Genomic DNA, 144,179 nt, shown 5'->3' with positions numbered 1-144,179 from the left:
TGTTTCATCGTCAATGCGAAGGTCCAATGGATACAGTAAACCTGCAGAGGTGTATCGGAATATAAAACTGGTGACACACGAAACGCTCAAAACATAGACCCTAAGAAGACTCAGTTTTCTTGTAGTTATGTCGGCATTGTGTCTCTTATATTTAATTCCGATGCAATTTCTGTGTTTCATTGTCAATGGGATGGTCCAAGGAATACAGTAAACCTGCAGAGTTGCTTCGGAATGTAAGACTGATTACACAGTTAACGCTGAAAACATAGACAGTTTAAAGGCTCAGTCTTCCTGTACTTAAATCGGCGTTGTGTCTCTTATAATTAATTCCGATGCAATATCTGTGTTTCATCGTCACTGTGAAGGTCCAATGGATACAGTAAACCTGCAGAGGTGCATCGGAATGTAAAACTGGTGTTACAGGAAACGCTCAAAACATAGACAGTAGGAAGACTCAGTCTTCCTGTACTTAAGTCGGCATTGTGTCTGTTATATTTAAATCCGATGCAATTTCTGTGTTTCATCGTCAATGGGAAGGTCCAATGGATACAGTAAACCTGCAGAGGTGCATCGGAATGTAACACTGGTGACACAGGAAACGCTCAAAGCGTAGACAGTAGGAAGACTCAGTCTTCCTGTACTTAAGTCGACATTGTGTCCCTTAGATTTAATTCCGATGCAATTTTTATTTCATCGTCAATGCGAAGGTCCAAGGGATACAGTAAACTTGCTGAGGTCCATCGGAATGTAAAACTGGTGACACAGGAAACGCTCAAAGCATAGACCCTAAGAAGACTCAGATTTCTTGGTCTTAAGTTGACATTGTGTCTCTTAGATCTAATTCCGATGCAATTTCTGTGTTTCATCGTCGATGGGGAGGTCCAAGGGATACAGAAATCCTGCACAGGTCCATCGGAATGTAAAACTGGTTTCACAGGAAACGCTCAAACATAGACCATAATAAGACTCAGTTTTCTTGTACTTAAGTCGGCATTGTCTATCTTATATTTAGTTCCGATGCAATTTCTGTGTTTCATCGTCACTGGGAAGGTCCAATGGATACAGTAAACCTGCAGAGGTGCATCGGAATGTAAAACTGGTGACACAGGAAACGCTCAAAACATAGACCCTAAGGAGACTCAGTTTTGTAGTACTTAAGTCAGCATTGTATCTCTTATATTTAATTCCGAAGCAATTTCTGTGTTTCGTCGTCAATGGGAAGGTCCAAGGAATACAGTAAACCTGCAGAGTTGCATCGGAATGTAAAATTGATTACACAGGAAACGCTGAAAACATAGACAGTATGAAGACTCAGTTTTCTTGTACTTAAAACGGCATTGTGTCTCTTATAATTAATTCCGATGCAATATCTGTGTTTCATCGTCACTGTGAAGGTCCAATGGATACAGTAAACCTGCAGAGGACCATCGGAATCTAAAACTGGTGACACAGAAAACGCTCAAAACATAGAGCCTAAGAAGACTCAGTTTTCCTGTACTTAAGGCGGCATTGTGTCTCTTATATTTAATTCCGATGCAATATCTGTTTTTCATCGTCACTGCGAGTGTCGAAGGGATACAGTAAACCTGCAGAGGTGCATCGGAATGTAAAACTGGTGACACAGGAATCGCTCAAAACGTAGACAGTAGGAAGACTCAGTCTTCCTGTACTTAAGTCGACATTGTGTCTCTTAGATCTAATTCCGATGCAATTTCTGTGTTTCATCGTCGATGGGGAGGTCCAAGGGATACAGAAAACCTGCAGAGGTCCATCGGAATGTAAAACTGGTGACACAGGAAACGCTCAAAACATAGACCCTAAGAAGACTCAGTTTTCTTGTAGTTATGTCGGCATTGTGTCTCTTATATTTAATTCCGATGCAATTTCTGTGTTTCATCGTCGATGGGGAGGTCCAAGGGATACAGTAAACCTGCAGAGGCGCATCGGAGTGAAAAACTGGTGACACAGGAACCGCTCAAAACATAGACATTAGGAAGACTCAGTCTTCCTGTACTTAAGTCGGCATTGTGTCTCTTATATTTAATTCCGATGCAATTTCTGTGTCTCATCGGCACTGGGAAGGTCCAATGGATACAGTAAACCGGCAGAGGTGCATCGGAATGTAAAACTGGTGACACAGGAAACGCTCAAAGCATAGACCCTAAGGAGACTCAGTTTTGTAGTACTTAAGTCGGCATTGTGCCTCTTATATTTAATTCCGATGAAATTTCTGTGTTTCATCGTCAATGGGATGGTCCAAGGAACACAGTAAACCTGCAGAGTTGCATCGGAATGTAAGACTGATTACACAGGAAACGCTGAAAACATAGACAGTATAAAGACTCAGTCTTCCTGTGCTTATATCGGCATTGTGTCTCTTATATTTAATTCCGATGCAATATCTGTGTTTCATCGTCACTGTGAAGGTCCAAGGAATACAGTAAACCTGCAGAGGTGCATCGGAATGTAAAACGGGTGACACAGGTAACGCTCAAAACATAGACCCTAAGAAGACTCAGTTTTCTTGTACTTAAGTCGGCATTGTGTCTCTTATATTTAATTCCGATGCAATTTCTGTGTTTCTTCGTCACTGGGAAAGTCCAATGGATACAGTAAACCTGCAGAGGTGCATCGGAATGTAAAACTGGTGTTACAGGAAACGCTCAAAACATAGACAGTAGGAAGACTCAGTCTTCCTGTACTTAACTCGGCATTGTGCCTCTTATATTTAAATCCGATGCAATTTCTGTGTTTCATCGTCAATGGGAAGGTCCAATGGATGCAGTAAACCTGCAGAGGTGCATCGGAATGTAAAACTGGTGTCACAGGAAACGCCCAAAATGTAGACAGTAGGAAGACTCAGTCTTCCTGTACTTAAGTCGACATTGTGTCCCTTAGATTAAATTCCGATGCAATTTCTGTGTTTCATCGTCAATGCGAAGGTCCAAGGGATACAGTAAACCTGCTGAGGTCCATCGGAATGTAAAACTGGTGACACAGGAAACGCTCAAAGCATAGACCCTAAGAAGACTCAGTTTTCTTGTACTTAAGTTGACATTGTGTCTCTTAGATCTAATTCCGATGCAATTTCTGTGTTTCATCGTCGATGGGGAGGTCCAAGGGATACAGAAATCCTGCACAGGTCCATCGGAATGTAAAACTGGTTTCACAGGAAACGCTCAAAACATAGACCCTAATAAGACTCAGTTTTCTTGTACTTAAGTCGGCATTGTCTATCTTATATTTAGTTCCGATGCAATTTCTATGTTTCATCGTCACTGGGAAGGTCCAATGGATACAGTAAACCTGCTGAGGTGCATCGGAATGTAAAACTGGTGACACAGGAAACGCTCAAAACATAGACCCTAAGGAGACTCAGTTTTGTAGTACTTAAGTCAGCATTGTATCTCTTATATTTAATTCCGATGCAATTTCTGTGTTTCTTCGCCACTGTGAAGGTCCAAGGGATACAGTAAACCTCCAGAGGTGCATCGGAATGTAAAACTGGTGACACAGGAAACACTCAAAACATAGACAGTAGGAAGACTCAGGCTTCCTGTACTTAAGTCGGCATTGTGTCTCTTATATTTAAATCCGATGCATTTTCTGTGTTTCATCGTCAATGGGATGGTCCAATGGATACAGTAAACCTGCAGAGGTGCATCGGAATGTAAATCTGGTGACACAGGAAACGCTCAAAACGTAGACAGTAGGAAGACTCAGTCTTCCTGTACTTAAGTCGGCATTGTGTCTCTTATATGTAATTCCGATACAATTTCTGTGTTTCATCGTCGATGGGGAGGTCCAATGCATACAGTAAACCTGCAGAGGTGTATCGGAATATAAAACTGGTGACACAGGAAACGCTCAAAACATAGACCCTAAGAAGACTCAGTTTTCTTGTACTTATGTCGGCATTGTGTCTCTTATATTTAATTCCGATGCAATTTCTGTGTTTCGTCGTCGATGGGGAGGTCCAAGGGATACAGTAAACCTGCAGAAGTGCATCGGAGTGAAAAACTGGTGACACAGGAACCGCTCAAAACATAGACAATAGGAAGACTCAGTCTTCCTGTACTTAAGTCGGCATTGTGTCTCTTATATTTAATTCCGATGCAATTTCTGTGTTTCATCGTCACTGGGAAGGTTTAATGGATACAGTAAACCGGCAGAGGTGCATCGGAATGTAAAAGTGGTGACACAGGAAACGCTCAAAGCATAGACCCTAAGGAGACTCAGTTTTGTAGTACTTAAGTCGGCATTGTGTCTCTTATATTTAATTCCGATGCAATTTCTGTGTTTCATCGTCACTGGGAAGGTCCAATGGATACAGTAAACCGGCAGAGGTGCATCGGAATGTAAAACTGGTGTTACAGGAAACGCTCAAAACATAGACAGTAGGAAGACTCAGTCTACCTGTACCTAAGTCGGCATTGTGCCTCTTATATTTAAATCCGATGCAATTTCTGTGTTTCATCGTCAATGGGAAGGTCCAATGGATACAGTAAACCTGCAGAGGTGCATCGGAATGTAAAACTGGTGTCACAGGAAACGCCCAAAATGTAGACAGTAGGAAGACTCAGTCTTCCTGTACTTAAGTCGACATTGTGTCCCTTAGATTTAATTCCGATGCAATTTCTGTGTTTCATCGTCAATGCGAAGGTCCAAGGGATACAGTAAACCTGCTGAGGTCCATCGGAATGTAAAACTGGTGACACAGGAAACGCTCAAAGCATAGACCCTAAGAAGACTCAGTTTTCTTGTACTTAAGTTGACATTGTGTCTCTTAGATCTAATTCCGATGCAATTTCTGTGTTTCATCGTCGATGGGGAGGTCCAAGGGATACAAAAATCCTGCACAGGTCCATCGGAATGTAAAACTGGTTTCACAGGAAACGCTCAAAACATAGACCCTAATAAGACTCAGTTTTCTTGTACTTAAGTCGGCATTGTCTATCTTATATTTAGTTCCGATGCAATTTCTATGTTTCATCGTCACTGGGAAGGTCCAATGGATACAGTAAACCTGCTGAGGTGCATCGGAATGTAAAACTGGTGACACAGGAAACGCTCAAAACATAGACCCTAAGGAGACTCAGTTTTGTAGTACTTAAGTCAGCATTGTATGTCTTATATTTAATTCCGATGCAATTTCTGTGTTTCGTCGTCAATGGGAAGGTCCAAGGAATACAGTAAACCTGCAGAGTTGCATCGGAATGTAAAACTGATTACACAGGAAACACTGAAATCATAGACAGTATAAAGACTCAGTCTTCCTGTACTTAAATCGGCATTGTGTCTCTTATATTAAATTCCGAAGCAATATCTGTGTTTCATCGTCACTGTGAAGGTCCAAGGGATACAGTAAACCTGCAGAGGTGCATCGGAATGTAAAACTGGTGACACAGGAAACACTCAAAACATAGACAGTAGGAAGACTCAGGCTTCCTGTACTTAAGTCGGCATTGTGTCTCTTATATTTAAATCCGATGCATTTTCTGTGTTTCATCGTCAATGGGATGGTCCAATGGATACAGTAAACCTGCAGAGGTGCATCGGAATGTAAATCTGGTGACACAGGAAACGCTCAAAACGTAGACAGTAAGAAGACTCAGTCTTCCTGTACTTAAGTCGGCATTGTGTCTCTTATATTTAATTCCGATACAATTTCTGTGTTTCATCGTCAATGGGAAGGTCCAATCGATACAGTAAAACTGCAGAGGTGCATCGGAATGTAAAACTGGTGACACAGGAAACGCTCAAAACATATACAGTAGGAAGACTCAGTCTACCTGTACTTAAGTCGGCATTGTGTCTCTTATATTTAAATCCGGTGCAATTTCTGTGTTTCATCGTCAATGGGAAGATCCAATGGATACATTAAACCTGCAGAGGTGCATCGGAATGTAAAACTGGTGACACAGGAAACGCTCAAAACGTAGACAGTAGGAAGACTCAGTCTTCCTGTACTTAAGTCGACATTGTGTCTCTTAGATTTAATTCCGATGCAATTTCTGTGTTTCATCGTCAATGGGAAGGTCCAAGGGATACAGTAAACCTGCAGAGGACCATCGGAATCTAAAACTGGTGACACAGGAAACGCTCAAAACATAGAGCCTAAGAAGGCTCAGTTTTCTTGTACTTAAGGCGGCATTGGGTCTCTTATTTTTAATTCCGATGCAATATCTGTTTTTCATCGTGACTGCGAAGGTCGAAGGGATACAGTAAACTTGTAGAGGTGCATCGGAATGTAAAACTGGTGACACAGGAATCGCTCAAAACGTAGACAGTAGGAAGACTCAGTCTTCCTGTACTTAAGTCGACATTGTGTCTCTTAGATCTAATTCCGATGCAATTTCTGTGTTTCATCGTCGATGGGGAGGTCCAAGGGATACAGAAAACCTGCAGAGGTCCATTGGAATGTAAAACTTGTGACACAGGAAACGCTCAAAACATAGACCCTAAGAAGACTCAGTTCTCTTGTACTTAAGTCGGCATTGTCTCTCTTATATTTAATTCCGATGCAATTTCTGTGTTTCATCGTCACTGGAAAGGTCCAATGGATACAGTACACCTGCAGTGGTGCATCGGAATGTAAAACTGGTGACACAGGAAACGCTCAAAACATAGACCCTAAGGAGACTCAGTTTTGTAGTACTTAAGTCGGCATTGTGTCTCTTATATTCAATTCCGATGCAATTTCTGTGTTTCATCGTCACTGTGAAGGTCCAATGCATACAGTAAACCTGCAGAGGTGTATCGGAATATAAAACTGGTGACACAGGAAACGCTCAAAACATAGACCCTAAGAAGACTCAGTTTTCTTGTACTTATGTCGGCATTGTGTCTCTTATATTTAACTCCGATGCAATTTCTGTGTTTCATCGTCGATGGGGAGGTCCAAGGGATACAGTAAACCTGCAGAAGTGCATGGGAGTGAAAAACTGGTGACACAGGAACCGCTCAAAACATAGACAATAGGAAGACTCAGTCTTCCTGTACTTAAGTCGGCATTGTGTCTCTTATATTTAATTCCGATGCAATTTCTGTGTTTCATCGTCACTGGGAAGGTTTAATGGATACAGTAAACCGGCAGAGGTGCATCGGAATGTAAAAGTGGTGACACAGGAAACGCTCAAAGCATAGACCCTAAGGAGACTCAGTTTTGTAGTACTTAAGTCGGCATTGTGTCTCTTATATTTAATTCCGATGCAATTTCTGTGTTTCATCGTCACTGGAAAGGTCCAATGTATACAGTAAACCTGCATAGGTGCAACGGAATGTAAAACTGGTGACACAGGAAACGCTCAAAACATAGACCCTAAGGAGACTCAATTTTGTAGTACTTAAGTCGGCATTGTGTCTCTTATATTTAATTCCAATGCAATTTCTGTGTTTCATCGTCACTGTGAAGGTATAATGGATACAGGAAACCTGCAGAGGTGTATCGGAATACAAAACTGGTGACACTTGAAACGCTCAAACCATAGACCCTTAGAAGACTCAGTTTTCTTGTAGTTATGTCGGCATTGTGTCTCTTATATTTAATTCCGATGCAATTTCTGTGTTTCATCGTCGATGGGGAGGTCCAAGGGATACAGTAAACCTGCAGAGGTGCATCGGAGTGAAAAACTGGTGACACAGGAACCGCTCAAAACATAGACCCTAAGGAGACTCAGTTTTGTAGTACTTAAGTCGGCATTGTGCCTCTTATATTTAATTCCGATGAAATTTCTGTGTTTCATCGTCAATGGGATGGTCCAAGGAACACAGTAAACCTGCAGAGTTGCATCGGAATGTAAGACTGATTACACAGGAAACGCTGAAAGCATAGACAGTATAAAGACTCAGTCTTCCTGTGCTTAAATCGGCATTGTGTCTCTTATATTTAATTCCGATGCAATATCTGTGTTTCATCGTCAATGCGAAGGTCCAAGGGATACAGTAAACCTGCTGAGGTCCATCGGAATGTAAAACTGGTGACACAGGAAACGCTCAAAGCATAGACCCTAAAAAGACTCAGTTTTCTTGTACTTAAGTTGACATTGTGTCTCTTAGATCTAATTCCGATGCAATTTCTGTGTTTCATCGTCGATGGGGAGGTCCAAGGGATACAGAAATCCTGCACAGGTCCATCGGAATGTAAAACTGGTTTCACAGGAAACGCTCAAAACATAGACCCTAATAAGACTCAGTTTTCTTGTACTTAAGCCGGCATTGTCTATCTTATATTTAGTTCCGATGCAATTTCTATGTTTCATCGTCACTGGGAAGGTCCAATGGATACAGTAAACCTGCTGAGGTGCATCGGAATGTAAAACTGGTGACACAGGAAACGCTCAAAACATAGACCCTAAGGAGACTCAGTTTTGTAGTACTTAAGTCAGCATTGTATCTCTTATATTTAATTCCGATGCAATTTCTGTGTTTCGTCGTCAATGGGAAGGTCCAAGGAATACAGTAAACCTGCAGAGTTGCATCGGAATGTAAAACTGATTACACAGGAAACACTGAAATCATAGACAGTATAAAGACTCAGTCTTCCTGTACTTAAATCGGCATTGTGTCTCTTATATTAAATTCCGAAGCAATATCTGTGTTTCATCGTCACTGTGAAGGTCCAAGGGATACAGTAAACCTGCAGAGGTGCATCGGAATGTAAAACTGGTGACACAGGAAACACTCAAAACATAGACAGTAGGAAGACTCAGGCTTCCTGTACTTAAGTCGGCATTGTGTCTCTTATATTTAAATCCGATGCATTTTCTGTGTTTCATCGTCAATGGGATGGTCCAATGGATACAGTAAACCTGCAGAGGTGCATCGGAATGTAAATCTGGTGACACAGGAAACGCTCAAAACGTAGACAGTAAGAAGACTCAGTCTTCCTGTACTTAAGTCGGCATTGTGTCTCTTATATTTAATTCCGATACAATTTCTGTGTTTCATCGTCAATGGGAAGGTCCAATCGATACAGTAAAACTGCAGAGGTGCATCGGAATGTAAAACTGGTGACACAGGAAACGCTCAAAACATATACAGTAGGAAGACTCAGTCTACCTGTACTTAAGTCGGCATTGTGTCTCTTATATTTAAATCCGGTGCAATTTCTGTGTTTCATCGTCAATGGGAAGATCCAATGGATACATTAAACCTGCAGAGGTGCATCGGAATGTAAAACTGGTGACACAGGAAACGCTCAAAACGTAGACAGTAGGAAGACTCAGTCTTCCTGTACTTAAGTCGACATTCTGTCTCTTAGATTTAATTCCGATGCAATTTCTGTGTTTCATCGTCAATGGGAAGGCCCAAGGGATACAGTAAACCTGCAGAGGACCATCGGAATCTAAAACTGGTGACACAGGAAACGCTCAAAACATAGAGCCTAAGAAGGCTCAGTTTTCTTGTACTTAAGGCGGCATTGGGTCTCTTATTTTTAATTCCGATGCAATATCTGTTTTTCATCGTGACTGCGAAGGTCGAAGGGATACAGTAAACTTGTAGAGGTGCATCGGAATGTAAAACTGGTGACACAGGAATCGCTCAAAACGTAGACAGTAGGAAGACTCAGTCTTCCTGTACTTAAGTCGACATTGTGTCTCTTAGATCTAATTCCGATGCAATTTCTGAGTTTCATCGTCGATGGGGAGGTCCAAGGGATACAGAAAACCTGCAGAGGTCCATTGGAATGTAAAACTTGTGACACAGGAAACGCTCAAAACATAAACCCTAAGAAGACTCAGTTCTCTTGTACTTAAGTCGGCATTGTCTCTCTTATATTTAATTCCGATGCAATTTCTGTGTTTCATCGTCACTGGAAAGGTCCAATGGATACAGTACACCTGCAGTGGTGCATCGGAATGTAAAACTGGTGACACAGGAAACGCTCAAAACATAGACCCTAAGGAGACTCAGTTTTGTAGTACTTAAGTCGGCATTGTGTCTCTTATATTCAATTCCGATGCAATTTCTGTGTTTCATCGTCACTGTGAAGGTCCAATGCATACAGTAAACCTGCAGAGGTGTATCGGAATATAAAACTGGTGACACAGGAAACGCTCAAAACATAGACCCTAAGAAGACTCAGTTTTCTTGTACTTATGTCGGCATTGTGTCTCTTATATTTAACTCCGATGCAATTTCTGTGTTTCATCGTCGATGGGGAGGTCCAAGGGATACAGTAAACCTGCAGAAGTGCATCGGAGTGAAAAACTGGTGACACAGGAACCGCTCAAAACATAGACAATAGGAAGACTCAGTCTTCCTGTACTTAAGTCGGCATTGTGTCTCTTATATTTAATTCCGATGCAATTTCTGTGTTTCATCGTCACTGGGAAGGTTTAATGGATACAGTAAACCGGCAGAGGTGCATCGGAATGTAAAAGTGGTGACACAAAAAACGCTCAAAGCATACACCCTAAGGAGACTCAGTTTTGTAGTACTTAAGTCGGCATTGTGTCTCTTATATTTAATTCCGATGCAATTTCTGTGTTTCATCGTCACTGGAAAGGTCCAATGTATACAGTAAACCTGCATAGGTGCAACGGAATGTAAAACTGGTGACACAGGAAACGCTCAAAACATAGACCCTAAGGAGACTCAATTTTGTAGTACTTAAGTCGGCATTGTGTCTCTTATATTTAATTCCAATGCAATTTCTGTGTTTCATCGTCACTGTGAAGGTATAATGGATACAGTAAACCTGCAGAGGTGTATCGGAATACAAAACTGGTGACACATGAAACGCTCAAACCATAGACCCTTAGAAGACTCAGTTTTCTTGTAGTTATGTCGGCATTGTGTCTCTTATATTTAATTCCGATGCAATTTCTGTGTTTCATCGTCGATGGGGAGGTCCAAGGGATCCAGTAAACCTGCAGAGGTGCATCGGAGTGAAAAACTGGTGACACAGGAACCGCTCAAAACATAGACCCTAAGGAGACTCAGTTTTGTAGTACTTAAGTCGGCATTGTGCCTCTTATATTTATTTCCGATGAAATTTCTGTGTTTCATCGTCAATGGGATGGTCCAAGGAACACAGTAAACCTGCAGAGTTGCATCGGAATGTAAGACTGATTACACAGGAAACGCTGAAAACATAGACAGTATAAAGACTCAGTCTTCCTGTGCTTAAATCGGCATTGTGTCTCTTATATTTAATTCCGATGCAATATCTGTGTTTCATCGTCACTGTGAAGGTCCAAGGAATACAGTAAACCTGCAGAGGTGCATCGGAATGTAAAACTGGTGACACAGGTAACGCTCAAAACATAGACCCTAAGAAGACTCAGTTTTCTTGTACTTAAGTCGGCATTGTGTCTCTTATATTTAATTCCGATGCAATTTCTGTGTTTCTTCGTCACTGGGAAAGTCCAATGGATACAGTAAACCTGCAGAGGTGCATCGGAATGTAAAACTGGTGTTACAGGAAACGCTCAAAACATAGGCAGTAGGAAGACTCAGTCTTCCTGTACTTAAGTCGGCATTGTGCCTCTTATATTTAAATCCGATGCAATTTCTGTGTTTCATCGTCAATGGGAAGGTCCAATGGATACAGTAAACCTGCAGAGGTGCATCGGAATGTAAAACTGGTGTCACAGGAAACGCCCAAAATGTAGACAGTAGGAAGACTCAGTCTTCCTGTACTTAAGTCGACATTGTGTCCCTTAGATTTAATTCCGATGCAATTTCTGTGTTTCATCGTCAATGCGAAGGTCCAAGGGATACAGTAAACCTGCTGAGGTCCATCGAAATGTAAAACTGGTGACACAGGAAACGCTCAAAACATAGACCCTAAGAAGACTCAGTTTTCTTGTACTTAAGTTGACATTGTGTCTCTTAGATCTAATTCCGATGCAATTTCTGTGTTTCATCGTCGATGGGGAGGTCCAAGGGATACAGAAATCCTGCACAGGTCCATCGGAATGTAAAACTGGTTTCACAAGAAACGCTCAAAACATAGACCCTAATAAGACTCAGTTTTCTTGTACTTAAGTCGGCATTGTCTATCTTATATTTAGTTCCGATGCAATTTCTATGTTTCATCGTCACTGGGAAGGTCCAATGGATACAGTAAACCTGCTGAGGTGCATCGGAATGTAAAACTGGTGACACAGGAAACGCTCAAAACATAGACCCTAAGGAGACTCAGTTTTGTAGTACTTAAGTCAGCATTGTATCTCTTATATTTAATTCCGATGCAATTTCTGTGTTTCGTCGTCAATGGGAAGGTCCAAGGAATACAGTAAACCTGCAGAGTTGCATCGGAATGTAAAACTGATTACACAGGAAACACTGAAATCATAGACAGTATAAAGACTCAGTCTTCCTATACTTAAATCGGCATTGTGTCTCTTATATTAAATTCCGAAGCAATATCTGTGTTTCATCGTCACTGTGAAGGTCCAAGGGATACAGTAAACCTGCAGAGGTGCATCGGAATGTAAAACTGGTGACACAGGAAACACTCAAAACATAGACAGTAGGAAGACTCAGGCTTCCTGTACTTAAGTCGGCATTGTGTCTCTTATATTTAAATCCGATGCATTTTCTGTGTTTCATCGTCAATGGGATGGTCCAATGGATACAGTAAACCTGCTGAGGTGCCTCGGAATGTAAATCTGGTGACACAGGAAACGCTCAAAACATGGACCCTAAGGAGACTCAGTTTTGTAGTACTTAAGTCGGCATTGTGTCTCTTATATTTAATTCCGATGCAATTTCTGTGTTTCATCGTCACTGTGAAGGTATAATGGATACAGTAAACCTGCAGAGGTGTATCGGAATACAAAACTGGTGACACATGAAACGCTCAAAACATAGACCCTTAGAAGACTCAGTTTTCTTGTAGTTATGTCGGCATTGTGTCTCTTATATTTAATTCCGATGCAATTTCTGTGTTTCATCGTCGATGGGGAGGTCCAAGGGATACAGTAAACCTGCAGAGGTGCATCGGAGTGAAAAACTGGTGACACAGGAACCGCTCAAAACATAGACATTAGGAAGACTCAGTCTTTCTGTACTTAAGTCGGCATTGTGTCTCTTATATTTAATTCCGATGCAATTTCTGTGTTTCATCGTCACTGGGAAGGTCCAATGGATACAGTAAACCGGCAGAGGTGCATCGGAATGTAAAACTGGTGACACAGGAAACGCTCAAAGCATAGACCCTAAGGAGACTCAGTTTTGTAGTACTTAAGTCGGCATTGTGCCTCTTATATTTAATTCCGATGCAATTTCTGTGTTTCATCGTCAATGGGATGGTCCAAGGAACACAGTAAACCTGCAGAGTTGCATCGGAATGTAAGACTGATTACACAGGAAACGCTGAAAGCATAGACAGTATAAAGACTCAGTCTTCCTGTGCTTAAATCGGCATTGTGTCTCTTATATTTAATTCCGATGCAATATTTGTGTTTCATCGTCACTGTGAAGGTCCAAAGAATACAGTAAACCTGCAGAGGTGCATCGGAATGTAAAACTGGTGACACAGGAAACGCTCAAACATAGACCCTAAAGAGACTCAGTTTTGTAGTACTTAAGTCAGCATTGTATCTCTTATATTTAATTCCGATGCAATTTCTGTGTTTCGTCGTCAATGGGAAGGTCCAAGGAATACAGTAAACCTGCAGAGTTGCATCGGAATGTAAAACTGATTACACAGGAAACACTGAAAACATAGACAGTATAAAGACTCAGTCTTCCTGTACTTAAATCGGCATTGTGTCTCTTATATTAAATTCCGAAGCAATATCTGTGTTTCATAGTCACTGTGAAGGTCCAAGGGATACAGTAAACCTGCAGAGGTGCAACGGAATGTAAAACTGGTGACACAGGAAACACTCAAAACATAGACGGTAGGAAGACTCAGGCTTCCTGTACTTAAGTCGGCATTGTGTCTCTTATATTTAAATCCGATGCATTTTCTGTATTTCATCGTCAATGGGATGGTCCAATGGATACAGTACACCTGCAGAGGTGCATCGGAATGTAAATCTGGTGACACAGGAAACGCTCAAAACGTAGACAGTAGGAAGACTCAGTCTTCCTGTACTTAAGTCGGCATTGTGTCTCTTATATTTAATTCCGATACAATTTCTGTGTTTCATCGTCAATGGGAAGGTCCAATCGATACAGTAAAACTGCAGAGGTGCATAGGAATGTAAAACTGGTGTTACAGGAAACGCTCAAAACATAGACAGTAGGAAGACTCAGTCTACCTGTACCTAAGTCAGCATTGTGCCTCTTATATTTAAATCCGATGCAATTTCTGTGTTTCATCGTCAATGGGAAGGTCCAATGGATACAGTAAACCTGCAGAGGTGCATCGGAATGTAAAACTGGTGTCACAGGAAACGCCCAAAATGTAGACAGTAGGAAGACTCGGTCTTCCTGTACTTAAGTCGACATTGTGTCCCTTAGATTTAATTCCGATGCAATTTCTGTGTTTCATCGTCAATGCGAAGGTCCAAGGGATACAGTAAACCTGCTGAGGTCCATCGGAATGTAAAACTGGTGACACAGGAAACGCTCAAAGCATAGACCCTAAGAAGACTCAGTTTTCTTGTACTTAAGTTGACATTGTGTCTCTTAGATCTAATTCCGATGCAATTTCTGTGTTTCATCGTCGATGGGGAGGTCCAAGGGATACAGAAATCCTGCACAGGTCCATCGGAATGTAAAACTGGTTTCACAGGAAACGCTCAAAACATAGACCCTAATAAGACTCAGTTTTCTTGTACTTAAGTCGGCATTGTCTATCTTATATTTAGTTCTGATGCAATTTCTATGTTTCATCGTCACTGGGAAGGTCCAATGGATACAGTACACCTGCAGAGGTGCGTCGGAATGTAAAACTGGTGACACAGGAAACGCTCAAAAGCATAGAGCCTAAGAAGGCTCAGTTTTCTTGTACTTAAGGCGGCATTGGGTCTCTTATTTTTAATTCCGATGCAATATCTGTTTTTCATCGTGACTGCGAAGGTCGAAGGGATACAGTAAACTTGTAGAGGTGCATCGGAATGTAAAACTGGTGACACAGGAATCGCTCAAAATGTAGACAGTAGGAAGACTCAGTCTTCCTGTACTTAAGTCGACATTGTGTCTCTTAGATCTAATTCCGATGCAATTTCTGTGTTTCATCGTCGATGGGGAGGTCCAAGGGATACAGAAAACCTGCAGAGGTCCATTGGAATGTAAAACTTGTGACACAGGAAACGCTCAAAACATAGACCCTAAGAAGACTCACTTCTCTTGTACTTAAGTCGGCATTGTCTCTCTTATATTTAATTCCGATGCAATTTCTGTGTTTCATCGTCACTGGAAAGGTCCAATGGATACAGTACACCTGCAGAGGTGCATCGGAATGTAAAACTGGTGACACAGGAAACGCTCAAAACATAGACCCTAAGGAGACTCAGTTTTGTAGTACTTAAGTCGGCATTGTGTCTCTTATATTCAATTCCGATGCAATTTCTGTGTTTCATCGTCACTGTGAAGGTCCAATGCATACAGTAAACCTGCAGAGGTGTATCGGAATATAAAACTGGTGACACAGGAAACGCTCAAAACATAGACCCTAAGAAGACTCAGTTTTCTTGTACTTATGTCGGCATTGTGTCTCTTATATATAATTCCGATGCAATATCTGTGTTTCATCGTCGATGGGGAGGTCCAAGGGATACAGTAAACCTGCAGAAGTGCATCGGAGTGAAAAACTGGTGACACAGGAACCGCTCAAAACATAGACAATAGGAAGACTCAGTCTTCCTGTACTTAAGTCGGCATTGTGTCTCTTATATTTAATTCCGATGCAATTTCTGTGTTTCATCGTCACTGGGAAGGTTTAATGGATACAGTAAACCGGCAGAGGTGCATCGGAATGTAAAAGTGGTGACATAGGAAACGCTCAAAGCATAGACCCTAAGGAGACTCAGTTTTGTAGTACTTAAGTCGGCATTGTGTCTCTTATATTTAATTCCGATGCAATTTCTGTGTTTCATCGTCACTGGAAAGGTCCAATGTATACAGTAAACCTGCATAGGTGCAACGGAATGTAAAACTGGTGACACAGGAAACGCTCAAAACATAGACCCTAAGGAGACTCAGTTTTCTAGTACTTAAGTCGGCATTGTGTCTCTTATATTTAATTCCGATGCAATTTCTGTGTTTCATCGTCACTGTGAAGGTATAATGGATACAGTAAACCTGCAGAGGTGTATCGGAATACAAAACTGGTGACACATGAAACGCTCAAACCATAGACCCTTAGAAGACTCAGTTTTCTTGTAGTTATGTCGGCATTGTGTCTCTTATATTTAATTCCGATGCAATTTCTGTGTTTCATCGTCGATGGGGAGGTCCAAGGGATACAGTAAACCTGCAGAGGTGCATCGGAGTGAAAAACTGGTGACACAGGAACCGCTCAAAACATAGACATTAGGAAGACTCAGTCTTCCTGTACTTAAGTCGGCATTGTGTCTCTTATATTTAATTCCGATGCAATTTCTGTGTTTCATCGTCACTGGGAAGGTCCAATGGATACAGTAAACCGGCAGAGGTGCATCGGAATGTAAAACTGGTGACACAGGAAACGCTCAAAGCATAGACCCTAAGGAGACTCAGTTTTGTAGTACTTAAGTCGGCATTGTGCCTCTTATATTTAATTCCGATGCAATTTCTGTGTTTCATCGTCAATGGGATGGTCCAAGGAACACAGTAAACCTGCAGAGTTGCATCGGAATGTAAGACTGATTACACAGGAAACGCTGAAAACATAGACAGTATAAAGACTCAGTCTTCCTGTGCTTAAATCGGCATTGTGTCTCTTATATTTAATTCCGATGCAATATTTGTGTTTCATCGTCACTGTGAAGGTCCAAGGAATACAGTAAACCTGCAGAGGTGCATCGGAATGTAAAACTGGTGACACAGGAAACGCTCAAAACATAGACCCTAAGGAGACTCAGTTTTGTAGTACTTAAGTCAGCATTGTATCTCTTATATTTAATTCCGATGCAATTTCTGTGTTTCGTCGTCAATGGGAAGGTCCAAGGAATACAGTAAACCTGCAGAGTTGCATTGGAATGTAAAACTGATTACACAGGAAACACTGAAAACATAGACAGTATAAAGACTCAGTCTTCCTGTACTTAAATCGGCATTGTGTCTCTTATATTAAATTCCGAAGCAATATCTGTGTTTCATCGTCACTGTGAAGGTCCAAGGAATACAGTATACCTGCAGAGGTGCATCGGAATGTAAAACTGGTGACACAGGAAACGCTCAAAACATAGACCCTAAGGAGACTCAGTTTTGTAGTACTTAAGTCAGCATTGTATCTCTTATATTTAATTCCGATGCAATTTCTGTGTTTCGTCGTCAATGGGAAGGTCCAAGGGATACAGTAAACCTGCAGAGGTGCATCGGAATGTAAAACTGGTGACACAGGAAACACTCAAAGCATAGACAGTAGGAAGACTCAGGCTTCCTGTACTTAAGTCGGCATTGTGTCTCTTATATTTAAATCCGATGCATTTTCTGTGTTTCATCGTCAATGGGATGGTCCAATGGATACAGTAAACCTGCAGAGGTGCATCGGAATGTAAATCTGGTGACACAGGAAACGCTCAAAACGTAGACAGTAGGAAGACTCAGTCTTCCTGTACTTAAGTCGGCATTGTGTCACTTATATTTAATTCCGATACAATTTCTGTGTTTCATCGTCAATGGGAAGGTCCAATCGATACAGTAAAACTGCAGAGGTGCATCGGAATGTAAAACTGGTGACACAGGAAACGCTCAAAACATAGACAGTAGGAAGACTCAGTCTACCTGTACCTAAGTCGGCATTGTGTCTCTTATATTTAAATCCGATGCAATTTCTGTCTTTCATCGTCAATGGGAAGATCCAATGGATACATTAAACCTGCACAGGTGCATCGGAATGTAAAACTGGTGACACAGGAAACGCTCAAAACGTAGACAGTAGGAAGACTCAGTCTTCCTGTACTTAAGTCGACATTGTGTCTCTTAGATTTAATTCCGATGCAATTTCTGTGTTTCATCGTCAATGGGAAGGTCCAAGGGATACAGTAAACCTGCAGAGGACCATCGGAATCTAAAACTGGTGACACAGGAAACGCTCAAAACATAGAGCCTAAGAAGGCTCAGTTTTCTTGTACTTAAGGCGGCATTGGGTCTCTTATTTTTAATTCCGATGCAATATCTGTTTTTCATCGTCACTGCGAAGGTCGAAGGGATACAGTAAACTTGCAGAGGTGCATCGGAATGTAAAACTGGTGACACAGGAATCGCTCAAAACGTAGACAGTAGGAAGACTCAGTCTTCCTGTACTTAAGTCGACATTGTGTCTCTTAGATCTAATTCCGATGCAATTTCTGTGTTTCATCGTCGATGGGGAGGTCCAAGGGATACAGAAAACGTGCAGAGGTGCATCGGAGTGAAAAACTGGTGACACAGGAACCGCTCAAAACATAGACATTAGGAAGACTCAGTCTTCCTGTACTTAAGTCGGCATTGTGTCTCTTATATTTAATTCCGATGCAATTTCTGTGTTTCATCGTCACTGGGAAGGTCCAATGGATACAGTAAACCGGCAGAGGTGCATCGGAATGTAAAACTGGTGACACAGGAAACGCTCAAAGCATAGGCCCTAAGGAGACTCAGTTTTCTAGTACTTAAGTCGGCATTGTGTCTCTTATATTTAATTCCGATGCAATTTCTGTGTTTCATCGTCAATGGGATGGTCCAAGGGACACAGTAAACCTGCAGAGTTGCATCGGAATGTAAGACTGATTACACAGGAAACGCTGAAAACATAGACAGTATAAAGACTCAGTCTTCCTGTACTTAAATCGGCATTGTGTCTCTTATATTAAATTCCGAAGTAATATCTGTGTTTCATCGTCACTGTGAAGGTCCAAGGGATACAGTAAACCTGCAGAGGTGCATCGGAATGTAACACTGGTGACACAGGAAACGCTCAAAACGTAGACAGTAGGAAGACTCAGTCTTCCTGTACTTAAGTCGGCATTGTGTCTCTTATATTTAATTCCGATGCAATTTCTGTGTTTCATCGTCAAGGGGAAGGTCCATTGGATACAGTAAAACTGCAGAGGTGCATCGGAATGTAAAACTGGTGACACAGGAAACGCTCAAAACATAGACAGTAGGAAGACTCAGTCTACCTGTACTTCAGTAGGCATTGTGTCTCTTATATTTAAATCCGATGCAATTTCTGTGTTTCATCGTCAATGGGAAGGTCCAATGGATACATTAAACCTCCAGAGGTGCATCGGAATGTAAAACTGGTGACACAGGAAACGCTCAAAACGTAGACATTAGGAAGACTCAGTCTTCCTGTACTTAAGTCGACATTGTGTCTCTTAGATGTAATTCCGATGCAATTTCTGTGTTTCATCATCGATGGGGAGGTCCAAGGGATACAGAAAACCTGCAGAGGTCCATCGGAATGTAAAACTGGTGACACAGGAAACGCTCAAAACATAGACCCTAAGAAGACTCAGTTCTCTTGTACTTAAGTCGGCATTGTCTCTCTTATATTTAATTCCGATGCAATTTCTGTGTTTCATCGTCACTGGGAAGGTCCAATTGATACAGTAAACCTGCAGAGGTGCATCGGAATGTAAAACTGGTGACACAGGAAACGCTCAAAGCATAGACTCTAAGGAGACTGAGTTTTGTAGTACTTAAGTCGGCATTGTGTACCTTATATTTAATTCCGATGCAATTTCTGTGTTTCATCGTCACTGTGAAGGTCCAATGGATACAGTAAACCTGCAGAGGTGTGTCGGAATGTAAAAGTGGTGACACAGGAAACGCTCAAAACATAGACCCCAAGAAGACTCAGTTTTCTTGTACTTAAGTCGGCATTGTGTCTCTTATATTTAATTCCGATGCAATTTCTGTGTTTCATCGTCACTGGGAAGGTCCAATGGATACAGTAAACCTGCAGAGGTGCATCGTAAAGTAAAAGTGGTGACACAGGAAACGCTCAAAATGTAGACAGTAGGAAGACTCAGTCTTCCTGTACTTAAGTCGACATTGTGTCCCTTAGATTTAATTCCGATGCAATTTCTGTGTTTCATCGTCACTGGGAAGGTCCAATGGATACAGTAAACCTGCAGAGGTGCATCGGAATGTAAAACTGGTGACACAGGAAACGCTCAAAACGTAGACAGTAGGAAGACTCAGTCTTCCTGTACTTAAGTCGACATTGTGTCCCTTAGATTTAATTCCGATGCAATTTCTGTGTTTCATCGTCAATGCGAAGGTCCAAGGGATACAGTAAACCTGCTGAGGTCCATCGGAATGTAAAACTGGTGACACAGGAAACGCTCAAAGCATAGACCCTAAGAAGACGCAGTTTTCTTGGTCTTAAGTTGACATTGTGTCTCTTAGATCTAATTCCGATGCAGTTTCTGTGTTTCATCGTCGATGGGGAGGTCCAAGGGATACAGAAATCCTGCACAGGTCCATCGGAATGTAAAACTGGTTTCACAGGAAACGCGCAAAACATAGACCCTAATAAGACTCAGTTTTCTTGTACTTAAGTCGGCATTGTCTATCTAATATTTAGTTCCGATGCAATTTCTGTGTTTCATCGTCACTGGGAAGGTCGAATGGATACAGTAAACCTGCAGAGGTGCATCGGAATGTAAAACTGGTGACACAGGAAACGCTCAAAACATAGACCCTAAGGAGACTCAGTTTTGTAGTACTTAAGTCAGCATTGTATCTCTTATATTTAATTCCGATGCAATTTCTGTGTTTCGTCGTCAATGGGAAGGTCCAAGGAATACAGTAAACCTGCAGAGGTCCATCGGAATGTAAAACTGATTACACAGGAAACACTCAAAACATAGACAGTAGGAAGTTTCAGGCTTCCTGTACTTAAGCCGGCATTGTGTCTCTTATATTTAAATCCGATGCATTTTCTGTGTTTCATCGCCAATGGGATGGTCCAATGGATACAGTAAACCTGCAGAGGTGCATCGGAATGTAAATCTGGTGACACAGGAAACGCTCAAAACGTAGACAGTAGGAAGACTCAGTCTTCCTGTACTTAAGTCGGCATTGTGTCTCTTACATTTAATTCCGATGCAATTTCTGTGTTTCATCGTCAATGGGAAGCTCCAATCGATACAGTAAAACTGCAGAGGTGCATCGGAATGTAAAACTGGTGACACAGGAAACGCTTAAAACATAGACAGTAGGAAGACTCAGTCTACCTGTACTTAAGTCGGCATTGTGTCTCTTATACTTAAATCCGATGCAATTTCTGTGTTTCATCGTCAATGGGAAGATCCAATGGATACATTAAACCTGCAGAGGTGCATCGGAATGTAAAACTGGTGACACAGGAAACGCTCAAAACGTAGACAGTAGGAAGACTCAGTCTTCCTGTACTTAAGTCGACATTGTGTCTCTTAGATTTAATTCCGATGCAATATCTGTTTTTCATCGTCACTGCGAAGGTCGAAGGGATACAGTAAACCTGCAGAGGTGCATCGGAATGTAAAACTGGTGACACAGGAATCGCTCAAAACGTAGACAGTAGGAAGACTCAGTCTTCCTGTACTTAAGTCGACATTGTGCCTCTTAGATCTAATTCCGATGCAATTTCTGTGTTTCATCGTCGATGGGGAGGTCCAAGGGATACAGAAAACCTGCAGAGGTCCATCGGAATGTAAAACTGGTGACACAGGAAACGCTCAAAACATAGACCCTAAGGAGACTCAGTTTTGTAGTACTTAAGTCGGCATTGTGTCTCTTATATTTAATTCCGATGCAATTTCTGTGTTTCATCGTCACTGTGAAGGTCCAATGGGTACAGTAAACCTGCAGAGGTGTATCGGAATATAAAACTGGTGACACACGAAACGCTCAAAACATAGATCCTAAGAAGACTCAGTTTTCTTGTACTTATGTTGGCATTCTGTCTCTTATATTTAATTCCGATGCAATTTCTGTGTTTCATCGTCACTGGGAAGGTCCAACGGATACAGTAAACCGGCAGAGGTGCATCGGAATGTAAAACTGGTGTTACAGGAAACGCTCAAAACATAGACAGTAGGAAGACTCAGTCTTCCTGTACTTAAGTCGGCATTGTGTCTCTTATATTTAAATCCGATGCAATTTCTGTGTTTCATCGTCAATGGGAAGGTCCAATGGATACAGTAAACCTGCAGAGGTGCATCGGAATTTAAACTGGTGTCACAGGAAACGCTCAAAACGTAGACAGTAGGAAGACTCAGTCTTCCTGTACTTAAGTCGACATTGTGTCCCTTAGATTTAATTCCGATGCAATTTCTGTGTTTCATCGTCAATGCGAAGGTCCAAGGGATACAGTAAACCTGCTGAGGTCCATCGGAATGTAAAACTGGTTACACAGGAAACGCACAAAGCATAGACCCTAAGGAGACTCAGTTTTGCAGTACTTAAGTCGGCATTGTGTCTCTTATATTTAATTCCGATGCAAATTCTGTGCTTCATCGTCAATGGGATGGTCCAAGGAACACAGTAAACCTGCAGAGTTGCATCGGAATGTAAGACTGATTACACAGGAATCATTGAAAACATAGACAGTATAAAGACTCAGTCTTCCTGTACTTAAATCGGCATTGTGTCTCTTATATTAAATTCCGAAGCAATATCTGTGTTTCATCGTCACTGTGAAGGTCCAAGGGATACAGTAAACCTGCAGAGGTGCATCGGAATGTAACACTGGTGACACAGGAAACGCTCAAAACGTAGACAGTAGGAAGACTCAGTCTTCCTGTACTTAAGTCGGCATTGTGTCTCTTATATTTAATTCCGATGCAATTTCTGTGTTTCATCGTCAATGGGAAGGTCCAATCGATACAGTAAAACTGCAGAGGTGCATCGGAATGTAAAACTGGTGACACAGGAAACGCTCAAAACATAGACAGTAGGAAGACTCAGTCTACCTGTACTTCAGTAGGCATTGTGTCTCTTATATTTAAATCCGATGCAATTTCTGTGTTTCATCGTCAATGGGAAGGTCCAATGGATACATTAAACCTGCAGAGGTGCATCGGAATGTAAAACTGGTGACACAGGAAACGCTCAAAACGTAGACAGTAGGAAGACTCAGTCTTCCTGTACTTAAGTCGACATTGTGTCTCTTAGATGTAATTCCGATGCAAATTCTGTGTTTCATCATCGATGGGGAGGTCCAAGGGATACAGAAAACCTGCAGAGGTCCATCGGAATGTAAAACTGGTAACACAGGAAACGCTCAAAACATAGACCCTAAGAAGACTCAGTTCTCTTGTACTTAAGTCGGCATTGTCTCTCTTATATTTAATTCCGATGCAATTTCTGTGTTTCATCGTCACTGGGAAGGTCCAATTGATACAGTAAACCTGCAGAGGTGCATCGGAATGTAAAACTGGTGACACAGGAAACGCTCAAAACATATACTCTAAGGAGACTGAGTTTTGTAGTACTTAAGTCGGCATTGTGTACCTTATATTTCATTCCGATGCAATTTCTGTGTTTCATCGTCGATGGGGAGGTCCAAGGGATACAGTAAACTTGCAGAGGTGCATCGGAGTGAAAAACTGGTGACACAGGAAACGCTCAAAACATAGACAGTAGGAAGACTCAGTCTTCCTGTACTTAAGTCGGCATTGTGTCTCTTATATTTAATTCCGATGCAATTTCTGTGTTTCATCGTCACTGGGAAGGTCCAATGGATACAGTAAACCTGCAGAGGTGCATCGGAATGTAAAACTGGTGACACAGGAAACGCTCAAAACGTAGACAGTAGGAAGACTCAGTCTTCCTGTACTTAAGTCGACATTGTGTCCCTTAGATTTAATTCCGATGCAATTTCTGTGTTTCATCGTCAATGCGAAGGTCCAAGGGATACAGTAAACCTGCTGAGGTCCATCGGAATGTAAACCTGGTGACACAGGAAACGCTCAAAGCATAGACCCTAAGAAGACTCAGTTTTCTTGGTCTTAAGTTGACATTGTGTCTCTTAGATCTAATTCCGATGCAATTTCTGTATTTCATCGTCGATGGGGAGGTCCAAGGGATACAGAAATCCTGCACAGGTCCATCTGAATGTAAAACTGGTTTCACAATAAACGCTCAAATCATAGACCCTAATAAGACTCAGTTTTCTTGTACTTAAGTCGGCATTGTCTATCTTATATTTAGTTCCGATGCAAATTCTGTGTTTCATCGTCACTGGGAAGGTCGAATGGATACAGTAAACCTGCAGAGGTGCATCGGAATGTAAAACTGGTGACACAGGAAACGCTCAAAACATAGACCCTAAGGAGACTCAGTTTTATAGTACTTAAGTCAGCATTCTATCTCTTATATTTAATTCCGATGCAATTTCTGTGTTTCGTCGTCAATGGGAAGGTCCAAGGAATACAGTAAACCTGCAGAGGTCCATCGGAATGTAAAACTGATTACACAGGAAACGCTGAAAACATAGACAGTATAAAGAATCAGTCTTCCTGTACTTAAATCGGCATTGTGTCTCTTATATTAAATTCCGAAGCAATATCTGTGTTTCATCGTCACTGTGAAGGTCCAAGGGATACAGTAAACCTGCAGAGGTGCATCGGAATGTAAAACTGGTGACACAGGAAACATTCAAAACATAGACAGTAGGAAGTTTCAGGCTTCCTGTACTTAAGTCGGCATTGTGTCTCTTATATTTAAATCCGATGCATTTTCTGTGTTTCATCGTCAATGGGATGGTCCAATGGATACAGTAAACCTGCAGAGGTGCATCGGAATGTAAATCTGGTGACACAGGAAACGCTCAAAACGTAGACAGTAGGAAGACTCAGTCTTCCTGTACTTAAGTCGGCATTGTGTGTCTTACATTTAATTCCGATGCAATTTCTGTGTTTCATCGTCAATGGGAAGCTCCAATCGATACAGTAAAACTGCAGAGGTGCATCGGAATGTAAAACTGGTGACACAGGAAACGCTTAAAACATAGACAGTAGGAAGACTCAGTCTACCTGTACTTAAGTCGGCATTGTGTCTCTTATATTTAAATCCGATGCAATTTCTGTGTTTCATCGTCAATGGGAAGATCCAATGGATACATTAAACCTGCAGAGGTGCATCGGAATGTAAAACTGGTGACACAGGAAACGCTCAAAACGTAGACAGTAGGAAGACTCAGTCTTCCTGTACTTAAGTCGACATTGTGTCTCTTAGATTTAATTCCGATGCAATATCTGTTTTTCATCGTCACTGCGAAGGTCGAAGGGATACAGTAAACCTGCAGAGGTGCATCGGAATGTAAAACTGGTGACACAGGAATCGCTCAAAACGTAGACAGTAGGAAGACTCAGTCTTCCTGTACTTAAGTCGACATTGTGCCTCTTAGATCTAATTCCGATGCAATTTCTGTGTTTCATCGTCGATGGGGAGGTCCAAGGGATACAGAAAACCTGCAGAGGTCCATCGGAATGTAAAACTGGTGACACAGGAAACGCTCAAAGCATAGACCCTAAGAAGACTCAGTTCTCTTGTACTTAAGTCGGCATTGTCTCTCTTATATTTAATTCCGATGCAATTTCTGTGTTTCATCGTCACTGGAAAGGTCCAATGTATATAGTAAACCTGCAGAGGTGCATCGGAATGTAAAACTGGTGACACTGGAAACGCTCAAAACATAGACAGTAGGAAGACTCAGTCTTCCTGTACTTAAGTCGGCATTGTGTCTCTTATATTTAAATCCGATGCAATTTCTGTGTTTGATCGTCAATGGGAAGGTCCAATGGATACAGTAAACCTGCAGAGGTGCATCGGAATGTAAAACTGGTGTCACAGGAAACGCTCAAAACGTAGACAGTAGGAAGACTCAGTCTTCCTGTACTTAAGTCGACATTGTGTCCCTTAGATTTAATTCCGATGCAATTTCTGTGTTTCATCGTCAATGCGAAGGTCCAAGGGATACAGTAAACCTGCTGAGGTCCATCGGAATGTAAAACTGGTTACACAGTAAAATCACAAAGCATAGACCCTAAGGAGACTCAGTTTTGCAGTACTTAAGTCGGCATTGTGTCTCTTATATTTAATTCCGATGCAAATTCTGTGCTTCATCGTCAATGGGATGGTCCAAGGAACACAGTAAACCTGCAGAGTTGCATCGGAATGTAAGACTGATTACACAGGAATCGCTAAAAACATAGACAGTATAAAGACTCAGTCTTCCTGTACTTAAGTCGACATTGTGTCTCTTAGATTTAATTCCGATGCAATTTCTGTGTTTCATCGTCAATGGGAAGGTCCAAGGGATACAGTAAAGCTGCAGAGGACCATCGGAATCTAAAACTGGTGACACAGGAAACGCTCAAAACATAGAGCCTAAGAAGGCTCAGTTTTCTTGTACTTAAGGCGGCATTGGGTCTCTTATTTTTAATTCCGATGCAATATCTGTCTTTCATCGTCACTGCGAAGGTCGAAGGGATACAGTTAACCTGCAGAGGTGCTTCGGAATGTAAAACTGGTGACACAGGAATCGCTCAAAACGTAGACAGTAGGAAGACTCAGTCTTCCTGTACTTAAGTCGACATTGTGTCTCTTAGATCTAATTCCGATGCAATTTCTGTGTTTCATCGTCGATGGGGAGGTCCAAGGGATACAGAAAACCTGCAGAGGTCCATCGGAATGTAAAACTGGTGACACAGGAAACGCTCAAAACGCAGACAGTAGGAAGACTCAGTGTTCCTGTACTTAAGTCGACATTGTGTCTCTTAGATCTAATTCCGATGCAATTTCTGTGTTTCATCGTCGATGGGAAGGTCCAATGGATTCAGTAAACCTGCAGAGGTGCATCGGAATGTAAAACTGGTGACACAGGAAACGCTCAAAACATAGACCCTAAGGAGACTCAGTTTTGTAGTACTTAAGTCGGCATTGTGTCTCTTATATTTAATTCCGATGCAATTTCTGTGTTTCATCGTCGATGGGGAGGTCCAAAGGATACAGTAAACCTGCAGAAGTGCATCGGAGTGAAAAACTGGTGACACAGGAACCGCTCAAAACATAGACATTAGGAAGACACAGTCTTCCTGTACTTAAGTCGGCATTGTGTCTCTTATATTTAATTCCGATGCAATTTCTGTGTTTCATCGTCACTGGGAAGGTCCAATGGATACAGTAAACCGGCAGAGGTGCATCGGAATGTAAAAGTGGTGACACAGGAAACGCTCAAAGCATAGACCCTAAGGAGACTCAGTTTTGCAGTACTTAAGTCGGCATTGTGTCTCTTATATTAAATTCCGATGCAAATTCTGTGTTTCATCGTCAATGGGATGGTCCAAGGAACACAGTAAACCTGCAGAGTTGCATCGGAATGTAAGACTGATTACACAGGAAACGCTGAAAACATAGACAGTATAAAGACTCAGTCTTCCTGTACTTAAATCGGCACTGTGTCTCTTATATTAAATTCCGAAGCAATATCTGTGTTTCATCGTCACTGTGAAGGTCCAAGGGATACAGTAAACCTGCAGAGGTGCATCGGAATGTAAAACTGGTGACACAGGAAACACTCAAAACATAGACAGTAGGAAGACTCAGACTTCCTGTACTTAAGTCGGCATTGTGTCTCTTATATTTAAATCCGATGCAATTTCTATGTTTCATCGTCAATGGGATGGTCCAATGGATACAGTAAACCTGCAGAGGTGCATCGGAATGTAACACTGGTGACACAGGAAACGCTCAAAACGTAGACAGTAGGAAGACTCAGTCTTCCTGTACTTAAGTCGGCATTGTGTCTCTTATATTTGATTCCGATGCAATTTCTGTGTTTCATCGTCAATGGGAAGGTCCAATCGATACAGTAAAACTGCAGAGGTGCATCGGAATGTAAAACTGGTGACACAGGAAACGCTCAAAACATAGACAGTAGGAAGACTCAGTCTACCTGTACTTCAGTAGGCATTGTGTCTCTTATATTTAAATCCGATGCAATTTCAGTGTTTCATCGTCAATGGGAAGGTCCAGTGGATACATTAAACCTGCAGAGGTGCATCGGAATGTAAAACTGGTGTCACAGGAAACGCTCAAAACATAGACAGTAGGAAGACTCAGTCTACCTGTACTTCAGTAGGCATTGTGTCTCTTATATTTAAATCCGATGCAATTTCTGTGTTTCATCGTCAATGGGAAGGTCCAATCGATACAGTAAACCTGCAGAGGTGCATCGGAATGTAAAACTGGTGACACAGGAATCGCTCAAAACTTAGACAGTAGGAAGACTCAGTCTTCCTGTACTTAAGTTGACATTGTGTCTCTTAGATCTAATTCCGATGCAATTTCTGTGTTTCATCGTCGATGGGGAGGTCCAAGGGATACAGAAAACCTGCAGAGGTCCATCGGAATGTAAAACTGGTGACACAGGAAACGCTCAAAACATAGACCCTAAGAAGACTCAGTTCTCTTGTACTTAAGTAGGCATTGTCTCTCTTATATTTAATTCCGATGCAATTTCTGTGTTTCATCGTCATTGGGAAGGTCCAATGGATACAGTAAACCTGCAGAGGTGCATCGGAATGTAAAACTGGTGACACAGGAAACGCTCAAAACATAGACCCTAAGGAGTCTCAGTTTTGTAGTACTTAAGTCGGCATTGTGTCTCTTATATTTAATTCCGATGCAATTTCTGTGTTTCATCGTCAATGGGAAGGTCCAATGGATACAGTAAACCTGCAGAGGTGCATCGGAGTGTAAAACTGGTGTCACAGGAAACGCTCAAAACGTAGACAGTAGGAAGACTCAGTCTTCCTGTACTTAAGTCGACATTGTGTCCCTTAGATTTAATTCCGATGCAATTTCTGTGTTTCATCGTCAATGCGAAGGTCCAAGGGATACAGTAAACCTGCTGAGGTCCATCGGAATGTAAAACTCGTTACACAGGAAACGCACAAAGCATAGACCCTAAGGAGACTCAGTTTTGCAGTACTTAAGTCGGCATTGTGTTTCTTATATTTAATTCCGATGCAAATTCTGTGCTTCATCGTCAATGGGATGGTCCAAGGAACACAGTAAACCTGCAGAGTTGCATCGGAATGTAAGACTGATTACACAGGAATCGCTAAAAACATAGACAGTATAAAGACTCAGTCTTCCTGTACTTAAGTCGACATTGTGTCTCTTAGATTTAATTCCGATGCAATTTCTGTGTTTCATCGTCAATGGGAAGGTCCAAGGGATACAGTAAACCAGCAGAGGACCATCGGAATCTAAAACTGGTGACACAGGAAACGCTCAAAACATAGAGCCTAAGAAGGCTCAGTTTTCTTGTACTTAAGGCGGCATTGGGTCTCTTATTTTTAATTCCGATGCAATATCTGTCTTTCATCGTCACTGCGAAGGTCGAAGGGATACAGTAAACCTGCAGAGGTGCTTCGGAATGTAAAACTGGTGACACAGGAATCGCTCAAAACGTAGACAGTAGGAAGACTCAGTCTCCCTGTACTTAAGTCGACATTGTGTCTCTTAGATCTAATTCCGATGCAATTTCTGTGTTTCATCGTCGATGGGGAGGTCCAAGGGATACAGAAAACCTGCAGAGGTCCATCGGAATGTAAAACTGGTGACACAGGAAACGCTCAAAACGCAGACAGAAGGAAGACTCAGTCTTCCTGTACTTAAGTCGACATTGTGTCTCTTAGATCTAATTCCGATGCAATTTCTGTGTTTCATCGTCGATGGGAAGGTCCAATGGATACAGTAAACCTGCAGAGGTGCATCGGAATGTAAAACTGGTGACACAGGAAACGCTCAAAACATAGACCCTAAGGAGACTCAGTTTTGTAGTACTTAAGTCGGCATTGTGTCTCTTATATTTAATTCCGATGCAATTTCTGTGTTTCATCGTCGATGGGGAGGTCCAAAGGATACAGTAAACCTGCAGAAGTGCATCGGAGTGAAAAAATGGTGACACAGGAACCGCTCAAAACATAGACATTAGGAAGACTCAGTCTTCCTGTACTTAAGTCGGCATTGTGTCTCTTATATTTAATTCCGATGCAATTTCTGTGTTTCATCGTCACTGGGAAGGTCCAATGGATACAGTAAACCGGCAGAGGTGCATCGGAATGTAAAAGTGGTGACACAGGAAACGCTCAAAGCATAGACCCTAAGGAGACTCAGTTTTGCAGTACTTAATTCGGCATTGTGTCTCTTATATTTAATTCCGATGCAAATTCTGTGTTTCATCGTCAATGGGATGGTCCAAGGAACACAGTAAACCTGCAGAGTTGCATCGGAATGTAAGACTGATTACACAGGAAACGCTGAAAACATAGACAGTATAAAGACTCAGTCTTCCTGTACTTAAATCGGCACTGTGTCTCTTATATTAAATTCCGAAGCAATATCTGTGTTTCATCGTCACTGTGAAGGTCCAAGGGATACAGTAAACCTGCAGAGGTGCATCGGAATGTAAAACTGGTGACACAGGAAACACTCAAAACATAGACAGTAGGAAGACTCAGACTTCCTGTACTTAAGTCGGCATTGTGTCTCTTATATTTAAATCCGATGCAATTTCTATGTTTCATAGTCAATGGGATGGTCCAATGGATACAGTAAACCTGCAGAGGTGCATCGGAATGTAACACTGGTGACACAGGAAACGCTCAAAACGTAGACAGTAGGAAGACTCAGTCTTCCTGTACTTATGTCGGCATTGTGTCTCTTATATTTAATTCCGATGCAATTTCTGTGTTTCATCGTCAATGGGAAGGTCCAATCGATACAGTAAAACTGCAGAGGTGCATCGGAATGTAAAACTGGTGACACAGGAAACGCTCAAACCATAGACAGTAGGAAGACTCAGTCTACCTGTACTTCAGTAGGCATTGTGCCTCTTATATTTAAATCCGATGCAATTTCAGTGTTTCATCGTCAATGGGAAGGTCCAGTGGATACATTAAACCTGCAGAGGTGCATCGGAATGTAAAACTGGTGTCACAGGAAACGCTCAAAACATAGACAGTAGGAAGACTCAGTCTACCTGTACTTCAGTAGGCATTGTGTCTCTTATATTTAAATCCGATGCAATTTCTGTGTTTCATCGTCAATGGGAAGGTCCAATCGATACAGTAAACCTGCAGAGGTGCATCGGAATGTAAAACTGGTGACACAGGAATCGCTCAAAACTTAGACAGTAGGAAGACTCAGTCTTCCTGTACTTAAGTCGACATTGTGTCTCTTAGATCTAATTCCGATGCAATTTCTGTGTTTCATCGTCGATGGGGAGGTCCAAGGGATACAGAAAACCTGCAGAGGTCCATCGGAATGTAAAACTGGTGACACAGGAAACGCTCAAAACATAGACCCTAAGAAGACTCAGTTCTCTTGTACTTAAGTAGGCATTGTCTCTCTTATATTTAATTCCGATGCAATTTCTGTGTTTCATCGTCATTGGGAAGGTCCAATGGATACAGTAAACCTGCAGAGGTGCATCGGAATGTAAAACTGGTGACACAGGAAACGCTCAAAACATAGACCCTAAGGAGTCTCAGTTTTGTAGTACTTAAGTCGGCATTGTGTCTCTTATATTTAATTCCGATGCAATTTCTGTGTTTCATCGTCACTGTGAAGGTCCAATGGATACTGTAAACCTGCAGAGGTGTATCGGAATATAAAACTGGTGACACAGGAAACGCTCAAAACATAGACCCTAAGAAGACTCAGTTTTCTTGTACTTATGTCGGCATTGTGTCTCTTATATTTAATTCCGATGCAATTTCTGTGTTTCATCGTCACTGGGAAGGTCCAATGGATACAGTAAACCTGCTGAGGTCCATCGGAATGTAAAACTGGTGACACAGGAAATGCTCAAAACATAGACCCTAAGGAGACTCAGTTTTGTAGTACTTAAGTCGGCATTGTGTCTCTTATATTTAATTCCAATGCAATTTCTGTGTTTCATCGTCAATGGGATGGTCGAAGGAATACAGTAAACCTGCAGAGTTGCATCGGAATGTAAGACTGATTACACAGGAAACGCTGAAAGCATAGACAGTATAAAGACTCAGTCTTCCTGTACTTAAATCGGCATTGTGTCTCTTATATTTAATTCCGATGCAATATCTGTGTTTCATCGTCACCACGAAGGTCCAAGGAATACAGTAAACCTGCAGAGGTGCATCGGAATGTAAAACTGGTGACACAGGTAACGCTCAAAACGTAGACCCTAAGAAGACTCAGTTTTCTTGTACTTAAGTCGGCATTGTGTCTCTTATATTTAATTCCGATGCCATTTCTGTGTTTCATTGTCACTGGGAATGTCCAATGGATACAGTAAACCTGCAGAGGTGCATCGGAATGTAAAACTGGTGTTACAGGAAACGCTCAAAACATAGACAGTAGGAAGACTCAGTCTTCCTGTACTTAAGTCAGCATTGTGTCTCTTATATTTAAATCCGATGCAATTTCTGTGTTTCATCGTCAATGGGAAGGTCCAATCGATACAGTAAACTTGCAGAGGTGCATCGGAATGTAAAACTGGTGACACAGGAAACGCTCAAAACATAGACAGTAGGAAGACTCAGTCTACCTGTACTTAAGGCGGCATTGTGTCTCTTATATTTAAATCCGATGAAATTTCTATGTTTCATCGTCAATGGGAAGGTCCAATGAATACAGTAAACCTGCAGAGGTGAATCGGAATGTAAAGATGGTGACACAGGAAACGCTCAAAACGTAGACAGTAGGAAGACTCAGTCTTCCTGTACTTAAGTCGACATTGTGTCCCTTAGATTTAATTCCGATGCAATTTCTGTGTTTCATCGTCAATGGGAAGGTCCAAGGGATACAGTAAACCTGCTGAGGTCCATCGGAATGTAAAACTGGTGACACAGGAAACGCTCAAGGCATAGACCCTAAGAAGACTCAGTTTTCTTGTACTTAAGTTGACATTGTGTCTCTTAGATCTAATTCCGATGCAATTTCTGTGTTTCATCGTCGATGGGGAGGTGCAAGGGATACAGAATACCTGCACAGGTGCATCAGAATGTAAAACTGGTGACACAGGAAACGCTCAAAACATAGACCCTAAGAAGTCTCAGTTTTCTTGTACTTAAGTCGGCATTGTGTCTCTTATATTTAATTCCGATGCAATTTCTGTGTTTCATCGTCACTGGGAAGGTCCAATGGATACAGTAAACCTGCAGAGGTGCATCGGAATGTAAAACTGGTGACACAGGAAAAGCTCAAAACATAGACCCTAAGGAGACTCAATTTTGTAGTACTTAAGTCAGCATTGTGTCTCCTATATTTAATTCCGATGCAATTTCTGTGTTCCTTCGTCAATGGGAAGGTCCAAGGAATACAGAAAACATGCAGAGTTGCATCGGAATGTAAAACTGATTACACAGAAAACGCTGAAATCATATACAGTATAAAGACTCAGTCTTCCTGTACTTAAATCGGCATTGTGTCTCTTATATTAAATTCCGAAGCAATATCTGTGTTTCATCGTCACTGTGAAAGTCCAAGGGATACAGTAAACCTGCAGAGGTGCATCGGAATGTAAAACTGGTGACACAGGTAACGCTCAAAACATAGACCCTAAAAAGACTCAGTTTTCTTGTACTTAAGTCGGCATTGTGTCTCTTATATTTAACTCCTTTGCAATTTCTGTGTTTCATCGTCACTAGGAAGGTCCAATGGATACAGTAAACCTGCAGAGGTGCATCGGAATGTAAAACTGGTGTTACAGGAAACGCTCAAAACATTGACAGTAGGAAGACTCAGTCTTCCTGTACTTAAGTCGGCATTGTGTCTCTTATATTTAAATCCGATGCAATTTCTGTGTTTCATCGTCAATGGGAAGGTCCAATGGATACAGTAAACCTGCAGAGGTGCATCGGAATGTAAAACTGGTGTCACAGGAAACGCTCAAAACGTAGACAGTAGGAAGACTCAGTCTTCCTGTACATAAGTCGACATTGTGTCCCTTAGATTTAATTCCGATGCAATTTCTGTGTTTCATCGTCAATGCGAAGGTCCAAGGGATACAGTAAACCTGCTGAGGTCCATCGGAATGTAAAACTGGTAACACAGGAAACGCACAAAGCATAGACCCTAAGGAGACTCAGTTTTGCAGTACTTAAGTCGGCATTGTGTCTCTTATATTTAATTCCGATGCAAATTCTGTGCTTCATCGTCAATGGGATGGTCCAAGGAACACAGTAAACCTGCAGAGTTGCATCGGAATGTAAGACTGATTACACAGGAATCGCTGAAAACATAGACAGTATAAAGACTCAGTCTTCCTGTACTTAAGTCGACATTGTGTCTCTTAGATTTAATTCCGATGCAATTTCTGTGTTTCATCGTCAATGGGAAGGTCCAAGGGATGCAGTAAACCTGCAGAGGACCATCGGAATCTAAAACTGGTGACACAGGAAACGCTCAAAACATAGAGCCTAAGAAGGCTCAGTTTTCTTGTACTTAAGGCGGCATTGGGTCTCTTATTTTTAATTCCGATGCAATATCTGTCTTTCATCGTCACTGCGAATGTCGAAGGGATACAGTAAACCTGCAGAGGTGCATCGGAATGTAAAACTGGTGACACAGGAATCGCTCAAAACGTAGACAGTAGGAAGACTCAGTCTTCCTGTACTTAAATCGACATTGTGTCTCTTAGATCTAATTACGATGCAATTTCTGTGTTTCATCGTCGATGGGGAGGTCCAAGGGATACAGAAAACCTGCAGAGGTCCATCGGAATGTAAAACTGGTGACACAGGAAACGCTCAAAACATAGACCCTAAGAAGTCTCAGTTCTCTTGTACTTAAGTCGGCATTGTCTCTCTTATATTTAATTCCGATACAATTTCTGTGTTTCATCGTCACTGGAAAGGTCCAATGGATACAGTAAACCTGCAGAGGTGCATCGGAATGTAAAACTGGTGACACAGGAAACGCTCAAAACATAGACCCTAAGGAGACTCAGTTTTGTAGTACTTAAGTCGGCATTGTGTCTCTTATATTCAATTCCGATGCAATTTCTGTGTTTCATCGTCACTGTGAAGGTCCAATGGATACAGTAAACCTGCAGAGGTGTATCGGAAAATAAAACTGGTGACACAGGAAACGCTCAAAACGTAGACCCTAAGAAGACTCAGTTTTCTTGTACTTATGTCGGCATTGTGTCTCTTATATTTAATTCCGATGCAATTTCTGTGTTTCATCGTCGATGGGGAGGTCCAAAGGATACAGTAAACCTGCAGAAGTGCATCGGAGTGAAAAACTGGTGACACAGGAACCGCTCAAAACATAGACATTAGGAAGACTCAGTCTTCCTGTACTTAAGTCGGCATTGTGTCTCTTATATTTAATTCCGATGCAATTTCTGTGTTTCATCGTCACTGGGAAGGTCCAATGGATACAGTAAACCGGCAGAGGTGCATCGGAATGTAAAAGTGGTGACACAGGAAACGCTCAAAGCATAGACCCTAAGGAGACTCAGTTTTGCAGTACTTAAGTCGGCATTGTGTCTCTTATATTTAATTCCGATGCAAATTCTGTGTTTCATCGTCAATGGGATGGTCCAAGGAACACAGTAAACCTGCAGAGTTGCATCGGAATGTAAGACTGATTACACAGGAAACGCTGAAAACATAGACAGTATAAAGACTCAGTCTTCCTGTACTTAAATCGGCACTGTGTCTCTTATATTAAATTCCGAAGCAATATCTGTGTTTCATCGTCACTGTGAAGGTCCAAGGGATACAGTAAACCTGCAGAGGTGCATCGGAATGTAAAACTGGTGACACAGGAAACACTCAAAACATAGACAGTAGGAAGACTCAGACTTCCTGTACTTAAGTCGGCATTGTGTCTCTTATATTTAAATCCGATGCAATTTCTATGTTTCATCGTCAATGGGATGGTCCAATGGATACAGTAAACCTGCAGAGGTGCATCGGAATGTAACACTGGTGACACAGGAAACGTTAAAAACGTAGACAGTAGGAAGACTCACTCTTCCTGTACTTAAGTCGGCATTGTGTCTCTTATATTTAATTCCGATGCAATATCTGTGTTTCATCGTCAATGGGAAGGTCCAATCGATACAGTAAACCTGCAGAGGTGCATCGGAATGTAAAACTGGTGACACAGGAATCGCTCAAAACTTAGACAGTAGGAAGACTCAGTCTTCCTGTACTTAAGTCGACATTGTGTCTCTTAGATCTAATTCCGATGCAATTTCTGTGTTTCATCGTCGATGGGGAGGTCCAAGGGATACAGAAAACCTGCAGAGGTCCATCGGAATGTAAAACTGGTGACACAGGAAACGCTCAAAACATAGACCCTAAGAAGACTCAGTTCTCTTGTACTTAAGTAGGCATTGTCTCTCTTATATTTAATTCCGATGCAGTTTCTGTGTTTCATCGTCATTGGGAAGGTCCAATGGATACAGTAAACCTGCAGAGGTGCATCGGAATGTAAAACTGGTGACACAGGAAACGCTCAAAACATAGACCCTAAGGAGACTCAGTTTTGTAGTACTTAAGTCGGCATTGTGTCTCTTATATTTAATTCCGATGCAATTTCTGTGTTTCATCGTCACTGTGAAGGTCCAATGGATACTGTAAACCTGCAGAGGTGTATCGGAATATAAAACTGGTGACACAGGAAACGCTCAAAACATAGACCCTAAGAAGACTCAGTTTTCTTGTACTTATGTCGGCATTGTGTCTCTTATATTTAATTCCGATGCAATTTCTGTGTTTCATCGTCACTGGGAAGGTCCAATGGATACAGTAAACCTGCTGAGGTCCATCGGAATGTAAAACTGGTGACACAGGAAACGCTCAAAGCATAGACCCTAAGAAGACTCAGTTTTCTTGTACTTAAGTTGACATTGTGTCTCTTAGATCTAATTCCGATGCAATTTCTGTGTTTCATCGTCGATGGGGAGGTGCAAGGGATACAGAATACCTGCACAGGTGCATCGGAATGTAAAACTGGTGACACAGGGAACGCTCAAAACATAGACCCTAAGAAGACTCAGTTTTCTTGTACTTAAGTCGGCATTGTGTCTCTTATATTTAATTCCGATGCAATTTCTGTGTTTCATCGTCACTGGGAAGGTCCAATGGATACAGTAAACCTGCAGAGGTGCATCGGAATGTAAAACTGGTGACACAGGAAAAGCTCAAAACATAGACCCTAAGGAGACTCAATTTTGTAGTACTTAAGTCAGCATTGTGTCTCCTATATTTAATTCCGATGCAATTTCTGTGTTCCTTCGTCAATGGGAAGGTCCAAGGAATACAGAAAACATGCAGAGTTGCATCGGAATGTAAAACTGATTACACCGAAAACGCTGAAATCATATACAGTATAAAGACTCAGTCTTCCTGTACTTCGATCGGCATTGTGTCTCTTATATTAAATTCCGAAGCAATATCTGTGTTTCATCGTCACTGTGAAAGTCCAAGGGATACAGTAAACCTGCAGAGGTGCATCGGAATGTAAAACTGGTGACACAGGTAACGCTCAAAACATAGACCCTAAGAAGACTCAGTTTTCTTGTACTTAAGTCGGCATTGTGTCTCTTATGTTTAACTCCGATGCAATTTCTGTGTTTCATCGTCACTGGGAAGGTCCAATGGATACAGTAAACCTGCAGAGGTGCATCGGAATGTAAAACTGGTGTTACAGGAAACGCTCAAAACGTAGACAGTAGGAAGACTCAGTCTTCCTGTACTTAAGTCGGCATTGTGTCTCTTATATTTAAATCCGATGCAATTTCTGTGTTTCATCGTCAATGGGAAGGTCCAATGGATACAGTAAACCTGCAGAGGTGCATCGGAATGTAAAACTGGTGTCACAGGAAACGCTCAAAACGTAGACAGTAGGTAGACTCAGTCTTCCTGTACTTAAGTCGACATTGTGTCCCTTAGATTTAATTCCGATGCAATTTCTGTGTTTCATCGTCAATGCGAAGGTCCAAGGGATACAGTAAACCTGCTGAGGTCCATCGGAATGTAAAACTGGTTACACAGGAAACGCACAAAGCATAGACCCTAAGGAGACTCAGTTTTGCAGTACTTAAGTAGCATTGTGTCTCTTATATTTAATTCCGATGCAAATTCTGTGCTTCATCGTCAATAGGATGGTCCAAGGAACACAGTAAACCTGCAGAGTTGCATCGGAATGTAAGACTGATTACACAGGAAACGCTGAAAACATAGACAGTATAAAGACTCAGTCTTCCTGTACTTAAGTCGACATTGTGTCTCTTAGATTTAATTCCGATGCAATTTCTGTGTTTCATCGTCCATGGGAAGGTCCAAGGGATACAGTAAACCTGCAGAGGACCATCTGAATCTAAAACTGGTGACACAGGAAACGCTCAAAACATAGAGCCTAAGAAGGCTCAGTTTTCTTGTACTTAAGGCGGCATTGGGTCTCTTATTTTTAATTCCGATGCAATATCTGTCTTTCATCGTCACTGCGAAGGTCGAAGGGATACAGTAAACCTGCAGAGGTGCATCGGAATGTAAAACTGGTGACACAGGAATCGCTCAAAACGTAGACAGTAGGAAGACTCAGTCTTCCTGTACTTAAGTCGACATTGTGTCTCTTAGATCTAATTCCGATGCAATTTCTGTGTTTCATCGTCGATGGGGAGGTCCAAGGGATACAGAAAACCTGCAGAGGTCCATCGGAATGTAAAACTGGTGACACAGGAAACGCTCAAAACATAGACCCTAAGAAGTCTCAGTTCTCTTGTACTTAAGTCGGCATTGTGTCTCTTATATTTAATTCCGATGCAATTTCTGTGTTTCATCGTCGATGGGGAGGTCCAAAGGATACAGTAAACCTGCAGAAGTGCATCGGAGTGAAAAAATGGTGACACAGGAACCGCTCAAAACATAGACATTAGGAAGACTCAGTCTTCCTGTACTTAAGTCGGCATTGTGTCTCTTATATTTAATTCCGATGCAATTTCTGTGTTTCATCGTCACTGGGAAGGTCCAATGGATACAGTAAACCGGCAGAGGTGCATCGGAATGTAAAAGTGGTGACACAGGAAACGCTTAAAGCATAGACCCTAAGGAGACTCAGTTTTGCAGTACTTAAGTCGGCATTGTGTCTCTTATATTTAATTCCGATGCAAATTCTGTGTTTCATCGTCAATGGGATGGTCCAAGGAACACAGTAAACCTGCAGAGTTGCATCGGAATGTAAGACTGATTACACAGGAAACGCTGGAAACATAGACAGTATAAAGACTCAGTCTTCCTGTACTTAAATCGGCACTGTGTCTCTTATATTAAATTCCGAAGCAATATCTGTGTTTCATCGTCACTGTGAAGGTCCAAGGGATACAGTAAACCTGCAGAGGTGCATCGGAATGTAAAACTGGTGACACAGGAAACACTCAAAACATAGACAGTAGGAAGACTCAGACTTCCTGTACTTAAGTCGGCATTGTGTCTCTTATATTTAAATCCGATGCAATTTCTATGTTTCATCGTCAATGGGATGGTCCAATGGATACAGTAAACCTGCAGAGGTGCATCGGAATGTAACACTGGTGACACAGGAAACGCTCAAAACGTAGACAGTAGGAAGACTCAGTCTTCCTGTACTTAAGTCGGCATTGTGTCTCTTATATTTAATTCCGATGCAATTTCTGTGTTTCATCGTCAATGGGAAGGTCCAATCGATACAGTAAAACTGCAGAGGTGCATCGGAATGTAAAACTGGTGACACAGGAAACGCTCAAAACATAGACAGTAGGAAGACTCAGTCTACCTGTACTTCAGTAGGCATTGTGTCTCTTATATTTAAATCCGATGCAATTTCAGTGTTTCATCGTCAATGGGAAGGTCCAGTGGATACATTAAACCTGCAGAGGTGCATCGAAATGTAAAACTGGTGACACCGGACACGCTCAAAACATAGACAGTAGGAAGACTCAGTCTACCTGTACTTCAGTAGGCATTGTGTCTCTTATATTTAAATTCGATGCAATTTCTGTGTTTCATCGTCAATGGGAAGGTCCAATCGATACAGTAAACCTGCAGAGGTGCATCGGAATGTAAAACTGGTGACACAGGAATCGCTCAAAACTTAGACAGTAGGAAGACTCAGTCTTCCTGTACTTAAGTCGACATTGTGTCTCTTAGATCTAATTCCGATGCAATTTCTGTGTTTCATCGTCGATGGGGAGGTCCAAGGGATACAGAAAACCTGCAGAGGTCCATCGGAATGTAAAACTGGTGACACAGGAAACGCTCAAAACATAGACCCTAAGAAGACTCAGTTCTCTTGTACTTAAGTCGGCATTGTCTCTCTTATATTTAATTCCGATGCAATTTCTGTGTTTCATCGTCATTGGGAAGGTCCAATGGATACAGTAAACCTGCAGAGGTGCATCGGAATGTAAAACTGGTGACACAGGAAACGCTCAAAACATAGACCCTAAGGAGACTCAGTTTTGTAGTACTTAAGTCGGCATTGTGTCTCTTATATTTAATTCCGATGCAATTTCTGTGTTTCATCGTCACTGTGAAGGTCCAATGGATACTGTAAACCTGCAGAGGTGTATCGGAATATAAAACTGGTGACACAGGAAACGCTCAAAACATAGACCCTAAGAAGACTCAGTTTTCTTGTACTTATGTCGGCATTGTGTCTCTTATATTTAATTCCGATGCAATTTCTGTGTTTCATCGTCACTGGGAAGGTCCAATGGATACAGTAAACCTGCTGAGGTCCATCGGAATGTAAAACTGGTGACACAGGAAATGCTCAAAACATAGACCCTAAGGAGACTCAGTTTTGTAGTACTTAAGTCGGCATTGTGTCTCTTATATTTAATTCCAATGCAATTTCTGTGTTTCATCGTCAATGGGATGGTCGAAGGAATACAGTAAACCTGCAGAGTTGCATCGGAATGTAAGACTGATTACACAGGAAACGCTGAAAGCATAGACAGTATAAAGACTCAGTCTTCCTCTACTTAAATCGGCATTATGTCTCTTATATTTAATTCCGATGCAATATCTGTGTTTCATCGTCACTGTGAAGGTCCAAGGAATACAGTAAACCTGCAGAGGTGCATCGGAATGTAAAACTGGTGACACAGGTAACGCTCAAAACGTAGACCCTAAGAAGACTCAGTTTTCTTGTACTTAAGTCGGCATTGTGTCTTTTATATTTAATTCCGATGCCATATCTGTGTTTCATCGTCACTGGGAAGGTCCAATGGATACAGTAAACCTGCAGAGGTGCATCGGAATGTAAAACTGGTGTTACAGGAAACGCTCAAAACATAGACAGTAGGAAGACTCAGTCTTCCTGTACTTAAGTCGGCATTGTGTCTCTTATATTTAAATCCGATGCAATTTCTGTGTTTCATCGTCACTGGGAAGGTCCAATGGATACAGTAAACCTGCAGAGGTGAATCGGAATGTAAAACTGGTGACACAGGAAACGCTCAAAACGTAGACAGTAGGACGACTCAGTCCTCCTATACTTAAGTCGACATTGTGTCCCTTAGATTTAATTCCGATGCAATTTCTGTGTTTCATCGTCAATGGGAAGGTCCAAGGGATACAGTAAACCTGCTGAGGTCTATCGGAATGTAAAACTGGTGACACAGGAAACGCTCAAAGCATAGACCCTAAGAAGACTCAGTTTTCTTGTACTTAAGTCGGCATTGTGTCTCTTATATTTAATTCCGATGCAATTTCTGTGTTTCATCGTCACTGGGAAGGTCCAATGGATACAGTAAACCGGCAGAGTTGCATCGGAATGTAAAACTGGTGACACAGGAAATGCTCAAAACATAGACCCTAAGGAGACTCAGTTTTGTAGTACTTAAGTCGGCATTGTGTCTCTTATATTTAATTCCAATGCAATTTCTGTGTTTCATCGTCAATGGGATGGTCGAAGGAATACAGTAAACCTGCAGAGTTGCATCGGAATGTAAGACTGATTACACAGGAAACGCTGAAAGCATAGACAGTATAAAGAGTCAGTCTTCCTGTACGTAAATCGGCATTGTGTCTCTTATATTTAATTCCGATGCAATATCTGTGTTTCATCGTCACTGTGAAGGTCCAAGGAATACAGTAAACCTGCAGAGGTGCATCGGAATGTAAAACTGGTGACACAGGTAACGCTCAAAACGTAGACCCTAAGAAGACTCAGTTTTCGTGTACTTAAGTCGGCATTGTGTCTCTTATATTTAATTCCGATGCCATTTCTGTGTTTCATCGTCACTGGGAAGGTCCAATGGATACAGTAAACCTGCAGAGGTGCATCGGAATGTAAAACTGGTGTTACAGGAAACGCTCAAAACATAGACAGTAGGAAGACTCAGTCTTCCTGTACTTAAGTCGGCATTGTGTCTCTTATACTTAAATCCGATGCAATTTCTGTGTTTCATCGTCAATGGGAAGGTCCAATCGATACAGTAAACTTGCAGAGGTGCATCGGAATGTAAAGCTGGTGACACAGGAAACGCTCAAAACATAGACAGTAGGAAGACTCAGTCTTCCTGTACTTAAGTCGACATTGTGATTGTGTCCCTTAGATTTAATTCCGATGCAATTTCTGTGTTTCATCGTCAATGGGAAGGTCCAAGGGATACAGTAAACCTGCTGAGGTCCATCGGAATGTAAAACTGGTGACACAGGAAACGCTCAAAGCATAGACCCTAAGAAGACTCAGTTTTCTTGTACTTAAGATGACATTGTGTCTCTTAGATCTAATTCCGATGCAATTTCTGTGTTTCATCGTCGATGGGGAGGTGCAAGGGATACAGAATACCTGCACAGGTCCATCGGAATGTAAAACTGGTGACACAGGAAACGCTCAAAACATAGACCCTAAGAAGACTCAGTTTTCTTGTACTTAAGTCGGCATTGTGTCTCTTATATTTAATTCCGATGCAATTTCTGTGTTTCATCGTCACTGGGAAGGTCCAATGGATACAGTAAACCTGCAGAGGTGCATCGGAATGTAAAACTGGTGACACAGGAAAAGCTCAAAACATAGACCCTAAGGAGACTCAATTTTGTAGTACTTAAGTCAGCATTGTGTCTCCTATATTTAATTCCGATGCAATTTCTGTGTTCCTTCGTCAATGGGAAGGTCCAAGGAATACAGAAAACATGCAGAGTTGCATCGGAATGTAAAACTGATTACACAGAAAACGCTGAAATCATATACAGTATAAAGACTCAGTCTTCCTGTACTTAAATCGGCATTGTGTGTCTTATATTAAATTCCGAAGCAATATCTGTGTTTCATCGTCACTGTGAATGTCCAAGGGATACAGTAAACCTGCAGAGGTGCATCGGAATGTAAAACTGGTGACACAGGAAACGCTCAAAACATAGACAGTAGGAAGACTCAGTCTTCCTGTACTTAAGTCGGCATTGTGTCTCTTATATTTAAATCCGATGCAATTTCTGTGTTTCATCGTCAATGGGATGGTCCAAGGAACACAGTAAACCTGCAGAGTTGCATCGGAATGTAAGACTGATTACACAGGAAACGCTGAAAACATAGACAGTATAAAGACTCAGTCTTCCTGTTCTAAAATCGGCATTGTGTCTCCTATATTTAATTCCGATGCAATATCTGTGTTTCATCGTCACTGTGAAGGTCCAAGGAATACAGTAAACCTGCAGAGGTGCATCGGAATGTAAAACTGGTGACACAGGTAACGCTCAAAACATAGACCCTAAGAAGACTCAGTTTTCTTGTACTTAAGTCTGCATTGTGTCTCTTATATTTAATTCCGATGCAATTTCTGTGTTTCATCGTCACTGGGAAGGTCCAATGGATACAGTAAACCTGCAGAGGTGCATCGGAATGTAAAACTGGTGTTACAGGAAACGCTCAAAACATAGACAGTAGGAAGACTCAGTCTTCCTGTACTTAAGTCGGCATTGTGTCTCTTATATTTAAATCCGATGCAATTTCAGTGTTTCATCGTCAATGGGAAGGTCCAATAGATACAGTAAACCTGCAGAGGTGCATCGGAATGTAAAACTGGTGTCACAGGAAACGCTCAAAACGTAGACAGTAGGAAGACTCAGTCTTCCTGTACTTAAGTCGACATTGTGTCCCTTAGATTTAATTCCGATGCAATTTCTGTGTTTCATCGTCAATGTGAAGGTCCAAGGGATACAGTAAACCTGCTGAGGTCCATCGGAATGTAAAACTGGTTACACAGGAAACGCACAAAGCATAGACCCTAAGGAGACTCAGTTTTGCAGTACTTAAGTCGGCATTGTGTCTCTTATATTAAATTCCGATGCAAATTCTGTGCTTCATCGTCAATGGGATGGTCCAAGGAACACAGTAAACCTGCAGAGTTGCATCGGAATGTAAGACTGATTACACAGGAATCGCTGAAAACATAGACAGTATAAAGACTCAGTCTTCCTGTACTTAAGTCGACATTGTGTCTCTTAGATTCAATTCCGATGCAATTTCTGTGTTTCATCGTCAATGGGAAGGTCCAAGGGATACAGTAAACCTGCAGAGGACCATCGGAATCTAAAACTGGTGACACAGGAAACGCTCAAAACATAGAGCCTAAGAAGGCTCAGTTTTCTTGTACTTAAGGCGGCATTGGGTCTCTTATTTTTAATTCCGATGCAATATCTGTCTTTCATCGTCACTGCGAAGGTCGAAGGGATACAGTAAACCTGCAGAGTGGCATCGGAATGTAAAACTGGTGACACAGGAAACGCTCAAAACATAGACGCTAAGGAGACTCAGTTTTGTAGTACTTAAGTCGGCATTGTGTCTCTTATATTCAATTCCGATGCTATTTCTGTGTTTCATCGTCACTGTGAAGGTCCAATGGATACAGTAAACCTGCAGAGGTGTATCGGAAAATAAAACTGGTGACACAGGAAACGCTCAAAACGTAGACCCTAAGAAGACTCAGTTTTCTTGTACTTATGTCGGCATTGTGTCTCTTATATTTAATTCCGATGCAATTTCTGTGTTTCATCGTCACTGGGAAGGTCCAATGGATACAGTAAACCTGCAGAGGTGCATCGCAGTGAAAAACTGGTGACACAGGAACCGCTCAAAACATAGACATTAGGAAGACTCAGTCTTCCTGTACTTAAGTCGGCATTGTGTCTCTTATATTTAATTTCGATGCAATTTCTGTGTTTCATCGTCACTGGGAAGGTCCAATGGATACAGTAAACCGGCAGAAGTGCATCGGAATGTAAAAGTGGTGACACAGGAAACGCTCAAAGCATAGACCCTAAGGAGACTCAGTTTTGCAGTACTTAGGTCGGCATTGTGTCTCTTATATTTAATTCCGATGCAAATTCTGTGTTTCATCGTCAATGGGATGGTCCAAGGAACACAGTAAACCTGCAGAGTTGCATCGGAATGTAAGACTGATTACACAGGAAACGCTGAAAACATAGACAGTATAAAGACTCAGTCTTCCTGTACTTAAATCGGCACTGTGTCTCTTATATTAAATTCCGAAGCAATATCTGTGTTTCATCGTCACTGTGAAGGTCCAAGGGATACAGTAAACCTGCAGAGGTGCATCGGAATGTAAAACTGGTGACACAGGAAACACTCAAAACATAGACAGTAGGAAGACTCAGACTTCCTGTACTTAAGTCGGCATTGTGTCTCTTATATTTAAATCCGATGCAATTTCTATGTTTCATCGTCAATGGGATGGTCCAATGGATACAGTAAACCTGCAGAGGTGCATCGGAATGTAACACTGGTGACACAGGAAACGCTCAAAACGTAGACAGTAGGAAGACTCAGTCTTCCTGTACTTAAGTCGGCATTGTGTCTCTTATATTTAATTCCGATGCAATTTCTGTGTTTCATCGTCAATGGGAAGGTCCAATCGATACAGTAAAACTGCAGAGGTGCATCGGAATGTAAAACTGGTGACACAGGAAACGCTCAAAACATAGACAGTAGGAAGACTCAGTCTACCTGTACTTCAGTAGGCATTGTGTCTCTTATATTTAAATCCGATGCAATTTCAGTGTTTCATCGTCAATGGGAAGGTCCAGTGGATACATTAAACCTGCAGAGGTGCATCGGAATGTAAAACTGGTGACACCGGACACGCTCAAAACATAGACAGTAGGAAGACTCAGTCTACCTGTACTTCAGTAGGCATTGTGTCTCTTATATTTAAATTCGATGCAATTTCTGTGTTTCATCGTCAATGGGAAGGTCCAATCGATACAGTAAACCTGCAGAGGTGCATCGGAATGTAAAACTGGTGACACAGGAATCGCTCAAAACTTAGACAGTAGGAAGACTCAGTCTTCCTGTACTTAAGTCGACATTGTGTCTCTTAGATCTAATTCCGATGCAATTTCTGTGTTTCATCGTCGATGGGGAGGTCCAAGGGATACAGAAAACCTGCAGAGGTCCATCGGAATGTAAAACTGGTGACACAGGAAACGCTCAAAACATAGACCCTAAGAAGACTCAGTTCTCTTGTACTTAAGTCGGCATTGTCTCTCTTATATTTAATTCCGATGCAATTTCTGTGTTTCATCGTCATTGGGAAGGTCCAATGGATACAGTAAACCTGCAGAGGTGCATCGGAATGTAAAACTGGTGACACAGGAAACGCTCAAAACATAGACCCTAAGGAGACTCAGTTTTGTAGTACTTAAGTCGGCATTGTGTCTCTTATATTTAATTCCGATGCAATTTCTGTGTTTCATCGTCACTGTGAAGGTCCAATGGATACTGTAAACCTGCAGAGGTGTATCGGAATATAAAACTGGTGACACAGGAAACGCTCAAAACATAGACCCTAAGAAGACTCAGTTTTCTTGTACTTATGTCGGCATTGTGTCTCTTATATTTAATTCCGATGCAATTTCTGTGTTTCATCGTCACTGGGAAGGTCCAATGGATACAGTAAACCTGCTGAGGTCCATCGGAATGTAAAACTGGTGACACAGGAAATGCTCAAAACATAGACCCTAAGGAGACTCAGTTTTGTAGTACTTAAGTCGGCATTGTGTCTCTTATATTTAATTCCAATGCAATTTCTGTGTTTCATCGTCAATGGGATGGTCGAAGGAATACAGTAAACCTGCAGAGTTGCATCGGAATGTAAGACTGATTACACAGGAAACGCTGAAAGCATAGACAGTATAAAGACTCAGTCTTCCTCTACTTAAATCGGCATTATGTCTCTTATATTTAATTCCGATGCAATATCTGTGTTTCATCGTCACTGTGAAGGTCCAAGGAATACAGTAAACCTGCAGAGGTGCATCGGAATGTAAAACTGGTGACACAGGTAACGCTCAAAACGTAGACCCTAAGAAGACTCAGTTTTCTTGTACTTAAGTCGGCATTGTGTCTCTTATATTTAATTCCGATGCCATATCTGTGTTTCATCGTCACTGGGAAGGTCCAATGGATACAGTAAACCTGCAGAGGTGCATCGGAATGTAAAACTGGTGTTACAGGAAACGCTCAAAACATAGACAGTAGGAAGACTCAGTCTTCCTGTACTAAAGTCGGCATTGTGTCTCTTATATTTAAATCCGATGCAATTTCTGTGTTTCATCGTCACTGGGAAGGTCCAATGGATACAGTAAACCTGCAGAGGTGAATCGGAATGTAAAACTGGTGACACAGGAAACGCTCAAAACGTAGACAGTAGGACGACTCAGTCCTCCTATACTTAAGTCGACATTGTGTCCCTTAGATTTAATTCCGATGCAATTTCTGTGTTTCATCGTCAATGGGAAGGTCCAAGGGATACAGTAAACCTGCTGAGGTCTATCGGAATGTAAAACTGGTGACACAGGAAACGCTCAAAGCATAGACCCTAAGAAGACTCAGTTTTCTTGTACTTAAGTCGGCATTGTGTCTCTTATATTTAATTCCGATGCAATTTCTGTGTTTCATCGTCACTGGGAAGGTCCAATGGATACAGTAAACCGGCAGAGTTGCATCGGAATGTAAAACTGGTGACACAGGAAATGCTCAAAACATAGACCCTAAGGAGACTCAGTTTTGTAGTACTTAAGTCGGCATTGTGTCTCTTATATTTAATTCCAATGCAATTTCTGTGTTTCATCGTCAATGGGATGGTCGAAGGAATACAGTAAACCTGCAGAGTTGCATCGGAATGTAAGACTGATTACACAGGAAACGCTGAAAGCATAGACAGTATAAAGAGTCAGTCTTCCTGTACGTAAATCGGCATTGTGTCTCTTATATTTAATTCCGATGCAATATCTGTGTTTCATCGTCACTGTGAAGGTCCAAGGAATACAGTAAACCTGCAGAGGTGCATCGGAATGTAAAACTGGTGACACAGGTAACGCTCAAAACGTAGACCCTAAGAAGACTCAGTTTTCGTGTACTTAAGTCGGCATTGTGTCTCTTATATTTAATTCCGATGCCATTTCTGTGTTTCATCGTCACTGGGAAGGTCCAATGGATACAGTAAACCTGCAGAGGTGCATCGGAATGTAAAACTGGTGTTACAGGAAACGCTCAAAACATAGACAGTAGGAAGACTCAGTCTTCCTGTACTTAAGTCGGCATTGTGTCTCTTATACTTAAATCCGATGCAATTTCTGTGTTTCATCGTCAATGGGAAGGTCCAATCGATACAGTAAACTTGCAGAGGTGCATCGGAATGTAAAGCTGGTGACACAGGAAACGCTCAAAACATAGACAGTAGGAAGACTCAGTCTTCCTGTACTTAAGTCGACATTGTGATTGTGTCCCTTAGATTTAATTCCGATGCAATTTCTGTGTTTCATCGTCAATGGGAAGGTCCAAGGGATACAGTAAACCTGCTGAGGTCCATCGGAATGTAAAACTGGTGACACAGGAAACGCTCAAAGCATAGACCCTAAGAAGACTCAGTTTTCTTGTACTTAAGATGACATTGTGTCTCTTAGATCTAATTCCGATGCAATTTCTGTGTTTCATCGTCGATGGGGAGGTGCAAGGGATACAGAATACCTGCACAGGTCCATCGGAATGTAAAACTGGTGACACAGGAAACGCTCAAAACATAGACCCTAAGAAGACTCAGTTTTCTTGTACTTAAGTCGGCATTGTGTCTCTTATATTTAATTCCGATGCAATTTCTGTGTTTCATCGTCACTGGGAAGGTCCAATGGATACAGTAAACCTGCAGAGGTGCATCGGAATGTAAAACTGGTGACACAGGAAAAGCTCAAAACATAGACCCTAAGGAGACTCAATTTTGTAGTACTTAAGTCAGCATTGTGTCTCCTATATTTAATTCCGATGCAATTTCTGTGTTCCTTCGTCAATGGGAAGGTCCAAGGAATACAGAAAACATGCAGAGTTGCATCGGAATGTAAAACTGATTACACAGAAAACGCTGAAATCATATACAGTATAAAGACTCAGTCTTCCTGTACTTAAATCGGCATTGTGTGTCTTATATTAAATTCCGAAGCAATATCTGTGTTTCATCGTCACTGTGAATGTCCAAGGGATACAGTAAACCTGCAGAGGTGCATCGGAATGTAAAACTGGTGACACAGGAAACGCTCAAAACATAGACAGTAGGAAGACTCAGTCTTCCTGTACTTAAGTCGGCATTGTGTCTCTTATATTTAAATCCGATGCAATTTCTGTGTTTCATCGTCAATGGGATGGTCCAAGGAACACAGTAAACCTGCAGAGTTGCATCGGAATGTAAGACTGATTACACAGGAAACGCTGAAAACATAGACAGTATAAAGACTCAGTCTTCCTGTGCTAAAATCGGCATTGTGTCTCCTATATTTAATTCCGATGCAATATCTGTGTTTCATCGTCACTGTGAAGGTCCAAGGAATACAGTAAACCTGCAGAGGTGCATCGGAATGTAAAACTGGTGACACAGGTAACGCTCAAAACATAGACCCTAAGAAGACTCAGTTTTCTTGTACTTAAGTCTGCATTGTGTCTCTTATATTTAATTCCGATGCAATTTCTGTGTTTCATCGTCACTGGGAAGGTCCAATGGATACAGTAAACCTGCAGAGGTGCATCGGAATGTAAAACTGGTGTTACAGGAAACGCTCAAAACATAGACAGTAGGAAGACTCAGTCTTCCTGTACTTAAGTCGGCATTGTGTCTCTTATATTTAAATCCGATGCAATTTCAGTGTTTCATCGTCAATGGGAAGGTCCAATAGATACAGTAAACCTGCAGAGGTGCATCGGAATGTAAAACTGGTGTCACAGGAAACGCTCAAAGCGTAGACAGTAGGAAGACTCAGTCTTCCTGTACTTAAGTCGACATTGTGTCCCTTAGATTTAATTCCGATGCAATTTCTGTGTTTCATCGTCAATGTGAAGGTCCAAGGGATACAGTAAACCTGCTGAGGTCCATCGGAATGTAAAACTGGTTACACAGGAAACGCACAAAGCATAGACCCTAAGGAGACTCAGTTTTGCAGTACTTAAGTCGGCATTGTGTCTCTTATATTAAATTCCGATGCAAATTCTGTGCTTCATCGTCAATGGGATGGTCCAAGGAACACAGTAAACCTGCAGAGTTGCATCGGAATGTAAGACTGATTACACAGGAATCGCTGAAAACATAGACAGTATAAAGACTCAGTCTTCCTGTACTTAAGTCGACATTGTGTCTCTTAGATTCAATTCCGATGCAATTTCTGTGTTTCATCGTCAATGGGAAGGTCCAAGGGATACAGTAAACCTGCAGAGGACCATCGGAATCTAAAACTGGTGACACAGGAAACGCTCAAAACATAGAGCCTAAGAAGGCTCAGTTTTCTTGTACTTAAGGCGGCATTGGGTCTCTTATTTTTAATTCCGATGCAATATCTGTCTTTCATCGTCACTGCGAAGGTCGAAGGGATACAGTAAACCTGCAGAGTGGCATCGGAATGTAAAACTGGTGACACAGGAAACGCTCAAAACATAGACGCTAAGGAGACTCAGTTTTGTAGTACTTAAGTCGGCATTGTGTCTCTTATATTCAATTCCGATGCTATTTCTGTGTTTCATCGTCACTGTGAAGGTCCAATGGATACAGTAAACCTGCAGAGGTGTATCGGAAAATAAAACTGGTGACACAGGAAACGCTCAAAACGTAGACCCTAAGAAGACTCAGTTTTCTTGTACTTATGTCGGCATTGTGTCTCTGATATTTAATTCCGATGCAATTTCTGTGTTTCATCGTCACTGGGAAGGTCCAATGGATACAGTAAACCTGCAGAGGTGCATCGCAGTGAAAAACTGGTGACACAGGAACCGCTCAAAACATAGACATTAGGAAGACTCAGTCTTCCTGTACTTAAGTCGGCATTGTGTCTCTTATATTTAATTTCGATGCAATTTCTGTGTTTCATCGTCACTGGGAAGGTCCAATGGATACAGTAAACCGGCAGAAGTGCATCGGAATGTAAAAGTGGTGACACAGGAAACGCTCAAAGCATAGACCCTAAGGAGACTCAGTTTTGCAGTACTTAAGTCGGCATTGTGTCTCTTATATTTAATTCCGATGCAAATTCTGTGTTTCATCGTCAATGGGATGGTCCAAGGAACACAGTAAACCTGCAGAGTTGCATCGGAATGTAAGACTGATTACACAGGAAACGCTGAAAACATAGACAGTATAAAGACTCAGTCTTCCTGTACTTAAATCGGCACTGTGTCTCTTATATTAAATTCCGAAGCAATATCTGTGTTTCATCGTCACTGTGAAGGTCCAAGGGATACAGTAAACCTGCAGAGGTGCATCGGAATGTAAAACTGGTGACACAGGAAACACTCAAAACATAGACAGTAGGAAGACTCAGACTTCCTGTACTTAAGTCGGCATTGTGTCTCTTATATTTAAATCCGATGCAATTTCTATGTTTCATCGTCAATGGGATGGTCCAATGGATACAGTAAACCTGCAGAGGTGCATCGGAATGTAACACTGGTGACACAGGAAACGCTCAAAACGTAGACAGTAGGAAGACTCAGTCTTCCTGTACTTAAGTCGGCATTGTGTCTCTTATATTTAATTCCGATGCAATTTCTGTGTTTCATCGTAAATGGGAAGGTCCAATCGATACAGTAAAACTGCAGAGGTGCATCGGAATGTAAAACTGGTGACACAGGAAACGCTCAAAACATAGACAGTAGGGAGACTAAGTCTACCTGTACTTCAGTAGGCATTGTGTCTCTTATATTTAAATCCGATGCAATTTCAGTGTTTCATCGTCAATGGGAAGGTCCAGTGGATACATTAAACCTGCAGAGGTGCATCGGAATGTAAAACTGGTGACACAGGAATCGCTCAAAACATAGACAGTAGGAAGACTCAGTCTACCTGTACTTCAGTAGGCATTGTGTCTCTTATATTTAAATCCGATGCAATTTCTGTGTTTCATCGTCAATGGGAAGGTCCAATCGATACAGTAAACCTGCAGAGGTGCATCGGAATGTAAAACTGGTGACACAGGAATCGCTCAAAACTTAGACAGTAGGAAGACTCAGTCTTCCTGTACTTAAGTCGACATTGTGTCTCTTAGATCTAATTCCGATGCAATTTCTGTGTTTCATCGTCGATGGGGAGGTCCAAGGGATACAGAAAACCTGCAGAGGTCCATCGGAATGTAAAACTGGTGACACAGGAAACGCTCAAAACATAGACCCTAAGAAGACTCAGTTCTCTTGTACTTAAGTCGGCATTGTCTCTCTTATATTTAATTCCGATGCAATTTCTGTGTTTCATCGTCACTGGGAAGGTCCAATGGATACAGTAAACCTGCAGAGGTGCATCGGAATGTAAAACTGGTAACACAGGAAACGCTCAAAACATAGACCCTAAGGAGACTCAGTTTTGTAGTACTTAAGTCGGCATTGTGTCTCTTATATTTAATTCCGATGCAATTTCTGTGTTTCATCGTCGATGGGGAGGTCCAAGGGATACAGTAAACCTGCAGAGGTGCATCGGAGTGAAAAACTGGTGACACAGGATACGCTCAAAACATTGACATTAGGAACACTCAGTCTTCCTGTACTTAAGTCGGCATTGTGTCTCTTATATTTAATTCCGATGCAATTTCTGTGTTTCATCGTCACTGGGAAGGTCCAATGGATACAGTAAACCGGCAGAGTTGCATCGGAATGTAAAACTGGTGACACAGGAAATGCTCAAAACATAGACCCTAAGGAGACTCAGTTTTGTAGTACTTAAGTCGGCATTGTGTCTCTTATATTTAATTCCAATGCAATTTCTGTTTTTCATCGTCAATGGGATGGTCTAAGGAATACAGTAAACCTGCAGAGTTGCATCGGAATGTAAGACTGATTACACAGGAAACGCTGAAAGCATAGACAGTATAAAGACTCAGTCTTCCTGTACTTAAATCGGCATTGTGTCTCTTATATTTAATTCCGATGCAATATCTGTGTTTCATCGTCATTGTGAAGGTCCAAGGAATACAGTAAACCTGCAGAGGTGCATCGGAATTTAAAACTGGTGACACAGGTAACGCTCAAAACGTAGACCCTTAGAAGACGCAGTTTTCTTGTACTTAAGTCGGCATTGTGTCTCTTATATTTAATTCCGATGCCATTTCTGTGTTTCATCGTCACTGGGAAGGTCCAATGGATACAGTAAACCTGCAGAGGTGCATCGGAATGTAAAACTGGTGTTACAGGAAACGCTCAAAACATAGACAGTAGGAAGACTCAGTCTTCCTGTACTTAAGTCGGCATTGTGTCTCTTATATTTAAATCCGATGCAATTTCTGTGTTTCATCGTCAATGGGAAGGTCCAATCAAAACAGTAAATTTGCAGAGGTGCATCGGAATGTGAAACTGGTGACACAGGAAACGCTCAAAACATAGACAGTAGGAAGACTCAGTCTACCTGTACTTAAGGCGGCATTGTGTCTCTTATATTTAAATCCGATGAAATTTCTATGTTTCATCGTCAATGGGAAGGTCCAATGGATTCAGAAAACCTGCAGAGGTGAATCGGAATGTAAAACTGGTGACACAGGAAACGCTCAAAACGTAGACAGTAGGAAGACTCAGTCTTCCTGTACTTAAGTCGACATTGTGTCCCTTAGATTTAATTCCGATGCAATTTCTGTGTTTCATCGTCAATGGGAAGGTCCAAGGGATACAGTAAACCTGCTGAGGTCCATCGGAATGTAAAACTGGTGACACAGGAAACGCTCAAAGCATAGACCCTAAGAAGACTCAGTTTTCTTGTACTTAAGTTGACATTGTGTCTCTTAGATCTAATTCCGATGCAATTTCTGTGTTTCATCGTCGATGGGGAGGTGCAAGGGATACAGAATACCTGCACAGGTCCATCGGAATGTAAAACTGGTGACACAGGAAACGCTCAAAACATAGACCCTAAGAAGACTCAGTTTTCTTGTACTTAAGTCGGCATTGTGTCTCTTATATTTAATTCCGATGCAATTTCTGTGTTTCATCGTCACTGGGAAGGTCCAATGGATACAGTAAACCTGCAGAGGTGCATCGGAATGTAAAACTGGTCACACAGGAAAAGCTCAAAACATAGACCCTAAGGAGACTCAATTTTGTAGTACTTAAGTCAGCATTGTGTCTCCTATATTTAATTCCGATGCAATTTCTGTGTTCCTTCGTCAATGGGAAGGTCCAAGGAATACAGAAAACATGCAGAGTTGCATCGGAATGTAAAACTGATTACACAGAAAACGCTGAAATCATATACAGTATAAAGACTCAGTCTTCCTGTACTTAAATCGGCATTGTGTCTCTTATATTAAATTCCGAAGCAATATCTGTGTTTCATCGTCACTGTGAATGTCCAAGGGATACAGTAAACCTGCAGAGGTGCATCGGAATGTAAAACTGGTGACACAGGAAACGCTCAAAACATAGACAGTAGGAAGACTCAGTCTTCCTGTACTGAAGTTGGCATTGTGTCTCTTATATTTAAATCCGATGCAATTTCTGTGTTTCATCGTCAATGGGAAGGTGCAATGGATACAGTAAACCGGCAGAGGTGCATCGGAATGTAAACCTGGTGACACAGGAAACGCTCAAAACGTAGACAGTAGGGAGACTCAGTCTTCCTGTACTTAAGTCGACATTGTGTCTCTTAGATATAATTCCGATGCAATTTCTGTGTTTCATCGTCAATGGGAAGGTCCAAGGGATACAGTAAACCTGCAGAGGTCCATCGGAATGTAAAACTGGTGACACAGGAAACGCTCAAAACCTAGAGCCTAAGAGGACTCAGTTTTCTTGTACTTCAGTCGGCATTCTGTCTCTTAGATTTAATTCCGATGCAATATCTGTTATTCATCGTCACTTAGAAGGTCGAAGGGATACAGTAAACCTGCAGAGGTGCATCGAAATGTAAAACTGGTGACACAGGAATCGCTCAAAACGTAGACAGTAGGAAGACTCAGTCTTCCTATACTTAAGTCGACATTGTGTCTCTTAGATATAATTCCGATGCAATTTCTGTGTTTCATCGTCTATGGGGAGGGCCAAGGGATACAGATAACCTGCAGAGGTCCATCGGAATGTAAAACTGGTGACACAGGAAACGCTCAAAACATAGACCCTAAGAAGACTCAGTTCTCTTGTACTTAAGTCGGCATTGTCTCTCTTATATTTAATTCCGATGCAATTTCTGTGTTTCATCGTCACTGGGAAGGTCCAATGGATACAGTAAACCTGCCGAGGTGCATCGGAATGTAAAACTGGTGACACAGGAAACGCTCAAAACATAGAACCTAAGGAGACTCAGTTTTGTAGTACTTAAGTCGGCATTGTGTCTCTTATATTTAATTCCGATGCAATGTCTGTGTTTCATCGTCACTGTGAAGGTCCAATGGATACTGTAAACCTGCAGAGGTATATCGGAATATAAAACTGGTGACACAGGAAACGCTCAAAACATAGACCCTAAGAAGACTCAGTTTTCTTGTACTTATGTCGGCATTGTGTCTCTTATATTTAATTCCGATGCAATTTCTGTGTTTCTTCGTCGATGGGGAGGTCCAAGGGATACAGTAAACCTGCAGAGGTGCATCGGAGTGAAAAACTAGTGACACAGGAAACGCTCAAAACATAGACATTAGGAAGACTCAGTCTTCCTGTACTTAAGTCGGCATTGTGTCTCTTATATTTAATTCCGATGCAATTTCTGTGTTTCATCGTCACTGGGAAGGTCCAATGGATACAGTAAACCGGCAGAGTTGCATCGGAATGTAAAACTGGTGACACAGGAAACGCTCAAAACATAGACCCTAAGGAGACTCAGTTTTGTAGTACTTAAGTCGGCATTGTGTCTCTTATATTTAATTCCAATGCAATTTCTGTGTTTCATCGTCAATGGGATGGTCGAAGGAATACAGTAAACCTGCAGAGTTGCATCGGAATGTAAGACTGATTACACAGGAAACGCTGAAAGCATAGACAGTATAAAGACTCAGTCTTCCTGTACTTAAATCGGCATTGTGTCTCTTATATTTAATTCCGATGCAATATCTGTGTTTCATCGTCACTGTGAAGGTTCAAGGAATACAGTAAACCTGCAGAGGTGCATCGGAATGTAAAACTGGTGACACAGGTAACGCTCAAAACGTAGACCCTAAGAAGACTCAGTTTTCTTGTACTTAAGTCGGCATTGTGTCTCTTATATTTTATTCCGATGCAATTTCTTTGTTTCATCGTCACTGGGAAGGTCCAATTGATACAGTAAACCTGCAGAGGTGCATCGGAATGTAAAACTGGTGTTACAGGAAACGCTCAAAACATAGACAGTAGGAAGACTCAGTCTTCCTGTACTTAAGTCGGCATTGTGTCTCTTATATTTAAATCCGATGCAATTTCTGTGTTTCATCGTCAATGGGAAGGTCCAATCGATACAGTAAACTTGCAGAGGTGCATCGGAATGTAAAACTGGTGACACAGGAAACGCTCAAAACATAGACAGTAGGAAGACTCAGTCTACCTTTACTTAAGGCGGCATTGTGTCTCTTATATTTAAATCCGATGAAATTTCTATGTTTCATCGTCAATGGGAAGGTCCAATGGATACAGTAAACCTGCAGAGGTGAATCGGAATGTAAAACTGGTGACACAGGAAACGCTCAAAACGTAGACAGTAGGAAGACTCAGTCTTCCTGTACTTAAGTCGACATTGTGTCCCTTAGATTTAATTCCGATGCAATTTCTGTGTTTCATCGTCAATGGGAAGGTCCAAGGGATACAGTAAACCTGCTGAGGTCCATCGGAATGTAAACCTGGTGACACAGGAAACGCTCAAAGCATAGACCCTAAGAAGACTCAGTTTTCTTGTACTTAAGTTGACTTTGTGTCTCTTAGATCTAATTCCGATGCAATTTCTGTGTTTCATCGTCGATGGGGAGGTGCAAGGGATACAGAATACCTGCACAGGTCCATCGGAATGTAAAACTGGTGACACAGGAAACGCGCAAAACATAGACCCTAAGAAGACTCAGTTTTCTTGTACTTAAGTCGGCATTGTGTCTCTTATATTTAATTCCGATGCAATTTCTGTGTTTCATCGTCACTGGGAAGGTCCAATGGATACAGTAAACCGGCAGAGTTGCATCGGAATGTAAAACTGGTGACACAGGAAACGCTCAAAACATAGACCCTAAGGAGACTCAGTTTTGTAGTACTTAAGTCGGCATTGTGTCTCTTATATTTAATTCCAATGCAATTTCTGTGTTTCATCGTCAATGGGATGGTCGAAGGAATACAGTAAACCTGCAGAGTTGCATCGGAATGTAAGACTGATTACACAGGAAACGCTGAAAGCATAGACAGTATAAAGACTCAGTCTTCCTGTACTTAAATCGGCATTGTGTCTCTTATATTTAATTCCGATGCAATATCTGTGTTTCATCGTCACTGTGAAGGTCCAAGGAATACAGTAAACCTGCAGAGGTGCATCGGAATGTAAAACTGGTGACACAGGTAACGCTCAAAACGTAGACCCTAAGAAGACTCAGTTTTCTTGTACTTAAGTCGGCATTGTGTCTCTTATATTTTATTCCGATGCAATTTCTTTGTTTCATCGTCACTGGGAAGGTCCAATTGATACAGTAAACCTGCAGAGGTACATCGGAATGTAAAACTGGTGTTACAGGAAACGCTCAAAACATAGACAGTAGGAAGACTCAGTCTTCCTGTACTTAAGTCGGCATTGTGTCTCTTATATTTAAATCCGATGCAATTTCTGTGTTTCATCGTCAATGGGAAGGTCCAATCGATACAGTAAACTTGCAGAGGTGCATCGGAATGTAAAACTGGTGACACAGGAAACGCTCAAAACATAGACAGTAGGAAGACTCAGTCTACCTTTACTTAAGGCGGCATTGTGTCTCTTATATTTAAATCCGATGAAATTTCTATGTTTCATCGTCAATGGGAAGGTCCAATGGATACAGTAAACCTGCAGAGGTGAATCGGAATGTAAAACTGGTGACACAGGAAACGCTCAAAACGTAGACAGTAGGAAGACTCAGTCTTCCTGTACTTAAGTCGACATTGTGTCCCTTAGATTTAATTCCGATGCAATTTCTGTGTTTCATCGTCAATGGGAAGGTCCAAGGGATACAGTAAACCTGCTGAGGTCCATCGGAATGTAAAACTGGTGACACAGGAAACGCTCAAAGCATAGACCCTAAGAAGACTCAGTTTTCTTGTACTTAAGTTGACTTTGTGTCTCTTAGATCTAATTCCGATGCAATTTCTGTGTTTCATCGTCGATGGGGAGGTGCAAGGGATACAGAATACCTGCACAGGTCCATCGGAATGTAAAACTGGTGACACAGGAAACGCGCAAAACATAGACCCTAAGAAGACTCAGTTTTCTTGTACTTAAGTCGGCATTGTGTCTCTTATATTTAATTCCGATGCAATTTCTGTGTTTCATCGTCACTGGGAAGGTCCAATGGATACAGTAAACCTGCAGAGGTGCATCGGAATGTAAAACTGGTGACACAGGAAAAGCTCAAAACATAGACCCTAAGGAGACTCAATTTTGTAGTACTTAAGTCAGCATTGTGTCTCTTATATTTAATTCCGATGCAATTTCTGTGTTCCTTCGTCAATGGGAAGGTCCAAGGAATACAGAAAACATGCAGAGTTGCATCGGAATGTAAAACTGATTACACAGAAAACGCTGAAATCATATACAGTATAAAGACTCAGGCTTCCTGTACTTAAATCGGCATTGTGTCTCTTATATTAAATTCCGAAGCAATATCTGTGTTTCTTCGTCAATGGGAAGGTCCAATGGATACAGTAAACCTGCAGAGGTGCATCGGAGTGAAAAACTGGTGACACAGGAAACGCTCAAAACATAGACATTAGGAAGACTCAGTCTTCCTGTACTTAAGTCGGCATTGTGTCTCTTATATTTAAATCCGATGCAATTTCTGTGTTTCATCGTCAATGGGAAGGTCCAATCGATACAGTAAACTTGCAGAGGTGCATCGGAATGTAAAACTGGTGACACAGGAAACGCTCAAAGCATAGAGAGTAGGAAGACTCAGTCTACCTGTACTTAAGTCGGCATTGTGTCTCTTGTATTTAAATCCGATGCAATTTCTGTGTTTCATCGTCAATGGGAAGGCCCAATGGATACAGTAAACCTGCAGAGGTGTATCGGAATGTAAACCTGGTGACACAGGAAACGCTCAAAACGTAGACAGTAGGAAGACTCAGTCTTCCTGTACTTAAGTCGACATTGTGTCTCTTAGATTTAATTCCGATGCAATTTCTGTGTTTCATCGGCAATGGGAAGGTCCAAGGGATACAGTAAACCTGCAGAGGTCCATCGGAATGTAAACCTGGTGACACAGGAAACGCTCAAAACCTAGAGCCTAAGAGGACTCAGTTTTCTTGTACTTAAGTCGGCATTGTGTCTCTTATATTTAATTCCGATGCAATATCTGTTTTTCATCGTCACTTCGAAGGTCGAAGGGATACAGTAAACCTGCAGAGGTGCATCGAAATGTAAAACTGGTGACACAGGAATCGCTCAAAACGTAGACAGTAGGAAGACTCAGTCTTCCTGTACTTAAGTCGACATTGTGTCTCTTAGATCTAATTCCGATGCAATTTCTGTGTTTCATCGTCGATGGGGAGGTCCAAGGGATACAGATAACCTGCAGAGGTCCATCGGAATGTAAACCTGGTGACACAGGAAACGCTCAAAACATAGACCCTAAGAAGACTCAGTTCTCTTGTACTTAAGTCGGCATTGTCTCTCTTATATTTAATTCCGATGCAATTTCTGTGTTTCATCGTCACTGGGAAGGTCCAATGGATACAGTAAACCTGCAGAGGTGCATCGGAATGTAAAACTGGTGACACAGGAAACGCTCAAAACATAGACCCTAAGGAGACTCAGTTTTGTAGTACTTAAGTCGGCATTGTGTCTCTTATATTTAATTCCGATGCAATTTCTGTGTTTCATCGTCACTGTGAAGGTCCAATGGATACTGTAAACCTGCAGAGGTGTATCGGAATATAAAACTGGTGACACAGGAAACGCTCAAAACATAGACCATAAGAAGACTCAGTTTTCTTGTACTTATGTCGGCATTGTGTCTCTTATATTTAATTCCGATGCAATTTCTGTGTTTCATCGTCGATGGGGAGGTCCAAGGGATACAGTAAACCTGCAGAGGTGCATCGGAGTGAAAAACTGGTGACACAGGAAACGCTCAAAACATAGACATTAGGAAGACTCAGTCTTCCTGTACTTAAGTCGGCATTGTGTCTCTTAATTCCGATGCAATTTCTGTGTTTCATCGTCGATGGGGAGGTCCAAGGGATACAGTAAACCTGCAGAGGTGCATCGAAATGTAAAACTGGTGACACAGGTAACGCTCAAAACGTAGACCCTAAGAAGACTCAGTTTTATAGTACTTAAGTCGGCATTGTGTCTCTTATATTTAATTCCGATGCAATTTCTGTGTTTCATCGTCACTGTGAATGTCCAAGGGATACAGTAAACCTGCAGAGGTGCATCGGAATGTAAAACTGGTGACACAGGAAACGCTCAAAACATAGACAGTAGGAAGACTCAGTCTTCCTGTACTTAAGTCGGCATTGTGTCTCTTATATTTAAATCCGATGAAATTTCTGTGTTTCATCGTCAATGGGAAGGTCCAATGGATACAGTAAACCTGCAGAGGTGCATCGGAGTGAAAAACTGGTGACACACGAAACGCTCAAAACATAGACATTAGGAAGACTCAGTCTTCCTGTACTTAAGTCGGCATTGTGTCGCTTATATTTAAATCCGATGCAATTTCTGTGTTTCATCGTCAATGGGAAGGTCCAATCGATACAGTAAACTTGCAGAGGTGCATCGGAATGTAAAACTGGTGACACAGGAAACGCTCAAAACATAGACAGTAGGAAGACTCAGTCTACCTGTACTTAAGTCGGCATTGTGTCTCTTATATTTAAATCCGATGCAATTTCTGTGTTTCATCGTCAATGGGAAGGTCCAATGGATACAGTAAACCTGCAGAGGTGTATCGGAATGTAAACCTGGTGACACAGGAAACGCTCAAAACGTAGACAGTAGGATGACTCAGTCTTCCTGTACTTAAGTCGACATTGTGTCTCTTAGATTTAATTCCGATGCAATTTCTGTGTTTCATCGTCAATGGGAAGGTCCAAGGGATACAGTAAACCTGCAGAGGTCCATCGGAATGTAAACCTGGTGACACAGGAAACGCTCAAAACCTAGAGCCTAAGAGGACTCAGTTTTCTTGTACTTAAGTCGGCATTGTGTCTCTTATATTTAATTCCGATGCAATATCTGTTTTTCATCGTCACTTCGAAGGTCGAAGGGATACAGTAAACCTGCAGAGGTGCATCGAAATGTAAAACTGGTGACACAGGAATCGCTCAAAACGTAGACAGTAGGAAGACTCAGTCTTCCTGTACTTAAGTCGACATTGTGTCTCTTAGATTTAATTCCGATGCAATTTCTGTGTTTCATCGTCAATGGGAAGGTCCAAGGGATACAGTAAACCTGCAGAGGTCCATCGGAATGTAAAACTGGTGACACAGGAAACGCTCAAATCCTAGAGCCTAAGAGGACTCAGTTTTCTTGTACTTAAGTCGGCATTGTGTCTCTTATATTTAATTCCGATGCAATTTCTGTGTTTCATCGTCACTGGGAAGGTCCAATGGATACAGTAAACCTGCAGAGGTGCATCGGAATGTAAAACTGGTGACACAGGAAACGCTCAAAACATAGACCCTAAGGAGACTCAGTTTTGTAGTACTTAAGTCGGCATTGTGTCTCTTATATTTAATTCCGATGCAATTTCTGTGTTTCATCGTCACTGTGAAGGTCCAATGGATACTGTAAACCTGCAGAGGTGTATCGGAATATAAAACTGGTGACACAGGAAACGCTCAAAACATAGACCCTAAGAAGACTCAGTTTTCTTGTACTTATGTCGGCATTGTGTCTCTTATATTTAATTCCGATGCAATTTCTGTGTTTCGTCGTCGATGGGGAGGTCCAAGGGATACAGTAAACCTGCAGAGGTGCATCGGAGTGAAAAACTGGTGACACAGGAAACGCTCAAAGCATAGACATTAGGATGACTCAGTCTTCCTGTACTTAAGTCGGCATTGTGTCTCTTATATTTAATTCCGATGCAATTTCTGTGTTTCATCGTCACTGGGAAGGTCCAATGGATACAGTAAACCGGCAGAGTTGCATCGGAATGTAACACTGGTGACACAGGAAACGCTCAAAACATAGACCCTAAGGAGACTCAGTTTTGTAATACTTAAGTCGGCATTGTGTCTCATATATTTAATTCCAATGCAATTTCTGTGTTTCATCGTCACTGGGAAGGTCCAATGGATACAGTAAACCTGCAGAGGTGCATCGGAATGTAAAACTGGTGTTACAGGAAACGCTCAAAACATAGACAGTAGGAAGACTCAGTCTTCGTGTACTTAAGTCGGCATTTTGTCTCTTATAATTAAATCCGATGCAATTTCTGTGTTTCATCGTCAATGGGAAGGTCCAATCGATACAGTAAACTTGCAGAGGTGCATCGGAATGTAAAACTGGTGACACCGGAAACGCTCAAAACATAGACAGTAGGAAGACTCAGTCTACCTGTACTTAAGGCGGCATTGTGTCTCTTATATTTAAATCCGATGAAATTTCTATGTTTCATCGTCAATGGGAAGGTCCAATGGATACAGTAAACCTGCAGAGGTGCATCGGAATGTAAAACTGGTGACACAGGAAACGCTCAAAACGTAGACAGTAGGAAGACTCAGTCTTCCTGTACTTAAGTCGACATTGTGTCCCTTAGATTTAATTCCGATGCAATTTCTGTGTTTCATCGTCAATGGGAAGGTCCAAGGGATACAGTAAACCTGCTGAGGTCCATCGGAATGTAAAACTGGTGACACAGGAAACGCTCAAAACATAGACCCTAAGAAGACTCAGTTTTCTTGTACTTAAGTTGACATTGTGTCTCTTAGATCTAATTCCGATGCAATTTCTGTGTTTCATCGTCGATGGGCAGGTCCAAGGGATACAGAATACCTGCACAGGTCCATCGGAATGTAAAACTGATGACACAGGAAACGCTCAAAACATAGATCCTAAGAAGACTCAGTTTTCTTGTACTTAAGTCGGCATTGTGTCTCTTATATTTAATTCCGATGCAATTTCTGTGTATCATCGTCACTGGGAAGGTCCAATGGATACAGTAAACCTGCAGAGGTGCATCGGAATGTAAAACTGGTGACACAGGAAAAGCTCAAAACATAGACCCTAAGGAGACTCAATTTTGTAGTACTTAAGTCAGCATTGTGTCTCTTATAATTAATTCCGATGCAATTTCTGTGTTTCTTCGTCAATGGGAAGGTCCAAGGAATACAGAAAACGTGCAGAGTTGCATCGGAATGTAAAACTGATTACACAGAAAACGCTGAAATCATACACCGTATAAAGACTCTGTCTTCCTGTACTTAAATCGGCATTGTGTCTCTTATATTAAATTCCGAAGCAATATCTGTGTTTCATCGTCACTGTGAATGTCCAAGGAATACAGTAAACCTGCAGAGGTGCATCGGAATGTAAAACTGGTGACACAGGAAACGCTCAAAACATAGACAGTAGGAAGACTCAGTCTTCCTGTACTTAAGTCGGCATTGTGTCTCTTATATTTAAATCCGATGCAATTTCTGTGTTTCATTGTCAATGGGAAGGTCCAATGGATACAGTAAACCTGCAGAGGTGCATCGGAATGTAAAACTGGTGACACAGGAAACGCTCAAATCGTAGACAGTAGGAAGACTCAGTCTTCCTGTACTTAAGTCGGCATTGTGCCTCTTATGTTTAATTCCGATGCAATTTCTGTGTTTCATCGTCAATGGGAAGGTCCAATCGATACAGTTAAACTGCAGAGGTGCATCGGAATGTAAAACTGGTGACACAGGAAACGCTCAAAACATAGACAGTAGGAAGACTCAGTCTACCTGTACTTAAGTCGGCATTGTGTCTCTAATATTTAAATCCGATGCAATTTCTGTGTTTCATCGTCAATGGGAAGGTCCAATGGATACAGTAAACCTGCAGAGGTGTATCGGAATGTAAACCTGGTGACACAGGAAACGCTCAAAACGTAGACAGTAGGAAGACTCAGTCTTCCTGTACTTAAGTCGACATTGTGTCTCTTAGATCTAATTCCGATGCAATTTCTGTGTTTCATCGTCGATGGGGAGGTCCAAGGGATACAGAAAACCTGCAGAGGTCCATCGGAATGTAAAACTGGTAACACAGGAAACGCTCAAAACATAGACCCTAAGGAGACTCAGTTTTGTAGTACTTAAGTCGGCATTGTGTCTCTTATATTTAATTCCGACGCAATTTCTGTGTTCCATCGTCACTGTGAAGGTCCAATGGATACAGTAAACCTGCAGAGGTGTATCGGAATGTAAAACTGGTGACACATGAAACGCTCAAAACATAGACCCTAAAAAGACTCAGTTTTCTTGTACTTAAGTCGGCATTGTCTCTCGTATATTTAAATCCAATGCAATTTCTGTGTTTCATCGTCAATGGGAAGGTCCAATGGATACAGTAAAGCTGCAGGGGTGCATCGGAATGTAAAACTGGTGACACAGGAAACGCTTAAAACATAGACAGTAGGAAGACTCAGTCTTTCTGTACTTAAGTCGGCATTGTGTCTCATATTTAATTCCGATGCAATTTCTGTAATTCATCGTCAATGGGAAGGTCCAAGGAATACAGTACACCTGCAGAGTTGCATCGGAATGTAATACTGATTACACAGGAAACGCTCAAAACATAGACAGTAAAAGACTCAGTTTTCCTCTACTTAAATCGGCATTGTGTCTCTTATATTTAATTCCGAAGCAATATCTGTGTTTCATCGTCACTGTGAAGGTCCAAGGGATACAGTAATCCTGCAGAGGTGCATCGGAATTTAAAACTGGCGACACAGGAAACGCTCAAAACGTAGACAGTAGGAAGACTCAGTCTTCCTGTACTTGAATCGGCATTGTGTCTCTTATATTTAATTCCGATGCAATTTCTGTGTTTCATCGTCAATGGGAAGGTCTAGTCGATACACTAAACCTGCAGAGGTGCATCGGAAAGTAAAACTGGCGACACAGGAAACGCTCAAAACATATACCCTAAGAAGACTCAGTTTTCTTGTACTTAAGTCGGCATTGTGTCTCTTAGATTTAATTCCGATGCAATTTCTGTGTTTCATCGTCGATGGGAAGGTCCAAGGGATACAGAAAACCTGCAGAGGTCCATCGGAAAGTAAAACTGGCGACACAGGAAACGCTCAAAACATAGACCCTATGAAGACTCAGTTTACTTGTACTTAAGTCGGCATTGTGTCTCTTATATTTAATTCCGATGCAATTTCTGTGTTTCATCGTCAATGGGAAGGTCCAATGGATAGAGTAAACCTGCAGAGGTGCATCGGAATGTAAAACTGGTGCACAGGAAACGCTCAAAACATAGACAGTAGGAAGACTCAGTCTTCCTGTACTTAAGTCGGCATTGTGTGTCTTATATTTCAATCCGATGCAATTTCTGTGTATCGTCGTCAATGGGAAGGTCCAATGGATACAGTAAACCTGCAGAGGTGCATCGGAATGTAAAACTGGTGACACAGGAAACGCTCAAATCGTAGACAGTAGGAAGACTCAGTCTTCCTGTACTTAAGTCGACATTGTGTCTCTTAGATTTAATTCCGATGCAATTTCTGTGTTTCATCGTCACTGTGAAGGTCCAATGGATACAGTAAACCTGCAGAGGTCCATCGGAATGTAAAACTGGTGACACAGGAAACGCTCAAAACATAGACCCTAAGAGGACTCAGTTTTCTTGTACTTAAGTCGGCATTGTGTCTCTTATATTTAATTCCGATGCAATATCTGTTTTTCATCGTCACTGTCAAGGTCGAAGGGATACATTAAACCTGCAGAGGTGCATCGGAATGTAAAACTGGTGACACCGGAAACGCTCAAAACATAGACAGTAGGAAGACTCAGTCTTCCTGTACTTAAGTCGGCATTGTGTCTCTTATATTTAAATCCGATGCAATTTCTGTGTTTCGTCGTCAGTGGAAGGTCCAATGGATACAGTAAACCTGCAGAGGTGCATCGGAATGTAAAACTGGTGACACAGGAAACGCTCAAAACATAGACCCTAAGAGGACTCAGTTTTCTTGTACTTAAGTCGACATTGTGACTCTTAGATCTAATTCCGATGCAATTTCTGTGTTTCATCTTCGATGGGAAGGTCCAAGGTATACAGAAAACCTGCAGAGGTGCATCGGAATGTAAAACTGGTGACACAGGAAACGCTCAAAGCATAGACAGTAGGAAGACTCAGTCTACCTGTACTTAAGTCGGCATTGTGTCTCTTATATTTAAATCCGATGCAATTTCTGTGTTTCATCGTCAATGGGAACGTCCAATGGATGCAGTAAACCTGCAGAGGTGCATCGTAATGTAAAACTGGTGACACAGGAAACGCTCAAAACGTAAACAGTAGGAAGACTCAGTCTTCCTGTACTTAAGTCGACATTGTGACTCTTAGATCTAATTCCGATGCAATTTCTGTGTTTCATCGTCAATGGGAAGGTGCAAGGAATACAGTAAACCTGCAGAGTTGCATCGGAATGTAAAACTGATTACACAGGAAACGCTCAAAACATAGACAGTATAAAGACTCAGTCTTCCTGTACTTAATTCGGCATGGTGTCTCTTATATTTAATTCCGATGCAATATCTGTGTTTCATCGTCACTGTGAAGGTCCAAGGGATACAGTAAACCTGCAGAGGTGCATCGGAATGTAAAACTGGTGACACAGGAAACGCTCAAAGTATAGACAGTAGGAAGACTCAGTCTTCCTGTACTTAAGTCGGCATTGTGTCTCTTATATTTAAATCCGATGCAATTTCTGTATTTCATCGTCAATGGGAAGGTCCAATGGATACAGTAAACCTGCAGAGGTGCATCGGAATGTAAAACTGGTGTCGCAGGAAACGCTCAAAACGTAGACAGTAGGAAGACTCAGTCTTCCTGTACTTAAGTCGGCATTGTGTCTCTTATATTTAATTCCGATGCAATTTCTGTGTTTCATCGTCGATGGAAGGTCCAAGGGATACAGAAAACCTGCAGAGGTCCATCAGAATGTAAAACTGGTGACACAGGAAACGCTCAAAACATAGACCCTAAGAAGACTCAGTTTTCTTGTACTTAAGTCGGCATTGTGTCTCTTATATTTAATTCCGATGCAATTTCTGTGTTTCATCGTCAATGGGAAGGTCCAATGTATACAGTAAACCTGCAGAGTTGCATCGGAATGTAAAACTGGTGACACAGGAAACGCTCAAAACGTAGACAGTAGGAAGACTCAGTCTTCCTGTACTTAAGTCGACATTGTGTCTCTTAGATTTAATTCCGATGCAATTTCTGTGTTTCATCGTCACTGTGAAGGTCCAATGGATACAGTAAACCTGCAGAGGTGTATCGGAATGTAAAACTGGTGACACAGGAAACGCTCAAAACATAGACCCTAAGAAGACTCAATTTTCTTGTACTTAAGTCGGCATTGTGTCTCGTATATTTAAATCCAATGCAATTTCTGTGTTTCATCGTCAATGGGAAGGTCCAATGGATACAGTAAACCGGCAGAGTTGCATCGGAATGTAAAACTGGTGACACAGGAAACGCTCAAAACATAGACCCTAAGGAGACTCAGTTTTGTAATACTTAAGTCGGCATTGTGTCTCATATATTTAATTCCAATGCAATTTCTGTGTTTCATCGTCACTGGGAAGGTCCAATGGATACAGTAAACCTGCAGAGGTGCATCGGAATGTAAAACTGGTGTTACAGGAAACGCTCAAAACATAGACAGTAGGAAGACTCAGTCTTCGTGTACTTAAGTCGGCATTGTGTCTCTTATATTTAAATCCGATGCAATTTCTGTGTTTCATCGTCAATGGGAAGGTCCAATCGATACAGTAAACTTGCAGAGGTGCATCGGAATGTAAAACTGGTGACACCGGAAACGCTCAAAACATAGACAGTAGGAAGACTCAGTCTACCTGTACTTAAGGCGGCATTGTGTCTCTTATATTTAAATCCGATGAAATTTCTATGTTTCATCGTCAATGGGAAGGTCCAATGGATACAGTAAACCTGCAGAGGTGCATCGGAATGTAAAACTGGTGACACAGGAAACGCTCAAAACGTAGACAGTAGGAAGACTCAGTCTTCCTGTACTTAAGTCGACATTGTGTCCCTTAGATTTAATTCCGATGCAATTTCTGTGTTTCATCGTCAATGGGAAGGTCCAAGGGATACAGTAAACCTCCTGAGGTCCATCGGAATGTAAAACTGGTGACACAGGAAACGCTCAAAACATAGACCCTAAGAAGACTCAGTTTTCTTGTACTTAAGTTGACATTGTGTCTCTTAGATCTAATTCCGATGCAATTTCTGTGTTTCATCGTCGATGGGCAGGACCAAGGGATACAGAATACCTGCACAGGTCCATCGGAATGTAAAACTGATGACACAGGAAACGCTCAAATCATAGATCCTAAGAAGACTCAGTTTTCTTGTACTTAAGTCGGCATTGTGTCTCTTATATTTAATTCCGATGCAATTTCTGTGTTTCATCGTCACTGGGAAGGTCCAATGGATACAGTAAACCTGCAGAGGTGCATCGGAATGTAAAACTGGTGACACAGGAAAAGCTCAAAACATAGACCCTAAGGAGACTCAATTCTGTAGTACTTAAGTCAGCATTGTGTCTCTTATAATTAATTCCGATGCAATTTCTGTGTTTCTTCGTCAATGGGAAGGTCCAAGGAATACAGAAAACGTGCAGAGTTGCATCGGAATGTAAAACTGATTACACAGAAAACGCTGAAATCATACACCGTATAAAGACTCTGTCTTCCTGTACTTAAATCGGCATTGTGTCTCTTATATTAAATTCCGAAGCAATATCTGTGTTTCATCGTCACTGTGAATGTCCAAGGAATACAGTAAACCTGCAGAGGTGCATCGGAATGTAAAACTGGTGACACAGGAAACGCTCAAAACATAGACAGTACGAAGACTCAGTCTTCCTGTACTTAAGTCGGCATTGTGTCTCTTATATTTAAATGCGATGCAATTTCTGTGTTTCATCGTCAATGGGGAGGTCCAATGGATACAGTAAACCTGCAGAGGTGCATCGGAATGTAAAACTGGTGACACAGGAAACGCTCAAATCGTAGACAGTAGGAAGACTCAGTCTTCCTGTACTTAAGTCGGCATTGTGCCTCTTATGTTTAATTCCGATGCAATTTCTGTGTTTCATCGTCAATGGGAAGGTCCAATCGATACAGTTAAACTGCAGAGGTGCATCGGAAAGTAAAACTGGTGACACAGGAAACGCTCAAAACATAGACAGTAGGAAGACTCAGTCTACCTGTACTTAAGTCGGCATTGTGTCTCTTATATTTAAATCCGATGCAATTTCTGTGTTTCATCGTCAATGGGAAGGTCCAATGGATACAGTAAACCTGCAGAGGTGTATCGGAATGTAAACCTGGTGACACAGGAAACGCTCAAAACGTAGACAGTAGGAAGACTCAGTCTTCCTGTACTTAAGTCGACATTGTGTCTCTTAGATCTAATTCCGATGCAATTTCTGTGTTTCATCGTCAATGGGGAGGTCCAAGGGATACAGAAAACCTGCAGAGGTCCATCGGAATGTAAAACTGGTAACACAGGAAACGCTCAAAACATAGACCCTAAGGAGACTCAGTTTTGTAGTACTTAAGTCGGCATTGTGTCTCTTATATTTAATTCCGACGCAATTTCTGTGTTTCATCGTCACTGTGAAGGTCCAATGGATACAGTAAACCTGCAGAGGTGTATCGGAATGTAAAACTGGTGACACATGAAACGCTCAAAACATAGACCCTAAAAAGACTCAGTTTTCTTGTACTTAAGTCGGCATTTTCTCTCGTATATTTAAATCCAATGCAATTTCTGTGTTTCATCGTCAATGGGAAGGTCCAATGGATACAGTAAAGCTGCAGGGGTGCATCGGAATGTAAAACTGGTGACACAGGAAACGCTTAAACCATAGACAGTAGGAAGACTCAGTCTTTCTGTACTTAAGTCGGCATTGTGTCTCATATTTAATTCCGATGCAATTTCTGTGATTCATCGTCAATGGGAAGGTCCAAGGAATACAGTACACCTGCAGAGTTGCATCGGAATGTAATACTGATTACACAGGAAACGCTCAAAACATAGACAGTAAAAGACTCAGTTTTCCTCTACTTAAATCGGCATTGTGTCTCTTATATTTAATTCCGAAGCAATATCTGTGTTTCATCGTAACTGTGAAGGTCCAAGGGATACAGTAATCCTGCAGAGGTGCATCGGAATTTAAAACTGGCGACACAGGAAACGCTCAAAACGTAGACAGTAGGAAGACTCAGTCTTCCTGTACTTGAATCGGCATTGTGTCTCTTATATTTAATTCCGATGCAATTTCTGTGTTTCATCGTCAATGGGAAGGTCTAGTCGATACACTAAACCTGCAGAGGTGCATCGGAAAGTAAAACTGGCGACACAGGAAACGCTCAAAACATATACCCTTAGAGGACTCAGTTTTCTTGTACTTAAGTCGGCATTGTGTCTCTTAGATTTAATTCCGATGCAATTTCTGTGTTTCATCGTCGATGGGATGGTCCAAGGGATACAGAAAATCTGCAGAGGTCCATCGGAAAGTAAAACTGGCGACACAGGAAACGCTCAAAACATAGACCCTATGAAGACTCAGTTTACTTGTACTTAAGTCGGCATTGTGTCTCTTATATTTAATTCCGATGCAATTTCTGTGTTTCATCGTCAATGGGAAGGTCCAATGGATAGAGTAAACCTGCAGAGGTGCATCGGAATGTAAAACTGGTGCACAGGAAACGCTCAAAACATAGACAGTAGGAAGACTCAGTCTTCCTGTACTTAAGTCGGCATTGTGTGTCTTATATTTCAATCCGATGCAATTTCTGTGTTTCGTCGTCAATGGGAAGGTCCAATGGATACAGTAAACCTGCAGAGGTGCATCGGAATGTAAAACTGGTGACACAGGAAACGCTCAAATCGTAGACAGTAGGAAGACTCAGTCTTCCTGTACTTAAGTCGACATTGTGTCTCTTAGATTTAATTCCGATGCAATTTCTGTGTTTCATCGTCAATGGGAAGTCCAAGGGGTACAGTAAACCTGCAGAGGTCCATCGGAATGTAAAACTGGTGACACAGGAAACGCTCAAAACATAGACCCTAAGAGGACTCAGTTTTCTTGTACTTAAGTCGGCATTGTGTCTCTTATATTTAATTCCGATGCAATATCTGTTTTTCATCGTCACTGTCAAGGTCGAAGGGATACATTAAACCTGCAGAGGTGCATCGGAATGTAAAACTGGTGACACCGGAAACGCTCAAAACATAGACAGTAGGAAGACTCAGTCTTCCTGTACTTAAGTCGGCATTGTGTCTCTTATATTTAAATCCGATGCAATTTCTGTGTTTCGTCGTCAGTGGAAGGTCCAATGGATACAGTAAACCTGCAGAGGTGCATCGGAATGTAAAACTGGTGACACAGGAAACGCTCAAAACATAGACCCTAAGAGGACTCAGTTTTCTTGTACTTAAGTCGACATTGTGACTCTTAGATCTAATTCCGATGCAATTTCTGTGTTTCATCTTCGATGGGAAGGTCCAAGGTATACAGAAAACCTGCAGAGGTGCATCGGAATGTAAAACTGGTGACACAGGAAACGCTCAAAGCATAGACAGTAGGAAGACTCAGTCTACCTGTACTTAAGTCGGCATTGTGTCTCTTATATTTAAATCCGATGCAATTTCTGTGTTTCATCGTCAATGGGAAGGTCCAATGGATGCAGTAAACCTGCAGAGGTGCATCGTAATGTAAAACTGGTGACACAGGAAACGCTCAAAAGGTAAACAGTAGGAAGACTCAGTCTTCCTGTACTTAAGTAGACATTGTGACTCTTAGATCTAATTCCGATGCAATTTCTGTGTTTCATCGTCAATGGGAAGGTGCAAGGAATACAGTAAACCTGCAGAGTTGCATCGGAATGTAAAACTGATTACACAGGAAACGCTCAAAACATAGACAGTATAAAGTCTCAGTCTTCCTGTACTTAATTCGGCATGGTGTCTCTTATATTTAATTCCGATGCAATATCTGTGTTTCATCGTCACTGTGAAGGTCCAAGGGATACAGTAAACCTGCAGAGGTGCATCGGAATGTAAAACTGGTGACACAGGAAACGCTCAAAGTATAGACAGTAGGAAGACTCAGTCTTCCTGTACTTAAGTCGGCATTGTGTCTCTTATATTTAAATCCGATGCAATTTCTGTATTTCATCGTCAATGGGAAGGTCCAATGGATACAGTAAACCTGCAGAGGTGCATCGGAATGTAAAACTGGTGTCGCAGGAAACGCTCAAAACGTAGACAGTAGGAAGACTCAGTCTTCCTGTACTTAAGTCGGCATTGTGTCTCTTATATTTAATTCCGATGCAATTTCTGTGTTTCATCGTCGATGGAAGGTCCAAGGGATACAGAAAACCTGCAGAGGTCCATCAGAATGTAAAACTGGTGACACAGGAAACGCTCAAAACATAGACCCTAAGAAGACTCAGTTTTCTTGTACTTAAGTCGGCATTGTGTCTCTTATATTTAATTCCGATGCAATTTCTGTGTTTCATCGTCAATGGGAAGGTCCAATGTATACAGTAAACCTGCAGAGTTGCATCGGAATGTAAAACTGGTGACACAGGAAACGCTCAAAACGTAGACAGTAGGAAGACTCAGTCTTCCTGTACTTAAGTCGACATTGTGTCTCTTAGATTTAATTCCGATGCAATTTCTGTGTTTCATCGTCACTGTGAAGGTCCAATGGATACAGTAAACCTGCAGAGGTGTATCGGAATGTAAAACTGGTGACACAGGAAACGCTCAAAACATAGACCCTAAGAAGACTCAATTTTCTTGTACTTAAGTCGGCATTGTGTCTCGTATATTTAAATCCAATGCAATTTCTGTGTTTCATCGTCAATGGGAAGGTCCAATGGATACAGTAAACCTGCAGGGGTGCATCGGAATGTAAAACTGGTGACACAGGAAACGCTTAAAACATAGACAGTAAGAAGACTCAGTCTTTCTGTACTTAAGTCGGCATTGTGTCTCTTATATTTAATTCCGATGCCATATCTGTGTTTCATCGTCACTGTGAAGGTCCAAGGGATACAGTAAACCTGCAGAGGTGCATCGGAATGTGAAACTGGTGTCACAGGAAACGCTCAAAATATAGACAGTAGGATGACTCCGTCTTCCTGTACTTAAGTCGGCATTGTGTCTCTTATATTTACATCCGATGCAATTTCTGTGTTTCATCGTCAATGGGAAGGTCCAATGGATACAGTAAACCTGCAGAGGTGCATCGGAATGTAAAACTGGCGACACAGGAAACGCTCAAAACGTAGACAGTAGAAAGACTCAGTCTTCCTGTACTTGAGTCGGCATTGTGTCTCTTATATTTACTTCCGATGCAATTTCTGTGTTTCGTCGTCACTGTGAAGGTCCAATGGATACAGTAAACCTGCAGAGGTGCATCGGAATGTAAAACTGGTGACACAGGAAACGCTGAAAACATAGACAGTAGGAAGACTCAGTCTTCCTGTTCTTAAGTCGGCATTGTGTGTCTTATATTTAAATCCGATGCAATTTCTGTGTTTCGTCGTCAATGGGAAGGTCAAATGGATACAGTAAACCTGCGGAGGTGCATCGGAATGTAAAACTGGTGACACAGGAAACGCTCAAAACGTAGACAGTAGGAAGACTCAGTCTTCCTGTACTTAAGTCGACATTGTGTCCCTTAGATTTAATTCCGATGCAATTTCTGTGTTTCATCGTCAATGGGAAGTTCCAAGGGATACAGTAAACCTGCAGAGGTCCATCGGAATGTAAAACTGGTGACACAGGAAACGCTCAAAACATAGACCCTAAGAGGACTCAGTTTTCTTGTACTTAAGTCGGCATTGTGTCTCTTATATTTAATTCCGATGCAATATCTGTTTTTCATCGTCACTGTCAAGGTCGAAGGGATACAGTAAACCTGCAGCGGTGCATCGAATTGTAAAACTGGTGACACCGGAAACGCTCAAAACATAGACAGTAGGAAGACTCAGTCTTCCTGTACTTAAGTCGGCATTGTGTCTCTTATATTTAAATCCGATTCAATTTCTGTGTTTCGTCGTCAGTGGAAGGTCCAATGGATACAGTAAACCTGCAGAGGTGCATCGGAATGTAAAACTGGTGACACAGGAAACGCTCAAAGCATAGACAGTAGGAAGACTCAGTCTTCCTGTACTTAAGTCGGCATTGTGTATCTTATATTTAATTCCGATGCAATTTCTGTGTTTCATCGTCAATGGGAAAGTCCAATGTATACTGTAAACCTGCAGAGGTCCATCAGAATGTAAAACTGGTGACACAGGCAACGCTCAAAACATAGACAGTAGGAAGACTCAGTCTACCTGTACTTAAGTCGGCATTGTGTCTCTTATATTTAAATCAGATGTAATTTCTGTGTTTCGTCGTCAATGGGAAGGACCAATGGATACAGTAACCCTGCAGAGGTGCATTGGAATGTAAAACTGGTGACACAGGAAACGCTCAAATCGTAGACAGTAGGAAGACTCAGTCTTCCTGTACTTAAGTCGACATTGTGTCTCTTAGATTTAATTCCAATGCAATTTCTGTGTTTCATCGTCAATGGGAAGGTCCAAGGGATACATAAACTTGCAGAGGTCCATCGGAATGTAAAACTGGTGACACAGGAAACGCTCAAAACATAGACAGTAGGAAGACTCAGTCTTCCTGTACTTAAGTCGGCATTGTGTCTCTTATATTTGAATCCGATGCAATTTCTGTGTTTCGTTGCCAATGGGAAGGTCCAATGGATACAGTAAACCTGCAGAAGTGCATCGGAATGTAAAACTGGTGACACAGGAAACGCTCAAAACGTAGACAGTAGGAAGACTCAGTCTTCCTGTACTTACGTCGACATTGTGTCTCTTCGATGTAATTCCGATGCAATTTCTGTGTTTCATCGTCACTGTGAAGGTCCAATGGATACAGTAAACCTGCAGAGGTGTATCGGAATGTAAAACTGGTGACACAGGAAACGCTCAAATCATAGACCGTAAGAAGACTCAGTTTTCTTGTACTAAAGTCGGCATATTGTCTCGTATATTTAAATCCAATGCAATTTCTGTGTTTCATCGTCAATGGGAAGGTCCACTGGATACAGTAAACCTGCAGGGGTGCATCGGAATGTAAAACTGGTGACACAGGAAACGCTTAAAACATAGACAGTAAGAAGACTCAGTCTTTCTGTACTTAATTCGGCATTGTGTCTCTTATATTTAATTCCGATGCAATATCTGTGTTTCATCGTCACTGTGAAGGTCCAAGGGATACAGTAAACCTGCAGAGGTGCATCGGAATGTAAAACTGGTGTCACAGGAAAAGCTCAAAATATAGACAGTAGGATGACTCAGTCTTCCTGTACTTAAGTCGGCATTGTGTCTCTTATATTTAAATCCGATGCAATTTCTGTGTTTCATCGTCAATGGGAAGGTCCAATGGATACAGTAAACCTGCAGAGGTGCATCGGAATGTAAAACTGGCGACACAGGAAACGCTCAAAACGTAGACAGTAGAAAGACTCAGTCTTCCTGTGCTTGAGTCGGCATTGTGTCTCTTATATTTACTTCCGATGCAATTTCTGTGTTTCATCGTCAATGGGAAGGTCTAATCGATACACTAAACCTGCAGAGGTGCATCGGAATGTAAAACTGGTGACACAGGAAACGCTCAAAACATAGACAGTAGGAAGACTCAGTCTTCCTGTACTTAAGTCGGCATTGTGTCTCTTATATTTAAATCCGATGTAATTTCTGTGTTTCATCGTCAATGGGAAGGTCCAATTAATACAGTAAACCTGTAGAGGTGCATCGGAATGTAAAACTGGTGACACAGGAAACGCTCAAAACGTAGACAGTAGGAAGACTCAGTCTTCCTGTACTTAAGTCGGCATTGTGTCTCTTATATTTATATCCGATGCAATTTCTGTGTTTCATCGTCAATGGGAAGGTCCAATGGATACAGTAAACCTGCAGAGGTGCATCGGAATGTAAAACTGGCGACACAGGAAACGCTCAAAACGTAGACAGTAGAAAGACTCAGTCTTCCTGTACTTGAGTCGGCATTGTGTCTCTTATATTTACTTCCGATGCAATTTCTGTGTTTCGTCGTCACTGTGAAGGTCCAATGGATACAGTAAACCTGCAGAGGTGCATCGGAATGTAAAACTGGTGACACAGGAAACGCTCAAAACATAGACAGTAGGAAGACTCAGTCTTCCTGTACTTAAGTCGGCATTGTGTGTCATATATTTAAATCCGATGCAATTTCTGTGTTTCGTCGTCAATGGGAAGGTCCAATGGATACAGTAAACCTGCAGAGGTGCATCGGAATGTAAAACTGGTGACACAGGAAACGCTCAAAACGTAGACAGTAGGAAGACTCAGTCTTCCTGTACTTAAGTCGACATTGTGTCTCTTAGATTTAATTCCGATGCAATTTCTGTGTTTCATCGTCAATGGGAAGTTCCAAGGGATACAGTAAACCTGCAGAGGTCCATCGGAATGTGAAACTGGTGACACAGGAAACGCTCAAAACATAGACCCTAAGAGGACTCAGTTTTCTTGTACTTAAGTCGGCATTGTGTCTCTTATATTTAATTCCGATGCAATATCTGTTTTTCATCGTCACTGTCAAGGTCGAAGGGATACAGTAAACCTGCAGCGGTGCATCGAATTGTAAAACTGGTGACACCGGAAACGCTCAAAACATAGACAGTAGGAAGACTCAGTCTTCCTGTCCTTAAGTCGGCATTGTGTCTCTTATATTTAAATCCGATGCAATTTCTGTATTTCGTCGTCAGTGGAAGGTTCAATGGATACAGTAAACCTGCAGAGGTGCATCGGAATGTAAAACTGGTGACACAGGAAACGCTCAAAGCATAGACAGTAAGAAGACTCAGTCTTCCTGTACTTAAGTCGGCATTGTGTATCTTATATTTAATTCCGATGCAATTTCTGTGTTTCATCGTCAATGGGAAGGTCCAATGTATACAGTAAACCTGCAGAGGTCCATCAGAATGTAAAACTGGTGAGACAGGCAACGCTCAAAACATAGACAGTAGGAAGACTCAGTCTACCTGTACTTAAGTCGGCATTGTGTCTCTTATATTTAAATCAGATGTAATTTCTGTGTTTCGTCGTCAATGGGAAGGACCAATGGATACAGTAAACCTGCAGAGGTGCATCGGAATGTAAAACTGGTGACACAGGAAACGCTCAAATCGTAGACAGAAGGAAGACTCAATCTTCCTGTACTTAAGTCGACATTGTGTCTCTTAGATTTAATTCCAATGCAATTTCTGTGTTTCATCGTCAATGGGAAGGTCCAAGGGATACATAAACCTGCAGAGGTCCATCGGAATGTAAAACTGGTGACACAGGAAACGCTCAAAACATAGACAGTAGGAAGACTCAGTCTTCCTGTACTTAAGTCGGCATTCTGTCTCTTATATTTGAATCCGATGCAATTTCTGTGTTTCGTTGCCAATGGGAAGGTCCAATGGATACAGTAAACCTGCAGAGGTGCATCGGAATGTAAAACTGGCGACACAGGAAACGCTCAAAACGTAGACAGTAGAAAGACTCAGTCTTCCTGTGCTTGAGTCGGCATTGTGTCTCTTATATTTACTTCCGATGCAATTTCTGTGTTTCATCGTCAATGGGAAGGTCTAATCGATACACTAAACCTGCAGAGGTGCATCGGAATGTAAAACTGGTGACACAGGAAACGCTCAAAACATAGACAGTAGGAAGACTCAGTCTTCCTGTACTTAAGTCGGCATTGTGTCTCTTATATTTAAATCCGATGTAATTTCTGTGTTTCATCGTCAATGGGAAGGTCCAATTAATACAGTAAACCTGTAGAGGTGCATCGGAATGTAAAACTGGTGACACAGGAAACGCTCAAAACGTAGACAGTAGGAAGACTCAGTCTTCCTGTACTTAAGTCGGCATTGTGTCTCTTATATTTATATCCGATGCAATTTCTGTGTTTCATCGTCAATGGGAAGGTCCAATGGATACAGTAAACCTGCAGAGGTGCATCGGAATGTAAAACTGGCGACACAGGAAACGCTCAAAACGTAGACAGTAGAAAGACTCAGTCTTCCTGTACTTGAGTCGGCATTGTGTCTCTTATATTTACTTCCGATGCAATTTCTGTGTTTCGTCGTCACTGTGAAGGTCCAATGGATACAGTAAACCTGCAGAGGTGCATCGGAATGTAAAACTGGTGACACAGGAAACGCTCAAAACATAGACAGTAGGAAGACTCAGTCTTCCTGTACTTAAGTCGGCATTGTGTGTCATATATTTAAATCCGATGCAATTTCTGTGTTTCGTCGTCAATGGGAAGGTCCAATGGATACAGTAAACCTGCAGAGGTGCATCGGAATGTAAAACTGGTGACACAGGAAACGCTCAAAACGTAGACAGTAGGAAGACTCAGTCTTCCTGTACTTAAGTCGACATTGTGTCTCTTAGATTTAATTCCGATGCAATTTCTGTGTTTCATCGTCAATGGGAAGTTCCAAGGGATACAGTAAACCTGCAGAGGTCCATCGGAATGTGAAACTGGTGACACAGGAAACGCTCAAAACATAGACCCTAAGAGGACTCAGTTTTCTTGTACTTAAGTCGGCATTGTGTCTCTTATATTTAATTCCGATGCAATATCTGTTTTTCATCGTCACTGTCAAGGTCGAAGGGATACAGTAAACCTGCAGCGGTGCATCGAATTGTAAAACTGGTGACACCGGAAACGCTCAAAACATAGACAGTAGGAAGACTCAGTCTTCCTGTCCTTAAGTCGGCATTGTGTCTCTTATATTTAAATCCGATGCAATTTCTGTATTTCGTCGTCAGTGGAAGGTTCAATGGATACAGTAAACCTGCAGAGGTGCATCGGAATGTAAAACTGGTGACACAGGAAACGCTCAAAGCATAGACAGTAAGAAGACTCAGTCTTCCTGTACTTAAGTCGGCATTGTGTATCTTATATTTAATTCCGATGCAATTTCTGTGTTTCATCGTCAATGGGAAGGTCCAATGTATACAGTAAACCTGCAGAGGTCCATCAGAATGTAAAACTGGTGAGACAGGCAACGCTCAAAACATAGACAGTAGGAAGACTCAGTCTACCTGTACTTAAGTCGGCATTGTGTCTCTTATATTTAAATCAGATGTAATTTCTGTGTTTCGTCGTCAATGGGAAGGACCAATGGATACAGTAAACCTGCAGAGGTGCATCGGAATGTAAAACTGGTGACACAGGAAACGCTCAAATCGTAGACAGAAGGAAGACTCAATCTTCCTGTACTTAAGTCGACATTGTGTCTCTTAGATTTAATTCCAATGCAATTTCTGTGTTTCATCGTCAATGGGAAGGTCCAAGGGATACATAAACCTGCAGAGGTCCATCGGAATGTAAAACTGGTGACACAGGAAACGCTCAAAACATAGACAGTAGGAAGACTCAGTCTTCCTGTACTTAAGTCGGCATTCTGTCTCTTATATTTGAATCCGATGCAATTTCTGTGTTTCGTTGCCAATGGGAAGGTCCAATGGATACAGTAAACCTGCAGAAGTGCATCGGAATGTAAAACTGGTGACACAGGAAACGCTCAAAACGTAGACAGTAGGAAGACTCAGTCTTCCTGTACTTACGTCGACATTGTGTCTCTTAGATGTAATTCCGATGCAATTTCTGTGTTTCATCGTCACTGTGAAGGTCCAATGGATACAGTAAACCTGCAGAGGTGTATCGGAATGTAAAACTGGTGACACAGGAAACGCTCAAAACATAGACCCTAAGAAGACTCAGTTTTCTTCTACTTAAGTCGGCATTGTGTCTCGTATACTTAAATCCAATGCAATTTCTGTGTTTCATCGTCAATGGGAAGGTCCAATGGATACAGTAAACCTGCAGGGGTGCATCGGAATGTAAAACTGGTGACACAGGAAACGCTCAAATCATAGACAGTAGGAAGACTCAGTCTTCCTGTACTTAAGTCGGCATTCTGTCTCTTATATTTGAATCCGATGCAATTTCTGTGTTTCGTTGCCAATGGGAAGGTCCAATGGATACAGTAAACCTGCAGAAGCGCATCGGAATGTAAAACTGGTGACACAGGAAACGCTTAAAACATAGACAGTAAGAAGACTCAGTCTTTCTGTACTTAATTCGGCATTGTATCTATTATATTTAATTCCGATGCAATATCTGTGTTTCATCGTCACTGTGAAGGTCCAAGGGATACAGTAAACCTGCAGAGGTGCATCGGAATGTAAAACTGGTGTCACAGGAAAAGCTCAAAATATAGACAGTAGGATGACTCAGTCTTCCTGTACTTAAGTCGGCATTGTGTCTCTTATATTTAAATCCGATGCAATTTCTGTGTTTCATCGTCAATGGGAAGGTCCAATGGATACAGTAAACCTGCAGAGGTGCATCGGAATGTAAAACTGGCGACACAGGAAACGCTCAAAACGTAGACAGTAGAAAGACTCAGTCTTCCTGTACTTGAGTCGGCATTGTGTCTCTTATATTTACTTCCGATGCAATTTCTGTGTTTCATCGTCAATGGGAAGGTCTAATCGATACACTAAACCTGCAGAGGTGCATCGGAATGTAAAACTGGTGACACAGGAAACGCTCAAAACATAGACAGTAGGAAGACTCAGTCTTCCTGTACTTAAGTCGGCATTGTGTCTCTTATATTTAAATCCGATGTAATTTCTGTGTTTCATCGTCAATGGGAAGGTCCAATGGATACAGTAAACCTGTAGAGGTGCATCGGAATGTAAAACTGGTGACACAGGTAACGCTCAAAACGTAGACAGTAGGAAGACTTAAGTTGATATTGTGTCTCTTAGATTTAATTCCGATGCAATTTCTGTGTTTCATCGTCGATGGGAAGGTCCAAGGGATACAGAAAACCTGTAGAGGTGCATCGGAATGTAAAACTGGTGACACAGGAAACGCTCGAAACGTAGACAGTAGGAAGACTCAGTCTTCCTGTACTTAAGTCGATATTGTGTCTCTTAGATTTAATTCCGATGCAATTTCTGTGTTTCATCGTCGATGGGAAGGTCCAAGGGATACAGAAAACCTGCAGAGGTCCATCGGAAAGTACAACTGGCGACACAGGAAACGCTCAAAAAATAGACCCTAAGAAGACTCAGTTTTCTTGTACTTAAGTCGGCATTGTGTCTCTTATATTTAATTCCGATGCAATTTCTGTGCTTCATCGACAATGGGAAGGTCCAATGGATACAGTAAACCTGCAGAGGTGCATCGGAATGTAAAACTGGTGACACAGGAAACGCTCAAAACATAGACAGTAGGAAGACTCAGTCATCCTGTACTTAAGTCGGCATTGTGTGTCTTATATTTAAATCCGATGCAATTTCTGTGTTTCGTCGTCAATGGGAAGGTCCAATGGATACAGTAAACCTGCGGAGGTGCATCGGAATGTAAAACTGGTGACACAGGATACGCTCAAAACGTAGACAGTAGGAAGACTCAGTCTTCCTGTACTTAAGTCGACATTGTGTCTCTTAGATTTAATTCCGATGCAATTTCTGTGGTTTTATCGTCAATGGGAAGTTCCAAGGGATACAGTAAACCTGCAGAGGTCCATCGGAATGTAAAACTGGTGACACAGGAAACGCTCAAAACATAGACCCTAAGAGGACTCAGTTTTCTTGTACTTAAGTCGGCATTGTGTCACTTATATTTAATTCCGATGCAATATCTGTTCTTCATCGTCACTGTCAAGGTCGAAGGGATACAGTAAACCTGCAGCGGTGCATCGAAATGTAAAACTGGTGACACCGGAAACGCTCAAAACATAGACAGTAGGAAAACTCAGTCTTCCTGTACTTAAGTCGGCATTGTATCTCTTATATTTAAATCCGATGCAATTTCTGTCTTTCGTCGTCAGTGGAAGGTCCAATGGATACAGTAAACCTGCAGAGGTGCATCGGAATGTAAAACTGGTGACACAGGAAACGCTCAAAGCATAGACAGTAGGAAGACTCAGTCTTCCTGTACTTAAGTCGGCATTGTGTCTCTTATATTTAAATCCGATGCAATTTCTGTGTTTCATCGTCAATGGGAAGGTCCAAGGGATACAGAAAACCTGCAGAGGTCCATCAGAATGTAAAACTGGTGACACAGGACACGCTCAAAACATAGACCCTAAGAAGACTCAGTTTTCTTGTACTTAAGTCGGCATTGTGTCTCTTATATTTAATTCCGATGCAATTTCTGTGTTTCATCATCAATGGGAAGGTCCAATGTATACAGTAAACCTGCAGAGGTGCATCGGAATGTAAAACTGGTGACACAGGCAACGCTCAAAACATAGACAGTAGGAAGACTCAGTCTACCTGTACTTAAGTCGGCATTGTGCCTCTTATATTTAAATCAGATGTAATTTCTGTGTTTCGTCGTCAATGGGAAGGACCAATGTATACAGTAAACCTGCAGAGGTGCATCGGAATGTAGAACTGGTGACACAGGAAACGCTCAAATCGTAGACAGTAGGAAGACTCAGTCTTCCTGTACTTAAGTCGACATTGTGACTCTGAGATTTAATTCCGATGCAATTTCTGTCTTTCATCGTCAATGGGAAGGTCCAAGGGATACATAAACCTGCAGAGGTCCATCGGAATGTAAAACTGGTGACACAGGAAACGCTCATAACATAGACAGTAGGAAGACTCAGTCTTCCTGTACTTAAGTCGGCATTGTGTCTCTTATATTTAAATCCGATGCAATTTCTGTGTTTCGTCGCCAATGGGAAGGTCCAATGGATACAGTAAACCTGCAGAGGTGTATCGGAATGTAAAACTGGTGACACAGGAAACGCTCAAAACATAGACCCTAAGAAGACTCAGTTTTCTTGTACTTAAGTCGGCATTGTGTCTCGTATATTTAAATCCAATGCAATTTCTGTGTTTCATCGTCATTTGGAAGGTCTAATCGATACGCTAAACCTGCAGAGGTGCATCGGAATGTAAAACTGGTGACACAGGAGACGCTCAAAACATAGACAGTAGGATGACTCAGTCTTCCTGTACTTAAGTCGGCATTGTGTCTCTTATATTTAAATCCGATGCAATATCTGTGTTTTATCGCCACTGTGAAGGTCCAAGGGATACAGTAAACCTGCAGAGGTGCATCGGAATGTAAAACTGGTGTCACAGGAAACGCTCAAAATATAGACAGGAGGATGACTCAGTCTTCCTGTACTTAAGTCGGCATTGTGTCCCTTATATTTAAATCCGATGCAATTTCTGTGTTTCATCGTCGATGGGAAGGTCCAAGGGATACAGAAAACCTGCAGAGGTCCATCGGAAAGTACAACTGGCGACACAGGAAACGCTCAAAACATAGACCCTAAGAAGACTCAGTTTTCTTGTACTTAAGTCGGCATTGTGTCTTTTATATTTAATTCCGATGCAATTTCTGTGTTTCATCGTCAATGGGAAGGTCCAATGGATACAGTAAACCTGCAGAGGTGCATCGGAATGTAAAACTGGTGACACAGGAAACGCTCAAAACATAGACAGTAGGAAGACTCAGTCATCCTGTACTTAAGTCGGCATTGTGTGTCTTATATTTGAATCCGATGCAATTTCTGTGTTTCGTCGTCAATGGGAAGGTCCAATGGATACAGTAAACCTGCGGAGGTGCATCGGAATGTAAAACTGATGACACAGGAAACGCTCAAAATGTAGACAGTAGGAAGACTCAGTCTTCCTGTACTTAAGTCGACATTGTGTCTCTTAGATTTAATTCCGATGCAATTTCTGTGGTTTTATCGTCAATGGGAAGTTCCAAGGGATACAGTAAACCTGCAGAGGTCCATCGGAATGTAAAACTGGTGACACAGGAAACGCTCAAAACATAGACCCTAAGAGGACTCAGTTTTCTTGTACTTAAGTCGGCATTTCGTCTCTTATATTTAATTCCGATGCAATATCTGTTTTTCATCGTCACTGTCAAGGTCGAAGGGATACAGTAAACCTGCAGCGGTGCATCGATATGTAAAACTGGTGACACCGGAAACGCTCAAAACATAGACAGTAGGAAGACTCAGTCTTCCTGTACTTAAGTCGGCATTGTGTCTCTTATATTTAAATCCGATGCAATTTCTGTGTTTCGTCGTCAGTGGAAGGTCCAAGGGATACAGTAAACCTGCAGAGGTGCATCGGAATGTAAAACTGGTGACACAGGAAACGCTCAAAGCATAGACAGTAGGAAGACTCAGTCTTCCTGTACTTAAGTCGGCATTGTGTCTCTTATATTTAATTCCGATGCAATTTCTGTGTTTCATCGTCAATGGGAAGGTCCAAAGGATACAGAAAACCTGCAGAGGTCCATCAGAATGTAAAACTGGTGACACAGGACACGCTCAAAACATAGACCCTAAGAAGACTAAGTTTTCTTGTACTTAAGTCGGCATTGTGTCTCTTATATTTAATTCCGATGCAATTTCTGTGTTTCATCGTCAATGGGAAGGTCCAATGTATACAGTAAACCTGCAGAGGTGCATCGGAATGTAAAACTGGTGACACAGGCAACGCTCAAAACATAGACAGTAGGAAGACTCAGTCTACCTGTCCTTAAGTCGGCATTGTGTCTCTTATATTTAAATCAGATGTAATTTCTGTGTTTCGTCGTCAATGGGAAGGTCCAATGGATACAGTAAACCTGCAGAGGTGCATCGGAATGTAAAACTGGTGACACAGGAAACGCTCAAATCGTAGACAGTAGGAAGACACAGTCTTCCTGTACTTAAGTCGACATTGTGACTCTTAGATTTAATTCCGATGCAATTTCTGTGTTTCATCGTCAATGGGAAGGTCCAAGGGATACATAAACCTGCAGAGGTCCATCGGAATGTAAAACTGGTGACACAGGAAACGCTCAAAACATAGACAGTAGGAAGACTCAGTCTTCCTGTACTTAAGTCGGCATAGTGTCTCTTATATTTAAATCCGATGCAATTTCTGTGTTTCGTCGCCAATGGGAAGGTCCAATGGATACAGTAAACCTGCAGAAGTGCATCGGAATGTAAAACTGGTAACACAGGAAACGCTCAAAACGTAGACAGTAGGAAGACTCAGTCTTCCTGTACTTAAGTCGACATTGTGTCTCTTAGATTTAATTCCGATGCAATTTCTGTGTTTCATCGTCACTGTGAAGGTCCAATGGATACAGTAAACCTGCAGAGGTGTATCGGAATGTAAAACTGGTGACACAGGAAACGCTCAAAACATAGACCCTAAGAAGACTCAGTTTTCTTGTACTTAAGTCGGCATTGTGTCTCGTATATTTAAATCCAATGCAATTTCTGTGTTTCATCGTCAATGGGAAAGTCCAATGGAGACAGTAAACCTGCAGGGGTGCATCGGAGTGTAAAACTGGTGACACAGGAAACGCTTAAAACATAGACAGTAAGAAGACTCAGTCTTTCTGTACTTAAGTCGGCATTGTGTCTCTTATATTTAATTCCGATTCAATATCTGTGTTTCATCGTCACTGTGAAGGTCCAAGGGATACAGTAAACCTGCAGAGGTGCATCGGAATGTAAAACTGGTGTCACAGGAAACGCTCAAAATATAGACAGTAGGATGACTCAGTCTTCCTGTACTTAAGTCGGCATTGTGTCTCTTATATTTAAATCCGATGCAATTTCTGTGTTTCATCGTCAATGGGAAGGTCCAATGGTTACAGTAAACCTGCAGAGGTGCATCGGAATGTAAAACTGGCGACACAGGAAACGCTCAAAACGTAGACAGTAGAAAGACTCAGTCTTCCTGTACTTGAGTCGGCATTGTGTCTCTTATATTTAATTCCGATGCAATTTCTGTGTTTCATCGTCAATGGGAAGGTCTAATCGATACACTAAACCTGCAGAGGTGCATCGGAATGTAAAACTGGTGACACAGGAAACGCTCAAAACATAGACAGTAGGAAGACTCAGTCTTCCTGTACTTAAGTCTGCATTGTGTCTCTTATATTTAAATCCGATGTAATTTCTGTGTTTCATCGTCAATGGGAAGGTCCAATGGATACAGTAAACCTGTAGAGGTGCATCGGAATGTAAAACTGGTGAGACAGGAAACGCTCAAAACGTAGACAGTAGGAAGACTCAGTCTTCCTGTACTTAAGTCGATATTGTGTCTCTTAGATTTAATTCCGATGTAATTTCTGTGTTTCATCGTCGATGGGAAGGTCCAAGGGATACAGAAAACCTGCAGAGGTCCATCGGAATGTAAAACTGTTGACACAGGAAACGCTCAAAACATAGATCCTAAGAGGACTCAGTTTTCTTGTACTTAAGTCGGCATTGTGTCTCTTATATTTAATTCCGATGCAATATCTGTTTTTCATCGTCACTGTCAAGGTCGAAGGGACACAGTAAACCTCCAGCGGTGCATCGAAATGTAAAACTGGTGACACCGGAAACGCTCAAAACATAGACAGTAGGAAGACTCAGTCTTCCTGTACTTAAGTCGGCATTGTATCTCTTATATTTCATTCCAAAGCAATTTCGTGTTTCATCGTCATTGTGAAGGTCCATTGGATACAGTAACCCTGCAGAGGTGCATCGGAATGAAAAACTGGTGACACAGAAAAAGCGCAAAACAAAGACAGTAGGAAGACTCAGTCTTCCTGTACTTAAGTAGGCATTGTGTCTCTTATATTTAATTCCGATGCAATTTCTGTGTTTCATCGTCGATGGGAAGGTCCAAGGGATACAGAAAACCTGCAGAGGTCCATCAGAATGTAAAACTGGTGACACAGGAAACGCTCAAAACATAGACCCTAAGAAGACTCACTTTTCTTGTACTTAAGTCGGCATTGTGTCTCTTATATTTAATTCCGATGCAATTTCTGTGTTTCATCGTCAATGGGAAGGTCCAAGGGATACAGAAAACCTGCAGAGGTCCATCAGAATGTAAAACTGGTGACACAGGAAACGCTCAAAACATAGACAGTAGGAAGACTCAGTCTTCCTGTACTTAAGTCGGCATTGTGTCTCTTATATTTAAATCCGATGCAATTTTTGTGTTTCATCGTCAATGGGAAGGTCCAATGGATATAGTAAACCTGCAGAGGTACATCGGAATGTAAAACTGGTGACACAGGAAACGCTCAAAACGTAAACAGTAGGAAGACTCAGTCTTCCTGTACTTAAGTCGACATTGTCACTCTTAGTTCTAATTCCGATGCAATTTCTATGTTTCATCGTCACTGGGAAGGTCCAATGGATACAGTAAACCTGCCGAGGTGCATCGGAATGTAAAACTGGTGACACAGGAAACGCTCAAAATATAGACAGTAGTAAGACTCAGTCTTCCTGTACTTAAGTCGGCATTGTGTCTCTTATATTTAAATCCGATGCAATTTCTGTATTTCATCGTCAATGGGAAGGTCCAATGTATACAGTAAACCTGCAGAGGTGCATCGGAATGTAAAACTGGTGTCACAGGAAACGCTCAAAACGTAGACAGTAGGAAGACTCAGTCTTCCTGTACTTAAGTCGGCATTGTATCTCTTATATTTCATTCCAAAGCAATTTCGTGTTTCATCGTCATTGTGAAGGTCCATTGGATACAGTAACCCTGCAGAGGTGCATCGGAATGAAAAACTGGTGACACAGAAAAAGCGAAAAACATAGACAGTAGGAAGACTCAGTCTTCCTGTACTTAAGTAGGCATTGTGTCTCTTATATTTAATTCCGATGCAATATCTGTGTTTCATCGTCGATGGGAAGGTCCAAGGGATACAGAAAACCTGCAGAGGTCCATCAGAATGTAAAACTGGTGACACAGGAAACGCTCAAAACATAGACCCTAAGAAGACTCACTTTTCTTGTACTTAAGTCGGCATTGTGTCTCTTATATTTAATTCCGATGCAATTTCTGTGTTTCATCGTCAATGGGAAGGTCCAATGGATACAGTAAACCTGCAGAAGTGCATCTGAATGTAAAACTGGTGGCACAGGCAACGCTCAAAACATAGACAGTAGGAAGACTCAGTCTACCTGTACTTAGGTCGGCATTGTGTCTCTTATATTTAAATCAGATGTAATTTTGTGTTTCGTCGTCAATGGGAAGGTGCAATGGATACAGTAAACCTGCAGAGGTGCATCGGAATGTAAAACTGGTGACACAGGAAACGCTCAAATCGTAGACAGTAGGAAGACTCAGTCTTCCTGTACTTAAGTCGACATTGTGTCTCTTAGATTTAATTCCGATGCAATTTCTGTGTTTCATCGTCAATGGGAAGGTCCAAGGGATACATAACCCTGCAGAGGTCCATCGGAATGTAATACTGGTGACACAGGAAACGCTCAAAACATAGACAGTAGGAAGACTCAGTCTTCCTGTACTTAAGTCGGCATTGTGTCTCTTATATTTAAATCCGATGTAATTTCTGTGTTTCATCGACAATGGGAAGGTCCAATGGATACAGTAAACCTGTAGAGGTGCATCGGAATGTAAAACTGGTGACACAGGAAACGCTCAAAACGTAGACAGTAGGAAGGCTCAGTCTTCCTGTACTTAAGTCGATATTGTTTCTCTTAGATTTAATTCCGATGCAATTTCTGTGTTTCATCGTCGATGGGAAGGTCCAAGGGATACAGAAAACCTGCAGAGGTCCATCGGAAAGTAAAACTGGCGACACAGGAAACGTTCAAAACATAGACCCTAAGAAGTCTCTGTTTTCTTGTACATAAGTCGGCATTGTGTCTCTTATATTTAATTCCGATGCAATTTCTATGTTTCATCGTCAATGGGAAGGTCCAATGGATACAGTAAACCTGCAGAGGTGCATCGGAATGTAAAACTGGTGACACAGGAAACGCTCAAATCGTAGACAGTAGGAAGACTCAGTCTTCCTGTACTTAAGTCGACATTGTGTCTCTTAGATTTAATTCCGATGCAATTTCTGTGTTTCATCGTCAATGGGAAGGTCCAAGGGATACATAAACCTGCAGAGGTCCATCGGAATGTAATACTGGTGACACAGGAAACGCTCAAAACATAGACAGTAGGAAGACTCAGTCTTCCTGTACTTAAGTCGGCATTGTGTCTCTTATATTTAAATCCGATGTAATTTCTGTGTTTCATCGTCAATGGGAAGGTCCAATGGATACAGTAAACCTATAGAGGTGCATCGGAATGTAAAACTGGTGACACAGGAAACGCTCAAAACGTAGACAGTAGGAAGGCTCAGTCTACCTGTACTTAAGTCGATATTGTTTCTCTTAGATTTAATTCCGATGCAATTTCTGTGTTTCATCGTCGATGGGAAGGTCCAAGGGATACAGAAAACCTGCAGAGGTCCATCGGAAAGTAAAACTGGCGACACAGGAAACGTTCAAAAAATAGACCCTAAGAAGTCTCTGTTTTCTTGTACATAAGTCGGCATTGTGTCTCTTATATTTAATTCCGATGCAATTTCTATGTTTCATCGTCAATGGGAAGGTCCAATGGATACAGTAAACCTGCAGAGGTACATCGGAATGTAAAACTGGTGACACAGGAAACGCTCAAAACGTAAACAGTAGGAAGACTCAGTCTTCCTGTACTTAAGTCGACATTGTCACTCTTAGATCTAATTCCGATGCAATTTCTATGTTTCATCGTCACTGGGAAGGTCCAATGGATACAGTAAACCTGCAGAGGTGCATCGGAATGTAAAACTGGTGACACAGGAAACGCTCAAAATATAGACAGTAGTAAGACTCAGTCTTCCTGTACTTAAGTCGGCATTGTGTCTCTTATATTTAAATCCGATGCAATTTCTGTATTTCATCGTCAATGGGAAGGTCCAATGTATACAGTAAACCTGCAGAGGTGCATCGGAATGTAAAACTGGTGTCACAGGAAACGCTCAAAACGTAGACAGTAGGAAGACTCAGTCTTCCTGTACTTGAGTCGGCATTGTGTCTCTTATATTTAATTCCGATGCAATTTCTGTGTTTCATCGTCAATGGGAAGGTCTAATCGATACACTAAACCTACAGAGGTGCATCGGAATGTAAAACTGGTGACACAGGAAACGCTCAAAACATAGACAGTAGGAAGACTCAGTCTTCCTGTACTTAAGTCGGCATTGTGTCTCTTATATTTAAATCCGATGTAATTTCTGTGTTTCATCGTCAATGGGAAGGTCCAATGGATACAGTAAACCTGTAGAGGTGCATCGGAATGTAAAACTGGTGACACAGGAAACGCTCAAAACGTAGACAGTAGGATGACTCAGTCTTCCTGTACTTAAGTCGATATTGTGTCTCTTAGATTTAATTCCGATGCAATTTCTGTGTTTCATCGTCGATGGGAAGGTCCAAGGGATACAGAAAACCTGCAGAGGTCCATCGGAATGTAAAACTGTTGACACAGGAAACGCTCAAAACATAGATCCTAAGAGGACTCAGTTTTCTTGTACTTAAGTCGGCATTGTGTCTCTTATATTTAATTCCGATGCAATATCTGTTTTTCATCGTCACCGTCAAGGTCGAAGGGATACAGTAAACCTGCAGCGGTGCATCGAAATGTAAAACTGGTGACACCGGAAACGCTCAAAACATAGACAGTAGGAAGACTCAGTCTTCCTGTACTTAAGTCGGCATTGTGTCTCTTATATTTAAATCCGATGCAATTTCTGTGTTTCGTCGTCAGTGGAAGGTCCAATGGATACAGTAAACCTGCAGAGGTGCATCGGAATGTAAAACTGGTGACACAGGAAACGCTCAAATCATAGACAGTAGGAAGACTCAGTCTTCCTGTACTTAAGTCGGCATTGTGTCTCTTATATTTAAATCCGATGCAATTTTTGTGTTTCATCGTCAATGGGAAGGTCCAATGGATACAGTAAACCTGCAGAGGTACATCGGAATGTAAAACTGGTGACACAGGAAACGCTCAAAACGTAAACAGTAGGAAGACTCAGTCTTCCTGTACTTAAGTCGACATTGTCACTCTTAGATCTAATTCCGATGCAATTTCTATGTTTCATCGTCACTGGGAAGGTCCAATGGATACAGTAAACCTGCAGAGGTGCATCGGAATGTAAAACTGGTGTCACAGGAAACGCTCAAAACGTAGACAGTAGGAAGACTCAGTCTTCCTGTACTTAAGTCGGCATTGTATCTCTTATATTTCATTCCAAAGCAATTTCGTGTTTCATCGTCATTGTGAAGGTCCATTGGATACAGTAAACCTGCAGAGGTGCATCGGAATGAAAAACTGGTGACACAGAGAAAGCGCACAACATAGACAGTAGGAAGACTCAGTCTTCCTGTACTTAAGTAGGCATTGTGTCTCTTATATTTAATTCCGATGCAATTTCTGTGTTTCACCGTCGATGGGAAGGTCCAAGGGATACAGAAAACCTGCAGAGGTCCATCAGAATGTAAAACTGGTGACACAGGAAACGCTCAAAACATAGACCCTAAGAAGACTCACTTTTCTTGTACTTAAGTCGGCATTGTGTCTCTTATATTTAAATCCGATGCAATTTCTATATTTCATCGTCAATGGGAAGGTCCAATGTATACAGTAAACCTGCAGAGGTGCATCGGAATGTAAAACTGGTGTCACAGGAAACGCTCAAAACGTAGACAGTAGGAAGACTCAGTCTTCCTGTACTTAAGTCGGCATTGTATCTCTTATATTTCATTCCAAAGCAATTTCGTGTTTCATCGTCATTGTGAAGGTCCATTGGATACAGTAAACCTGCAGAGGTGCATCGGAATGAAAAACTGGTGACACAGAAAAAGCGCAAAACATAGACAGTAGGAAGACTCAGTCTTCCTGTACTTAAGTAGGCATTGTGTCTCTTATATTTAATTCCGATGCAATTTCTGTGTTTCATCGTCGATGGGAAGGTCCAAGGGATACAGAAAACCTGCAGAGGTCCATCAGAATGTAAAACTGGTGACACAGGAAACGCTCAAAACATAGACCCTAAGAAGACTCACTTTTCTTGTACTTAAGTCGGCATTGTGTCTCTTATATTTAATTCCGATGCAATTTCAGTTTTTCATCGTCAATGGGAAGGTCCAATGGATACAGTAAACCTGCAGAAGTGCATCTGAATGTAAAACTGGTGGCACAGGCAACGCTCAAAACATAGACAGTAGGAAGACTCAGTCTACCTGTACTTAGGTCGGCATTGTGTCTCTTATATTTAAATCAGATGTAATTTTGTGTTTCGTCGTCAATGGGAAGGTGCAATGGATACAGTAAACCTGCAGAGGTGCATCGGAATGTAAAACTGGTGACACAGGAAACGCTCAAATCGTAGACAGTAGGTAGACTCAGTCTTCCTGTACTTAAGTCGACATTGTGTCTCTTAGATTTAATTCCGATGCAATTTCTGTGTTTCATCGTCAATGGGAAGGTCCAAGGGATACATAAACCTGCAGAGGTCCATCGGAATGTAATACTGGTGACACAGGAAACGCTCAAAACATAGACAGTAGGAAGACTCAGTCTTCCTGTACTTAAGTCGGCATTGTGTCTCTTATATTTAAATCCGATGTAATTTCTGTGTTTCATCGTCAATGGGAAGGTCCAATGGATACAGTAAACCTGTAGAGGTGCATCGGAATGTAAAACTGGTGACACAGGAAACGCTCAAAACGTAGACAGTAGGAAGGCTCAGTCTTCCTGTACATAAGTCGATATTGTTTCTCTTAGATTTCATTCCGATGCAATTTCTGTGTTTCATCGTCGATGGGAAGGTCCAAGGGATACAGAAAACCTGCAGAGGTCCATCGGAAAGTAAAACTGGCGACACAGGAAACGTTCAAAACATAGACCCTAAGAAGTCTCTGTTTTCTTGTACATAAGTCGGCATTGTGTCTCATATTTAATACCGATGCAATTTCTATGTTTCATCGTCAATGGGAAGGTCCAATGGACACAGTAAACCTGCAGAGGTGCATCGGAATGTAAAACTGGTGACACAGGAAACGCTCAAAACATAGACAGTAGGAAGACTCAGTCTTCCTGTACTTAAGTCGGCATTATGTCTCTTATATTTAAATCCGATGCAATTTCTGTGTTTCGTCGTCAGTGGAAGGTCCAATGGATACAGTAAACCTGCAGAGGTGCATCGGAATGTAAAACTGGTGACACAGGAAACGCTCAAAGCATAGACAGTATGAAGACTCAGTCTTCCTGTACTTAAGTCGGCATTGTGTATCTTATATTTAATTCCGATGCAATTTCTGTGTTTCATCGTCAATGGGAAGGTCCAAGGGATACAGAAAACCTGCAGAGGTCCATCAGAATGTAAAACTGGTGACACAGGAAACGCTCAAAACATAGACCCTAAGAAGACTCAGTTTTCTTGTACTTAAGTCGGCATTGTGTCTCTTATATTTAATTCCGATGCAATTTCTGTGTTTCATCGTCAATGGGAAGGTCCAATGTATACAGTAAACCTGCAGAGGTGCATCGGAATGTAAAACTGGTGACACAGGCAACGCTCAAAACATAGACAGTAGGAAGACTCAGTCTACCTGTACTTAAGTCGGCATTGTGTCTCTTATATTTAAATCAGATGTAATTTCTGTGTTTCATCGTCAATGGGAAGGTCCAATGGATACAGTAAACCTGTAGGGGTGCATCGGAATGTAAAACTGGTGACACAGGAAACGCTCAAAACGTAGATAGTAGGAAGACTCAGTCTTCCTGTACTTAAGTCGATATTGTGTCTCTTAGATTTAATTCCGATGCAATTTCTGTGTTTCATCGTCAATGGGAAGGTCCAAGGGATACATAAACCTGCAGAGGTCCATCGGAATGTAAAACAGGTGACACAGGAAACGCTCAAAACATAGACAGTAGGAAGACTCAGTCTTCCTGTACTTAAGTCGGCATTGTGTCTCTTATATTTAAATCCGATGCAATTTCTGTGTTTCGTCGCCAATGGGAAGGTCCAATGGATACAGTAAACCTGCAGAAGTGCATCGGAATGTGAAACTGGTGACACAGGAAACGCTCAAATCGTAGACAGTAGGAAGACTTAGTCTTCCTGTACTTACGTCGACATTGTGTCTCTTAGATGTAATTCCGGTGCAATTTCTGTGTTTCATCGTCACTGTGAAGGTCCAATGGATACAGTAAACCTGCAGAGGTGTATCGGAATGTAAAACTGGTGACACAGGAAACGCTCAAAACATAGACCCTAAGAAGACTCAGTTTTCTTGTACTTAAGTCGGCATTGTGTCTCGTATATTTAAATCCAATGCAATTTCTGTGTTTCATCGTCAATGGGAAGGTCCAATGGATACAGTAAACATGCAGGGGTGCATCGGAATGTAAAACTGGTGACACAGGAAAACGCTTAAAACATAGACAGTAAGAAGACTCAGTCATTCTGTACTTAAGTCGGCATTGGGTCTCTTATATTTAATTCCGATGCAATATCTGTGTTTCATCGTCACTGTGAAGGTCCAAGGGATACAGTAAACCTGCAGAGGTGCATCGGAATGTAAAACTGGTGTCACAGGAAACGCTCAAAATATAGACAGTAGGATGACTCAGTCTTCCTGTACTTAAGTCGGCATCGTGTCTCTTATATTTAAATCCGATGCAATTTCTGTGTTTCATCGTCAATGGGAAGGTCCAATGGATACAGTAAACCTGCAGAGGTGCATCGGAATGTAAAACTGGCGACACAGGAAACGCTCAAAACGTAGACAGTAGAAAGACTCAGTCTTCCTGTACTTGAGTCGGCATTGTGTCTCTTATATTTACTTCCGATGCAATTTCTGTCTTTCATCGTCAATGGGATTGTCTAATCGATACACTAAACCTGCAGAGGTGCATCGGAATGTAAAACTGGTGACACAGGAAACGCTCAAAACGTAGACAGTAGGAAGACTCAGTCTTCCTGTACTTAAGTCGATATTGTGTCTCTTAGATTTAATTCCGATGCAATTTCTGTGTTTCATCGTCGATGGGAAGGTCCAAGGGATACAGAAAACCTGCAGAGGTCCATCGGAAAGTAAAACTGGCGACACAGGAAACGCTCAAAACATAGACCCTAAGAAGACTCAGTTTTCTTGTACTTAAGTCGGCATTGTGTCTCTTATATTTAATTCCGATGCAATTTCTGTGTTTCATCGTCAATGGGAAGGTCCAATGGATACAGTAAACCTGCAGAGGTGCATCGGAATGTAAAACTGGTGACACAGGAAACGCTCAAAACATAGACAGTAGGAAGACTCAGTCTTCCTGTACTTAAGTCGGCATTGTGTGTCTTATATTTAAATCCGATGCAATTTCTGTGTTTCGTCGTCAATGGGAAGGTCCAATGGATACAGTAAACCTGCGGAGGTGCATCGGAATGTAAAACTGGTGACACAGGAAACGCTCAAAACGTAGACAGTAGGAAGACTCAGTCTTCCTGTACATAAGTCGACATTGTGTCTCTTAGATTTAATTAAGATGCAATTTCTGTGTTTCATCGTCAATGGGAAGTTCCAAGGGATACAGTAAACCTGCAGAGGTCCATCGGAATGTAAAACTGGTGACACAGGAAACGCCCAAAACATAGACCCTAAGAGGACTCAGTTTTCTTGTACTTAAGTCGGCATTGTGTCTCTTATATTTAATTCCGATGCAATATCTGTTTTTCATCGTCACTGTCAAGGTCGAAGGGATACAGTAAACCTGCAGCGGTGCATCGAAATGTAAAACTGGTGACACCGGAAACGCTCAAAACATAGACAGTAGGAAGACTCAGTCTTCCTGTACTTAAGTCGGCATTGTGTCTCTTTATTTAATTCCGATGCAATTTCTGTGTTTCTTCGTGACTGTGAATGTCGAATGGATACAGTAAACCAGCAGAGGTGCATCGGAATGTAAACCTGGTGACACAGGAAACGCTCAATACATAGACGGTAGGAAGACACAGTCTTCCTGTACTTAAGTCGGCATTGTATCTCTTATATTTAATTTCAAAGCAATTTCGTGTTTCATCGTCATTGTGAAGGTCCATTGGATCCAGTAAACCTGCAGAGTTGCATCGGAATGAAAAACTGGTGACACAGAAAAAGCGCAAAACATAGACAGTAGGAAGACTCAGTCTTCCTGTACTTAAGTAGGCATTGTGTCTCTTATATTGAATTCAGATGCAATTTCTGTGTTTCATCGTCAATGGGAAGGTCCAATCAATACAGTAAACTTGCAGAGGTGCATCGGAATGTAAAACTGATTACACAGGATACGCTGAAAACATAGACAGTATAAAGACTCAGTCTTCCTGTACTTAAATCGGCATTGTGTCTCTTATATTTAATTCCGATGCAATATCTGTGTTTCATCGTCACTGTGAAGGTCCAAGGGATACAGTAAACCTGCAGAGGTGCATCGGAATGTAAAACTGGTGACACAGGAAACGATCAAAGCATAGACCCTAAGAAGGCTCAGTTTTCTTGTACTTAAGTCGGCATTGTGTCTCTTATGTTTAATTCCGATGCAATTTCTGTGTTTCATCGTCAATGGGAAGGTCCAATGTATACAGTAAACCTGCAGAGGTGCATCGGAATGTAAAACTGGTGACACAGGAAACGCTCAAAACATAGACAGTAGGAAGACTCAGTCTTCCTGTACTTAAGTCGGCATTGTGTCTCTTATATTTAATTCCGATGCAATTTCTGTTTTTCATCGTCGATGGGGAGGTCCAAGGGATACAGTAAACCTGCAGAGGTGCATCGGAGTGAAAAACTGGTGACACAGGAAACGCTCAAAACATAGACAGTAGGAAGACTCAGTCTTGCTGTACTTAAGTCGGCATTGTGTCTCTTATATTTAAATCCGATGCAATTTCTGTGTTTCGTCGTCAATGGGAATGTCCAATGGATACAGTAAATCTGCAGGGGTGCATCGGAATGTAAAACTGGTGACACAGGAAACGCTTAAAACATAGACAGTAGTAAGACTCAGTCTTTCTGTACTTAAGTCGGCATTGTGTCTGATACTTAATTCCGATGCAATTTCTGTGTTTCATCGTCAATGGGAAGGTCCAAGGAATACAGTAAAGCTGCAGAGTTGCATCGGAATGTAAAACTGATTACACAGGAAACGCTCAAAACAAAGACAGTATAAAGACTCAGTCTTCCTGTACTTAAATCGGCATGGTGTCTCTTATATTTAATTCCGATGCAATATCTGTGTTTCATCGTCACTGTGAAGGTCCAAGGGATACAGTAAACCTGCAGAGGTGCATCGGAATGTAAAACTGGTGACACAGGAAACGCTCAAAATATAGACAGTAGGAAGACTCAGTCTTCCTGTACTTAAGTCGGCATTGTGTCTCTTATATTTAAATCCGATGCAATTTCTGTATTTCATCGTCAATGGGAAGGTCCAATGTATACAGTAAACCTGCAGAGGTGCATCGGAATGTAAAACTGGTGTCACAGGAAACGCTCAAAACGTAGACAGTAGGAAGACTCAGTCTTCCTGTACTTAAGTCGGCATTGTGTCTCTTATATTTAATTCCGAAGCAATTTCTGTGTTTCATCGTCGATGGGAAGGTCCAAGGGATACAGAAAACCTGCAGAGGTCCATCAAAATGTAAAACTGGTGACACAGGAAACGCTCAAAACATAGACCCTAAGAAGACTCAGTTTTCTTGTACTTAAGTCGGCATTGTGTCTCTTATATTTAATTCCGATGCAATTTCTGTGTTTCATCGTGAATGGGAAGGTCCAATGGATACAGTAAACCTGCAGAGGTGCATCGGAATGTAAAACTGGTGACACAGGAAACGCTCAAATCGTAGACAGTAGGAAGACTCAGTCTTCCTGTACTTAAGCCTTTATTGTGTCTCTTAGATTTAATTCCGATGCAATTTCTGTGTTTCATCGTCAATGGGAAGGTCCAAGGGATACATAAACCTGCAGAGGTCCATCGGAATGTAAAACTGGTGACACAGGAAACGGTCAAAACATAGACAGTAGGAAGACTCAGTCTTCCTGTACTTAAGTCGGCATTGTGTCTCTTATATTTAAATCCGATGCAATTTCTGTGTTTCGTCGTCAATGGGAAGTCCAATGGATACAGTAAACCCTCAGAGGTGCATCGGAATGTAAAACTGGTGACACAGGAAACGCTCAAAACATAGACCCTAAGAGGACTCAGTTTTCTTGTACTTAAGTCGGCATTGTGTCTCTTATATTTAATTCCGATGCAATATCTGTTTTTCATCGTCACTGTCAAGGTCGAAGGGATACAGTAAACCTGCAGCGGTGCATCGAAATGTAAAACTGGTGACACCGGAAACGCTCAAAACATAGACAGTAGGAAGACTCAGTCTTCCTGTACTTAAGTCGGCATTGTGTCTCTTTATTTAATTCCGATGCAATTTCTGTGTCTCTTCGTGACTGTGAATGTCGAATGGATACAGTAAACCAGCAGAGGTGCATCGGAATGTAAACCTGGTGACACAGGAAACGCTCAATACATAGACGGTAGGAAGACACAGTCTTCCTGTACTTAAGTCGGCATTGTATCTCTTATACTTAATTCCAAAGCAATTTCGTGTTTCATCGTCATTGTGAAGGTCCATTGGATCCAGTAAACCTGCAGAGTTGCATCGGAATGAAAAACTGGTGACACAGAAAAAGCGCAAAACATAGACAGTAGGAAGACTCAGTCTTCCTGTACTTAAGTAGGCATTGTGTCTCTTATATTGAATTCAGATGCAATTTCTGTGTTTCATCGTCAATGGGAAGGTCCAATCGATACAGTAAACTTGCAGAGGTGCATCGGAATGTAAAACTGATTACACAGGATACGCTGAAAACATAGACAGTATAAAGACTCAGTCTTCCTGTACTTAAATCGGCATTGTGTCTCTTATATTTAATTCCGATGCAATATCTGTGTTTCATCGTCACTGTGAAGGTCCAAGGGATACAGTAAACCTGCAGAGGTGCATCGGAATGTAAAACTGGTGACACAGGAAACGATCAAAGCATAGACCCTAAGAAGGCTCAGTTTTCTTGTACTTAAGTCGGCATTGTGTCTCTTATGTTTAATTCCGATGCAATTTCTGTGTTTCATCGTCAATGGGAAGGTCCAATGTATACAGTAAACCTGCAGAGGTGCATCGGAATGTAAAACTGGTGACACAGGAAACGCTCAAAACATAGACAGTAGGAAGACTCAGTCTTCCTGTACTTAAGTCGGCATTGTGTCTCTTATATTTAATTCCGATGCAATTTCTGTTTTTCATCGTCGATGGGGAGGTCCAAGGGATACAGTAAACCTGCAGAGGTGCATCGGAGTGAAAAACTGGTGACACAGGAAACGCTCAAAACATAGACAGTAGGAAGACTCAGTCTTGCTGTACTTAAGTCGGCATTGTGTCTCTTATATTTAAATCCGATGCAATTTCTGTGTTTCATCGTCAATGGGAATGTCCAATGGATACAGTAAATCTGCAGGGGTGCATCGGAATGTAAAACTGGTGACACAGGAAACGCTTAAAACATAGACAGTAGTAAGACTCAGTCTTTCTGTACTTAAGTCGGCATTGTGTCTGATACTTAATTCCGATGCAATTTCTGTGTTTCATCGTCAATGGGAAGGTCCAAGGAATACAGTAAAGCTGCAGAGTTGCATCGGAATGTAAAACTGATTACACAGGAAACGCTCAAAACAAAGACAGTATAAAGACTCAGTCTTCCTGTACTTAAATCGGCATGGTGTCTCTTATATTTAATTCCGATGCAATATCTGTGTTTCATCGTCACTGTGAAGGTCCAAGGGATACAGTAAACCTGCAGAGGTGCATCGGAATGTAAAACTGGTGACACAGGAAACGCTCAAAATATAGACAGTAGGAAGACTCAGTCTTCCTGTACTTAAGTCGGCATTGTGTCTCTTATATTTAAATCCGATGCAATTTCTGTATTTCATCGTCAATGGGAAGGTCCAATGTATACAGTAAACCTGCAGAGGTGCATCGGAATGTAAAACTGGTGACACAGGAAACGCTCAAAACATAGACAGTAGGAAGACTCAGTCTTCCTGTACTTAAGTCGGCATTGTGTCTCTTTTATTTAATTCCGAAGCAATTTCTGTGTTTCATCGTCGATGGGAAGGTCCAAGGGATACAGAAAACCTGCAGAGGTCCATCAAAATGTAAAACTGGTGACACAGGAAACGCTCAAATCATAGACCCTAAGAAGACTCAGTTTTCTTGTACTTAAGTCGGCATTGTGTCTCTTATATTTAATTCCGATGCAATTTCTGTGTTTCATCGTGAATGGGAAGGTCCAATGGATACAGTAAACCTGCAGAGGTGCATCGGAATGTAAAACTGGTGACACAGGAAACGCTCAAATCGTAGACAGTAGGAAGACTCAGTCTTCCTGTACTTAAGTCTTTATTGTGTCTCTTAGATTTAATTCCGATGCAATTTCTGTGTTTCATCGTCAATGGGAAGGTCCAAGGGATACATAAACCTGCAGAGGTCCATCGGAATGTAAAACTGGTGACACAGGAAACGGTCAAAACATAGACAGTAGGAAGACTCAGTCTTCCTGTACTTAAGTCGGCATTGTGTCTCTTATATTTAAATCCGATGCAATTTCTGTGTTTCGTCGTCAATGGGAAGTCCAATGGATACAGTAAACCCTGAGAGGTGCATCGGAATGTAAAACTGGTGACACAGGAAACGCTCAAAACATAGACCCTAAGAGGACTCAGTTTTCTTGTACTTAAGTCGGCATTGTGTCTCTTATATTTAATTCCGATGCAATATCTGTTTTTCATCGTCACTGTCAAGGTCGAAGGGATACAGTAAACCTGCAGCGGTGCATCGAAATGTAAAACTGGTGACACCGGAAACGCTCAAAACATAGACAGTAGGAAGACTCAGTCTTCCTGTACTTAAGTCGGCATTGTGTCTGTTATATTTAAATCCGATGCAATTTCTCTGTTTCGTCGTCAGTGGAAGGTCCAATGGATACAGTAAACCTGCAGAGGTGCATCGGAATGTAAAACTGGTGACACAGGAAACGCTCAAATCGTAGACAGTAGGAAGACTCAGTCTTCCTGTATTTAAGTCGACATTGTGACTCTTAGATTTAATTCCGATGCAATTTCTGTGTTTCATCGTCAATGGGAAGGTCCAAGGGATACATAAACCTGCAGAGGTGCATCGGAATGTAAAACTGGTGACACAGGAAACGCTCAAATCATAGACAGTAGGAAGACTCAGTCTTCCTGTACTTAAGTCGGCATTGTGTCTCTTATATCTAAATCCGATGCAATTTCTGTGTTTCGTCGCCAATGGGAAGGTCCAATGGATACAGTAAACCTGCAGAAGTGCATAGGAATGTAAAACTGGTGATACAGGAAACGCTCAAAACGTAGACAGTAGGAAGACTCAGTCTTCCTGTACTTAAGTCGACATTGTGTCTCTTAGATTTAATTCCGATGCAATTTCTGTGTTTCATCGTCACTGTGAAGGTCCAATGGATACAGTAAACCTGCAGAGGTGTATCGGAATGTAAAACTGGTGACACAGGAAACGCTCAAAACATAGACCCTAAGAAGACTCAGTTTTCTTGTACTTAAGTCGGCATTGTGCCTCGTATATTTTAATACAATGCAATTTCTGTGTTTCATCGTCAATGGGAAGGTCCAATGGAGACAGTAAACCTGCAGGGGTGCATCGGAATGTAAAACTGGCGACACAGGAAACGCTCAAAACGTAGACAGTAGAAAGACTCAGTCTTCCTGTACTTGAGTCGGCATTGTGTCTCTTATATTTAATTCCGATGCAATTTCTGTGTTTCATCGTCAATGGGAAGGTCTAATCGATACACTAAACCTGCAGAGTTGCATCGGAATGTAAAACTGGTGACACAGGAAACGCTCAAAACATAGACAGTACGAAGACTCAGTCTTCCTGTACTTAAGTCGGCATTGTGTCTCTTATATTTAAATCCGATGCAATTTTTGTGTTTCGTCGTCAGTGGAAGGTCCAATGGATACAGTAAACCTGCAGAGGTGCATCGGAATGTAAAACTGGTGACACAGGAAACGCTCAAAGCATAGACAGTAGGAAGACTCAGTCTTCCTGTAGTTAAGTCGGCATTGTGTCTCTTAAATTTAAATCCGATGCAATTTTTGTGTTTCATCGTCAATGGGAAGGTCCAATGGATACAGTAAACCTGCAGAAGTGCATCGGAATGTAAAACTGGTGACACAGGAAACGCTCAAAGCATAGACAGTAGGAAGACTCAGTCTTCCTGTACTTAAGTCGGCATTGTATCTCTTATATTTAATTCCAAAGCAATTTCGTGTTTCATCGTCATTGTGAAGGTCCATTGGATACAGTAAACCTGCAGAGGTGCATCGGAATGAAAAACTGGTGACACAGAAAAAGCGCAAAACATAGACAGTAGGAAGACTCAGTCTTCCTGTACTTAAGTAGGCATTGTGTCTCTTATATTTAATTCAGATGCAATTTCTGTGTTTCAACGTCAATGGGAAGGTCCAAGGAATACAGTAAACCTGCAGAGGTGCATCAGAATGTAAAACTGATTACACAGGATACGCTGAAAACACAGACAGTATAAACACTCAGTCTTCCTGTACTTAAATCGGCATTGTGTCTCTTATATTTAATTCCGATGCAATATCTGTGTTTCATCGTCACTGTGAAGGTCCAAGGGATACAGTAAACCTGCAGAGGTGCATCGGAATGTAAAACTGGTGACACAGGAAACGATCAAAGCATAGACCCTAAGAAGACTCAGTTTTCTTGTACTTAAGTCGGCATTGTGTCTCTTATATTTAATTCCGATGCAATTTCTGTGTTTCATCGTCAATGGGAAGGTCCAATGTATACAGTAAACCTGCAGAGGTGCATCGGAATGTAAAACTGGTGACACAGGAAACGCTCAAATCGTAGACAGTAGGAAGACTCAGTCTTCCTGTATTTAAGTCGACATTGTGACTCTTAGATTTAATTCCGATGCAATTTCTGTGTTTCATCGTCAATGGGAAGGTCCAAGGGATACATAAACCTGCAGAGGTGCATCGGAATGTAAAACTGGTGACACAGGAAACGCTCAAAACATAGACAGTAGGAAGACTCAGTCTTCCTGTACTTAAGTCGGCATTGTGTCTCTTATATCTAAATCCGATGCAATTTCTGTGTTTCGTCGCCAATGGGAAGGTCCAATGGATACAGTAAACCTGCAGAAGTGCATAGGAATGTAGAACTGGTGATACAGGAAACGCTCAAAACGTAGACAGTAGGAAGACTCAGTCTTCCTGTACTTAAGTCGACATTGTGTCTCTTAGATTTAATTCCGATGCAATTTCTGTGTTTCATCGTCACTGTGAAGGTCCAATGGATACAGTAAACCTGCAGAGGTGTATCGGAATGTAAAACTGGTGACACAGGAAACGCTCAAAACATAGACCCTAAGAAGACTCAGTTTTCTTGTACTTAAGTCGGCATTGTGCCTCGTATATTTTAATACAATGCAATTTCTGTGTTTCATCGTCAATGGGAAGGTCCAATGGAGACAGTAAACCTGCAGGGGTGCATCGGAATGTAAAACTGGCGACACAGGAAACGCTCAAAACGTAGACAGTAGAAAGACTCAGTCTTCCTGTACTTGAGTCGGCATTGTGTCTCTTATATTTAATTCCGATGCAATTTCTGTGTTTCATCGTCAATGGGAAGGTCTAATCGATACACTAAACCTGCAGAGTTGCATCGGAATGTAAAACTGGTGACACAGGAAACGCTCAAAACATAGACAGTAGGAAGACTCAGTCTTCCTGTACTTAAGTCGGCATTGTGTCTCTTATATTTAAATCCGATGCAATTTTTGTGTTTCGTCGTCAGTGGAAGGTCCAATGGATACAGTAAACCTGCAGAGGTGCATCGGAATGTAAAACTGGTGACACAGGAAACGCTCAAAGCATAGACAGTAGGAAGACTCAGTCTTCCTGTAGTTAAGTCGGCATTGTGTCTCTTAAATTTAAATCCGATGCAATTTTTGTGTTTCATCGTCAATGGGAAGGTCCAATGGATACAGTAAACCTGCAGAGCTGCATCGGAATGTAAAACTGGTGACACAGGAAACGCTCAAAGCATAGACAGTAGGGAGACTCAGTCTTCCTGTACTTAAGTCGGCATTGTATCTCTTATATTTAATTCCAAAGCAATTTCGTGTTTCATCGTCATTGTGAAGGTCCATTGGATACAGTAAACCTGCAGAGGTGCATCGGAATGAAAAACTGGTGACACAGAAAAAGCGCAAAACATAGACAGTAGGAAGACTCAGTCTTCCTGTACTTAAGTAGGCATTGTGTCTCTTATATTTAATTCAGATGCAATTTCTGTGTTTCAACGTCAATGGGAAGGTCCAAGGAATACAGTAAACCTGCAGAGGTGCATCAGAATGTAAAACTGATTACACAGGATACGCTGAAAACACAGACAGTATAAACACTCAGTCTTCCTGTACTTAAATCGGCATTGTGTCTCTTATATTTAATTCCGATGCAATATCTGTGTTTCATCGTCACTGTGAAGGTCCAAGGGATACAGTAAACCTGCAGAGGTGCATCGGAATGTAAAACTGGTGACACAGGAAACGATCAAAGCATAGACCCTAAGAAGACTCAGTTTTCTTGTACTTAAGTCGGCATTGTGTCTCTTATATTTAATTCCGATGCAATTTCTGTGTTTCATCGTCAATGGGAAGGTCCAATGTATACAGTAAACCTGCAGAGGTGCATCGGATTGTAAAACTGGTGACACAGGAAACGCTCAAAACATAGACAGTAGGAAGACTCAGTCTTCCTGTACTTAAGTCGGCATTGTGTCTCTTATATTTAATTCCGATGCAATGTCTGTGTTTCATCGTCGATGGGGAGGTCCAAGGGATACAGTAAACCTGACGAGGTGCATCGGAGTGAAAAACTGGTGACACAGGAAACGCTCAAAACATAGACAGTAGGAAGACACAGTCTTGCTGTACTTAAGTCGGCATTGTGTCTCTTATATTTAAATCCGATGCAATTTCTGTGTTTCATCGTCAATGGGAATGTCCAATGGATACAGTAAACCTGCAGGGGTGCATCGGAATGTAAAACTGGTGACACAGGAAACGCTTAAAACATAGACAGTAGGAAGACTCAGTCTTTCTGTACTTAAGTCGGCATTGTGTCTCATACTTAATTCCGATGCAATTTCTGTGTTTCATCGTCAATGGGAAGGTCCAAGGAATACAGTAGACCTGCAGAGTTGCATCGGAATGTAAAACTGATTACACAGGAAACGCTCAAACAAAGACAGTATAAAGACTCAGTCATCCTGTACTTAAATCGGCATGGTGTCTCTTATATTTAATTCCGATGCAATATCTGTGTTTCATCGTCACTGTGAAGGTCCAAGGGATACAGTAAACCTGCAGAGGTGCATCGGAAGGTAAAACTGGTGACACAGGAAACGCTCAAAATATAGACAGTAGTAAGACTCAGTGTTCCTGTACTTAAGTCGGCATTGTGTCTCTTATATTTAAATCCGATGCAATTTCTGTATTTCATCGTCAATGGGAAGGTCCAATGAATACAGTAAACCTGCAGAAGTGCATCGGAATGTAAAACTGGTGTCACAGGAAACGCTCAAAACGTAGACAGTAGGAAGACTCAGTCTTCCTGTACTTAAGTCGGCATTGTGTCTCTTATATTTAATTCCGATGCAATTTCTGTGTTTCATCGTCGATGGGAAGGTCCAAGGGATACAGAAAACCTGCAGAGTCCATCAGAATGTAAAACTGGTGACACAGGAAACGCTCAAAACATAGACCCTAAGAAGACTCACTTTTCTTGTACTTAAGTCGGCATTGTGTCTCTTATATTTAATTCCGATGCAATTTCTGTGTTTCATCGTCAATGGGAAGGTCCAATGGATACAGTAAACCTGCAGAAGTGCATCTGAATGTAAAACTGGTGGCACAGGCAACGCTCAAAACATAGACAGTAGGAAGACTCAGTCTACCTGTACTTAAGTCGGCATTGTGTCTCTTATATTTAAATCAGATGTAATTTTGTGTTTCGTCGTCAATGGGAAGGTGCAATGGATACAGTAAACCTGCAGAGGTGCATCGGAATGTAAAACTGGTGACACAGGAAACGCTCAAATCGTAGACAGTAGGAAGACTCAGTCTTCCTGTACTTAAGTCGACATTGTGTCTCTTAGATTTAATTCCGTTGCAATTTCTGTGTTTCATCGTCAATGGGAAAGTCCAAGGGATACATAAACCTGCAGAGGTCCATCGGAATGTAAAACTGGTGACACAGGAAACGCTCAAACATAGACAGTAGGAAGACTCAGTCTTCCTGTACTTAAGTCGGCATTGTGTCTCTTATATTTAAATCCGATGCAATTTCTGTGTTTCGTCGTCAATGGGAAGTCCAATGGATACAGTAAACCTGCAGAGGTCCATCGGAATGTAAAACTGGTGACACATGAAACGCTCAAAACATAGACCCTAAGGGGACTCAGTTTTCTTGTACTTAAGTCGGCATTGTGTCTCTTATATTTAATTCCGATGCAATATCTGTTTTTCATCGTCACTGTCAAGGTCGAAGGGATACAGTAAACCTGCAGAGGTGCATCGGAGTGTAAAACTGGTGACACCGGAAACGCTCAAAACATAGACAGTAGGAAGACTCAGTCATCCTGTACTTAAGTCGGCATTGGGTCTCTTATATTTAAATCCGATGCAATTTCTGTGTTTCATCGTCTGTGGAAGGTCCAATGGATACAGTAAACCTGCAGAGGTGCATCGGAATGTAAAACTGGTGACACAGGAAACGCTCAAAGCACAGACAGTAGGAAGACTCAGTCTTCCTGTACTTAAGTCGACATTGTGACTCTTAGGTCTAATTCCGGTGCAATTTGTGTGTTTCATCGTCGATGGGAAGGTCCAAGGGATACAGAAAACCTGCAGAGGTCCATCGGAATGTAAAACTGGTGACACAGGAAACGCTCAAACCACAGACCCTAAGAAAACTCAGTTTTCTTGTACGTTAGTCGGCATTGTGTCTCTTATATTTAATTCCGATGCAATTTCTGTGTTTCATCGTCACTGGGAAGGTCCAATGGATACAGTAAACCTGCAGAGGTGCATCGGAATGTAAAACTGGTGACACAGGAAACGCTCAAAACATACACCCTGAGAAGACTCAGTTTTCTTGTACTTAAGTCGGCATTGTGTCTCTTATATTTAATTCCGATCCAATTTCTGTGTTTCTTCGTGACTGTGAATGTCGAATGGATACAGTAAAACTGCAGAGGTGCATCTGAATGTAAACCTGGTGACACAGGAAACGCTCAATACATAGACAGTAGGTAGACACAGTCTTCCTGTACTTAAGTCGGCATTGTATCTCTTATATTTAATTCAAAGCAATTTCTGTGTTTCATCGCTACTGTGAAGGTCCAAAGGATACAGTAAACCGGCAGAGGCGCATAGGAATGTAAAACTGGTGACACAGAAAAAGCGCAAAACATAGACAGCAGGAAGACTCAGTCTTCGTGTACTTAAGTTGGCATTGTGTCTCTTATGTTTAATTCCGATGCATTTTCTGTGTTTCATCGTCAATGGGAAGGTCCAAGGGATACAGTAAACTTGCAGAGGTCCATCGGAATGTAAATCTGATTACACAGGAAACGCTGAAAACATAGACAGTATAAAGACTCAGTCTTCCTGTACTTAAATCGGCATTGTGTCTCTTATATTTAATTCCGATGCAATATGTGTGTTTCATCATCACTGTGAAGGTCCAAGGGATACAGTAAACATGCAGAGGTGCATCGGAATGTAAAACTGGTGACACAGGAAACGCTCAAAATGTAGACAGTAGGAAGACTCAGTCTTCCTGTACTTAAGTCGGCATTGTGTCTCATATATTTAAATCCGATGCAATTTCTGTGTTTCATCGTCAATGGGAATGTCCAATGGATACAGTAAACCTGCAGAGGTGCATCGGAATGTAAAACTGGTGACACAGGAAACGCTCAAAACGTAGACAGTAGGAAGACTCAGTCTTCCTGTACGTAAGTCGGCATTGTGTCTCTTATATTTAATTCCGATGCAATTTCTGTGTTTCATCGTCAATGGGAAGGTCTAATCGATACACTAAACCTGCAGAGGTGCATCGGAATGTAAAACTGGTGTCACAGGAAACGCTCAAAACATAGACCCTAAGAAGACACAGTTTTCTTGTACTTAAGTCGGCATTGTGTCTCTTATATTTAATTCCGATGCAATTTCTGTGTTTCATCGTCACTGGGAAAGTCCAATGGATACAGTAAACCTGCAGAGGTGCATCGGAATGTAAAACTGGTGACACAGGAAACGCTCAAAACATAGACAATAGGAAGACTCAGTCTCCCTGTACTTAAGTCGGCATTGTGTCTCTTATATTTAAATCCGATGTTATTTCTGTAATTGGTCGTCAATGGGAAGGTCCAATGGATACAGTAAACCTGCAGAGGTGCATCGGAATGTAAAACTGGTGACACAGGAAACGCTCAAAACGTAGACAGTAGGAAGACTCAATCTTCCTGTACTTAAGTCGACATTGTGTCTCTTAGATTTAATTCCGATGCAATTTCTGTGTTTCATCGTCAATGGGAAGGTCCAAGGCATACAGTAAACCTGCAGAGGTCCATCGGAATGTAAAACTGGTGACACAGGAAACGCTCAAAACATAGACCCTAAGGGGACTCAGTTTTCTTGTACTTAAGTCGGCATTGTGTCTCTTATATTTAATTCCGATGCAATATCTGTTTTTCATCGTCACTGTCAAGGTCGAAGGGATACAGTAAACCTGCAGAGGTGCATCGGAGTGTAAAACTGGTGACACCGGAAACGCTCAAAACATAGACAGTAGGAAGACTCAGTCTTCCTGTACTTAAGTCGGCATTGTGTCTCTCATATTTAAATCCGATGCAATTTCTGTGTTTCATCGTCAGTGGAAGGTCCAATGGATACAGTAAACCTGCAGAGATGCATCGGAATGTAAAACTGGTGACACAGGAATCGCTCAAAGCATAGACAGTAGGAAGACTCAGTCTTCCTGTACTTAAGTCGACATTGTGACTCTTAGGTCTAATTCCGATGCAATTTGTGTGTTTCATCGTCGATGGGAAGGTCCAAGGGATACAGAAAACCTGCAGAGGTCCATCGGAATGTAAAACTGGTGACACAGGAAACGCTCAAACCATAGACCCTAAGAAAACTCAGTTTTCTTGTACTTAAGTCGGCATTGTGCCTCTTATATTTAATTCCGATGCAATTTCTGTGTTTCATCGTCACTGGGAAGGTCCAATGGATACAATAAACCTGCAGAGGTGCATCGGAATGTAAAACTGGTGACACAGGAAACGCTCAAAACATACACCCTGAGAAGACTCAGTTTTCTTGTACTTAAGTCGGCATTGTGTCTCTTATATTTAATTCCGATGCAATTTCTGTGTTTCTTCGTGACTATGAATGTCTAATGGATACAGTAAAACTGCAGAGGTGCATCGGAATGTATACCTGGTGACACAGGAAACGCTCAATACATAGACAGGAGGAAGACACAGTCTTCCTGTACTTAAGTCGGCATTGTATCTCTTATATTTAATTCAAAGCAATTTCTGTGTTTCATCGTCACTGTGAAGGTCCAAAGGATACAGTAAACCTGCAGAATTGCATATGAATGTAAAACTGGTGACACAGAAAAAGCGCAAAACATAGACGGCAGGAAGACTCAGTCTTCGGGTACTTAAGTAGGCATTGTGTCTCTTATGTTTAATTCCGATGCAATTTCTGTGTTTCATCGTCAATGGGAAGGTCCAAGGGATACAGTAAACTTGCAGAGGTACATCGGAATGTAAATCTGATTACACAGGAAACGCTGAAAACAAAGACAGTATAAAGACTCAGTCTTCCTGTACTTAAATCGGCATTGTGTCTCTTATATTTAATTCCGATGCAATATCTGTGTTTCATCGTCACTGTGAAGGTCCAAGGGATACAGTAAACATGCAGAGGTGCATCGGAATGTAAAACTGGTGACACAGGAAACGTTCAAAATGTAGACAGTAGGAAGACTCAGTCTTCCTGTATTTAAGTCGGCATTGTGTCTCTTATATTTAAATCCGATGCAATTTCTGTGTTTCATCGTCAATGGGAATGTCCAATGGATACAGTAAACCTGCAGAGGTGCATCGGAATGTAAAACTGGTGACACAGGAAACGCTCAAAACTTAGACAGTAGGAAGACTCAGTCTTCCTATACTTAAGTCGGCATTGTGTCTCTTATATTTAATTCCGATGCAATTTCTGTGTTTCATCGTCACTGGGAAGGTCCAATGGATACAGTAAACCTGCAGAGGTGCATCGGAATGTAAAACTGGTGACACAGGAAACGCTCAAAACATAGACAATAGGAAGACTCAGTCTTCCTGTACTTAAGTCGGCATTGTGTCTCTTATATTTAAATCCGATGTAATTTCTGTGTTTGGTCGTCAATGGGAAGGTCCAATGGATACAGTAAACCTGCAGAGGTGCATCGGAATGTAAAACTGGTGACACAGGAAACGCTCAAAACGTAGACAGTAGGAAGACTCAATCTTCCTGTACTTAAGTCGACATTGTGTCTCTTAGATTTAATTCCGATGCAATTTCTGTGTTTCATCGTCACTGGGAAGGTCCAATGGATACAGTAAACCTGCAGAGGTGCATCGGAATGTAAAACTGGTGACACAGGAAACGCTCAAAACATAGACAATAGGAAGACTCAGTCTTCCTGTACTTAAGTCGGCATTGTGTCTCTTATATTTAAATCCGATGTAATTTCTGTGTTTGGTCGTCAATGGGAAGGTCCAATGGATACAGTAAACCTGCAGAGGTGCATCGGAATGTAAAACTGGTGACACAGGAAACGCTTAAAACATAGACAGTAGGAAGACTCAGTCTTTCTGTACTTAAGTCGGCATTGTGTCTCATACTTAATTCCGATGCAATTTCTGTGTTTCATCGTCAATGGGAAGGTCCAAGGAATACAGTAAACCTGCAGAGTTGCATCGGAATGTAAAACTGATTACACAGGAAACGCTCAAAACAAAGACAGTATAAAGACTCAGTCATCCTGTACTTAAATCGGCATGGTGTCTCTTATATTTAATTCCGATGCAATATCTGTGTTTCATCGTCACTGTGAAGGTCCAAGGGATACAGTAAACCTGCAGAGGTGCATCGGAATGTAAAACTGGTGACACAGGAAACGCTCAAAATATAGACAGTAGTAAGACTCAGTGTTCCTGTACTTAAGTCGGCATTGTGTCTCTTATATTTAAATCCGATGCAATTTCTGTATTTCATCGTCAATGGGAAGGTCCAATGTATACAGTAAACCTGCAGAGGTGCATCGGAATGTAAAACTGGTGTCACAGGAAACGCTCAAAACGTAGACAGTAGGAAGACTCAGTCTTCCTGTACTTAAGTCGGCATTGTGTCTCTTATATTTAATTCCGATGCAATTTCTGTGTTTCATCGTCGATGGGAAGGTCCAAGGGATACAGAAAACCTGCAGAGTCCATCAGAATGTAAAACTGGTGACACAGGAAACGCTCAAAACATAGACCCTAAGAAGACTCACTTTTCTTGTACTTAAGTCGGCATTGTGTCTCTTATATTTAATTCCGATGCAATTTCTGTGTTTCATCGTCAATGGGAAGGTCCAATGGATACAGTAAACCTGCAGAAGTGCATCTGAATGTAAAACTGGTGGCACAGGCAACGCTCAAAACATAGACAGTAGGAAGACTCAGTCTACCTGTACTTAAGTCGGCATTGTGTCTCTTAGATTTAATTCCGTTGCAATTTCTGTGTTTCATCGTCAATGGGAAGGTCCAAGGGATACATAAACCTGCAGAGGTCCATCGGAATGTAAAACTGGTGACACTGGAAACGCTCAAAACATAGACAGTAGGAAGACTCAGTCTTCCTGTACTTAAGTCGGCATTGTGTCTCTTATATTTAAATCCGATGCAATTTCTGTGTTTCGTCGTCAATGGGAAGTCCAATGGATACAGTAAACCCTCAGAGGTGCATCGGAATGTAAAACTGGTGACACAGAAAACGCTCTAAACGTAGACAGTAGGAAGACTCAGTCTTCCTGTACTTAAGTCGACATTGTGTCTCTTAGATTTAATTCCGATGCAATTTCTGTGTTTCATCGTCAATGGGAAGGTCCAAGGCATACAGTAAACCTGCAGAGGTCCATCGGAATGTAAAACTGGTGACACAGGAAACGCTCAAATCGTAGACAGTAGGAAGACTCAGTCTTCCAGTACTTAAGTCGACATTGTGTCTCTTACATTTAATTCCGTTGCAATTTCTGTGTTTCATCGTCAATGGGAAGGTCCAAGGGATACATAAACCTGCAGAGGTCCATCGGAATGTAAAACTGGTGACACTGGAAACGCTCAAAACATAGACAGTAGGAAGACTCAGTCTTCCTGTACTTAAGTCGGCATTGCGGCTCTTATATTTAATTCCGATGCAATATCTGTTTTTCATCGTCACTGTCAAGGTCGAAGGGATACAATAACCTGCAGAGGTGCATCGGAGTGTAAAACTGGTGACACCGGAAACGCTCAAAACATAGACAGTAGGAAGACTCAGTCTTCCTGTACTTAAGTCGGCATTGGGTCTCTTATATTTAAATCCGATGCAATTTCTGTGTTTCATCGTCAGTGGAAGGTCCAATGGATACAGTAAACCTGCAGAGGTGCATCGGAATGTAAAACTGGTGACACAGGAAACGCTCAAAGCACAGACAGTAGGAAGACTCAGTCTTCCTGTACTTAAGTCGACATTGTGACTCTTAGGTCTAATTCCGATGCAATTTGTGTGTTTCATCGTCGATGGGAAGGTCCAAGGGATACAGAAAACCTGCAGAGGTCCATCGGAATGTAAAACTGGCGACACAGGAAACGCTCAAACCACAGACCCTAAGAAAACTCAGTTTTCTTGTACGTTAGTCGGCATTGTGTCTCTTATATTTAATTCCGATGCAATTTCTGTGTTTCATCGTCACTGGGAAGGTCCAATGGATACAGTAAACCTGCAGAGGTGCATCGGAATGTAAAACTGGTGACACAGGAAACGCTCAAAACGTAGACAGTAGGAAGACTCAGTCTTCCTGTACGTAAGTCGGCATTGTGTCTCTTATATTTAATTCCGATGCAATTTCTGTGTTTCATCGTCAATGGGAAGGTCTAATCGATACACTAAATCTGCAGAGGTGCATCGGAATGTAAAACTGGTGTCACAGGAAACGCTCAAAACATAGACCCTAAGAAGACTTAGTTTTCTTGTACTTAAGTCGGCATTGTGTCTCTTATATTTAATTCCGATGCAATTTCTGTGTTTCATCGTCACTGGGAAGGTCCAATGGATACAGTAAACCTGCAGAGGTGCATCGGAATGTAAAACTTGTGACACAGGAAACGCTCAAAACATAGACAATAGGAAGACTCAGTCTTCCTGTACTTAAGTCGGCATTGTGTCTCTTTATTTAAATCCGATGTTATTTCTGTAATTGGTCGTCAATGGGAAGGTCCAATGGATACAGTAATCCTGCAGAGGTGCATCGGAATGTAAAACTGGTGACACAGGAAACGCTCAAAACGTAGACAGTAGGAAGACTCAATCTTCCTGTACTTAAGTCGACATTGTGTCTCTTAGATTTAATTCCGATGCAATTTCTGTGTTTCATCGTCAATGGGAAGGTCCAAGGCATACAGTAAACCTGCAGAGGTCCATCGGAATGTAAAACTGGTGACACATGAAACGCTCAAAACATAGACCCTAAGGGGACTCAGTTTTCTTGTACTTAAGTCGGCATTGTGTCTCTTATATTTAATTCCGATGCAATATCTGTTTTTCATCGTCACTGTCAAGGTCGAAGGGATACAGTAAACCTGCAGAGGTGCATCGGAGTGTAAAACTGGTGACACCGGAAACGCTCAAATCATAGACAGTAGGAAGACTCAGTCTTCCTGTACTTAAGTCGGAATTGTGTCTCTTATATTTAAATCCGATGCAATTTCTGTGTTTCATCGTCAGTGGAAGGTCCAATGGGTACAGTAAACCTGCAGAGAAGCATCGGAATGTAAAACTGGTGACACAGGAAACGCTCAAAGCATAGACAGTAGGAAGACTCAGTCTTCCTGTACTTAAGTCGACATTATGACTCTTAGGTCTAATGCCGATGCAATTTGTGTGTTTCATCGTCGATGGGAAGGTCCAAGGGATACAGAAAACCTGCAGAAGTCCATCGGAATGTAAAACTGGTGACACAGGAAACGCTCAAACCATAGACCCTAAGAAAACTCAGTTTTCTTGTACTTAAGTCGGCATTGTGTCTCTTATATTTAATTTCGATGCAATTTCTGTGTTTCATCGTCACTGGGAAGGTCCAATGGATACAGTAAACCTGCAGAGGTGCATCGGAATGTAAAACTGGTGACACAGGAAACGCTCAAAACATACACCCTGAGAAGACTCAGTTTTCTTGTTCTTAAGTCGGCATTGTGTCTCTTATATTTAATTACGATGCAATTTCTGTGTTTCTTCGTGACTATGATTGTCTAATGGATACAGTAAAACTGCAGAGGTGCATCGGAATGTAAACCTGGTGACACAGGAAACGCTCAATACATAGACAGGAGGAAGACACAGTCTTCCTGTACTTAAGTCGGCATTGTATCTCTTATATTTAATTCAAAGCAATTTCTGTGTTTCATCGTCACTGTGAAGGTCCAAAGGATACAGTAAACCTGCAGAATTGCATAGGAATGTAAAACTGGTGACACAGAAAAAGCGCAAAACATAGACAGCAGGAAGACTCAGTCTTCGTGTACTTAAGTAGGCATTGTGTCTCTTATGTTTAATTCCGATGCAATTTCTGTGTTTCATCGTCAATGGGAACGTCCAAGGGATACAGTAAACTTGCAGAGGTACATCGGAATGTAAATCTGATTACACAGGAAACGCTGAAAACATAGACAGTATAAAGACTCAGTCTTCCTGTACTTAAATCGGCATTGTGTCTCTTATATTTAATTCCGATGCAATATCTGTGTTTCATCGTCACTGTGAAGGTCCAAGGGATACAGTAAACATGCAGAGGTGCATCGGAATGTAAAACTGGTGACACAGGAAACGCTCAAAATGTAGACAGTAGGAAGACTCAGTCTTCCTGTATTTAAGTCGGCATTGTGTCTCTTATATTTAAATCCGATGCAATTTCTGTGTTTCATCGTCAATGGGAATGTCCAATGGATACAGTAAACCTGCAGAGGTGCATCGGAATGTAAAACTGGTGACACAGGAAACGCTCAAAACTTAGACAGTAGGAAGACTCAGTCTTCCTATACTTAAGTCGGCATTGTGTCTCTTATATTTAATTCCGATGCAATTTCTGTGTTTCATCGTCACTGGGAAGGTCCAATTGATACAGTAAGCCTGCAGAGGTGCATCGGAATGTAAAACTGGTGACACAGGAAACGCTCAAAACATAGACAGTAGGAAGACTCAGTCTTCCTGTACTTAAGTCGGCATTGTGTCTCTTATATTTAAATCCGATGTAATTTCTGTGTCTGGTCGTCAATGGGAAGGTCCAATGGATACAGTAAACCTGCAGAGGTGCATCGGAATGTAAAACTGGTGACACAGGAAACGCTCAAAACGTAGACAGTAGGAAGACTCAATCTTCCTGTACTTAAGTCGACATTGTGTCTCTTAGATTTAATTCCGATGCGATTTCTGTGTTTCATCGTCAATGGGAAGGTCCAAGGGATACAGTAAACCTGCAGAAGTCCATCGGAATGTAAAACTGGTGACACAGGAAACGCTCAAAACATAGACCCTAAGAGGTCTCAGTTTTCTTGTACTTATGTCGGCATTGTGTCTCTTATATTTAATTCCGATGCAATATCTGTTTTTCATCGTCACTGTGAAGGTCGAAGGGATACAGTAAACCTGCAGAGGTGCATCGGAATGTAAAACTGGTGACACCGGCAACGCTCAAAACATAGACAGTAGGAAGACTCAGTCTTCCTGTCCTTAAGTCGGCATTGTGTCTCTCATATTTAAATCCGATGCAATTTCTGTGTTTCATCGTCAGTGGAAGGTCCAATGGATACAGTAAACCTGCAGAGGTGCATCGGAATGTAAAACTGGTGACACAGGAAACGCTCAAAGTATAGACAGTAGGAAGACTCAGTCTTCCTGTACTTAAGTCGGCATTGTGTCTCTTATATTTAATTCCGATGCAATTTCTGTGTTTCATCGTCGATGGGGAGGTCCAAGGGATACAGTAAACCTGCAGAGGTGCATCGGAGTGAAAAACTGGTGACACAGGAAACGCTCAAAACGTAGACAGTAGGAAGACGCAATCTTCCTGTACTTAAGTCGACATTGTGTCTCTTATATTTAAATCCGATGCAATTTCTGAGTTTCATCGTCAGTGGAAGGTCCAATGGATACAGTAAACCTGCAGAGATGCATCGGAATGTAAAACTGGTGACACAGGAAACGCTCAAAGCATAGACAGTAGGAAGACTCAGTCTTCCTGTACTTAAGTCGACATTGTGACTCTTAGGTCTAATTCCGATGCAATTTGTGTGTTTCATCGTCGATGGGAAGGTCCAAGGAATACAGTAAACCTGCAGAGTTGCATCGGAATGTAAAACTGATTACACAGGAAACGCTCAAAACGTAGACAGTAGGAAGACTCAGTCTTCCTGCACTTAAGTCGGCATTGTGTCTCTTATATTTAATTCCGATGCAATTTCTGTGTTTCATCGTCGATGGGAAGGTCCAAGGGATACAGAAAACCTGCAGAGGTCCATCAGAATGTAAAACTGGTGACACAGGAAACGCTCAAAACATAGACCATAAGAAGACTCAGTTTTCTTGTACTTAAGTCGGCATTGTGTCTCTTATATTTAATTCCGATGCAATTTCTGTGTTTCATCGTCAATGGGAAGGTCCAATGGATACAGTAAACCTCCAGAGGTGCATCGGAATGTAAAACTGGTGACACAGGCAACGCTCAAAACATAGACAGTAGGAATACTCAGTCTACCTGTACTTAAGTCGGCATTGTGTCTCTTATATTTAAATCCGATGAAATTTCTGTGTTTCGTCGTCAATGGGAAGTCCAATGGATACAGTAAACCCTCAGAGGTGCATCGGAATGTAAAACTGGTGACACAGGAAACGCTCTAAACGTAGACAGTAGGAACACTCAGTCTCCCTGTACCTAAGTCGACATTGTGTCTCTTAGATTTAATTCCGATGCAATTTCTGTGTTTCATCGTCAATGGGAATGTCCAAGGCATTCAGTAAACCTGCAGAGGTCCATCGGAATGTAAAACTGGTGACACATGAAACGCTCAAATCATAGACCCTAAGGGGACTCAGTTTTCTTGTACTTAAGTCGGCATTGTGTCTCTTATATTTAATTCCGATGCAATATCTGTTTTTCATCGTCACTGTCAAGGTCGAAGGGATACAGTAAACCTGCAGAGGTGCAACGGAGTGTAAAACTGGTGACACCGGAAACGCTCAAAACATAGACAGTAGGAAGACTCAGTCTTCCTGTACTTAAGTCGGCATTGTGTCTCTTATATTTAAATCCGATGCAATTTCTGTGTTTCATCGTCGGTGGAAGGTCCAATGGATACAGTAAACCTGCAGAGGTGCATCGGAATGTAAAACTGGTGACACAGGAAACGCTCAAAGCATAGACAGTAGGAAGACTCAGTCTTCCTGTACTGAAGTCGGCATTGTGTCTCTTATATTTAAATCCAATGCAATTTCTGTGTTTCATCGTCACTGGTAAGGTCCAATGGGTACAATAAACCTGCAGAGGTGCATCGGAATGTAAAACTGGTGACACAGGAAACGCTCAAAACGTAGACAGTAGGAAGACTCAGTCTTCCTGTACTTAAGTCGACATTGTGACTCTGAGGTTCAATTCCGATGCAATTTGTGTGTTTCATCGTCGATGGGAAGGTCCAAGGGATACAGAAAACCTGCAGAGGTCCATCAGAATGTAAAACTGGTGACACAGGAAACGCTCAAACCATAGACCCTAAGAAAACTCAGTTTTCTTGTACTTAAGTCGGCATTGTGTCTCTTATATTTAATTCCGATGCAATTTCTGTGTTTCATCGTCACTGGGAAGGTCCAAAGGATACAGTAAACCTGCAGAGGTGCATCGGAATGTAAAACTGGTGACACAGAAAAAGCGCAAAACATAGACAGCAGGAAGACTCAGTCTTCGTGTACTTAAGTAGGCATTGTGTCTCTTATATTTAATTCCGATGCAATTTCTGTGTTTCATCGTCAATGGGAAGGTCCAAGGGATACAGTAAACTTGCAGAGGTACATCGGAATGTAAAACTGGTGACACAGGAAACGCTCAAAACATAGACAGTAGGAAGACTCAGTCTTCCTGTACTTAATTCGGCATTGTGTCTCTTATATTTAATTCCGATGCAATTTCTGTGTTTCATCGTCGATGCGGAGGTCCAAGGGATACAGTAAACCTGCAGAGGTGCATCGGAGTGAAACACTGGTGCCACAGGAAACGCTCAAAACATAGACAGTAGGAAGACTCAGTCTTCCTGTACTTAAGTCGGCATTGTGTCTCTTATATTTAAATCCGATGCAATTTCTGTGTTTCATCGTCAATGGGAATGTCTAATGGATACAGTAAACCTGCAGGGGTGCATCGGAATGTAAAACTGGTGACAGAGGAAACGATTAAAACATAGACAGTAGTAAGACTCAGTCTTTCTGTACTTAAGTCGGCATTGTGTCTCATACTTGATTCCGATGCAATTTCTGTGTATCATCGTCAATGGGAAGGTCCAACGAATAAAGTAAACCTGCAGAGTTGCATCGGAATGTAAAACTGATTACACAGGAAACGCTAAAAACATAGACAGTATAAAGACTCAGTCTTCCTGTACTTAAATCGGCATTGTGTCTCTTATTATTAATTCCGATGCAATATCTGTGTTTCATCGTCAATGTGTAGGTGCAAGGGATACAGTAAAACTGCAGAGGTGCATCGGAATGTAAAACTGGTGACACAGGAAACGCTCAAAGCATAGACCCTAAGAAGACTCAGTTTTCTTGTACTTAAGTCGGCATTGTGTCTCTTATATTTAATTCCGATGCAATTTCTGTGTTTCATCGTCAATGGGAAGGTCGAATGGATACAGTAAACCTGCAGAGGTGCATCGGAATGTAAACCTGGTGACACAGGAAACGCTCAATACATAGACAGTAGAAAGACACAGTCTTCCTGTACTTAAATCGGCATTGTGTCTCTTATTATTAATTCCGATGCAATATCTGTGTATCATCGTCACTGTGAAGGTGCAAGGGATACAGTAAACCTGCAGAGGTGCATCGGAATGTAAAACTGGTGACACAGTAAACGCTCAAAACGTAGACAGTAGGGAGACTCAGTCTTCCTGTACTTAAGTCGACATTGTGTCTCTTAGATTTAATTCCGATGCAATTTCTGTGTTTCATCGTCAATGGGAAGGTCCAAGGGATACAGTAAACCTGCAGAGGTCCATCGGAATGTAAAACTGGTGACACAGGAAACGCTCAAAACATAGACCCTAAGAGGACTCAGTTTTCTTGTACTTATGTCGGCATTGTGTCTCTTATATTTAATTCCGATGCAATTTCTGTGTTTCATCGTCACTGTGAAAGTCGAATGGATACAGTAAACCTGCAGAGGTGCATCGGAATGTAAACCTGGTGACACAGGAAACGCTCAATACATAGACAGTAGAAAGACACAGTCTTCCTGTACTTAAATCGGCATTGTGTCTCTTATTATTAATTCCGATGCAATATCTGTGTTTCATCGTCAATGTGTAGGTGCAAGGGATACAGTAAAACTGCAGAGGTGCATCGGAATGTAAAACTGGTGACACAGGAAACGCTCAAAGCATAGACCCTAAGAAGACTCAGTTTTCTTGTACTTAAGTTGGCATTGTGTCTCTTATATTTAATTCCGATGCAATTTCTGTGTTTCATCGTCAATGGGAAGGTCCAATGTATTCAGTAAACCTGCAGAGGTGCATCAGAATGTAAAACTGGTGACACAGGAATCGCTCAAAACATAGACAGTAGGAAGACTCAGTCTTCCTGTACTCAAGTCGGCATTGTGTCTCTTATATATAAATCCGATGCAATTTCTGTGTTTCATCGTCAATGGGAAGGTCCAAGGGATACAGTAAGCCTGCAGAGGTGCATCGGAATGTAAAACTGGTGACACAGGAAACGCTCTAAACGTAGACAGTAGGAAGACTCAGTCTTCCTGACTTAAGTCGGCATTGTGTCTCTTATATTTAATTCCAATGAAATTTCTGTGTTTCATCGTAAATGGGAAGGTCCAAGGGATACAGTAAACATCCAGAGGTGCATCGGAATGTAAACCTGGTGACACAGGAAACGCTCAATACATAGACAGTAGGAAGACACAGTCTTCCTGTACTTAAGTCGGCATTGTGTCTCTCATATTTAATTCCAAAGCAATTTCTGTGTTTCATCGTCACTGTGAAGGTCCAGTGGATACCGTAAACCGGCAGAGGTGCATCAGAATGTAAAACTGGTGACACAGGAAAAGCTCAAAACATAGAGAGTATTAAGACTCAGTCTTCCTGTACTTAAGTCGGCATTGTGCCTCTTATATTTAATTCCGATGCAATTTCTGTGTTTCATCGTCACTGTGAAGGTCCAGTGGATACAGTAAACCTGCAGAGGTGCATCGGAATGTAAAACTGAATACACAGGAAACGCTGAAAACATAGACCGTAGGAAGGCTCAGTCTACCTGTACTTAAATCGGCATTGTGTCTCTTATATTTAATTCCGATGAAATTTCTGTGTTTCATCGTCAATGGGAAGGTCCAATGGATACAGTAAACCTGCAGAGGTGCATCGGATTGTAAAACTGGTGACACAGGAAACGCTCAAAACGTAGACAGTAGGAAGACTCAGTCTTCCTGCACTTAAGTCGGCATTGTGTCTCTTATATATAAATCCGATGCAATTTCTGTGTTTCATCGTCAATGGGAAGGTCCAAGGGATACAGTAAGCTTGCAGAGGTGCATCGGAATGTAAAACTGGTGACACAGGAAACGCTCAAAACATAGACAGTAGGAAGACTCAGTCTTCCTGACTTAAGTCGGCATTGTGTCTCTTATATTTAATTCCAATGAAATTTCTGTGTTTTATCGTAAATGGGAAGGTCCAAGGGATACAGTAAACATCCAGAGGTGCATCGGAATGTAAACCTGGTGACACAGGAAACGCTCAATACATAGACAGTAGGAAGACACAGTCTTCCTGTACTTAAGTCGGCATTGTATCTCTTATATTTAATTCCAAAGCAATTTCTGTGTTTCATCGTCACTGTGAAGGTCCAGTGGATACCGTAAACCGGCAGAGGTGCATCAGAATGTAAAACTGGTGACACAGGAAAAGCTCAAAACATAGACAGTAGGATGACTCAGTCTTCCTGTACTGAAGTCGGCATTGTATCGCTTATATTTAATTCCGATGCAATTTCTGTGTTTCATCGTCACTGTGAAGGTCCAGTGGATACAGTAAACCTGCAGAGGTGCATCGGAATGTAAAACTGAATACACAGGAAACGCTGAAAGCATAGACCGTAGGAAGACTCAGTCTACCTGTACTTAAATCGGCATTGTGTCTCTAATATTTAATTCCGATGAAATTTCTGTGTTTCATCGTCATTGGGAAGGTCCAATGGATACAGTAAACCTGCAGAGGTGCATCGGAATGTAAAACTGGTGACACAGGAAACGCTCAAAACGTAGACAGTAGGAAGACTCAGTCTTCCTGTACTTAAGTCGGCATTGTGTCTCTTATATTTAATGCCGATGAAATTTCTGTGTTTCATCGTCGATGGGAATGTCCAAGGGATACAGTAAACCTGCAGAGGTGCATCGGAATGTAAAACTGAATACACAGAAGAAGCTGAAAACATAGACAGTAGGAAGACTCAGTCTTCCTGTACTTAAATCGGCATTTTGTCTCTTATATTTAATTCCGATGAAATTTCTGTGTTTCATCGTCAATGGGAAGGTCCAATGGATACAGTAAACCTGCAGAGGTGCATCGGAATGTAAAACTGGTGACACAGGAAACGCTGAAAACATATACAGTATAAAGACTCAGTCTTCCTGTACTTAAATCGGCAATGTGTCTCTTATATTTAATTCCGATGCAATATTTGTGTTTCATCGTCACTGTGAAGGTCCAAGGAATACAGTAAACCTGCAGAGCTGCATCGGAATGTAAAACTGGTGACACAGGAAACGCTCAAAGCATAGACCCTAAGAAGACTCAGTTTTCTTGTACTTAAGTCGGCATTGTGTCTCATATTTAATTCCGATGCAATTTCTGTGTTTCATCGTCACTGGGAAGGTCCAATGGATACAGTAAACCTGCAGAGGTGCATCGGAATGTAAAACTGGTGACACAGGAGACGCTCAAAACATAGACCCTAAGGAGACTCAGTTTTGTAGTACTTAGGTCGGCATTGTGTCTCTTATATTTAATTCCGATGCAATTACTGTGTTTCATCGTCACTGGGAAGGTCCAATGTATACAGTAAACCTGCAGACGTGCATCGGAATGTAAAACTGGTGACACAGGAAACGCTCAAAACGTAGACAGTAGGAAGACTCAGTCTTCCTGTACTTAAGTCGGCATTGTGTCTCTTATATTTAATTCCGATGCAATTTCTATGTTTCATCGTCCATGGGAAGGTCCAAGGGATACAGTAAGCCTGCAGAGGCCCATCGGAATGTAAAACTGGTGACACAGGAAACGCTCAAAACGTGGACCCTAAGAAGACTCAGTTTTCTTGTACTTAAGTCGGCATTGTGTCTCTTATATTTAATTCCGATACATTTTCTGTGTTTCATCGTCACTGGGAAGGTCCAATGGATACAGTAAACCTGCAGAGGTGCATCGGAATGTAAAACTGGTGACACAGGAAACGCTCAAAACATAGACAGTAAGAAGACTCAGTCTTCCTATACTTAAGTCGGCATTGTGTCTCTTATATTTAATTCCGATGCAATTTCTGTGTTTCATCGTCACTGGGAAGGTCCAATTGATACAGTAAGCCTGCAGAGGTGCATCGGAATGTAAAACTGGTGACACAGGAAACGCTCAAAACGTAGACAGTAGGAAGACTCAATCTTCCTGTACTTAAGTCGACATTGTGTCTCTTAGATTTAATTCCGATGCAATTTCTGTGTTTCATCGTCAATGGGAAGGTCCAAGGGATACAGTAAACCTGCAGAAGTCCATCGGAATGTAAAACTGGTGACACAGGAAACGCTCAAAACATAGACCCTAAGAGGTCTCAGTTTTCTTGTACTTATGTCGGCATTGTGTCTCTTACATTTAATTCCGATGCAATATCTGTTTTTCATCGTCACTGTGAAGGTCGAAGGGATACAGTAAACCTGCAGAGGTGCATCGGAATGTAAAACTGGTGACACCGGCAACGCTCAAAACATAGACAGTTGGAAGACTCAGTCTTCCTGTCCTTAAGTCGGCATTGTGTCCCTTATATTTAAATCCGATGCAATTTCTGTGTTTCATCGTCAGTGGAAGGTCCAATGGATACAGTAAACCTGCAGAGGTGCATCGGAATGTAAAACTGGTGACACAGGAAACGCTCAAAGTATAGACAGTAGGAAGACTCAGTCTTCCTGTACTTAAGTCGGCATTGTGTCTCTTATATTTAATTCCGATGCAATTTCTGTGTTTCATCGTCGATGGGGAGGTCCAAGGGATACAGTAAACCTGCAGAGGTGCATCGGAGTGAAAAACTGGTGACACAGGAAACGCTCAAAACGTAGACAGTAGGAAGACTCAATCTTCCTGTACTTAAGTCGACATTGTGTCTCTTATATTTAAATCCGATGCAATTTCTGAGTTTCATCGTCAGTGGAAGGTCCAATGGATACAGTAAACCTGCAGAGATGCATCGGAATGTAAAACTGGTGACACAGGAAACGCTCAAAGCATAGACAGTAGGAAGACTCAGTCTTCCTGTACTTAAGTCGATATTGTGACTCTTAGGTCTAATTCCGATGCAATTTGTGTGATTCATCGTCGATGGGAAGGTCCAAGGAATACAGTAAACCTGCAGAGTTGCATCGGAATGTAAAACTGATTACACAGGAAACGCTCAATACATAGACAGTATAAAGACTCAGTCTTCCTGTACTTAAATCGGCATGGTGCCTCTTATATTTAATTCCGATGCAATATCTGAGTTTCATCGTCACTGTAAAGGTCCAAGGGATACAGTAAACCTGCAGAGGTGCATCGGAATGTAAAACTGGTGACACAGGAAACGCTCAAAATATAGACAGTAGGAAGACTCAGTCTTCCTGTACTTAAGTCGGCATTCTGTCTCTTATATTTAAATCCGATGCAATTTCTGTATTTCATCGTCAATGGGAAGGTCCAATGGATACAGTAAACCTACAGAGGTGCATCGGAATGTAAAACTGGTGTCACAGGAAACGCTCAAAACGTAGACAGTAGGAAGACTCAGTCTTCCTGTACTTAAGTCGGCATTGTGTCTCTTATATTTAATTCCGATGCAATTTCTGTGTTTCATCGTCGATGGGAAGGTCCAAGGGATACAGAAAACCTGCAGAGGTCCATCAGAATGTAAAACTGGTGACACAGGAAACGCTCAAAACATAGACCATAAGAAGACTCAGTTTTCTTGTACTTAAGTCGGCATTGTGTCTCTTATATTTAATTCCGATGCAATTTCTGTGTTTCATCGTCAATGGGAAGGTCCAATGGATACAGTAAACCTCCAGAGGTGCATCGGAATGTAAAACTGGTGACACAGGCAACGCTCAAAACATAGACAGTAGGAAGACTCAGTCTACCTGTACTTAAGTCGGCATTGTGTCTCTTATATTTAAATCAGATGTAATTTCTGTGTTTCGTCGTCAATGGGAAGGTCCAATGGATACAGTAAACCTGCAGAGGTGCATCGGTATGTAAAACTGGTGACACAGGAAACACTCAAATCGTAGACAGTAGGAAGACTCAGTCTTCCTGTACTTAAGTCGACATTGTGTCTCTTAGATTTAATTCCGATGCAATTTCTGTGTTTCATCGTCAATGGGAAGGTCCAAGGGATACATAAACCTGCAGAGGTCCATCAGATTGTAAAACTGGTGACACAGGAAACGCTCAAAACATAGACAGTAGGAAGACTCAGTCTTCCTGTACTTAAGTCGGCATTGTGTCTCTTATATTTAAATCCGATGAAATTTCTGTGTTTCGTCGTCAATGGGAAGTCCAATGGATACAGTAAACCCTCAGAGGTGCATCGGAATGTAAAACTGGTGACACAGGAAACGCTCTAAACGTAGACAGTAGGAACACTCAGTCTTCCTGTACCTAAGTCGACATTGTGTCTCTTAGATTTAATTCCGATGCAATTTCTGTGTTTCATCGTCAATGGGAAGGTCCAAGGCATTCAGTAAACCTGCAGAGGTCCATCGGAATGTAAAACTGGTGACACATGAAACGCTCAAATCATAGACCCTAAGGGGACTCAGTTTTCTTGTACTTAAGTCGGCATTGTGTCTCTTATATTTAATTCCGATGCAATATCTGTTCTTCATCGTCACTGTCAAGGTCGAAGGGATACAGTAAACCTGCAGAGGTGCATCGGAGTGTAAAACTGGTGACACCGGAAACGCTCAAAACATAGACAGTAGGAAGACTCAGTCTTCCTGTACTTAAGTCGGCATTGTGTCTCTTATATTTAAATCCGATGCAATTTCTGTGTTTCATCGTCGGTGGAAGGTCCAATGGATACAGTAAACCTGCAGAGGTGCATCGGAATGTAAAACTGGTGACACAGGAAACGCTCAAAGCATAGACAGTAGGAAGACTCAGTCTTCCTGTACTGAAGTCGGCATTGTGTCTCTTATATTTAAATCCAATGCAATTTCTGTGTTTCATCGTCACTGGTAAGGTCCAATGGGTACAATAAACCTGCAGAGGTGCATCGGAATGTAAAACTGGTGACACAGGAAACGCTCAAAACGTAGACAGTAGGAAGACTCAGTCTTCCTGTACTTAAGTCGACATTGTGACTCTTAGGTTCAATTCCGATGCAATTTGTGTGTTTCATCGTCGATGGGAAGGTCCAAGGGATACAGAAAACCTGCAGAGGTCCATCAGAATGTAAAACTGGTGACACAGGAAACGCTCAAACCATAGACCCTAAGAAAACTCAGTTTTCTTGTACTTAAGTCGGCATTGTGTCTCTTATATTTAATTCCGATGCAATTTCTGTGTTTCATCGTCACTGGGAAGGTCCAATGGATACAGTAAACCTGCAGGGGTGCATCGGAATGTAAAACTGGTGACAGAGGAAACGATTAAAACATAGACAGTAGTAAGACTCAGTCTTTCTGTACTTAAGTCGGCATTGTGTCTCATACTTGATTCCGATGCAATTTCTGTGTATCATCGTCAATGGGAAGGTCCAACGAATAAAGTAAACCTGCAGAGTTGCATCGGAATGTAAAACTGATTACACAGGAAACGCTAAAAACATAGACAGTATAAAGACTCAGTCTTCCTGTACTTAAATCGGCATAGTGTCTCTTATTATTAATTCCGATGCAATTTCTGTGTTTCATCGTCAATGTGTAGGTGCAAGGGATACAGTAAAACTGCAGAGGTGCATCGGAATGTAAAACTGGTGACACAGGAAACGCTCAAAGCATAGACCCTAAGAAGACTCAGTTTTCTTGTACTTAAGTCGGCATTGTGTCTCTTATATTTAATTCCGATGCAATTTCTGTGTTTCATCGTCAATGGGAAGGTCGAATGGATACAGTAAACCTGCAGAGGTGCATCGGAATGTAAACCTGGTGACACAGGAAACGCTCAATACATAGACAGTAGAAAGACACAGTCTTCCTGTACTTAAATCGGCATTGTGTCTCTTATTATTAATTCCGATGCAATATCTGTGTATCATTGTCACTGTGAAGGTGCAAGGGATACAGTAAACCTGCAGAGGTGCATCGGAATGTAAAACTGGTGACACAGTAAACGCTCAAAACGTAGACAGTAGGGAGACTCAGTCTTCCTGTACTTAAGTCGACATTGTGTCTCTTAGATTTAATTCCGATGCAATTTCTGTGTTTCATCGTCAATGGGAAGGTCCAAGGGATACAGTAAACCTGCAGAGGTCCATCGGAATGTAAAACTGGTGACACAGGAAACGCTCAAAACATAGACCCTAAGAGGACTCAGTTTTCTTGTACTTATGTCGGCATTGTGTCTCTTATATTTAATTCCGATGCAATTTCTGTGTTTCATCGTCACTGTGAAAGTCGAATGGATACAGTAAACCTGCAGAGGTGCATCGGAATGTAAACCTGGTGACACAGGAAACGCTCAATACATAGACAGTAGAAAGACACAGTCTTCCTGTACTTAAATCGGCATTGTGTCTCTTACTATTAATTCCGATGCAATATCTGTGTTTCATCGTCAATGTGTAGGTGCAAGGGATACAGTAAAACTGCAGAGGTGCATCGGAATGTAAAACTGGTGACACAGGAAACGCTCAAAGCATAGACCCTAAGAAGACTCAGTTTTCTTGTACTTAAGTCGGCATTGTGTCTCTTATATTTAATTCCGATGCAATTTCTGTGTTTCATCGTCAATGGGAAGGTCCAATGTATTCAGTAAACCTGCAGAGGTGCATCAGAATGTAAAACTGGTGACACAGGAATCGCTCAAAACATAGACAGTAGGAAGACTCAGTCTTCCTGTACTCAAGTCGGCATTGTGTCTCTTATATATAAATCCGATGCAATTTCTGTGTTTCATCGTCAATGGGAAGGTCCAAGGGATACAGTAAGCCTGCAGAGGTGCATCGGAATGTAAAACTGGTGACACAGGAAACGCTCTAAACGTAGACAGTAGGAAGACTCAGTCTTCCTGACTTAAGTCGGCATTGTGTCTCTTATATTTAATTCCAATGAAATTTCTGTGTTTCATCGTAAATGGGAAGGTCCAAGGGATACAGTAAACATCCAGAGGTGCATCGGAATGTAAACCTGGTGACACAGGAAACGCTCAATACATAGACAGTAGGAAGACACAGTCTTCCTGTACTTAAGTCGGCATTGTGTCTCTCATATTTAATTCCAAAGCAATTTCTGTGTTTCATCGTCACTGTGAAGGTCCAGTGGATACCGTAAACCGGCAGAGGTGCATCAGAATGTAAAACTGGTGACACAGGAAAAGCTCAAAACATAGACAGTATTAAGACTCAGTCTTCCTGTACTTAAGTCGGCATTGTGCCTCTTATATTTAATTCCGATGCAATTTCAGTGTTTCATCGTCACTGTGAAGGTCCAGTGGATACAGTAAACCTGCAGAGGTGCATCGGAATGTAAAACTGAATACACAGGAAACGCTGAAAACATAGACCGTAGGAAGACTCAGTCTACCTGTACTTAAATCGGCATTGTGTCTCTTATATTTAATTCCGATGAAATTTCTGTGTTTCATCGTCAATGGGAAGGTCCAATGGATACAGTAAACCTGCAGAGGTGCATCGGATTGTAAAACTGGTGACACAGGAAACGCTCAAAACGTAGACAGTAGGAAGACTCAGTCTTCCTGCACTTAAGTCGGCATTGTGTCTCTTATATATAAATCCGATGCAATTTCTGTGTTTCATCGTCAATGGGAAGGTCCAAGGGATACAGTAAGCCTGCAGAGGTGCATCGGAATGTAAAACTGGTGACACAGGAAACGCTCAAAACATAGACAGTAGGAAGACTCAGTCTTCCTGACTTAAGTCGGCATTGTGTCTCTTATATTTAATTCCAATGAAATTTCTGTGTTTTATCGTCAATGGGAAGGTCCAAGGGATACAGTAAACATCCAGAGGTGCATCGGAATGTAAACCTGGTGACACAGGAAACGCTCAATACATAGACAGTAGGAGGACACAGTCTTCCTGTACTTAAGTCGGCATTGTGTCTCTTATATTTAATTCCAAAGCAATTTCTGTGTTTCATCGTCACTGTGAAGGTCCAGTGGATACCGTAAACCGGCAGAGGTGCATCAGAATGTAAAACTGGTGACACAGGAAAGGCTCAAAACATAGACAGTAGGAAGACTCAGTCTTCCTGTACTGAAGTCGGCATTGTATCGCTTATATTTAATTCCGATGCAATTTCTGTGTTTCATCGTCACTGTGAAGGTCCAGTGGATACAGTAAACCTGCAGAGGTGCATCGGAATGTAAAACTGAATACACAGGAAACGCTGAAAACATAGACCGTAGGAAGACTCAGTCTACCTGTACTTAAATCGGCATTGTGTCTCTTATATTTAATTCCGATGAAATTTCTGTGTTTCATCGTCATTGGGAAGGTCCAATGGATACAGTAAACCTGCAGAGGTGCATCGGAATGTAAAACTGGTGACACAGGAAACGCTCAAAACGTAGACAGTAGGAAGACTCAGTCTTCCTGTACTTAAGTCGGCATTGTGTCTCTTATATTTAATGCCGATGAAATTTCTGTGTTTCATCGTCGATGGGAATGTCCAAGGGATACAGTAATCCTGCAGAGGTGCATCGGAATGTAAAACTGAATACACAGAAGAAGCTGAAAACATAGACAGTAGGAAGACTCAGTCTTCCTGTACTTAAATCGGCATTTTGTCTCTTATATTTAATTCCGATGAAATTTCTGTGTTTCATCGTCAATGGGAAGGTCCAATGGATACAGTAAACCTGCAGAGGTGCATCGGAATGTAAAACTGGTGACACAGGAAACGCTGAAAACATATACAGTATAAAGACTCAGTCTTCCTGTACTTAAATCGGCAATGTGTCTCTTATATTTAATTCCGATGCAATATTTGTGTTTCATCGTCACTGTGAAGGTCCAAGGAATACAGTAACCCTGCAGAGGTGCATCGGTATGTAAAACTGGTGACACAGGAAACGCTCAATACATAGACAGTAGGAAGACTCAGTCTTCCAGTACTTAAGTCGGCATTGTGTCTCTTATATTTAATTCCGATACATTTTCTGTGTTTCATCGTCACTGGGAAGGTCCAATGGATACAGTAAACCTGCAGAGGTGCATCGGAATGTAAAACTGGTGACACAGGAAGCGCTCAAAACATAGACCCTAAGGAGACTCAGTTTTGTAGTACTTAGGTCGGCAATGTGTCTCTTATATTTAATTCAGATGCAATTTCTGTGTTTCATCGTCACTGGGAAGGTCCAATGGATACAGTAAACCTGCAGAGGTGCATCGGAATGTAAAACTGGAGACACAGGAAACGCTCAAAACATAGACCCTAAGAAGACTCAGTTTTCTTGTACTTAAGTCGGCATTGTGTCTCTTATATTTAATTCCGATGCAATTTCTGTGTTTCATCGACACTGTGAAAGTCGAATGGATACAGTAAACCTGCAGAGGTGCATCGGAATGTAAACCTGGTGACACAGGAAACGCTCAATACATAGACAGTAGGAAGACACAGTCTGCCTGTACTTAAGTCGGCATTCTATCTCTTATATTTAATTCCAAAGCAATTACTGTGTTTCATCGTCACTGTGAAGGTCCAAGGTATACAGTAAACCTGCAGAGGCCCATCCGAATGTAAAACTGGTGACACAGGAAACGCTCAAAACATAGACCCCAAGAAGACTGAGTTTTCTTGTACTTAAGTCGGCATTGTGTCTCTTATATTTAATTCCAATGCAATTTCTGTGTTTCATCGTCGATGGGAGGTCCAAGGGTACAGTAAACCTGCAGAGGTGCATCGGAATATAAAACTGGTGACACCGGCAAACGCTCAAAACATAGACAGTAGCAAGACTCAGTCCTCCTGCACTTAAGTCTGCATTGTTTCACTTATATTTAAATCCGATGCAATTTCTGTGTTTCATCGTCAAAGGGAAGGTCCAATGGATACAGTAAACCTGCAGAGGTGCATCGGAATGTAAAACTGGTGACACAGGAAACGCTCAAAACATAGACAGTAGGAAGACTCAGTCTTCCTGACTTAAGTCGGCATTGTGTCTCTTATATTTAATTCCGATGAAATTTCTGTGTTTCATCGTCAATGGGAAGGTCCAAGGGATACAGTAAACATGCAGAGGTGCATTGGTATGTAAACCTGGTGACACAGGAAACGCTCAATACATAGACAGTAGGAAGACACAGTCTTCCTGTACTTAAGTCTGCATTGTGTCTCTTATATTTAATTCCAAAGCAATTTCTGTGTTTCATCGTCACTGTGAAGGTCCAGTGGATACACTAAACCTGCAGAGGTGCGTCAGAATGTAAAACTGGTGACACAGGAAAAGCTCAAAACATAAACAGTAGGAAGAGTCAGTCTTCCTGTACTTAAGTCTGCATTGTGTCTCTTATATTTAATTCCGATGCAATTTCTGTGTTTCATCGTCCATGGGAAGGTCCAAGGAATACAGTAAACCTGCAGAGGTGCATCGGAATGTAAAACTGAATACACAGGAAACGCTGAAAACATAGACAGTAGGAAGAGTCAGTCTTCCTGTACTTAAATCGGCATTGTGTCTCTTATATTTAATTCCGATGCAATTTCTGTGTTTCATCGTCACTGTGAAGGTCCAAGGGATACAGTAAACCTGCAGAGGTCCATCGGAATGTAAAACTGGTGACACAGGAAACGCTCAAAACATAGACCCTAAGAAGACTCAGTTTTCTTGTACTTAAGTCGGCATTGTGTCTCTTATATTTAATTCCGATGCAATTTCTGTCTTTCATCGTGGACGGGAATGTCCGAGGGATACAGTAAACCTGCAGAGGTGCATCGGAATGTAAAACTGGTGACACAGGAAACGTTCAAAGCATAGACAGTAGGAAGACTCAGTGTTCCTGTACTGAAGTCGGCATTGTGTCTCTTATATTTAATTCCGATGCAATTTCTGTCTTTCATCGTCGACGGGAATGTCCAAGGGATACAGTAAACCTGCAGAGGTGCATCGGAATGTAAAACTGGTGACACAGGAAAGGCTCAAAACATAGACACTAGGAAGACTCAGTCTTCCCGTACTTAAGTCGGCATTGTGTCTCTTATATTTAATTCCGATGCACTTTCTGTGTTTCATCGTCCATGGGAAGGTCCAAGGGGTACAGTAAACCTGCAGAGGCCCATCGGAATGTAAAACTGGTGACACAGGAAACGCTCAAAACATAGACCCTAAAGAAGACTCAGTTTTCTTGTACTTAAGTCGGCACTGTGTCTCTTATATTTAATTCCGATGCAATTTGTGTGTTTCATCGTCACTGGGAAGGTCGAATGGATACAGTAATCCTGCAGAGGTTCATCGGAATGTAAAACTGGTGACACAGAAACACTCAAAACATAGACCCTAAGAAGACTCAGTTTTGTAGTACTTAAGTCCGCATTGTCTGTCTTATATTTAATTCCGATGCAATTTCTACGTTTCATCGTCACTGTGAAGGTCCAATGGATACAGTAAACCTGCAGAGGTGCATCGGAATGTAAAACTGGTGACACAGGAAACGCTCAAACCATAGACCCTAAGAAGACTGAGTTTTGTAGTACTTATGTCGGCATTGTGTCTCTTATATTTAATTCCGATGCAATTTCTGTGTTTCATCGCCACTGTGAAGGTCCAACGGATACAGTAAACCTGCAGAGGTGCATCAGAATGTAAAACTGGTGACACAGGAAACGCTCAAAACATAGACGGTAGAAAGACTCAGTTTTCTTGTACTTAAGTCGGCTTTGTGTCTCTTATATTTAATTCCGATGCAATATCTGTTTTTCATAGGCACTGGGATGGTCCAATGGATACAGTAAACATGCAGAGGTGCATCGGAATGCAAAATTGGTGACACAGGAGACGATCAAAACATAGACCCTACGAAGAGTCAGTTTTCTTGTACTTAAGTCGGCATTGTGTCTCTTATATTTAATTCCGATGAAATTTCTGTGTTTCATCGTCAATGGGAAGGACCAATGGATACAGTAAACCTGCAGAGTTGCATCGGTATGTAAAACTGGTGACACCGGAAACGCTCAAAACGTAGACAGTAGGAAGTCTCAGTCTTCCTGTACTTAAGTCGACATTGTGTCTCTTAGATCTAATTCCGATGCAATTTCTGTGTTTCATCGCCGATGGGAAGGTCCAAGGGATGCAGAAAACGTGCAGAGGTCCATCGGAATGTAAAACTGGAGACACAGGAAACGCTCAAACCATAGACCCCAAGAAGACTCAGTTTTCTTGCACTTAAGTCGGCATTGTGTCTCTTATATTTAATTCCGATGCAATTTCTGTGTTTCATCGTCACTGGGATGGTCCAATGGATACAGTAAACATGCAGAGGTGCATCGGAATGCAAAATTGGTGACACAGGAGACGCTCAAAATATAGACACTAAGAAGACTCAGTTTTCTTGTACTTAAGTCGGCATTGTGTCTCTTATACTTAATTCCGTTGCAATTTCTGTGTTTCATCGACACTGTGAAAGTCGAATGGATATAGTAAACTTGCAGAGGTGCATCGGAATGTAAACCTGGTGACACAGGAAACGCTCAATACATAGACAGTAGGAAGACACAGTCTTCCTGTACTTAAGTCGGCATTGTGTCTCTTATATTTAATTCCGATGCAATTTCTGTGTTTCATCGTCAATGGGAAGGTCCAAGGAAAACAGTAAACCTGCAGAGGTGCATCGGAATGTAAAACTGATTAGACAGGAAACGCTGAAAACATAGACAGTATAAAGAAACAGTCTTCCTGTACTTACATTGGCATTGTGTCTCTTATATTTAATTCCGATGCAATATCTGTGTTTCATCGTCAATGCGAAGGTCCAATGTATACAGTAAACCTGCAGAGGTGCATCGAAATGTAAAACTGGTGACAAAGGAAACGCTCAAAACATAGACAGTAGGAAGACTCAGTCTTCCTGTACTCAAGTCGGCATTGTGTCTCTTATATTTAAATCCGATGCAATTTCTGTGTTTTATCGTCGATGGAAAGTCCAAGGGATACAGTAAACCTGCAGAGGTGCATCGGAATGTAAAACTGGTGAAACAGGAAACGCTCAAAGCATAGTAGGAAGACTCAGTCTTCCTAACTTAAGGCGGCATTGTGTCTATTACATTTAATACCCATGAAATTTCTGTGTTTCATCGTCAATGGGAAGGTCCAAGGGATACAGTAAACCTGCAGAGGTGCATCGGAATGTAAAACTGGTGACACAGGAAAAGCTCAAAACATAGACAGTAGGAAGACTCAGTCTTCCTGTACTTAAGTCGGCATTGTGCCTCTTATATTTAATTCCGATGCAATTTCTGTGTTTCATCATCCATGGGAAGGTCCAAGGAATACAGTAAACCTGCAGAGGTGCATCGATATGTAAAACTAATTACACAGGAAACGCTGAAAGCATAGACAGTAGGAAGACTCAGTCTTCCTTACTTAAGTAGGCATTGTGTCTCTTATATTTAATTCCGATGCAATTTCTGTGTTTCATCGTCACTGTGAAGGTCCAAGGGATACAGTAAACCTGCAGAGGTGCATCGGAATGTAAAACTGGTGACACAGGAGACGCTCATAACATAGACAGTAGGAGGACTCAGTCTTCCTGTACTTAAGTCGGCATTGTGTCTCTTATATTTAAATCCGATGCAATTTCTGTGTTTCATCGTCAATGGGAAGGTCCAAGGGATACAGTAAACCTGCAATGGCGCATCGGAATGTAAAACTGGTGACACAAGAAACGCTCAAAACATAGACAGTAGGAAGACTCAGTCTTCCTGTACTGAAGTCGGCATTGTGTCTCTTATATTTAATTCCGATGCAATTTCTGTGTTTCATCATCCATGGGAAGGTCCAAGGAACACAGTAAACCTGCAGAGGTGCATCGGAATGTAAAACTGATTACACAGGAAACGCTGAAAACATAGACAGTAGGAAGACTCAGTCTTCCTGTACTTAAATCACCATTGTGTCTCTTATATTTAATTCCGGTGCAGTATCTGTGTTTCATCGTCACTGTGAAGGTCCAAGTGATACAGTAAACCTGCAGAGGTGCATCGGTATGTAAAACTTGTGACACAGGAAACGCTCAAAACATAGACCCTAAGAAGTCTCAGTTATCTTGTACTTAAGTCGGCATTGTATCTCTTATATTTAAATCCGATGCAATTTCTCTGTTTCATCGTCAGTGGAAGATCCAGTGGATACAGTAAACCTGCAGTCGTGCATCGGAATGTAAAACTGGTGCCACAGGAAACGCTCAAAGTATAGACAGTAGGAAGACTCAGACTTCCTGTACTTAAATCGGCATTGTGTCTCTTATATTTAATTCCGATGAAATTTCTGTGTTTCATCGTCAATGGGAAGGTCCAATGGATACAGTAAACCCGCAGAGTTGCATCGGAATGTAAAACTGGTGACACAGGAAGCGCTCAAAACGTAGACAGTAGGAAGACTCAGTCTTCCTGTACTTAAGTCGAATTTGTGACTCTTAGAACTAATTCCGATGCAATTTCTGTGTTTCATCGTCGATGGGAAGGTCCAAGGAATGCAGAAAACGTGCAGAGGTCCATCGGAATGTAAAACTGGTGACACAGGAAACGCACAAACCATAGACCCCAAGAAGACTCAGTTTTCTTGCACTTCAGTTGGCATTGTGTCTCTTATATTTAATTCCGATGCAGTTTCTGTGTTTCATCGTCACTGGGAAGGTCCAATGGATACAGTAAACCTGCAGAGGTGAGTCGGAATGCAAAATTGGTGACACAGGAGACGCTCAAAACATAGACCCTAAGAAGACTCAGTTTTCTTGTACTTAAGTCGGCATTGTGGCTCTTATATTTAATTCCGATGCAATTTCTGTGTTTCATCGTCACTGTGAAAGTCGAATGGATACAGTAAACTTGCAGAGGTGCATCGGAATGTAATCCTGGTGACACATTAAACGCTCAATACATAGACAGTAGGAAGACACAGTCTTCTTGTACTTAAGTCGGCATTGTGTCTCTTATATTTAATTCCGATGCAATTTCTGTGTTTCATCGTCAATGGGAAGGTCCAAGGAAAACAGTAAACCTGCAGAGGTGCATCGGAATGTAAAACTGATTACAGAGGAAACGCTGAAAACATAGACAGTATAAAGACTCAGTCTTCCTGTACTTACATCGGCATTGTGTCTCTTATATTTAATTCCGATGCAATATCTGTGTTTCATCGTCACTGTGAAGGTCCAAGTGATACAGTAAACCTGCAGAGGTGCATCGGTACGTAAAACTGGTGACACAGGAAACGCTCAAAACATAGACCCTTAGATGACTCAGTTTTCTAGTACTTAAGTCGGCATTGTGTCTCTTATATTTAATTCCGATGCAATTTCTGTGTTTCATCGTCAATGGGAAGGTCCAATGTATACAGTAAACCTGCAGAGGTGCATCGAAATGTAAAACTAGTGACACAGGAAACGCTCAAAACATAGACAGTAGGAAGACTCAGTCTTCCTGTACTCAAGTCGGCATTGTGTCTCTTATATTTAAATCCGATGCGATTTCTGTGTTTCATCGTCGATGGATAGTCCAAGGGATACAGTAAACCCGCAGAGGTGCATCGGAATGTAAAACTGGTGACACAGGAAACGCTCAAAACATAGACAGTAGGAAGACTCAGTCTTCCTGTACTTAAGTCGGCATTGTGTCTCTTATATTTAATTCCGATGCAATTTCTGTGTTTCATCATCTATGGGAAGGTCCAAGGAATACAGTAAACCTGCAGAGTTGCATCGGAATGTAAAACTGATGACACAGGAAACGCTGAAAACATAGACAGTAGGAAGACTCAGTCTTCCTGTACTTAAATCGGCATTGTGTCCCTTATATTTAATTCCGATGCAGTATCTGTGTTTCATCGTCCATGGGAAGGTCCAAGTGATACAGTAAACCTGCAGAGGTGCATCGGTATGTGAAACTGGTGACACAGGAAACGCTCAAAACATAGACCCTAAGAAGACTCAGTTTTCTTGTACTTAAGTCAGCATTGTGTCTCTTATATTAATTCCGATGCAATTTCTGTGTTTCATCGTCACTGTGAAGGTCCAATGGATACAGTAAACCTGCAGAGGTGCATCGGATTGTAAAACTGGTGACACAGGAAACGCTCAAAACATAGACCCTAAGAAGACTGAGTTTTGTAGTACTTATGTAGGCATTGTGTCTCTTATATTTAATTCCGATGCAATTTCTGTGTTTCATCGTCACTGTGAAGGTCCTACAGATTCAGTAAACCTGCAGAAATGCATCGGAATGTAAAACTGGTGACACAGGAAACGCTCAAAACATAGACAGTAGAAAGACTCAGTCTTCCCGTACTTAAGTCGGCATTGTGTCTCTTATATTTAATTCCGATCCAATTTCTGTGTTTCATCGTCAATGGGAAGGACCAAGGGATACAGAAAACGATGCAGAGGTGCATCGGAGTGTAAATCTGATGACACAGGAAACCCTCAAAACATAGACAGTAGGAAGACTCAGACTTCCTGTACTTAAGTAGGCATTGTGTCTCTCATATTTAAATCCGATGCAAATTCTGTGTTTCATCGTCACTGTGAAGGTCGAATGGATGCAGTAAACCTGCAGAGATGCATCGGAATGTAAAACTGATGACACAGGAAACGCTCAAAGCAAAGACAGTAGGAAGACTCAGCCTTCCTGTACTTAAGTCGGCATTGTGCCACTTATATTTAAATCCGATGCAATTTCTGCGTTTCATCGGCAATAGGAAGGTCCTACGGATTCAGTAAACCTGCAGAGGTGCATCGGAATGTAAAACTGGTGACACAGGAAACGCTCAAAAGATAGACAGTAGAAAGACTCAGTCTTCCCGTACTTAAGTCGGCATTGTGTCTCTTATATTTAATTCCGATGCAATTTCTGTGTTTCATCGTCACTGAGAAGGTCCAATGGATACAGTAAACCTGCAGAGGTGCATCGGAATGTAAAACTGGTGACACAGGAAACGCTCAAAGCATAGACCCTAAGAAGATTCAGTTTTCTTGTACTTATGTCGGCATTGTGTCTCTTATATTTAATTCCGATGCAATTTCTCTGTTTCATCGTCACTGTGAAGGTCGAATGGATACAGCAAACCTGCAGAGGTGCATCGGAATGTAAAACTGGTGACACAGGAAAAGCTCAAAACATAGACAGTAGGAAGACTCAGTCTTCCTGTACTTAAGTCTGCATTTTGTCTCTTATATTTAAATCCGATGCAATTTCTGTCTTTCATCGTCAATGGGAAGGTCTAATGGATACAGTAAGCCTGCAGAGGTGCCTCGGAATGTAAAACTGGTGACACAGGAAACGCTCAAAACATAGACAGTATGAAGACTCAGTCTTCCTGTACTTAAATTAGCATTGTGTCTCTTATATTTAATTCCGGTGCAGTATCTGTGTTTCATCGTCACTGTGAAGGTCCAAGTGATACAGTAAACCTGCAGAGGTGCATCGGTATGTAAAACTGGTGACACAGGAAACGCTCAAAACATAGACCCTAAGAAGTCTCAGTTTTCTTGTACTTAAGTCGGCATTGTATCTCTTATATTTAAATCCGATGCAATTTCTCTGTTTCATCGTCAGTGGAAGATCCAATGGATACAGTAAACCTGCAGTCGTGCATCGGAATGTAAAACTGGTGCCACAGGAAACGCTCAAAGTATTGACAGTAGGAAGACTCAGTCTTCCTGTACTTAAGTCGACATTGTGACTCTTAGATCTAATTCCGATGCAATTTCTGTGTTTCATCGTCGATGGGAAGGTCCAAGGAATGCAGAAAACGTGCAGAGGCCCATCGGAATGTAAAACTGGTGACACAGGAAACGCTCAAACCATAGACCCCAAGAAGACTCAGTTTTCTTGCACTTAAGTTGGCATTGTGTCTCTTATATTTAATTCCGATGCAGTTTCTGTGTTTCATCGTCGCTGGGAAGGTCCAATGGATACAGTAAACCTGCAGAGGTGCGTCGGAATGCAAAATTGGTGACACAGGAGACGCTCAAAACATAGACCCTAAGAAGCCTCAGTTTTCTTTTACTTAAGTCGGCATTGTGTCTCTTATATTTAATTCCGATGCAATTTCTGTGTTTCATCGTCACTGTGAAAGTCGAATGGATACAGTAAACTTGCTGAGGTGCATCGGAATGTAATCCTGGTGACACAGGAAACGCTCAATACATAGACAGTAGGAAGACACAATCTTCTTGTACTTAAGTCGGCATTGTGTCTCTTATATTTAATTCCGATGCAATTTCTGTGTTTCATCGTCAATGGGAGGGTCCAAGGAAAACAGTAAACCTGCAGAGGTGCATCGGAATGTAAAACTGATTACACAGGAAACGCTGAAAACATAGACAGTAGGAAGACTCAGTCTTTCTGTACTTAAATCGGCATTGTGTCCCTTATATTTAATTCCGATGCAGTATCTGTGTTTCATCGTCCATGGGAAGGTCCAAGTGATGCAGTAAACCTGCAGAGGTGCATCGGTATGTAAAACTGGTGACACAGGAAACGCTCAAAACATAGACCCTAAGAAGACTCAGTTTTCTTGTACTTAAGTCAGCATTGTGTCTCTTATATTTAATTCCGATGCCATTTCTGTGTTTCATCGTCACTGTGAAGGTCCAATGGATACAGTAAACCTGCAGAGGTGCATCGGATTGTAAAACTGGTGACACAGGAAACGCTCAAAAAAAAGACCCTAAGAAGACTGAGTTTTGTAGTACTTAAGTAGGCATTGTGTCTCTTATATTTAATTCCGATGCAATTTCTGTGTTTCATCGTCACTGTGAAGGTCCTACAGATTCAGTAAACCTGCAGAAATGCATCGGAATGTAAAAGTGGTGACACAGGAAACCCTCAAAACATAGACAGTAGGAAGACTCAGACTCCCTGTACTTCAGTAGGCATTGTGTCTCTCATATTTAAATCCGATGCAATTTCTGTGTTTCATCGTCACTGTAAAGGTCGAATGGATGCAGTAAACCTGCAGAGATGCATCGGAATGTAAAACTGATGACACAGGAAACGCTCAAAGCAAAGACAGTAGGAAGACTCAGCCTTCCTGTACTTAAGTCGGCATTGTGCCTCTTATATTTAAATCCGATGCAATTACTGCGATTCATCGGCAATAGGAAGGTCCTACGGATTCAGTAAACCTGCAGAGGTGCATCGGAATGTAAAACTGGTGTCACAGGAAACGCTCAAAACATAGACAGTAGAAAGACTCAGTCTTCCCGTACTTAAGTCGGCATTGTGTCTCTTATATTTAATTCCGATGCAATTTCTGTGTTTCATCGTCACTGAGAAGGTCCAATGGATACAGTAAACCTGCAGAGGTGCATCGGAATGTAAAAATGGTGACACAGGAATCGCTCAAAACATAGACCCTAAGAAGATTCAGTTTTCTTGTACTTATGTCGGCATTGTGTCTCTTATATTTAATTCGGATGCAATTTCTGTGTTTCATCGTCACTGTGAAGGTCGAATGGATACAGTAAACCTGCAGAGGTGCATCGGAATGTAAAACTGGTGACACAGGAAACGCTCAAAACATAGACAGTAGGAAGACTCAGTCTTCCTGTACTTAAGTCTGCATTTTGTCTCTTATATTTAATTCCGATGCAATTTCTGTGTTTCATCGTCAATGGGAAGGTCCAAGGAAAAGAGTAAACCTGCAGAGATGCATCGGAATGTAAAACTGATTACACAGGAAACGCTGAAAATATAGACAGTATAAAGACTCAGTCTTCCTGTACTTACATCGGCATTCTGTCTCTTATATTTAATTCCGATGCAATATCTGTGTTTCATCGTCACTGTGAAGGTCCAAGTGATACAGTAAACCTGCAGAGGTGCATCGGTATGTAAAACTGGTGACACAGGAAACGCTCAAAACATAGACCCTTAGATGACTCAGTTTTCTTGTACTTACGTCGGCATTGTGTCTCTTATATTTAATTCCGATGCAATTTCTGTGTTTCATCGTCAATGGGAAGGTCCAATGTATACAGTAAACCTGCAGAGGTGCATCGAAATGTAAAACTGGTGACACAGGAAACGCTCAAAACATAGACAGTAGGAAGACTCAGTCTTCCTGTACTCCAGTCGGCATTGTGTCTCTTATATTTAAATCCGATGCGATTTCTGTGTTTCATCGTCGATGAATAGTCCAAGGGATACAGTAAACTGGCAGAGGTGCATCGGAATGTAAAACTGGTGACACAGGAAACGCTCAAAACATAGACAGTAGGAAGACTCAGACTTCCTGTACTTAAGTCGGCATTGTGTCTCTTGTACTTAATTCCGATGCAATTTCTGTGTTTCATCATCCATGGGAAGGTTCAATGTATACAGTAAACCTGCAGAGGTGCATCGAAATGTAAAACTGGTGACACAGGAAACGCTCAAAACATAGACAGTAGGAAGACTCAGACTTCCTGTACTTAAGTAGGCATTGTGTCTCTCATATTTAAATCCGATGCAATTTCTGCGTTTCATCGGCAATAGGAAGGACCAATGGATACAGTAAACCTGCAAAAGTGCATCGTAATGCAAAACTGGTGACACAGGAAACGCTCAAAACATAGATCCAAAGAAGACTCAGTTTTCTTGTACTTAAGTCGGCATTGTGTCTCTTATATTTAATTCCGATGCAATTTCTGTGTTTCATCGTCAATAGGAAGGTCCAAGGGATACAGTAAACCTGCATAGGTGCAACGGAATGTAAAACTGGTGACACAGTAAACGCTCAAAACATAGACTTAAAGAAGACTCAGTTTTCTTGTACTTAAGTCGGCACTGTGTCTCTTATATTTAATTCCGATGCAATTTCTGTGTTTCATCGTCACAGTGAAGGTCGAATGGATGCAGTAAACCTGCAGAGATGCATCGGAATGTAAGACTGATGACACAGGCAACGCTCAAAGCATAGACAGTAGGAAGAGTCAACCTTCCTGTACTTAAGTCGGCATTGTGCCTCTTATATTTAAATCCGATGCAATTTCTGCGTTTCATCGGCAATAGGAAGGTCCAATGGATACAGTAAACCTGCAAAGGTGCATTGGAATGTAAAACTGGTGACACAGGAAACGCTCAAAGCATAGACAGTAGGAAGACTCAGCCTTCCTGTACTTAAGTCGGCATTGTGCCTCTTATATTTAAATCCGAAGCAATTTCTGCGTTTCATCGGCAATAGGAAGGACCAATGGATCCAGTAAACCTGCAAAAGTGCATCGTAATGCAAAACTGGTGACACAGGAAACGCTCAAAACATAGATCCAAAGAAGACTCAGTTTTCTTGTACTTATGTCGGCATTGTGTCTCTTATATTTAATTCCGATGCAATTTCTGTGTTTCATCGTCACTGAGAAGGTCCAAGGGATACAGTAAACCTGCAGAGGTGCATCGGAATGTAAAACTGGTGACACAGGAAACGCTCAAAACATAGACCCTAAGAAGATTCAGTTTTCTTGTACTTATGTCGGCATTGTGTCTCTTATATTTAATTCCGATGCAATTTCTGTGTTTCATCGTCACTGTGAAGGTCGAATGGATACACTAAACCTGCAGAGGTGCATCGGAATGTATAACTGATGACACAGGAAACGCACAAATCATAGACAGTAGGAAGACTCAGTCTTCCTGACTTAAGTCGTCATTGTGTCTCTTATACTTAATTCCGATGAACTTTCTGTGTTTCATCGTCAATGGGAAGGTCCACGGGATACAGTAAACCTGCAGAGGTGCATCGGTATGTAAAACTGGTGACACAGGAAACGCTCAAAACATAGACCCTAAGAAGACTCAGTTTTCTTGTACTTAAGTCGGCATTGTGTCTCTTATATTTAATTCCGATGCAA

This window comes from Schistocerca nitens, chromosome 6 (genome assembly GCF_023898315.1).
Source record: "Schistocerca nitens isolate TAMUIC-IGC-003100 chromosome 6, iqSchNite1.1, whole genome shotgun sequence".
Taxonomy (NCBI): domain Eukaryota; kingdom Metazoa; phylum Arthropoda; class Insecta; order Orthoptera; family Acrididae; genus Schistocerca; species Schistocerca nitens.
This window is presented reverse-complemented; position numbering follows the sequence as displayed.